At 48.4% G+C, this 143,107-nt stretch overlaps 5 protein-coding genes across 5 annotated transcripts; 2 read left to right on the top strand and 3 right to left on the bottom strand.

The window, feature by feature from the left end:
- Window positions 1-10,099: 10,099 nt before the first annotated feature.
- On the top strand, window positions 10,100-17,019 carry EPHB6 (EPH receptor B6; the record flags this gene model as incomplete). The annotated part of the gene is made up of 16 exons (XM_082846303.1): window positions 10,100-10,256; window positions 10,541-10,605; window positions 10,819-11,572; window positions 12,218-12,373; window positions 12,887-13,225; window positions 13,320-13,444; window positions 13,629-13,791; window positions 14,001-14,115; window positions 14,354-14,406; window positions 14,588-14,707; window positions 14,815-15,062; window positions 15,310-15,483; window positions 15,963-16,112; window positions 16,321-16,526; window positions 16,650-16,805; window positions 16,911-17,019. Exons 1-16 carry the CDS (start codon window positions 10,157-10,159, stop codon window positions 17,017-17,019), a joined length of 3,033 nt encoding a protein of 1,010 aa, XP_082702429.1. The 5' UTR covers window positions 10,100-10,156.
- Window positions 17,020-17,665: 646 nt separating this feature from the next.
- TRPV6 (transient receptor potential cation channel subfamily V member 6) lies at window positions 17,666-31,806 on the bottom strand (the record flags this gene model as incomplete). The annotated part of the gene is made up of 15 exons (XM_082846320.1): window positions 31,579-31,806; window positions 23,855-23,952; window positions 23,572-23,694; window positions 23,079-23,216; window positions 22,693-22,791; window positions 22,367-22,542; window positions 21,731-21,877; window positions 21,407-21,619; window positions 21,017-21,103; window positions 20,839-20,915; window positions 20,433-20,598; window positions 20,003-20,069; window positions 19,382-19,650; window positions 18,234-18,340; window positions 17,666-17,927 (listed from the first exon to the last, which is right to left on the bottom strand). Exons 1-15 carry the CDS (start codon window positions 31,704-31,706, stop codon window positions 17,666-17,668), a joined length of 2,157 nt encoding a protein of 718 aa, XP_082702446.1. The 5' UTR covers window positions 31,707-31,806.
- A 14,225-nt stretch (window positions 31,807-46,031) lies between these two features.
- On the bottom strand, window positions 46,032-72,501 carry TRPV5 (transient receptor potential cation channel subfamily V member 5; the record flags this gene model as incomplete). The annotated part of the gene is made up of 15 exons (XM_082846049.1): window positions 46,032-46,332; window positions 47,106-47,212; window positions 51,650-51,918; window positions 53,637-53,703; window positions 53,907-54,072; window positions 54,321-54,397; window positions 54,509-54,595; window positions 66,078-66,290; window positions 68,179-68,325; window positions 68,709-68,884; window positions 69,032-69,130; window positions 69,419-69,556; window positions 70,027-70,149; window positions 70,290-70,387; window positions 72,374-72,501. The coding sequence occupies 15 exons, from the start codon at window positions 72,499-72,501 to the stop codon at window positions 46,032-46,034; spliced, it is 2,196 nt and encodes a 731-aa protein (XP_082702175.1).
- Window positions 72,502-76,654: 4,153 nt separating this feature from the next.
- Window positions 76,655-77,514, top strand: LLCFC1 (LLLL and CFNLAS motif containing 1; the record flags this gene model as incomplete). The annotated part of the gene is made up of 2 exons (XM_082846863.1): window positions 76,655-76,796; window positions 77,342-77,514. The coding sequence occupies 2 exons, from the start codon at window positions 76,655-76,657 to the stop codon at window positions 77,512-77,514; spliced, it is 315 nt and encodes a 104-aa protein (XP_082702989.1).
- Window positions 77,515-78,188: 674 nt separating this feature from the next.
- KEL (Kell metallo-endopeptidase (Kell blood group)) lies at window positions 78,189-98,310 on the bottom strand (the record flags this gene model as incomplete). The annotated part of the gene is made up of 18 exons (XM_082846148.1): window positions 78,189-78,350; window positions 79,010-79,105; window positions 79,459-79,628; window positions 79,854-79,921; window positions 80,055-80,165; window positions 80,327-80,427; window positions 80,868-80,945; window positions 81,189-81,287; window positions 82,402-82,512; window positions 89,685-89,814; window positions 91,437-91,585; window positions 91,818-92,006; window positions 92,100-92,159; window positions 95,036-95,182; window positions 95,481-95,605; window positions 97,429-97,605; window positions 97,899-98,043; window positions 98,263-98,310. The coding sequence occupies 18 exons, from the start codon at window positions 98,308-98,310 to the stop codon at window positions 78,189-78,191; spliced, it is 2,166 nt and encodes a 721-aa protein (XP_082702274.1).
- Between the last annotated feature and the right edge of the window lie 44,797 nt (window positions 98,311-143,107).

Raw genomic sequence — 143,107 nt, forward strand, 5'->3', positions numbered from 1 at the left:
AAAACCCAAGAAGGAGGCAAAAACAGAAAAACAAAACAAAAGAAAACCAGAACCAGTTAAAAAGCCATCTCAAATCACCTGGAGTTTTCTACTCAGGATCTTTTTTTTTTACATCTTTATTGGAGTATCATTGCTTTACAATGGTGTGTTAGTTTCTGCTTTATAACAAAGTGAATCAGTTATACATATACATATGTTCCCATATCTCTTCCCTCTTGCATCTCCCTCCCTCCCACCCTCCCTATCCCACCCCTCTAGGTGGTCACAAAGCACCGAGCTGATCTCCCTGTGCTATGCGGCTGCTTCCCACTAGCTCTCTATTTTACGTTTGGTAGTGTATATATGTCCATGCCACTCTCTTTGGCTCCAAATTTACATTGTAGATGGTTGTGTCCCAACATAATGACTTCTGTGAGCTACAGACTTTGTTAGGTCCTGCCCTTCAGCACAGAGCAAATTTAAATACTATGATTTTTTATTCACTTATTCTAAAACACTTCTAAGCACCTAATGTGTGCCAGGCACTGAACAAATTTTAGAAAGGATTTATGTCCAACTTTAAGAAGGATCTTATTACTTTGTTTTCTAATAGCTGCAGATGGCAGCATCACTTAACAATGCATTCTGTGCTATCCACCTGCTGTTAAAATTTAGTTTGATAACACATAGGAGATTATGATACAGGGCAAATTGTCATCACAAATTTAAACCTCTTTGCCTCCAGGGTACAAGGGAGCTTTCTTTGAAGACCAGATCCCTCTCAAATATTAACAAAAGAAGGAAAACTAATTACATAAGCCTCAGACAACAAAAACTTAATTTCATATTATAGGCACCTAATGGGTGGTATGAAAAATGAGCTATGTCAGACAATAGAAAGGAATAGAGATATTTTTTGCTATAATGTCAATATATGATGAATTGCAAATTTCTATTAGAACTTCTGGGTTTTATAAAGTTACTTCTATGTTTTGGTTTGATTGATACTTTTATTTTTAACATAATTTAATCATACGCTTTTTTAAAAAGTTTCCAATATACCCATAGCTTTCTGACAATCAAATTATTACTATATCTAGGATCATGAGTTATATAATATTGCATATAAAGCCAGGTTTCTCCACAAAAGTCTTTCAAGGTCTTGGGGAGAACTGATTTGGAAATGAAGGCAATTCTCTACCACTGAGTTTCAGAGCAAAGAGAAGAAACAGATAAACTCACCAATGTGAGTGGACTTATTATTTGGATGTCCAAACGCAGAATCCCTCAACAGCATTAGGCTTATTAATTGACAGATATTGAGAGTAAACAAGCCCCTTGCCCAGTGGGGACTAGTTCAGTCGCCTTTGTCTTTCTTTGTATCACTCATTCAGCCAATTCATTAAAGCCTGTTTCTCCTAATGAGTTTCATTGTTCTGTTTATTGTGCTTGTTGGCTCATAGACCTCTTTCACAATTTTCCAGGATTTCTGAATGCTCCTTAAGTACCAGTTTTGACCAGCCCATTTGCAGCTAGTACTTTAATAAAGGTGTCGTGAATAAATGAAGAACGTAGAAGGATGTGGGACAGGGTAATATGGGGAGCTGGGGGTCGGGTAATAAGCCAGACTCCCCCGATACTTGTGTTCTTTGAAAGAGCCAGCAGGTGGTAGCAACACTTCGCAGCAAGGCCTCAGCTCAGTGCTGTTAGGACCGGAACAATAGAACCCCAATCCTGTCCCGGGTTTGAGAGGAGGCTACGGGTGGGCAGAAACCTTTTTTCCTCGCGGCGCCCCCTCCGTTCCTCAACCCTTCCAGGCACCCGCTGCGAGTACCTTCCACCGCCTCTCATCCGTGTGGGTAATTTCTCTCTGGGGAGCGGGCGAGGCAAGAGGCTCCCAGAGGTCCAGCGACTTGCCCGGCAGTGTAAGTTCCTGGTACCGACCTCGGGGCTTCCCCTTTGAGACCCAGGCTTCCCTGCCCTTCGGAGAGGATGGAGGGAGGGCGGGTGGAGTCAGAAGCCCCAGCTGAGCGAGATCCGGCGTCTCCAACGCGGAGCACAGCTGAAGGCTAGATCCGAGCCCCTTTCGTACCCTGACTGCCTATCCACCCCCAGCCCACCTCCGCACCCTCTAAATTCTCAGTTTGTCTTTCCCTCCACCCCCTTCTCCTTCTTTTCTCTTTTTCTCAGCTCACGCCCACCTTAGTTCAAATCTGAGTGGGAACTAAAACAGCGGGTTTAGTTCCTGGAGTTGAAGCAGAAAAGCAGGGGAGGCGAGGGGGCGCGGGTGCCCCTGCCCTGCCCTGGGTACCAGTGGCGCAGCTCTCCAAGCGCCGGAGCCCGCACCCGCCCCGGGGGCTTTAAACGGAGCTCCCGGCCGCCCGGCGGCCCGCACGCCATCCTCTGCGCCCACGTCCCCTGGCCCGGCGGACGGGCAGGCCCCGGGCGAGCCCCGCGCGCCGGGGCCGCGAAGCGAGCGCCGCGTACTCGCCGCCGAGGCCGAGAGGGCGGGCTGGGTTCCCCGGAAGAGGGGAGAGGGAGGGCGGCCGAAGGGGCCGGAGAGGGGGCGGGCCGGGCGGGGAGGGACGCGGAGGGGGCGGGCCGGGCTGCGCTCGCTTCAGCCGCCGCTCGGGAGCAGAGCAGCGGGCGGCGGGACCCGCGACCCAGCGCGACGCGGGCCCCTCACGGTCCCCGGCGCCCCGCCTCCGGAGCAGCCCCTGCCGCCGCGCGGACCCGCGCCGCGGAGAAGATTGGTCCCTGCACCCGCGCGGAGAGGCGGGCGGCCCCGGTGAGGGCCCGGAGCCCCGGCTCCAGCGCGGGGCCTCGAGGGGCGCAGACCTGCTGAGCCTGCGGCCGGCGCGAAGGTGAGCCCGGGGGTCGCAGGCGGCGTGGGGGGCCGGGGGCCTGCGTGCCTGGGGACAGGAATTCGGGTTTGCAGAAGTAAAGGGGCCCTCCAGACAGGGCCTCTGCAGAGCCGGGGGTCCTCGTGAGGGAGTGCTGAGTCTCCGTCCCCAAAGCGAGAGCGGGCTTCGGGAGGGGTGCGGACCCGGCCAGCCTGGCTCCCACCCCACCCCCGCCTGTAACGAGCCGTCAGTGACACCCCGATAAGCCTGCTGCTGCGATCCCCCACGGTGTTTCCAGAGACACTCGGTTGGCTCGGATATAGGGGTTCCTGATCTAGGGGTCCTGGAAGAGGCCGGGCTCCCAGCCTCATGAAGGGGATTGCCCACCCCTCCGACTCCAGGGGCATGTCTGCAATCCCGGCGGAGCTGGGAGGGGCAAGGAGGTGGACCGCACACCTGCCCTCAGCTCCCCACAGCCTATCCTGCTCCCGCGGCCCCATCACCACCCAGAAGCCCTGGAGTGGAGGGAAGGCTTGGTTCCATGGTCCGCAGCCCTGACGCCCAAATTACAGCCAAAGTCTACTGCTTGCTGCTGCCCCAGCTCCACCCGCTCGCTTTACATGTGGGTGCGTGGCCCTGCCTGCCCGACACCCCGACCCACCAGTCTTGGCTGTCTGGCACCCTCTCTCCTCCCATCCCTGGGGGAGCTGGCAGGGGCCCAGCATAGCCGATGTTGTAATGTCCCTGGCAGTGCCCAGGGAGAGAAGTGGCTGGGCCTGTTCCCAGTCAGTTAACCCCGAGCCCTGTGCCCGCCCAGGGAACTTGACTCAGGCTCTAGAAGGAGAGATGCCCGTTTAGTGGGAAAGGAGCTGTGGGAAGCTGGCAGTCCAGGGAAACTGCCCAAGTGATGGGCAGTGGGGCTCTGAGACTTGCCAGGTGCTGTTCAGAGGGGCCGCTTGGCTCTTTCAGGGCAATGCACATTTTTTATTGCAGGAAGATTAGGGTGCGGGCTCCTGTGTACATACCTGCCTAGTGACCTGGGGAAGAGGACTCCTTTAGAGTCTGTTGGTTCCTTCAGGGCACGAGAAGATGGCAGGCAAGGGCCTCTCTGTCATCAGAATGCCAGGGAGCAACAGGCAGTGATGGGCTGAGCAGAGGAACGGCAGGACCATCCCTCCTCCGGGCAGGGCCAGATGCTCTCCCAGCGGATCACCATCTCCAGAGCTGGGCCCTTGGCCTTGTGTCCCCACCAGGTGGAATGGAGATGCTTGGGTTTGGAGGGCTTTGGGCCTGAGGTTTCCCTTTCTCTACTTCCCTGCGTACCTTCCTCTCCCAGCCCAGGTGTTTCCACAGGAACAACTCCGGGGCAGAGAGAGGTTGACAACTAGGGGTGGAGTAGGGACAGACCCAGGGTGAGGGGGAAGGGCTCATGGGCATATGCCAGCAGCGTGAGGACCACTGGGGATGTGCAGGGATGTGCCTGCTGCCACACACACACACACCCCCCCAGCGCATGCTCTCCTGCTCCCCTCCCATGTCACCTTATATACACTCTCCCTTACACACTCTCACACTTGCTCTCACGGGCACCGGTCCTGGCACTCATGGGCTTTCTTCCACAATCTTCCACTTACTCATCTCTCCTGTATATGCAGCAACTGCTCCAACACCCTCCCTGAGGCCCTTTACCAGGACCACGCATGTCCCCCCATCATGCACAGCCAGAGTGGCTCGTTCTAAGTGGCTGTCTGGCTAGACCCAGACACCGCCTGCATCTTAAAAGCCTCCCCCAGCTCCACAGCCAGCCGGGGAGTGGGAGGCACATTTGTCTGCCTCTGCGTGCTCTGGGGGACATTCTCCGGGGCTGGAGGCCTCCAGGGACATAGCACTGTCCTCTGCTGGGACAGTGTGCTAGCCAGTGTGTCCTAGCCAATCCGCACGTTGGCTTCTCCAGCCAGGGCAGCAGGGGCTAGAAGCGCCGGGGGAAAGCTACCTCTCACTGTCTGCTCTGGATGCCTCCTTAAAGGCCTCTGGGATCCTTTTCAGGGCGGGTGGCCAGATCTCAAAGAGACCTGCTGAGACCAAGGTAGAGATTAAGGGGTAGAGGCAGCAGCATTAAGCTGGGCAAGGATTATACTGGAATTTCCTGGGCGTTGAACAGCTGCAGAACAGGACAGACGACAGGGCCTGTGGTGCTGACCCCTCCCACGCTGACCCTGCAGCTAACAGGTGTGAGACACACCAGCCACTTAAAACCATTGGCCTCTTTGCCCTTGGGACCTTCCCTCGCCCTGCTGGCCCTTGCAGGCTGCTCTGCTTCCCTGTCGGGGCTCACGTTGCGGTGATGCCCCATGTGCGTTCCGAGTGTACAGACCTCTAGGTCCCCCTCTTTCTCTTTGAAGTTGCAGGCCTTTGCTTACAGGATGCGTGACATCCTATAAGAAAAGCATGGCATAATCAGTGGGACAGTTTGAACTTCTTGGGAGATAAGCTTAAAGGCTATCCAGGGATAGAAGTTATTTTGCTTTTATTGTTGACATTATTTCACTCATTCATTGCCAGGTCCTACTGCCCCTCCCTCTCTGCTTTCTTCTTACAGATGAAAATTTCTACATGTTTTGAAACTTAGAGGGCACAGGGCAGGGAGGATAAATTGTAAACATGCTATACTAGTTTAAGTTTTATAAATATTTTCCTTTTTTGTCTAGATTCTAATTATGAGATTTTAATTCTAAAAATAAGATATGCTCATTGTAACAAGAAAAACAATTCAAGTATGTATAAGAGACAGTTAATAACTGCTCTCCCATGCTCCTACAGTAACCAATTTTACTGGCCCAATATATCTTTTGCCATACCTTCCTCCAAGCTCACTGGGCTTAGATTATTTAATTTTTAAAAATTCGCTTTATGGATCGAGGTGCATAAATTATATTTAAGTCAGCTTGGTTTGTTCATAAATTATCATATTTAGCATTTTAATTTGAGCGCAGTAAACTTCTCAAATTCTTACAGATTTACTCATTTATTTTTAAATCTTTCACTTTTGTAGACAACAGAACTCATAAGCTATGATTTAGAAGCTAAAATTCTACACATCTTTAATCTTTGCCATTTTGTGAAAACAAAATATAATCCTGATGCCTATGAAACTGTCATGTTTTTGTAAACTAAAGAAATGTAGCAGGCTTGTGGCTCTCGTGTCCCTACTGTATCAAAAAGATATAAAATGGTATAACCAGAAGAGGAACTGAGAACAAAAACAATCTGGTCATAGAATGCAATTTTTATCACAAGAAACTTTGTCTCATCAGTCTCATTTTCTGAGCTATCATTTTACATCCACATTTCTGCTGCTCCTGGTGTTTCATATTTTTAAAACCAATACACATCTGAAATGTGAATGTTTTCCTGATGGAGATCAGTTTTCTGCTTTTTCAAGGGTTAGAGGATTTCTAAACCGTGACCGATTCCTTTCATGAGCTGGAGGAGATAGAGGAATCTCAAGCAGGCCACAGGGAAGAGGGTGAGGGGCCTGGCCTTACGGAGGCCTGTCTCCGTCTGTGTGGCAGCAGGGATGTGATTGGCTGCTCCCAGGGCGCACTCCTGGACCAAACGCGGAAAGATCTCCTCGTCCTCAGCCTCAGTTGAAGGCACTTTTGAAAATCAAGTTCTGAATCCTGCTTGTTTCGTATTCTAGGCATGGGATGGAGCTGCGTGTTCTTGCCACTTATATTTCCGCCTTTGAATCTTGTTTCAAAAGAATCTGCAGTGGCAGGAATTAGTTGACAAAAATTTCTTCCGTGTCTTAATAAAGTTCCCTCTATCCTTATTTTTATCCTTACCATAGAGGTACACTCAGTTTCTTTTTATACATTAAAAAATAAAAGACTTGGATTTATCTACTTTGTTTGATACGTAAGAACTGACCTAACTTCCTAGTCTCACTCAGCAAGTTTTTTTCTGAGGAAACTTATTTTTAACCTTCAGTCTTCTGGATCTGGATCTAAAAGCGGTCCTCATCAAACAGCAAAAGTACACTTCTGGGTACTTGAAGGTCCTCAACCATTTCTTTTTAATGAATGTCTTTGTTCTTTGTAAAATTTCAAAAAATGACTTGTGGCAATCTACATGTGATGTCTCCACTTTATTCTTTTCTTCCTGATTCCTTTTGACAACAGAAACTGAATGGATTTAGCGTGTTTTATCATTGCTTCTGCTCTTCTCTGGATCTTCTGGAGAGAGGCTAGCTTCATGTTGTCATCAAGATGCATACTAAGGCTATGCGCACACGCCCTATTGTAGCCACAAGCCACCGTGTTACTTGTGTTGTGGGTCCTCAAAGCAAATGCTTGGCCATTCATCTTCTAGACTGTTCCATACTGCACAGCTGATATGATCTGCAGGGCATCCTTTTCTCTCGTGTTTTGCTGTCTCTCAAAAACAGTTCACTGGGATATTCCAAAGTGTTCATTGTTCCTTCTCCATGATGATTTGTCTAGTTATAAGTTTAAGAAGACATGATACTTATAGTTTCTTCTTTGTACAGATTCCAGAATCCATCCATGTTCTAACTGAAAGAGGCTATTTTAAAGACTGTCTGCTGGGCAAATGGTGTCATAGCCTTCATTGTTTAAAGATGTTCTGCTGGCATTTTCAGTTCTTGATAACAGCCTTCCTAAAGACTCTGTGACCATTTCTCAGAGAAATGGTTGAGGACCTTCAAGTACCCAGAAGTGTACTTCTGCTGTTTGATGAGGACCTCTTTTCGGTTCGGATCCAGAAGACCGAAGGTTATAAATAAGTTTCTTCAGACAGAATCTGGTCTGCTCTGGTGTGCCAAGCATGCGTCCAAATTAAGTCACTGAGAGTTGGGGCGGGGTGTATGTCTACAACATGAATTACTTTAGGGTAGTCTTTAAACAGCCGTTGATCATGGGACAGTGCTTTTTACTTTACCATCTCCCGGTTCTTCTTGAAACATTTATTTTATATGTGAATGATTCTAGTAGCATTTGGGACAGTATTTGCAAAGAACCTCTGTTTCTTAGGAATAATTTGCCCTATGAAAATGCTTCTTTTTCCCCCCAGCTTTACTGAGATACAGTTGACATATAATATTGTGTAAGTTTACAACTTACAATTGTGTAAGATATACAACGTGAAGACTTGGCAAATGCTCCTTCCTTGCCTCCGTAGGCTATAAATTGAACTCTCTGTTTCTCATATAGGGCTCGAGAGGCACGAAAGGTAAATTTCAGTGGCTGCTTGGCAGACATCCATGTCTGCCCTTGCAGATGCAGAAATGGTGTCTTTTCATGAAAACCACCTGGAGATAACACTGATGGCTTCAGCTTACAGCACAGCCAGCATACACTGAAAAAATTAGATGAACAGAAATCAAATCATGATTCTCATATTTATCAAAATTAAATATAGTTTAATTGCTTAGTTTCAGCTTCAATGTGAAATGTGTAATTTTTAGGTTCCAACTTCCGATTGACTTTTTTTTTTTTACTCTCAAACTCGTGTCTTTTGAGAAACATGCCTCTTGTTTTCTTCTCAACAGAAGTAAATGACCTCTACTGTCCATGCAACTCACAGACTTTTGAGACTCAGTCACAAGGAGAGACGTAGCTCACCACTAACCTTAGACCAACCAGCAAAGAAAGGTCTGAGCCTGCTCTCTTCACCGTGACCCTGGAGGCAGCCAGGGCTCCTGGGCATGTGCTTGTGAGCCGCGGCGCTGCGCTTCTTAAGGCTCGGGAATGTTTTACATAAAAGCGTGAAATCATTTGGAGAGCATGAACACTATTTTGATTCATTTTATTAAACAGTTATTATTTATGGATTTGAATGAAATTTTAATGATTTCATTGAAAAATAATATGTATGCAAGATTTTTAATATATAAAAATTTAAGGGGATATGTAAGTGTCTCTTGCACTAGCCCCCATCCTCTCCCTCTCCCCTTCTTCCCAGGTTTTGTCTACCTTTCTTAAAGATCCTTACATACATATGTACATGTAGGTCCTTCTTAAGTTACCCATCAGTCGGGAGCATACTGTATATGGCTCTGCAACGGACTATGTACTTTCACTTGGAAATTATTTTCATATCAGTGTATAAACACTAGCCCTTATTCCTCTGAAGCTTATGCCATAATTTTTTAACCATCTTCCTATTGCTGAACAGTTACTTTACAGTCTTTTCCCTTACAAGCAATGCTGCAATAAATATTCTTGTTCGAACATCTGTGCAAAAGGATCCAAGTAGACGATACCTGAGGACAGATTCTTAGAAGTGAAGCTGCTAGATAGACATCACCAACTGTCCTTCTAAGAGGATACACCAACTTGAGCCTGTACGCGCAATGAATGCAAGAGAGCCTATTTCTCATACCTTCCCCACCCAGGCATTGTTAATCTCATAGAACAAAATGGCATTGCACTGTTGTTTCAACATGCCTCCCTTTCACTGTGAGCAAACTAGGGAGCGTCTTTTCATATACATGAGGCATACATTTAGTTTTCCGAAAACCAGAGGAAAAATGTGCCCCTTGTGGAGAGAGGACCTTGGTTCATAAAATGTAGGTATGCCAGACCTACATAGCTCTATCCCTTCTCTGTCCTGGCTCCTTTATCAGATGGAATCTTTCCGCCTATGTTCTTTTCTGCATCTGCTCTCACACCCTCCCTCCCATCATAGCCCTCAGCTCTCCTTCTTCAGTCCCTCTCGCTTCACTGCCTCTCTGAAATGTCTAGAGTATCCGAGTCTGATGGGGGTTGGGAGGTGTTGGGCAGGGGGAACCGTGTGTCCCCAGGGAAGGAGTAGCTTCTAACTCGCCTGCTTTTAATGAGAAGAATCTTCTGATTTTCTATGCAGGGTGGCCGTAGGAGGAAGGGAGGAGAGTACATGAAGAGAAAGAACTTGAAGAGCTCCTTCCAGAAGCAAAGGGGTAAGACTGGCCCAGAACTACCCCGTGCTCTAAAGGGGAGGGCCACGAGAAACAGATGCTCAGAGGTGGGTCACCTGTGGAGCGGAGTGGGTGACCGGGCACATGGTCCTCTAAGATGGTGGACTTGACACAGGTCAGGAGAGAGTCAGCCTCCTGCCGGCCCTCACCCATGCTTGGTGCCGGGGCACTTTGCGGGCTACAGGGGGAGACCCAGGGCCAGCTCTGAAGCGATGCGATTCCCTCCCACCGGCCTCCTCTGGTCCTTTGTGTCTCCCTAGGAAGCCAGCTTGGCTGCAGACCCCAGTCTACGAAGCAGCAGCCCCACCTGGGAGCGGGGTGGCGGCCAGAGCAATGGTGGGAGCCCTGAAGATGCCTCATGGCTGCTGAGCGGGCTGCCCCGTCAGGGAGCAGGGCGGCGGGCATGCTGTGTGGCCTGTGGGTCCTGGTGCTGGTATCCTCAGTCCTGGCTCTGGAAGGTAAGGGGGAGGGGAGACGGGAGAACCTCCCCACCCCGACCTGCCAGGGGAGAGCCAGCACTGATGGGAAGTGGGAAAGATTCAGAAGAGGCAGGAAAGGATGAAGACACCTGAAGGGGGAAGGGAAGGGGGCGGGTTTCAGAGAAAGGCTCCCGACAGACAGCTGTGCTCCTTAGTGAATTCAAGGAGCCGGGCAGTTCTCTTTTTCCTAATGGGAATGGGGTGGGGTGAGACCTGCTGGCTGAAGGCCTGCTAACCGCGTGCCCCTTCTTATCACTGGGCAGAGGTATTGCTGGACACCACTGGAGAGACATCTGAGATTGGCTGGCTCACCTACCCACCAGGTGGGGTGAGTGTCACACTTTCATTGTGAACCCAACGCCCCCCCCCCCCCACACATCGTGTTGACAAGATGCCTGCCCGCCAGAGGAGCAGGACTTCCGGGTATCCTCAGCTGCTTTGCATGTCATTAATGCTAAGTTTCACCTGGAGGGATATGCCCCCGCCTCCCTGCGCCTTTCCAGCCTGGAGCAGCTAATGCCCTTTGTGGTCCTCCCTGCAGTGGGACGAAGTGAGTGTTCTGGATGACCAGCAACGCCTGACTCGGACCTTCGAGGCATGCCACGTGGCCGGGGCCCCTCCCGGCCCCGGGCAGGACAACTGGCTGCAGACACACTTTGTGGAGCGGCGAGGGGCCCAGAGAGCGCACATCCGGCTGCACTTCTCCGTGCGGGCCTGCTCCAGCCTGGGCGTGGCGGGGGGCACCTGCCGGGAGACCTTCACGCTTTACTACCGCCAGGCCGAGGAGCCCGACAGCTCCGACAGCATCTCGTCCTGGCACCTCAAACGCTGGACCAAGGTGGACACGATCGCGGCGGATGAGAGTTTCCCCGCCTCCTCAGCGTGGGCGGTCGGCCCGCGCGGGGCGGGGCAGCGGGCGGGGCTCCAGCTGAACGTTAAGGAGCGGAGCTTCGGGCCCTTGACCCAGCGCGGCTTCTACGTGGCCTTCCAGGACACCGGGGCCTGCCTGGCCCTCGTGGCGGTCAGGCTCTTCTCCTACGCCTGCCCCTCCATGGTCCGCGCCTTCGCCACCTTTCCTGAGACGCAGGCCAGTGGGGCCGGGGGGGCCTCCCTGGTGGCGGCCGTGGGCACCTGTGTGGCGCACGCAGAGCCCGAGGAGGATGGAGGAGGGGCCCAGGCAGGAGGCAGCCCTCCCAGGCTGCACTGTAACGGGGAGGGCAAGTGGATGGTAGCCGTCGGGGGCTGCCGCTGCCAGCCTGGGCACGAGCCTGCTCGCGGAGACAAGGCCTGCCAAGGTGAGACCCCCGCGCCCTTGCACTCGCCCCTCACCTTTGGGATCCTCTCCTGAACGAGCCCACACTTCATTTTGTCCCCAGGAGGTCAGGAATAAGTTATCTTAGGAAAGGACGCCTGTTTTCTCCAGATTTATTTCCTAAAGCGCACAGCCTTGCTCTCAGCAACCCATCTGAACCTTCCACAGCGATTGCTGGGGGTCCTAGGGCTGCAGGCCTAAGAAGGGATGGAGATGAAAGGACTTAAGCTCCTAGGCTGTCTTGGAATGGGGTCCTTTGTCCGCATTTGCCAGCTAGCTGGGGGTGGTTCACCCCAGGGCCAGGTGACCAGGAGGCAGGTAGAAGGCCGCGGATGCAGCTGTAAAGGAAGATGCTGCGGCGGAGGGAGGATCTGCGGTCGAGCCAGGCGGCTGCATCTGGCGCTTGCTCTGCTGTAGCCCCGACCACACCTCACTTTTTCCGTCAATGGAAACGTAATTCCGTGCCAGCAAAAAGGCAGACGTCTGGCTGAGGGAGGGAGAGAGGGGAGAGAGGGTGACGAGGAGATAGATCTCGGAAGGCTGGGAGGATGGCTGTGTGCGGGTGTGGGGGGCTCAGGAGGGGATGGACAGGGGGGGCCTGAGGCCTCTACCCTCCTCTGCCCCTCAGCCTGCCCCAGGGGGTCCTACAAGGCCTCAGCTGGGAATGCCCCCTGCTCACCGTGCCCTGCCCGCAGCCTCGCCCCTGACCCTGCGGCCCCTGCGTGCCCCTGCCTGGAGGGCTTCTACCGGGCCAGCTCCGACCCCCCAGAGGCCCCCTGCACTGGTGAGTTCCCCCACTCCTCCCCCGACCCCGGCCCCAGGGATGGGCGTGGGATGGGAGTGGGACCAGGAGAGGGAGAGCCTGGAGGGCAACACGGGGCAGCTGGGGTTGAGCCTGGAGGGCAACGAGGGGCAGCTGGGGTTGAGCCTGGAGGGCAACACGGGGCAGCTGGGGTTGAGCCTGGAGGGCAACGAGGGGCAGCTGGGGTAGAGCCTGGAGGGCAACGAGGGGCAGCTGGGGTTGAGCCTGGAGGGCAACGAGGGGCAGCTGGTTTGCATTTGCAGTGACTTCTTTCTCCTGTGTCCTTGCTTTTCTTCCCCGCCTCCTTCCCCCACCTCGCCCACCTCCTTCCTCTCTCGCCCCATCTGCCTTCTCTGCTTTCCTCTGCTTTCCCCTGCTTTCTGTTTCCTCCCTCCGGGCCGTCCTCCCTCCCCTGCCTCCTTCCTTCCCCAATCACCCCCGCCCCACGACTCCCGTCTTCCGGGCCCTTCCCTGCCCTGCACATGCCCTCCCCAGCGCCCCCGTCGGCCCCTCAGGAGCTGTGGTTTGAGGTGCAGGGCCCTGTGCTCATGCTGCACTGGCGCCTGCCTCAGGAGCTGGGGGGACGCGGGGACCTGCTCTTCAACGTCGTGTGCAAGGAGTGTGGAGCGGGCGGCAAGGGCGCTTGTCGCCGCTGCAGGGATGAGGTGCATTTCGACCCCCGCCAGAGGGGCCTGACTGAGAGCCGCGTGCTCGTTGGGGGGCTCCGGGCACACGTGCCCTACATCTTGGAGGTGCAGGCCGTCAACGGGGTGTCGGAGCTCAGCCCCGACCCTCCCCAGGCTGCAGCCATCAATGTCAGCACCAGCTACGCAGGTGAGCCTCGCCCTCCCCTGAGCTGCCAGTCACCTCCCTAGAACCCTCTCCCGCTCTCCCGACCCTGGAGGCCGCCGCTAACCCCCCACTCCAGTTCCCTCCGCAGTCCCTGCTGTGCACCAGGTGAGCCGGGCCTCCAGCAGCATCACCGTGTCCTGGCCACAGCCCGACCAGACCAACGGGAACATCCTGGACTATCAGCTCCGCTACTATGACCAGGTGGGGAGCAGAGGGGCGCCCGGCGGGGATGGTGGGAGCCGGAAGTGCTCCGCAGCGGGGCTGGAGGTGGGGAGACAGGGGAGGCGCCTCGGAGCCCTGCCGCAGGGGCTGCGAGGGGCGTGGGTAGGAGCAGGGGGCGAGGGGCCCCCACAGCTGGCAGGGAGTGAGCGGCTGTCACCCCCAGGCAGAAGATGAATCCCACTCCTTCATCCTGACCAGCGAGACCAACACGGCCACCGTGACCCAGCTGAGCCCTGGCCACATCTATGGCTTCCAGGTGCGGGCACGGACGGCCGCAGGCCACGGCCCGTACGGGGGCAAGGTCTACTTCCAGACGCTGCCTCAAGGTGAGAGGAGGTCTGGACGGGGCGGGGGCGGCCCAAGGCATAGTGAGGAGGGGTCCAGGAACCATCCAGGCCTTGAACCTTCACCCCAAACCCTCCAGGCCGGGAGAGTGGCTGCCCACCGACCTTCGGGGCTGTGTGGGGAAGTGGGTGCTCGCGGGGCGGTGTGTGAGATCTCTCACACCTGTGACTCTGGGTGGCTGGTTCTCCAGGTGAGCTGTCCGCCCAGCTTCCTGAGAGACTATCCTTGGTGGTTGGGTCCATCCTGGGGGCGCTGGTCTTCCTCCTGCTGGCGGCCATCACCGTGCTGGCTCTCGTCTTCCAGAGGTGAGTCTCTCCCCGCCATGGCCCAGCACTGTACTCTCCAAAGCTCGGTCCCAAGCCCTGATGGCCCCGAGGTTCCCTGCAGAAGCGCCCACGAGTGTCCTCCGCCACCACCCAGCCCCCGCCCTGGGGCCCAGCTCCTTTGAGCCACTGATCCCTGGCAGGACCTTGGCCTTCGTGGGCAGACTGGGGAGGAAACGGGAGAGGGAGTGTGATTGCAGGACTCTGGTTTGTCCCCCAGGAAGCGGCGTGGAACTGGCTACACGGAGCAGCTGCAGCAGTACAGCAGCCCAGGTGTGGGTGTGGCTGGGATGGGATGGGATGGGATGGGGGCCGGGAGGGCACCAGGCAAGGCTGGGCCCCCCAGGGTTGAGGGCAGCTCCTGGGCACCGTCTTCGGCAGTGAGAGAGCGTGCCTGGGGTGCGTGGGCCGCCCGCCTGCACACCTCCTCGTAATGGACCCCGTGTGCCTGCAGGGCTCGGGGTGAAGTACTACGTCGACCCCTCCACCTACGAGGACCCCTGCCAGGCCATCCGAGAATTCGCACGGGAGGTCGATCCCACGTACATGAAGATCGAGGAGGTCATTGGAGCAGGTATGGCAGAGGGAGGGCACGGAAGGGGTCCCAGCAGGGTCCCTCCTAAACAGGGCAGGACACTGAGTCCTGCCTGGAGACCCCCCAGCCTACACCTGCTCTCCCAGGCTCCTTCGGGGAGGTGCGCCGGGGCCGCCTGCAGCCCCGGGGACGGCGGGAGCAGGCCGTGGCCATCCAGGCCCTGTGGAGCGGAGGCGCCGAGAGCCTGCAGATGGCCTTCCTAGGCCAGGCCGCAGTGCTGGGCCAGTTTCAGCACCCCAACATCCTGCGGCTGGAGGGCGTGGTCACCAAGAGCCGGCCCCTCATGGTGGTGACGGAGCTCATGGAGCTGGGCCCCCTGGACAGCTTCCTGAGGGTCAGTCAGGCTGGTGGCAAGGTGTGGGGGGCGGCTCGGGCCGGGAAGGTGGGCAGTTCTCAACTGTCCGGGAGGCAGAGCCCTGTCTATGCGTTCACTCCCTGCTGCCCCACCTCCAGGGTCTCCGTCCTTCATTCCCAGACCGTTCGCTGATCCCCAGGTCCCTTTGCCTTTTGGTGCCAGTGTCTCTGCGTGATGTGCCGAGGTCCCCCACCCCTTGGCTGACCTCTGCCCCCCCATCCTACAGCAGCGGGAGGGCCAGTTCAGCAGCCTGCAGCTGGTGGCCATGCAGCGGGGCGTGGCCGCCGCCATGCACTACCTGTCCAGCTTCGCCTTCGTCCACCGTGCACTCTCTGCCCACAGTGTGCTGGTGAACAGCCACCTAGTGTGCAAAGTGGCTCGTCTTGGCCACAGTCCTCAGGTGAGAGCACAGCCTCGGGGCCCCGCATCCCTCGGGGGGCGCCGGAGGCTGAGCTGGAACTGGGGCGGTGGATGCCTCAGGTGGTGTATCTTAGTGTCTGAAGGGGCAGAGCTCACCTGTGGGATGGAGGGATTTCAGGGACTGAGGACACTGGGGAAGAAAGGGGACTGGGAGGGTGGGAGTCCTAGAACCACCTCCTGCCCTTCCCTAATGCTGACTCGTGTCAGAGCCGCTGGGTACAAGTCGTGAACACGCCACCCTCGAGCTCTGTGACTTTGCGCAAGTTTGTGCTTCTCGATGCTGCAGCCTTTGCGTCTGCAAAATGAAGATAACGGCGTCTCTGCTCCAGGGTTGTTACGGGATTAAACGAGAGGCTTGATGTGAAACCCTTGACGCATATCTGAGCCCGTAGTAGCTGATCAATAGCTAGGACCACGGCTCTGATTATTGCTCTTGTTACTTTCAACCCCACCCCTCAGGGCCCAAGCTGTATGCTTCGCTGGGCAGCCCCAGAGGTCATTGCACACGGGAAACATACAACATCCAGCGACGTCTGGAGCTTTGGGATAGTGATGTGGGAAGTGATGAGTTACGGGGAACGGCCCTACTGGGACATGCGTGACCAGGAGGTGAGCTCTTGACCTAGACACTGCCGATTCCCCACCGCTATCCCTCCAGCCCACCAGCCTTCACAGACTCACACATTCCAAGCCCTCCATTCGTGGCTCTCATTTTCCGTATCTTTTAAGTTCCTTTCCAACCTCATGGTTACCTGACAATACACTCCTTTCCACTAGCAATAGCCTCCGAGCACCATGTGCGTCCTCTAACCCCCAGGTACTAAATGCAATAGAGCAGGAGTTCCGGCTGCCCCCGCCTCCAGGCTGTCCACCTGGACTACACCTGCTTATGCTGGACACTTGGCAGAAGGATCGTACCCAGCGACCTCACTTTGACCAGCTGGTGGCTGCGTTTGACAAGATGATCCGCAAGCCAGACACTCTGCAGGGAGCAGAGCACTCCGGCGGGAGCCCCAGGGACAGGTCTGGAGCTTGGGACTAAAGCGTGGGAAAGCCAGGGAGGGATGAGGCAAACCCAAAAGAAAACTGAGGCGAAGGGGCCTAGGATGAAGAGGGGACATTGACCTGCCTGCCCCTCCCCCTCAGACCTTCCCAGGCCCTTCTGAACCCCGTGGCCCTGGACTTTCCCTCTCTGGACTCCCCCCAGGCCTGGCTCTCGGCCATCGGCCTGGAGTGCTACCAGGACAGCTTCTCCCAGTCTGGCCTCCACACCTTCAGTGACGTGGCTCAGCTCAGCCTGGAGTAAGCAGGGAGAGGTGGGGGAGGGGAGCCCAGGCCCCAGGGCAGGGGTGGCGCCTGGGATCTTGGAGACACTGGCCCCGATTTAATCCACTCCTTCCCCACCAGAGACCTGCCAACCCTGGGCATCACCCTGGCCGGCCACCAGAAGAAGCTGCTACACCACATCCAGCTCCTGCAGCAGCACCTGAGGCCGCCGGGCTCTGTGGAGGTCTGAGCCCCGGGCAGAGAGCGGTGAACTGAGAATGCCCGTGACCCAGTCCTGGACGCAGGTCCAAGGAGGACATGGGAGATGTGGCCACCGTGAGAAGCGCCCGCCTGCCACGCTAAACCCGCGCCTGGGGACGCCTCACTCCCTGGTCCTCTGCCCCTCCACCGCCCTCCCCCACATTAAAGGGAAAGAAGGGATTTTTGCAAGTTGGAGGTGTGGTGAGGCCTCGGTCTGCAGGGAAGGGGTGGGAAGGCCTTGGAGCAGAGAGGCAGGGCCAGGAAGACCACACCGCAGAGGAGGGTACACAAGGACAGCAGGAAGGACTTTACTGGAAGGTAGGAGGTGGCTTCCCCACCAGGCGGTACCCATCCCCTCATCACACCTTTCCCCAGCCTCCTCCACTGTCTGCAGCTGTGACACCGGGGTGGAGATCAGTGCCCGAGGCAGCAAGCCTTAAAGTGCTTGGCTCAGACAGTTCAGCCGCCAGGGTGGGTGAAGCTGGGTCCTTATTCGCGCTGGGCCCTGTGCTTCCCATGAGGCGTGGGCCTGTTCCTTGGTTTCCCTTTATTGTGTTCTACCCTCTGGACCTGGCAGATGAGAGGTCTAGGCTTTGCTTCTTGATGCTGCTGGGCACCAGTGTGGGCGGAGACACTCAGATCTGGTACTCCCAGCACTGCCCGTCCTCCAGAGCCATGGTCATCGTCCCCCTCCCCTCTCTCCGGGTCGCTTCCCGCAGTCTCTCCCAGTTCATGCTGCTGCTGCGGGAAGTACTTCGAGACACCGAGGGGGCAGGAAGGGACAGGTGGGGGCCGCCCAGCCCCCGTCCTTCCATGTCATCTTCGGAGCCTGGGTTGCAGAAGGCCTGCGCATAGCGCCGGACGCGCTGCCGGTTGAGATCCTGTCTGTCTTCCACCCTGGCGGCGGGGAAGGAAGAGTTGGAGAGGCTGACCTTGGACCAGCCCTTGTCTCCTGGCCCCGCCCAACCCTACTGCTGGTGCCCTTTTCCCTTGTCTGCAGCCGGAGTGGGCACAGGGGGTGCCAGGCCTCGGGAAGCAGCACAGAGTTGAGTCCAGCAGCTCTGGGGATGCTTTCAGGGCCCAGGGGCCTAGCAGGCCCCTTTCTCCCAGCGAGGCCTGAAGCCTAGGGAGCACACAGGCCTGCACAGGGTCCCTGGGGGCAGGAGGTTGAGCAGCGGGACGCCAGCCCCCGCTGTCACTCACCGCAGGAACCAACGGTCCCCCAGCCCGAACTTGCGCCCGCAGATCCCGGAGCGAGGCCACAGGCAGCGCGGCAGCTTCTTTTCCAGCATCACTGTGGTGGCCACGACCTGCGTGTGGGGACAGAAGAGGACGAAATCAGAGGCTGGGTGCAGACCAGGAGAGGAGAGGACGCCAGGCAGAGGGAAAACAGTTGAGCAACATCTGGGAAACTCATGGTTTCCCAGAGGTGACAACCCGCCTGAGGTGGGGACGGCAGCGGCAGCTTTGTCAGCTCTCTTCCGCGGGAGAGAGTGGATGGGCCTTGAGCCCTACAGCACTTCACCCGTGACCTGACATCCGGGCCAGGCTGGTCCTGCAGCAGGTGGGGAGCCCTTGCTCCAAGGAGACAGGGAGGAGGGCAGAGCAAAGAGAAAGGGTCTGCAGGGCTGCAGAATATTTTGACCCTACAGGTGTAAAGGCCACTTAGAAACACAAACATCTTGCAGAGAAATCTCATATCAATACGTTCGCATGGAAAAAAATATTTTCATCAGCAAACCCTGTTTAGCCAGCTTACGGGTTTTTTTTTAACTCCGTTTTCTACACAACACAGTTAGATGCCATCCAATTTGAGGGATTTCCATTTATTTTGCTGAAATTATTTTTGTTGAGATAAATTATTTTGTATTTTTAAATGATGATTTGATCCAATTCGTTCTTTTGTCCCCATCACAATTACCTGACTGAAGATACTTTCTGCTATATAGGGAGTTTGTGTGGCATTACTTTTAACAGGTCCAATTTTTCTGGGTCAGATTTTGAAGACTTAACTATTGCCAGAAAGATGTGATACTCCAGCTTTTTTATTCAATAACAAAATTTACTGAATGCTGTAGTAGCCACTACTGAGCGTCATTTCTTGATGATTCTAGAAAAGACAGATTTGACTTTTTGAGAAAACTGAGGAATTCTTTTCAGCGATTCCAGTATTGCTCAGTCGCATTGCTAATCCAGTTCTGTGCACGTTGCATAATCTGTACTGTGCGCTAACCGTCCAAACCTATGTTGGGGGTCAAAATATCCGGCCTCTGAGTTTGGCCCCCCCACCCCGTCCTTGGCAGGAAGGGAATGGCTTGCACTACCCCTCCCAGCCACCAGGGGGCGCTCACCTGGGCCCTCCAGAGCTCGTCCCGCTCGTGGGCCACGCGCCAGTGAGTGTCACCCATCATAGCGATGAGGAGGTTGAGCATGAGAAGAGCGGCAATGATGGCGAAGGCAGCGTAGGTGACGCTGTACATGAAGGGCAGATCTACGGTGTAGTTGGCAGGGCCATCAATGATGGTGAGGAACAGCTCGAAGGTGCTGAACAGCGCCATGGGGTAACTGTAGAAATGGCCCAGCTCGTTAGGGTCCTCTGTCTGGAAGATGATAAAGAAGGCTGCTCCACCGCAGGGGGTGAGAGTTACATGTGAATAAACCGTAGCCAGCTCTTTGCTGCCCATTTCAGTGCTGTTTTCCCTTCCTCTCCACCACCACCATCCCAGCCCTGCCTCACTCCGCACTTTGGGTTCTTTCATTCCCTTAGTTTCCATATGGCTCACCCTCCTGATCCCGAGAGCCACCGCCCCCTAACACTCCTGAGGGACAGCCCATCCTTAGATCCTACAGCCTCCTCTTACCTCTGCCTGCCTTCCCACCTCCCCCTCCCCCGCCCCCCACCAAGTCTATCCAGAGGTATTCTGTGCTATCTAGTTTCCTCCAGCCCAGGGCTCCCATCGGAGACGACGTACCTGAGGCAAAGCCCAGGATGACCACAGCCATCAGCCAGCAGAACCTCATCAGGTCGCCAAAAATCATCTAGACGGAGGGGAGGGAAGGGAGGACAGCTGCGCATCAATCCCTTGAGCAAATGCCCCTCCCAGCCTCTAAGAGGTCTAACCCTGAGACGTCTAACAGCTCCACCCCTCTCCCATAGGGTTGGCAAACTGGCCTGCTGGCCACATCTACTTGGTCAGTTGCGGTTGGCCCTTGAACAAGAATTTTACATGTTTGAAGGATTGAAAAACATTTTAAAGGAGGAAGAGAAAAAACGAGAAGAAAATCAAACAGATTATATGTGGCTCTCCGAGCCTGAGACCTCTGTTATCTGACCCTTTACAGAAATGTTTGCAGCCCCTGCTCTAGGACCTTTCTCTAGAAAGCTCAGGGGGCAGCACAGACCTTCTGGATCATGACGGTGAAGGGGCCCAGCATCTGGAATCCTCGGGCAAAGTACATGACGTTGCACCAGCCCAGCACCAGGGCGAAGGACATGGGTACCACCTCCCCGTTGGTGTTGGTGAGCCTCATCACCATGGTTACCAGCACCATGCAGGCATAGGTGATGCTGGGGGGAGAGCAGAGAGGGGGTGATGAGAGCGAGACTGGGATGACCCTGGGGGTCCAAGAGCAAGGGGGTGATGGAAATGGTGCCCACACACTCAGGTTCAACCTCTGTAAGCTCGATACACAGGGTCACACACACATCAGAGAGGGGCCTCTGGCGTTCTCCAGAGGTTAGGGATCCGGGGAGTAAAACTACAGCCTTGGTGAGGAAAGGGACGGGGGTGAGAGGAAGGAGGCTCACAAGAGCACGTGGAATGGTCCTCCAAGGATGGTCTGTCCAAAGAAGCGAGTGACCCCCACGCGGAAGATGTCTGGAATCTGGAGAGAGACCAGGAAGACACGAAGGCCCTTGGAGACTGAGGCTCGGGCTGGATCCCCACGGCAGACAGCCTCACCCCCGGATCCCGACCACAACACACCTCTATGAGCAGAATGATCACAGCTCCGAAGACGGACACCAGCTCCCCCACCAGTCGGAGGTGATCCTCGGGGGTCACATAGGCCTCCTGAGGGGAGAGACGTGGTCAGAGGACTCGGGGCTTCCCAGCCTGCCCCTGGGTACAAGTCAGCGTCCTCGTCTAGGGTCACAAACCAGTCAGATTCTTTTTAACCTGTTAAGGTTGGCGCTCTCAAACTCTGCTCTGAGAGCATCGGTATGTTTCTGTGTGCATGTATTTTGAATTTGTGCCTGTGTATTTGAGACTTAAGCGAGGGAGAAACATGGGTGGTAAGACGGGAACGTGATTCACGTGGAAGAAAGGGCACAGAGCTGGATCCCGCCTGAAGCTCTGCTGCTCCTAGGGCGTCACCTGAAGTAGCTTCTGCTGTAGGACGGTATTGTCCCGGGGGTCAGTTTGGTTGTGGGTCCTGGGATTGAGGGGGCGGTAGACACAGCACGTGGTAAAGCAGACCAGGTACAGCAGGTATATGGCAGCCAGCACGCAGAAGTATGGCCACCCATATCTCTTCCACTTGAGGTTCACCAGCTCCTTCACTGGCGTCTGGTCCAGGATCTGGCGAGCCTGCAGCAGAACAAGAGGAGAGCGAGCAGCTCGGAGACCCTGACTCCCCTCCCCCGCTGCTCCCTACCCTGAAGACCACACCCCCTCCTCCCCCCTCCCGGTACCCCGCACCTCCCGCTTCTTGGAGGTGACGATCAGCTCCAGCAGGGACTGCTCCTCCCCTGAGGAGTCGATCTCTGTGAGGTCGTAGAGAGTGGAGGTCAGCGGCCCGCACGTCCACTGGATGTGCTTCCGCTTCTGCATCAGGTGCTGGAACATCTAAGGTTGGGGGTGCAGGAGCAAGCAAAGGGGACGGTCACAGGGTGTGGCTGGGAAGCTTGCCCAGAGCACAGCACCCTGAAAGGGTGCGCGCTGTTTACTCAAAGACCACAGCCTTGCGGGCAAAAGAACCCATCTTCCTGCCAGCCTCCAAGTTCATCCTCTTCCCCCCTAACTCCCTCTAGAGCTTGGAAACAAGAGGTGAGAGGATGCAGGGCTGCTGCTTGTGGGCTGGAAGGACAAGAGGACGTGGGCATTTCAGACCACTCCAGGGTGGGATCTAGACCCTGTAAGTCCCCAACAACTCAGGGGAGAGAAAGTGGGCAAGAAAGAGAGACAGGGGCTGCGGAAGAAATTCCAACTGAAGCTGAAAACGGGACCTCAGCATCGGGGATAACTGGTGACAGATCTACTTCCTCAAAGGGCCAGAAACGTAAGATGAAGGTCAGGAGAAGGACACGGGGGGGGGGCTGGGGGCGGGTCCCTCACCGTGGTGTTGCCCTCCACTCCAGCCAGCTTGAAGGGGGTGAGGCCCTGGTGATTGGGCACGAGGTCCAGGGACTGCAGGTGGTCCCGGTGCCCGTCGTAGGACAGCAGCAGGTTGTACATCTGGCAGGCAAAGGTTTTGCTGGGCTGGAGGACGAGGATGTGCAACACTGTGTTTCCTGGGGGAGGACACGGGCTGTCACGTGGCCACCGGGACTGGAGTCCCTGATGCTCCCCATGACCCCCCCCACCCCCCGCGCCCGGGTGGACCTGAGGGCTGTCCCGGCCCCTCCTCTGCAACCCAGCTCCCCCTCCAGCCCGGCTCTCACCCAGGGAGTCCTGGGCCCGGATGTCAGCGCCGTGCTCAATGAGCAGCCTCACGGTCTCCTCGCTGCCCATGCAGGCCGCAAAGGACAAAGGGTGCTCCCCTGGGGGTGCAGAGGGCCCCGTGGCTTGAGGGTGCAGGCTGGGATGGGCAGTCTCTCCAGGGGACTGCCTCTCCCTCCCCACATCTCAGCTCTGGGCCTGGGGACGCTTGTCAGCAGAACCAGAGGCGGGGACGGTGCAGGGGGCCCTGCGTCGGGGGCTGGCTCTGACCTTCAGCCTGAGGAGGGCGGACCCCTCCCAGCTTCCCCCGGCATGGAGCCCCCGCAGCCTGCCCTCCCTTTGCTCTTGGCCCCCTCCCCACCCTCCCAGCCCTGGCCCTGGCTCTCACCAAAGTAGAGGAGGTTGTGGGGACTGAGGCAGAACGCTGAGCCTACCGCCCTTGCAGAGACGCTGGCCCCGTGGGCGAGCAGGGCTTTCACCAAGTTCACGTTCTGGTTCATGATGGCCATGTGCAGTGCCGTCTGACCTGGACAAGAGAGCTCTTGTCATGGGGTGTGTCTCCAGGATCCTGCAGGGGGTCCCTCCCGTAACTCCACAGGGTCCTCTTCACTAGGGCAGCCTTCAGCGGGGAGGATGGGGTGGGGGTTCCCAGGGGATCCAGCTGCCGCCTGCCTCTTCCCACTCTAGGCCTTTCCATCTCAGGGGTGGTGCTCGAATGAGCTACACTGAGGATGCTGAGAAAGAAGGGACATGAAGAGGGGGGTAAAGAGGAGGGGGGCTCACGTTCCCTCTTGGTTTCCCCAAATTATCCACCACCAGGACTGCCCTGAAACAGTGAGCTGGTCGCTCCTCCCTCCGTTCTGAGCCCCTTGGCCTCTCACCTTCATACAGCTCAGAGGTAATGGGCTCGTCGACCAGCTCCGGGGCGGCCTCCATCAGCACGATGGCGGCCTCCAGGTGGTCATAGAGGGCCGCCACGTGCAGCGCCGTCTCCCCCAGGGCTCCTGACGTTGACAGAAAGAGTCACATGGCTTTGCTGGAGCAGGGGAATGGGGACTGGAGAGACTTGGGGCCCACGGCAGAAGGTCCCGGGGCTGTACTGGCAGGAGGCTGGTGGAGGGCGAGCGCGTGCACAGGGCTGACCCGGGGGGAGAGGCGCCGTACCTTTCTGGTGGACATCGCAGGCTTCATATTTGAGCAGCTTGACGAGAGCCTGGATATCGTTCTCTTTGGCAGCTGTGAGGAGAGGAGACTCCCAGATCCTACAAGGGAGGGGAGCAGGTCCGCTTGTGGAGCCAGGTCTGTCATACCCCTCGGTGGCAACGAATTCCAAGGGTCCTCATCCAGAGAGGTGGGGCCGTCGGGGGAGGGGGGGAAGCGCCGCCTGATCTCTCTTTCTCTGACCCGTTAGTTAACCCAAAGCAACTTCTTCCCCCTTTAGCTTGAGTGGGAGAATGTCAGGAACTGCCTTCCTTTCCCCTGGGCGCTGTGACCGTGTGAGTGAGTGAGTGAGTGAGTGAGTGAGTGAGTGAGTGAGTGAGTGTGTGTGTGTGTGTGTGTGTGTGTGTGTGTGTGTGTGATCTGTGCACCTGGCTTATAGAGGGAGGAGTTTCAGTTAAAATGCTCATTCACCTCCTGACCTATTGACCTCTGGAGGACCCCTGTTTGAGCTTCACTCAAAGCCTTGAGATTACTCTCCAAGATAAGCTTTGTTTTCATGGACTAAGGGTACAAGGAATTCCTTCCTCACATTTGCGGAGGAGGCTGACACGTAGAAGCTGGCAGATTTTCCTCCTGTTGTGTGATGCTCGTTTTTTTTTTGCGGTACGCGGGCCTCTCACTGTTGTGGCCCCTCCCGTTGCGGAGCACAGGCTCCGGACGCGCAGGCTCAGCGGCCACGGCTCACGGGCCCAGCCGCTCCGCGGCACGTGGGATCCTCCCGGACCGGGGCACGAACCCGCGTCCCCCGCGTCGGCAGGCGGACTCTCAGCCCTGGATGCTCGCCTCTTTAGACCTCGGCAAAACCCTTTGATTCTGGCACTTTCCTTCCTACAACAGCATATCTGGGGGTCAATCGAGAAGCAACCGTGGGTCCTTTTTTTCCTTTTGGCCCCTACATCACATTACAGTCTCTCCCTACTTTCTGCTTCTCACTTGTTTTAGGCAAAGGATCATCTTCTTTGACTTTCCAGTCTTACACCTACAACGAACTAAAAAACCTTTTGTAATATCAAAACTTAGCCCAACTAAGACACACGGGGTCCCTTTTATTTAATTTTCTCTCCTGGCCCAGAACGACTTGGTCTTTCTACGGGAGTGAATGAAATAACGTTATTTACCCACAGATGGCCAGTTATGTGAACAGGAGTTCATACACCGAAGAACCCATAGTAGCAGGAAATCGACTCCACGAGCTGGGGGTGAGTGGGTGCTCAGGAGAGGAGGAAAGAGCACGACACGTCCACCTCCCTGAATGCTGGCCCCAGCTCCCCGCGTCAGGCCACGCAGGCAGCCACCTGCCAATTCAACATCCCTCTCCGTTCAGTCCCTGCCCTCTCATTCCTGCTGATGCACGTCCTCATTCTCTAGGCCAGGATTAGCAAAATATCCTCTTTCCTTGCACCCCTGTTTTCCCCAATCCATTCTTCGGGATGCCACCAAGATACTCTCTCTAAACGGCAGGTGCAACCACAGTTCACAAAAGTCTGATGGCTCCTTAAACACCCAGGAGAAGAAACTCAGAAATCCTCTAGAGCCTTTGTGCAACTCCTTTTCCATGCTCTCTTCCTCTCATTGGCCCTCCACCCGGCATTTCAGCCTCACCACCCCAGGGCACACCATCCTCCCCATTCCTGTGCTATAACTCAACTCTCCTTCCACCTGGACTCTAATCCCCCACCCCGCCCTAATCACTCTGTTCTGTGCTCGCCGTGCCTGGGAATATGCCCAGCGTACGGCAGACACTCATTGCCACTATCTGTAGAAGGAGTGAATTGTAGCAATGCCAGAAAGTGGTTTGGCTTTACTGCCCTTCCTTATTATCTCCATCAGGCCGCCCCCTAAGCCAACCTTAGGCAAATGTATAATCTAAGTAAAAAATAGTATGCTTGGTATGCGCACACAGCTGCAAAACAAGTTTGTTACACCTTCCACCCCCCCACCCCCATCAGCCCTACTATCACCACTACCTTTCCCAACAATTTGCCCAAAGCCCCCCTTTATGTATGTTGTAAAGCAAGCAGTATTCCCCAACACACACACACACACACCCCCCCCCCACACACACAGCAGGAAGTTTTCCACCCTCTCCTCTGGCCTTACTTTCATTTTAGCATTTTCACTGTGTTCTGTGATTAGCATCTGTCTCTTCCTCTACACTAGGGGCCCTTGAGGTCAGAGATCAGCCACTTTCTCATCTTTGTAAACTTTCTCTGCCCCCCTCCAGTTAGCTTCTAGTTTTTGCCCCATTTTGACTGAAGGTTAATGGCAAAGCTAGGAATAAGTCCAAGGGGGCTTCTGACCCAAGCGCAGAGTCTCCTCCCTGCTTCCTAAGACGTGAGGGAGGAGGCTAGTCAGTGGCAGCCCCAAAGATGTCCCCCTTGGTCCTGACACACCTCTGATGCCCATAAATGTCTCTCCCAAACCTCCAGACCATACGTGTTCTGTTTCTGGCCTCTGCTGACTGCCCTACTGGCCTGGGAAGGGCAGGGAGATATTGTTCGAATGGGGCTTGCCAGATTTACCAAGTAAAAACACGAGGCTGCTCGGTTAGAGCTGAATTTTAGATACACAGAAAATAAGTTTTTAATATAAGTATCTCTCATGCAATATGTGGGCCACACATATACTAACAACTTATTTGTTGTTTATCTGAAATTCAAATTCAACTCTGTCTTGTATTTTATCTGGGAACCCCAACCAGGTTTATGGAGACCCGGCCTCCTTTGGGTGGCAAACTCCAGAATCCAGCAAAAACGGAGGGCAGTGTCTGAATGGTTCCCAGGGAAGCAGGCAGAGGCATGATTTGCAATAGCATCACAGGGCCACAAGGGGGCAGCCGAGAAAGCCCTTGCTCGCATTCTTGGCAATAAGGCAGATCCCGCCCCACTCCAACCACCTGCCTACCCTTGTGCCCCATAAGAAAGGCACAAGAGCGGACGCATCCAAAGATTCTTGTGCCTGGGAAATTAGCTTCTTCCAAAGCAACCCAGCACAGACGTTTAGATCTGGAGCAAAATCTACACATCTTCACCAGACACCTCCCTACGGCAGGAAGGAGAGACGATATTGCCAAAATGTCTTCTGATTTTAACGGTTAAATTATACTCCCTCCCTCCCAGGGGAGAGTTTCACTTTATTTAGTAGAATGCTTAACATTACTACCAGAATCTCTTACTTACAAACAGTGATTTAGAGCAGTGGTCCTTAACCAGCGGTGATCCCCTGCCGCCTCCCAAGGAACTGGTCAACGTCTGGAGACATTTTTGGTTGTCATGACTGCAGGGAGGGGTGCTACTGGCATCTAGCGGGCAGAGGGCGGGGATGCTGCTAAGATTCTTACACAAGGCAGCCTCCCGTAACAGAAAATCATCTGCCCAACACGTCAAAAGTGCCAAGGTAGCGAAACCCTGACCTTGAGGTATAATTATTCATAACCTTTTTAGGAAAGTATTTTTCACGTTAAATAGAGTAAGAAATTCCCTCTGTGTGTTTTCTTATAAATCATTAAATACTCAACTAAGAAACAAAAGGTGAAGCCTTTCAAGCACCCACTGATTAAGTATTTAATAAAAGACTTAATAAAAGAAATTAGGGAGCAGATCTGAAATTATAACGATATGAAAAGTGTTTCTGGAATTTAGAATGTCTTATTTTGCTTGACAGTTATAAAATTGAACGGTATGGTTCAGTAATGGACTGGTAGAAATGCTACTATAGGATTTCTGGCATAAAACCTAGCACACTTTCTATAGAGTAAATAAATCATTGATCTTCCCTCAGGGCTCCCTCTGGGCTCCAAGGATCTGCCACTCGCCTTTTCTCTCCGTCCCCTCAGCCCGTCCTCTCTGCCTCCATTCTTGTGGATACGTACATGTCTGTGTGCGCACTCACACGTGGACCTGCACACGTGGGTGCCGTAGGCACGAATGAAGTTTTGTATTTGGTTGCTGGGAAACAAGGCAGGATTAAGAGTGTCTAGAGAAGAATTCAAATCTGCATTTTCGAGCTAGAAAGTCCTTAGAAACCTAGTCTAATCTGTTCATGTAATCGATGGAGAAAGAAGCCTGAAGTCCCGAGGTGATTTGTCCAAACAAGTCAGAGGCAGCGCTGGGACTCCCGATGGCCATTTCTCTGTCCCTATTCTCTGTGTTAATCAGGATCCGAAGAGGGGTCAGAGCAGGTACGGGGGTCACAGGAGCCACATGTGTGGGTCCCACTGGTTTCTCCACCAGCCCCTCCTGGAGAAGCGTGCCAGCTGGGCAGGGGCGGGCCACACCATATAGAAGCCCTGACTCTGGTTCCCTGGGTGGATCCAGCTCTGATAGGCGGAAGCTCGCAACCCCTCTAACTCCTGCCGTCACTGGGACTTGCCTTTTGACTTTCCTTATGTCTTTTTTTTTTTTTTTTTTTTTTTTTTTGCGCGGTACGCGGGCCTCTCACTGTCGTGGCCTCTCCCGCTGCGGAGCACAGGCTCTGGACGCGCAGGCTCGGCGGCCATGGCTCACGGGCCCAGACGCTCCGCGGCACGTGGGATCTTCCCGGACCGGGGCACGAACCCGCGTCCCCTGCATCGGCAGGTGGACTCTCACCCACTGCGCCACCAGGGAAGCCCCCTTATGTCCTTTTTAATCACAACAGTGCCATGGGTTAAATGTGCTTTTTAGCTTCCAAAGCAGCATCTCACTTACTATCACGTTTGCTCTTTACAGCCCCGTGACACAGGCTGAATCATTCTCTCATTTTTCCGCAAAGGAAACCGAGGCAGCCATGCCAAATCCTTGCCAGAAGATCAAACAGAGTTTAAGGCAGAACGCTTGGCCGGGAACCTAGCCTCAGGCTCTCACCACTCAATTATGTGGTTCTTCTAGTTTTATGGCTCTTCCCAATTCTGCTGGCGGTGCGCGGGTGAGTTGGGGGAGCAGCTGGTGCAGTGACCACAGGTGAAGCAAAGAGCAGCCCTGAGTGGGGAGGAGGCGTGCCCTGGCCACTTGGGGCGACCTCCCTCCAGCTCAGGTTCTGGGCGACGGGATGAAGAAGCCAAAGCTCGGGAAAGTGGCTAATTCCAGACTTGGCCGCCTTTCTAGTTGCCAAAACTGCGTCCTGCATGTGGTAGATGCATGCTCCCTGCTGAGGCAGAGAGTCCTAATGTGCTGCAGCGTCCCAGCCCTTACTTTTGACAGACACGCCAGTTCACAGATATTAATACAGGGATCTATCTAAACAGAAAAGAACCCCCAGCGTTCCCTGCCTTTTGCCAACTAGTGGGAGGGGGACCATGCCAGCGAGGGGGTCGGGGGAGGGTCAGGTTAGGTAGACAGACCCTGGAAGCTGCTCAGCACACCCAACACCAACCAAAATCAGAGCCTGCACTGTCCTCCTCAAGGGTCCCATGACGCTTGTTCACAGCCTTCTTAGAACACTCGCTGAGCTCAATTTTAACCCAAGTCGATACCTACTGGTGCGTTTTGCCCATGAGAACGTGAGCTTCTTGAGGGCAGAGAATGTGTCATGTTCATTTCTGCAAACCTAGCTGAGAGTTTTACACTCCGTGTCTAGTACATTGCGTCACAGGAAATACGACGATGCAAAGCTGAGAGAGATGGTGCAGAGGAAATGAGAAAGTGACGGTTCAACCTGGATCCCAACGATATCCATTTAAGCAGAGGGAGCGGCGACGAAGACCCAAGAAGAGTCCACCAGAGAAAGAGGGATGCTGGGTTCCCCATATTCCTGGAGAGACCTGAATGGCTCCCTTCTCGCTGGACCATGCTCCACCCCCAACCCCACCCAGAGCCCCCCTCTGCTCACTCTGGGTCTGCCTCGTTCCCAGGGGGTGGGGGGATGGTAACAGGCCCCTCTCACCTGGCCACGCTGTCCTCACTCACATGGGCAGCTCACGTGTGTCTAGCTGCCCACAAATCTTCCCTTACGCTGGCTGATGGTACAGCCTTCGACACTCCCCTTCCCGGCACTTTCAGGTCCTTCTGGGCAGTATCCACCCAGAGGGGAATCAATATCCCAGGATCCTGGTGTCCGGGAAGGGGGTGGGGGGCGTCAAAAAACTGTGGAATCAGACGGGAGATCAGGAAAGGGGGAGAATCCCTCCCAGTGGTGACATCAGGCCTTCCTAGCCCAGGCCTGCCAGAGGAAAGCCCACTAGAAGTCCCTAAGGAACAGGGGCAGAAAAGACAAGGAAAGCAGCCGCGGGCTCCAGCCCGGGTCCTTCACTCTGTCTTTGCCACACATAGGCACACAGGGAGCCTCTGCCACCACTTCCAAGCCCCCAGGCCTTTCTGGGCTCCCGCCGGGCTCCCCCAGGCCCCGAGGTCCCGAGAGTGGGAAAGGGATGAATGGAACCGGTGACGGCCCGGTCTCCGACAACAATACCATTCTGTTGCCTCAAGATGTCATCCGCCAAACATGTGCTCAGCCCCCACTCTCCCAGGCCTGGGGGGAGAGAGGTGGGCAGCTGGTGTGAGAGCTGGGAAGCCAAAACTCAAAAAAGGGGCACATCTCCAACCTTGAATCCTTGAGCAAAAGAAAGAAAACCGCAGGGCCTCCAGATAGCCCCCAGCCTCCCCGGCAGGCTCAGGCAGACCCCTGCACTTGGAGGTGGAGAAGGACTCCCAGACACAAACACTTTGGACCTTCCCCTTTAAATAGACATAATATCTGTCTTCTCAGGAGCCCAGGGAAGTCCCCAGAGGAGGACTTCCTTCTAGCCTGCCAGCCCCCGGGTGGGGAGAGCACAGAGACTCCGCAGAAGAAACCACACACTGGCACGGCCTCCAGCTTTCTCGCTGCCCCTCCTCTCCAGTTCCCAACTCTAAGCTGCCATGGAGTGGGGAGGACCATCAGATGAGTTTAGGGCGGTTTCCAGGGGCTGGAAGCGACCAGTGAGATTTGCTTCGGGCTCCAACTCTAGAGCCTCTCCAATTCCTCAACCTGCATTTGACAGTGAGCTCTGAGCACATCTGGAATTTGGCCCGTTACCCATGCCCCTCTCCCCCAGCAGAGGGTAATAAATTTCAGGGCTGGGTCCCAGCTTTGCTGTCTCCATACCAACCCCCCTCTACCTGCCCCAAGAGTCTGACCCAGAGAAGGGCCTGGGTCAACGGCTGACGCAGTAAACGCAGAGGAATGAAGATTAGCAAATTCTGTCTTCTTTTGTGGTTACTAGTGCCTGCAGTTCCCTCTCTGCTCCATTCATTCATTCATTCCCACATGTGTACATATACGTACTCTGTGTTTCTGCCCGAGAGACTGTTCTAGGGGCAGGGGGTAGAGAGATAAAGCACCTCCAGGCTGCAGGTCTCTGATGCCATAATCCTTCCCAGGCCCAGCAAGGTGCCTGGCCTTCCGGGAAGTACTCACGAGAGGCTTCCCTAATTGATTGGGTCGTAAACACCTGTGTCAACACCTAGCAAACACCTGTGTCACCCCTGCCAGCCCCCTCCCCTTCCACCTGGCGTCCTGGGGAGCTAGCCCCACAGGCCAAGACCCCTGAGACCAAATGCTCCCAAGGAGTCAGGCCTGGAGGAAGTCTGCCCAGACAGAGGTGCCAAAATGGGCTTGGGGCCGGGGCGGGGGGGGGGGGGGCACACAGGAGAAGAGGGATGGGGGGAGGGGCAAGCCTGGAGGTGTAGGAGGATCCCTTTGAGGCTTACCTCTTCTGCTGGAGCAGGTTCTGCTCATCTCGCCTCTGAGCCCATGACTCCTGTCTCTGGAACCACCTACGGAACTTTCTCCACAGGCAGAGAATGTGCCCCTTCTCCCTGGGCAGCGGCAACCCCATGGAGTGTAGGGCCGGCTCCTTCGGGGGCCTGGGGCCAAGGCCAGAGCCCGCCTGGACTCAGCCCTGGGGCCACATCGGCAGCCCCTAGGGCCGGCCCGCCTTCTCCCCTAGAGGTCCCGTCTAGGGCCTCCCAGGTGCACCAGCCGGACACAGAGGCCTCCGAGTTACAGAGCTGGGTCTCCCGCCACTGGGGCTTCTCCGGCAGGAGCTCCTCCTGGGAGTAGCAGAAGCCCTGCAGACACTCCCTCACTCCTCCCAAATTACCTGAGATTTAAAGAGACAGGCCACCAGGTCTGCCTGCTGTGAGGGGCCTGGCTAAACTCCCTCTCCACCTGGGTCACTCCCACTGCCCCCAGCCAGTGCAGGGAGGGGAGGCCTGCTGAGAGAACGGAGGGGCCTCCTTGGACTTTGGGACACCCGGTGACCTTTTATAGATAGGCCTGGACAGGTCAGTCTAGCCTGAGAGACTCGAGTCAGTGAGGGAGGATGAGGGAATCAGGCAGGGCACTGGGTTTGAGGGGCCCGCGGTCCCCAGTGAACACACCTTCCTCACAGGGTCTTTGGGCCTCCCGTCCTGGAGACGCAGCTTTGCTTAATCTCTCGCCTGGCCCAGCACAGGGACATAAATACTGAAAACTCTCACTCCCCTCACCAACTTGTCCTGTAAAGGGCCAGACAGTAAGTATTCTAGGTCTTGCAAGCTGCATGCAGGCATACGGAATCTGACACACATTCCTCTTTGTTTTTATAGCCCTTAAGAGACGTAAAATCCATTCTGAGCTCACGAATTAGGGCAAAAAAATGACGCTGTGGGCAGGATGTGGCCTCCTGGACAGAGTTCGCGGACCCCTACTCCGGAATTCTAGAGACTGTCCCCAACACAACATATAAGGAGTGGGCTGCCAACTAACATACAGGACGCTCGATTCAATTTGAATTTCAGATAAACAACAAAGAACTTTTTAGTATAAATATGCCCCAAATATTGCAAATGTTTTCTCTGGCAACCTGCAGTGGAGACAGCGTTTATTCACCCAGCACTGCCTGCCGGACCCTTAACTCAGTCTTCCCACGTCAACTCACATCGAACCTGTGAGGCAGGTATTATTATCAGCATTTTTCCAATGGAAGAAAAACAATGAAGCTCGCGGTGGTAAAGGTCATAGAACCGTCACCCAACGTCATAGAGCCAATTGGAGCAAAGGCCAGATTCAGCCCCTCCCCTGATGCCTAAACCCCCATCTTTCTGCCCTACCGCATTCCCTCATTCCAACTGGCAAAGAGCGTTCCGGAAGGAAGGGACCTGCACAGTCATACTGAAGAGTGATGACAGGATGCACAGCCCATCCTGGTCCCACAGCACAGGACTCTGATGAGAGCAAGCTGGGAGGCCTAAGAAGATCCCTCTTCCCCCTGGAAAGGAACGGAGGCCCTGGCTTCTGCCCAGCCCACGCGCGAGCCAGGGACCCGATGGCCTGGGCCTGGAGAGTGACAGGTATGTGTGGGTCACTCGCAGGCTTCAGAGCGTGTTTCTTCCTACCCGTCTCTGATTCAGAGAGCTGGAGGGTACAGCAAGGAGTGTGCGCGCGCGTGTGTGTGGTCTGTGCCTGTGTGCGCGCCCGTGCACTGTGTGGACGGGGGAAGGGAAGCTTAGGTGCAGGGGTGGGGTGTCTCTGTGGGCGGGGGGAGGAGGGCCACCCTCAAATCTGAAGAGACAGCAGCACTTCCGTTCCTGCTGTTGGGCCCAAGCCCAGGCCACGGAGCCTGAGCAAACAGTGCCATAGATTAGCTGCTTTCCGCACCCACCCAGGGGTCAGTGGGTTCAGGCTGGGTGGGGGGAAGACGCTGGAACCCAAACCTTGAACCCAGGACCTTTGTGCCCATTAAGCCGGCGTGTGTCTGCCTGCCGACCCACCCACCTTCTCTGTCCTGCTGGGCTCCAGGCAAAGACCCCCATTCAGGATAAGGCAATGAGGTATTCCTCATGGCGGGGAGGGGACCTCCGGGAGGACCCGGCGGCCACTGCCAACTTTCCTTTCCTCTCTCACCTCTCTCCACCTTTGCAGGGTCACCAGGGCAGATGGGAAATCGAAAACAGACTCAAAATGGGTGTGGAGGGCTGCAGCCCAGCCCCGACTGGGAGCATCGGAGCTGCCAGATGCTGAGTTCTCTCTTGGGGGCATGGTTCCTCCACCTGGGCACAGCTGATCTAGCTTGTTTGTTTTTAATATCTATTTATTCGTTCGCTTGTTTATTTGGCTGTGCCAGGTCTTACTTGCGGCACGCGGGATCTAGTTCCCCGACCAGGGATCGAACCCGGGCCCCCTGCATTGGGAGCGTGGAGTCTTACCCACTGGACCGCCGGGGAAGTCTCCAGACTGATATTTTGGAACAAGTAATTCTGTAGCGTGGGGCGGTCCTGCACATCGCAGGATGTTTAGCCGCCACTCACCAGGTGACAGCAGCACCCCTGCCCCTCCGCTCAGCTGTGACCATCAAAAGTGGCTTTAGGCATTGCCTGAGGTCCCCCAGGGAGCAAAGTACTCTCCCTTGAGAACAACGGATTTAGGGCCCCAAAGTGTTTACGTATAATTTTTTTCTGGTTTTGTCCCTCTGGCTTTGTTCCATATCTTTCTGTGTTTCCCTCTGGTTTTCCTCTCACTGCTTCTGTCTCTCTGCAATTGTATCTGTTCCCTTGGTGTCTGCGATGGGGAGTGTGGGGTGTGTGTGCATGTGTGTGTGCTATGGGGTGTGTGTGTCTGTGGCCATGACTCTGAGTGCTCTCTGTGGAACCCTGGGTTTCTTTCTCTTGACCTCCGCCCCTGTGTTTGTTTCCCTGTCCGGCTTACTGTGTCCCCCCATCCCTGCTCCCTGCGTCCTCTTGCGGGGTCTCTCCTTAGCTGGGTTGTCAAGTGCAGTGCTGGCTGGGCAGGCCAGGAGGCTGCAAGGATGGAGCCAGGCTGGGGCAATGAGGTTAAAGCCGTCTCTCACTCAGCCTGGAGTTTGGTCCAGTCACTGGGTTCACAAGCCCTTGTGTGCCAGCTCAGAAAGCCTGCACGGCAGCAGATGACAGGTCGGCGGGTGAACACACACACACACCCACGCACGTCACAAGCTCCGCCCAGGGGCTCAGCCAGGACGGTGTTCTGCTTCGGTGTCTCAATTCCCGGGAGCCAGGTAAGCCGGGCTCTAGAGCTGGATTTCTGGCTGCCTGGATGGTAGTTTGTGCTAAAAACCCTCCAAGGTCCTTTTCAACTCAAACATCCTGTGATTCTGAAGAAACATGAGTCACGTGGGGTTGCACGTGTACACACAGTCACCTTGGCCTGCACAGGTTCGGAGGTCTGAATTGTGGCAGAGGCCTCGTGCACTTTTCCCCGCTACGTGACCTTCGTCCCCGATCCCCTCTTTTCATTCCAATTGCTAACTGTAGCTCCATCCCTTTGCCCCCCTTTCTTACAACCTCTCCATCCTCATCCTTGAGCCGCTCGCACCATGGGGGACGTTGCGTAGCAGCTGCTGACTCTCCGCTTTCTTGAAGAGAGCTGGGGAAGGCCTTGCAGCTACTCCTGCCTCCCCAGATACGTACGTGCACGTTATCTGACACATGTTTCCGCGGGGCATGTTTTATGTCAACTGAATCAATATGTCACAGCAATGTTTTAGAAGGGTTGTTTGTGTTTGCATATGTGTCTGTTTCCTAGCATCCTCCTAATTGTCTGTAGATTTTAAAATTCACAGGCATTGGCCCTCCTAGACCTCTACCCCGTTGCACAGGTGCCAAAAGGGCACAGATGGCCATATCGATGTGAGCATCCCCCGCTCCCCCCGGTCTATTTCTCTCCACCGCCGGTCAGTTCTCCCCCTCCCTCCCCACCTCTGCAGAAAGACTGATCAGCCTTGAGAGCTCTCACTTGGTTTCCAACCTCCTCCCACCCCTCAATGACTTTGAACATCTTGTTTCCTAAATCAGCCATCCAGGAGGTGACAGGGAAGGGGGTGGGTGCTGGTTTGGGGAGAAGCAGGTACCGGCTCCCCTGGTTTGTGAGAGGCTGGATGTTTTAGAGGGAGCCCCGCAGAGCTCTGACCTGACCCTAACTCTCTCTCCAGGTCTCTGCAGGCTGGGGTCAGGACTCGTAGTCCCAGCATAGCCCCTCTGGAGACACGGCAGGGCGCAGAAGGGTGTCCAGAGCCTTCCCAGGGCAGCCTCTGGTCCTGCTGGCCAGGCTTCCTAGAGCCTTTTTCCTCCCTCTCTTGCTGGTCAGACCCCAAGGCCTCTCCCTTCCACAGCCAGACCCCTCTGCTCTGCCGTCTCCCTCGATGGGCTTCTACCCACCTTACCTGATCAGAGGCGCTCTGCTTGCAGACCCGGAAGTCAACCAGGAATGCAGTTGCTGAAGCGTGCACAGCTCCCAAAGGAATTTCCAAATGTGCCCAAGGGAGCCTGGCTTCTGGAAGAGGCATAGAGGGAGCAACTGATGCGTAATCAGAACAGCTGCGTTCCAGCTCCATTCTCGCCAGATATCACGGTGGGACCTCGGCCCCATCACCTTTTAGTGTCCTGATCTGCAAAAATAAGGACTCTTAAGTTTTAAGATTTCCTGTTCCTTTCAACACTCTCTGCTCCCCCAGGCGGCCCCCCTCGGCTTCCACATGCAGAGAGGATGGAGGTCCGAAGGGACCCCTTATCAGAAAGGGCTCTTATCCCTCAGGTGAGATCTGTCTGACTCTGAATCACAGGGGCAGATGCTCCACCCAGCAGAGAGGAGAGAGGGGAGGGAGGGAGAACACGGGCACACATGGCTTCTAGTCATCCTCTAGCCTTAGACGTGGCAGGTCCTGAGCGGGGAGAGGGTGAAGCTCCCCCGCCATGGGGACCCTCAGGGCTCCGGACAGCCAGCCAGAGCTGGGGACCAGGTGTGCGGTCCTCCTGACCAGGCAAGTGTGGCTGGCTCGCCCCTCGACTCCACTCCGCTCTGGGCAATGTCCCTGGACGCTGGGCTCGGGGCGTGTGGGGAGGGAGTCTCGAGGCCACTAAGCCTCAGGGAAACACCAACGGTTTGGTGTTCAAGAGACAGGATCTAGCCATTATCTCGAATCGGATCACTGCTATTAAAAATCCAAGCCCATGGGAGATTGGCACTGACATATACACAGTACTATACATGAAATAGATAACTAATAAGGACCTACTGTGTAGCACAGGGAAGTCCACTCAACACTCTGTAATGACCTATATGGGAAAAGAATCTAAACAAGAGTGGATATGTGTATAACTGACTCACTTTGCTGTACAGCAGAAACTAACACAACAGGGTAAATCAGCTCTACTCCAACAAAAATTCAAAAACAAGACAAAACAACGACAGCTAAAAACCCCAAGCCCAAAGGAAAACCCCTTTCCAAAAGCAGGTGTGCAAACCGCAGACTTTCTAGCAGCGCTGCAGTGGCAGGTTTTATTGGCAATCTCCCCCCAGTCTGTCCCCACCTGTACTTTTTAGTCTCTTTCTCTCCCCCCGCAAACAATCTCAGTGAAACAGCAAACGGGGTGATGATAAGAATACTCAGATTCTATTTATTTAGCCCAGGCGCTCACCCAAACACTCCACCACGTCTGTCATAAAAACCAAGTGAAATGCCAGATCTGTTATACAAGCAGCGGCAGTAGCTGAAGGTGGGGAGGGACAGTGGGAGCAGGTAGGCGCGCTGGGTCTGAGAGTCGGGGAGCGGGGTCAGAGCGGCCCAGGGGTGGGGGGTGCGCTGGGGGCCACCGCCTAAAGACCCCACCCAAGAGGCAGACCTGACCTGAGGGGAGCTCTCTGCCTTCTCCTCAGCCCTCGATGGGGAGGCAGCCGGCAGAGGGGGTGGGTCTCCCCTTGGACTGCGGGGCAGTGCCAGGCTGGGGCTCGAGGGGCTGGGCAGATTCTAAGGCAGATACCTGAGGGGGACGGCGTTGGTGGGAGGCTGAGACGAGGGGCGAGAGGCCAGACCAGGGGGCCGTGAGGTGGCGTCCGGGCTGGGAACAACGGAGGGACAGAAGCCAAACGCTACGTTCTCCAGATAGCTGGCTCCTGATCAGTCCCGGCCCCACGTAGGCAGGTCCCTGGTCAGCCACGGCAACGGCAAGCACAAGGAAACAGAGAAAGCGACCTTAGCCATTCTGCACCTTCTCTCACTCCCCTGCCCCACTGCCTAGGCTTCCGGGACCCAGTGCCCTCCCGGGTGTAAGACCCCCGTGCACCTGGGGTGTGGCCGCGGGCTCTGCTTCTGCACAGGTGCGCTGGGACCTGCATGGGGGCCCTGGCGGGGTATGCAGTGAGCTCCTGATAAGATTGGCTCACAGGCCAGGAGGGATCAGTCCAGCATCCACAGGCTCTGCCCTAGGGGCAGTTCTCAGGCCACTGGCTCCCTTCCCTGACCCCTCCCCCTTCTCCAGGACATGCTGACTCCCAACTCCAAGAGCTGACTTTGACGTGTCCCCAAGCTACAGGGAAGTCCAGAAACCGGTATGCAGTTGGGGCTAGGCCTAAAATCTTTGTGCACGGACCAGAGTGCAGGAAACCCCAGAACCCTCGGCTGTCCACTGGAGTGTACGTTGGAGGTGCCGGTGTGTGATTCTGCGGCCAAGGTTGTGCCCATCATCGAAGGTGGCAGATGGATGGACTAAAATGTTTACTGTCAGAGGTACATGAGTGCCTATAATATCGAGCTAAGATGTCCCTGCAGTTCTTCTTGCTGCAGACTTGGTGCAGAGGGTAGCCCTCTACCCACCAGGTCTAGATTTGTCCATCTGTCCATACAGATGGGCAAGGGAACCATCATGGGGCTAGGTCTCTCCAGGAGCCCAGAAGCCATGGGTTGGTGTCCTGCTCTGCCGTGGTGAGCTCTGCGACCTCAATCACAGAACCTCTCTGAGAATCAGCCTGCTTGCCTGTAACATGCAGATAATAATCCTGCTGCAGGATTTATTCTGTAGGGTTCTTGGTAGGATTAAAGAAGATAAAGAACATTAAACATTCTATACACCGAACAGTGTCTTAGGAACGACTGAAAGTCATTTGCTTTGTCATCTTTGCTTGGGCGGGAGTGTTTGAAATGGAACACATCCAGGAAGTAACTTTCAGATGTCAGAGCCGTCTTGTCTCTGGGCCCTGAATCTCGTGGTACCTGATACCTCTGGATTCAAACTCTGCTAATTACTAGCTGAGCGATCTTGTACAGTTAAGGTCCCCCGCTCTGAGCCTCAGTTTCCCATCTACGAAATGCACAGTCATACACACCTGACCTTCGGCAAGGAACTCACCCTCTCTGGTCTTTAGTAACTGACTGTAGCTAACGTGCAGGCCTGTTACGGGACTCAGATGAGGCAGGTGTGGCAGGCGCCTGGCCCGTGGCAAACGCACAGTAATAGCCTCTATGCTGCACCAAATTAACGCTGTCCCTGGACCTGGCTGTCTTCCGCCTCTTCCTTGCAGAGCCTCAGAGGAAGAGGCTAAATCACACCGTGTTCTTCTCTCCCCGTCTGAGAACCTGGCACAGAGCATACGGTGAACCGTGTTTTATAGAGAGTGATCTGTACCGAGGAAATTGCAAGCTATTGATCTGGCCAAAAAGTTCGTTCGGGTTCTTCCATAACACCTTACAGGACACCCAAACGAACTCTTTGGCCAACCCAATATTTGGTGGGTGCCTGTCCTTTCCTAGGCCCCAAAGGCTAAGGGAGGGGCCCAGAGGTGACAGAGGAACAAGGGAAGGTGGCAGGGGATCACGTGTGCGGGGGTGGTGTACGTCAATCCCCAGCCACACACAGAGAGAATGGCTTCTGCCCCTGAAAGGGGAATGGGCCTGCGGAAGGGGGGCAGGGACCAGCAGTTGGGATGGAGGGAGGGTGCGGCCTGCGTGCAGCAGAGGCCCCGTGCCTGCAGTCACTCTCTCCATCCCAGCTGCTGGTCCTGAGCCCCCACTCCTGGCTCGCCTGGGACTCCGGGGTGGGGTGGGGCGTGATCACTGACGGAAGCCCGAAGCCATGGGGCCTGAGAGCCGTCCCCTTCTTGCCTACCAGGTTACTCGCAGAGGGAGAGAGGAGATGAGAAGTGGAGGCTTCCGGTAAAAGGAGGAAGAATTGGCAGATGTTTCCTCTAGACCTGTGAGGCTGGGGCAGGCTGGGGCCTGAGGACCCCTGGGAGGAGAGACTAGCCAGCCATGTGGGGTAACATGCTCTGACCCAGGGGCAGGAGACAGTCTCCAAGGCCTGGGTCAGAGGTCAGTGACCTTCATGGAGCCAGAGTCTGATATATCTGTCTGTCTCCCTTACCTTCTTATCTCTGAATCTGAAGGCCTGGCCCGGAGAGAGATGAGTGGCGAAGGCCTGAAAGAGGAAAAGTAGGAGAAGGCAAAGGTATTGCAGTGACACGTCTTTCCATCACTGAAATGCTGGCAGCTCGCATGCTTTCCTGTGTGTGCTGCTGTTTCATGATCACAGTCACAGCAGGTAGACAAGTCAGAAGTCATCAGCTAATCCCGTCGCAGAGCAGGAACCGGACGCTGGGTTTTGACCTGTACCCATCACCCCCGAAGGGCCCTGGCTGTCCAGTGGGTCTGCTCCTGGGGATGAAGAAGTGGGCAGAGGGCAGCAGAGTGGCCCTCACGCTAGCCCAGCACCCAAGGCAGCCCCTGGCCAACGAATTCGGAGGTGGTGGCAGCGGGGAGGGTGGCAGCGATGGTGTCTGCGGGAGACTCGTGCCAGCCCCCCTCAGTCGACCCCACAGCTTTATCGGGAAGGAGTCCGGCAAGCAACCCGCCAGAGGAAGCAAAGCAAACCACTGGCGCCTGTGCTCCCACGGCGGACCCCTCCCACAGACGCCTGCTACCGCACAGGTGAGTGGGGACCCCCTGGTCGCAGCCTGGCCTGGCACAGTCCCCGCTCCGGCCCCGTGGCCATAACTGCCACCTCCTCAATGCCACGAACGACAAAGAAGCAATGCAGGCGACGGGAAACAGGTGTGTCCAGTCCCACCCAGGTGGCTCCCGCCTGGCTGCCCTCCCAGGGCGGAGAGAGGGGCCCTTTGATCCAACCTCCCTGTCGGTGTGACACCACTCTGTGTGTCAGAGTAGTTTCTCTCCTGGCATATTTCTCATTTTTTTCTCATTAGCCTTAAGAAACAGGTGGGCCCAACCCAGAGAAGTCAGTGATCCTGGCTCCTATGTCAAAGTCAGGGCACTTTCTCTGTTTTCATCGAGTGATCTCGGCTGCTGGAGGGGCCTTGCCAGCCCCCATGTGCCGCCCCGTCTGTGCTCTCGGGGCCCACAGAGGCTCCCGGCCTCCACTTAGCCTCTCTCCCTCCCTCAGCTGCAGCGCCCCAGACCTCAGCTGGCCTTTCTCCAGCCAGCACCGGCGGGGGGACACTGGCCCTGCCCTTCCTTCCCTTGGCCGCTGGCAGAGCTTTTCTCCAGAGGCTGTACCACCACTGTCACCAGAACTCAGAACCTTGTCCGTCAAACACTTTGCAAGTAGCTGGGAGGCGACCCATTTTTAAAGTCCAGAGATACCTGTAAGAACACAACCTCTCATCAGCTCCTTGCCTCTGGCTGGTGAGGTGCATGGGAACCAGAATGTTCTGCTTCTCTATTCTGAAGAAACCAGGGAAGGGGGAGACAGGGGAGAATGGTAAGCGTTGGGGGTACCTGAAGACTTCCAGGCGCAGGAACCGCAGTATTTCTGTTACTCTGTTTGCGTGTCCCAGTCTCTGCAGCCCCATCCAATGAGCGTGGCAGCCACCCTGTAGTCACTGGGACAAAAACATCTATCAGCTTAACACTTCAGCGCCCAGTTCACTTACCGCATCTGTTGTGCCGCACAGCGATGCCTGGGTGTCTTTCTTTCATTTCTCACTTGGGCTCCTGTGGGCAGATGTAGAATCTTGTAGGTTGCCTTGACTGCATCTTTCAGCGGGTACCACGTGCCGGCCGGTTTCGTGAGCTCTGCGGCTGGGATCCTTCCCTCTTCTTTTCCTTCTTCATAATATTCCACAAGCTCTCCTTTCCCCCTACTCGCTTTCTCTTCTTCTCTGTCTCTCGCACACACAGAAGTATATATAAGCTGAGAAAATTTCCCAACGATTACTGATGTTTGCATTGTTTTCTATCCTTTGCAATGTGTTTCCACCCCTATTATGTCTGTAATTATTACAACCCTACACAAAGGCTGGTAATTTTTTCTAACCACCTTTGACAAATGGAAAACAATCTGAACTATGTCCAGTAGGAGAATTAGAATAAAAACAGGTCAATCATTCATAGATTCGGTTAATGAACATTTATTACCCACTGCATTGTACCAGGAATCACGCCAAGCACTGGGAACACAAAGATGAATAAGATGGGCATCACATTCTCCTTTGTGGAGCTTACAGTCTGTTAAGGAAAACAGACATTTAAACAAGTAAGTACAATAAAGTGCAGGGTGTATAAGAAGAAGAAATTACGGGTGGCCTGGAAACAGAAGAGGCAGACTCCAACCTAGCCTATGGGTCAGGGCCCCCCACCCCCCAAAACACACACAAACACGATATATGATTGTTAAGCTGAGACTAATAGGATGAATAGAAGTTACAAAGATGGAAGGGAGGATGGTGCAGAGAGGTAGAAAGGTCCAGAAACTGTGAAGGCCAAAAGGAAGGACAATAGAGGAGGAATGAAAAATTCATCTTGGTGAAACAGAAGGCCAGGAGAGGTTGCCAGAGGTCAGCTCATGGAAGGGCTTCCAGTCGATCACAGGTTGAGGCAGGAGTTGCATCTTACAAAGATCAATGTGGCTCTAGTGTGACTGATAGATTGGAGAAAACCAAGACTGCACGCAGACAGCACAGAGAGGAACCCACTCCTGGACTTAAGGTGGGACATGATGGGTGCTCGTTCTGGAAGAACAGCGATAGGGTCTGGAGAGGCAGAGACAAATGAAACAGTCTTCAAAGCATATTAAATGAAAAAAGCAAGAAGTGTTTTTCTAATACATTGTACTATATTATATGTGTTTTTAGAGGAATATATACATAGGTATGCTCAGATATGCATAGAGTATTTTTAGAAGAATAGATAACAAACTTTTGTTTGTGAGAGTCCCTGGCGAGAGTACATGAGGGGCTGGAACAGAGGTAGGAATGCTTTTTTCTCTGTATATCTTGTGTGCTCTTTGAATTTTGTACCATGTGGTGTATCATCCACTCAAAAGTTATTCTTTTTCAAGGGAGATGTTTTATAGAATCTATGAGACTTGAGATTAACTGCATATGAAAGTTGAGACAGGTGTGTTGAGGATGACAGCTAAGATTTGAGCTCAGGCAATCTTGCCTACTTATTTGGTTGGAAACACTGGTGGAGGAGTGGGTTTGGTGAGGAAGAAAAGCTGCTCAGTTTGGGACATGCTGAGTTCCAGGTGTCTGTAAACTGTCCAGGTAGAGCTGTCTAATAGATCGGCATCCAAGCTGTTCATGCCTGGAGCTCAGGAGACAGATCTAAAGTGAAGGTATGAAGTCAGGAATCATGAATGTGTGTGTGTCAATACCATCTACGGAGGCAGCTGGAACTTCCCAGGTGGTGAGGAAAACAGAGAGCCTTGTGGACCAAAATATTTAAGGGATGGATAGGAGAGAAGCAGGCAAAGTAGGAGGCGTACGTGGCACTAGGCATGTGCTGGGAAGGGGTGAGGGGTCCACTAGCATCTGAACGCTACAGAGTTTGCGCAAGGCTCGGATTGCTCAGTGGGGTTAGCTACAGGTAGATTACCTTGACGAGATCGCTAGCCGGAGAGGCAAGGTCAGATCACAATGCGGTGAGGACTCAGTGTGAGGTCAGCAGACAACAGACTCTTCTCTTAAGAAGTCTGGCCCCGAAGAGGGAGTAAAAAGATAGGGCAGGACCTGAAACGAGAAACGGGAGTTGAGGGAGGGCGATTACAATGTCTTTGCAGGTGGGAAAGAGCAGAGCATGGTTATTTGCTGACTAGCAGCGCTAGGGGAGCGAGAGAGAGGCTGAAGACACGAGAATGAGAGGAGTTACAGGACACAGTGACAGACAGAGCTGCCTGAAGAGCAGAAAGAAAACTGCGTCTGGAGCACAGATGGGAGTTTAGCTTTATACAGGAGAAGGAGAATTTCCACTGTGAAAGAAGATCAGAGGAGTCATGCTGAGCACGCTTAGAAACCATACAACCTGTGTGTGTGCATATGTGTGTGTGTGTATGTGTGTGCGCGTATGTGTGTGCATGCGTGTGTGCACATGTATGTGTGCGTCTGTGTGTGCGTGTGTATGTGTGCGCGTGTGAGTGTGTGCGTGTGCGCGCGTGTGTGTGCGTGTTGAGTGTGTGCGTGCGTGTGTGTGCCTGTGTGTGTGTGATCCCTCACCGTTCTGCACTCATTTGTGCCTTGCATGAGTGTCTGGACGAACCTGTCTGTGGTGTTGCAAATCCCACTTACCTTTTTGCTGTTCCAGACCGCAGTCCTCTTAAGAGTTGTCATGGCATTGTGGTCAGGGTGATGACAGGGCTGGGACAAGAAGGGCTGGAGGCCAAAGCGAGGCTGTAATGGATACCCTGGACACCTAGTTTCCAATTTCCTTCCTGGAATGCGTTGGCCCGGGCTCTATTATTGCTGTCTACCCCACAGGTCGGCACAGGGACAAACGAGATGGGGGTGGAGGATGGCTGTTGCAGGAAACATGGTTGGGAGCCTGTTACCTCCAGAGGCAAGGATGAACAGCTGCTGACAGACAACCAGAGGCACAGGCCAGGGATGGTCTCGTAAAACAAATGATGGGGCCATCCAAGCATGGAAAGGAATCATTTACCTCACATATTTAAAAACATACCAGGATGCAAATGAGATACAAACACTTCAGACTCCAAGTCTCAAAAAACAAGGATAAGACAACCCAAAAATAACAACCAAAAAACCCCCAAAACAATTCAAAAATGGGCCAAGGACAATAGACATTTCTCCAAGAAAGAAGATACGCAAATGGCCAATAGGCACATGAAGAGATGTTCAATGTGGTTAGTCGCCAGGGAAATGCAAATTAAAACCACAATGAGATACCACTTCCTAACCAAAAGGATGGTTATTATCAAAGAAACAGAAAGTAACGTGTTGGTGAAGATGTGGAGAAACCGGAACCCTGTGCCTTGCCTGAGGAAACATACAACAGTACAACTGCTGTGGGAAACAGTATGGCAGTTCCTCAAAAAAATTCAACGTAGACATGCCATAAGATCTAGCCATCTGCTTCTAGTCATATACCCAAAGAAACTGAAAGCAGGAGCTTGAACAGATAATTGTATACCAATGTTCATAGCAGCATTACAATAGCCAAAGGTGGAAGCAACCCAATCGTCCATCAGTGGATGAATGGACAAACACAACGTGGAATATACATACAATGAAATGTTATTTGACCTTTAAAAGGAATGAAATTCTGACTCACGCTACAGCATGGAAGAATCTTGAAAACATTATGCTACATCAAATAAGCCAGGTACAGTAGGACGAATATTGGAGGATTCCACTTATATAAGGTAACTAGAGTAGTTAACTTCATAGACAGAAAGTAGAATATTGGTTATCAGGCACCATGGGGAGGGGATAATGGGGTGTTAATGTTTAATGGGTACAAGGGTTTCAGTTTAAAAAATTCCCTGGATGAACAGTGGTGATGGTTGCCCAACAATGTGAATGTACTTAATGCCACTGAATGGTACACCTAAAAATAGTTAAAATAGTAAATTTTATGTTATGTATATCACAGTGCATTTTTTTAAAATAAAGGAAGGATAAAGAGCCTTTTTTCTTGCAGTTTTCTCGTTGGGGTTTGGTTGGCAGGTGGGCAGAGAGTCCTACGGGGTACAAGAAGAGGCGAGAGGCTACAACCTCAATGCCACGCCTGGCTCTTCCCACATGAAGCCCTGTGGAACCAGGGAGGATTCACAGTTTACAATCTAGGGCCTCACGGGTTGGAAAGGAAGATGACCCAGTCATTGGCCTAGCACCCCTACCTCATGTCTTCAGTTGCCAAGTCTAACTCTGCTTGAAAAGATACCCCCTTTTCCCAAGATGTGGGACTTCCAAGAAGACAGAAGATATGTGGGGCCCTTTGCTCATCCCTAGATGCTGATGTGAAGGGCAAGGCATGGATGGCCTTTAAGAATTATTCTGTCCACCCTCCCAGGATTAATGGGCATGAAGGTCAGATGCTTGCACAGGCAGTGTCTCTCTCTCGGCCTGCCCCCCACCCCAGGCCTACCTGGAGTCGGGAGGAGAGTAACAGGGGTCCTAATCATATGTGATAGACACTTTCCTCTCCATCCCCCTCCCCAAGGTCCAGTCCCAGATTCAAGTGTCCCAGGGTGTTGCGACGAATGATCTCCCAGCCTCGGTGACTGCTGCTGCTTCGAGATGTGGTCCGGGACAGGGAGGGAGTCGGGAGGGCCAGGGAGGCCCTGGCTAGAATCCCACTTTCAACCACAGAGGGCTGTTTCTCAGAAAGATGCTCATGTTCTTCCTCCTTGTCTGAGCCCTTGAAGGCTTCCACATAGCGACGTACTCGCAAAGCATTCTGGTCTTGGTTGGTCTCCACTCTGAGGAGGGGAAAGGGGAGAGGACTCAGCTGAGCTGGGGAGAGATGGGCCATGGGGAGAAGCAGAAGTGAGCGGGGCACAGCCGGGAAACAGGAGTGAGAGGGAAGGGGGAGGAAGTTAGCAGCGCCGAAGCCAGAAGACCCTCTAGGATCAAATGAAGGGAAGTAGAGGGAGATGGAGGATAACTAGGAGAGAGACCCGAAAGGCTGTGCATTCAGGATTTGGAGGGTAGTAGGGCTTGTGCGGGTGTGTGATGGTGGGGGGAATGTGGGTGAGTATGAAAGAGAAAGAGCCAATTAAAAGATAAGCGTGTCGTCAGGATGAGAAGATGCCATTCAGGAAATAAATGAGAGAGGAGAGCCAGGTCAGGAGATGAAGGTAGAGTACGAAGGAGCAGGTTAGTTTCAAGGCTAGACTAGAAGCTTCAAGAATGTACTAGAAGTGGGCATCAGGTGGAAGCAAGACTAGACCAAGTTGGGTAACCCATGCCCACATTCGAGCACAGACTCATATTCTTAGCCATTCACATTACTGCCCTTATGTACTCATAGCCTGGCATCAGCTCCCAGGATTCTTTGCACTCCTCCACTTCAGCTCCACCCGCCTCCCCCAAACAGGCTAACGCAGTCTCGCTTTACGGAGTGATGACACCTCCTTTGGGTCCAATCTGGGATCTCAAGAATGGAGAGGAGGGTCATAAATGTGGAACCGGTCACCCTTGTTCCCACGGCCTCACACTGGTTGACAGTTCACACGTCTACATTGTCACTCACCGCAGGAACCAGCGGTCCCCCAGCCCGTACTTGTACCCACAGATGCCAGAGCGAGGCCACAGGGTGCGAGGCATCTTCCTCTCCAGCATCACCGTGGTGGCCACGACCTAGGAGGAACCAAGAGATAGAGGAAGAACTCAGAAAGAGCCATGAGGTTCAGAGAACCCTGAGGCTACTGACAGAGGGAACCAAAAGGAACCTGTGGGATGAGGACACCAGAGATCAGTGGAGGTGACAGCCACCTACCCACCCCCTAGCCTGTGGGAGGTACCACGCTACCTGCCTTATTCATCACCCGCTATAAAAGCAGAGGATATTTTATGAGTGCTTTGAATAAAACAGTGACCCCTGCTTTACTCTTCAGATTCTTGGAAAATCAGTCACTCCAAACTAATCTCATTTCCTTTTTCATATGAAAGCCATAAACCAATTATCTTGATTTAAATAATATGATTAAACAGAATCTCTATGACCTTGGGGATGAAATGATGCTGCTGATGTTCAGGGAATTTGCAGCAAATTCAATAAATACCCACATGCTAAGAAGGAAAAGGGTGCGTGAATGACTCCAAACTGGGCAGGGAAAATTCTAGTGGCATGTCACATGTTCTGTCCTTTGCCCAGCCCTCATTAATTACCTAGGTGAAACATAGAAGACAAGCTTATCAAATATGTCTGAGACACAAAACTGGGAGGGATACGTAATATACAAGATGACAAAGCAATATAAAAATGATCTCACCAGGCTGGAATGCTGGTCAAAGACCATTAACATGAAATTTAAGTAAATCAAATGTAAGGTCCTACATTTATGTATAAGACTAAAGTATCATTCGAAAAGACACATGCACCCCGATGTTCATTGCAGCACTATTTACAAAAGCCAGGACATGGAAGCAACCTAAATGCCCGTCAACAGAGGAATGGATAAAGAAGATGTGGTACATATATACAATGGAATATTACTCAGGCATAAAAAAGTACAAAACAATGCCATTTGCAGCAACATGGATGGACCAAGAGACTGTCATACTGAGTGAAGTAAGTCAGACAGAGAAAGACAAATGTCACATATTGCTCATATGTGGAATCTAAAAAACGGGGTACAAATGAACTTATTTCCATAACAGAAGTAGAGTCATGGATGCAGAAAACAAACTTGTGGGGATAAGCGGATAAGGCAGGGAGGGAGATTGGGATTGACATATACACACTACTGTGTATAAAAATAGATAACTAATAAGAACCTGCCGTATAGCACAGGGAACTCTACTCAGTGCTCTGTAATGGCCTATATGGGAAAAGAATCTAAAAAGAAAAAGGACGGATATATGTATATGTATAGCTGATTCACTCTGCTGTACATCTGAAGCTGACAACATTGTAAATCAACTATACTCCAATAAAAATTTTTAAAGAAAGACTTAAATGTCTGTGTTAAGTACAGGAAAAACGATAAAGGAGCTTAGCTAAGTCAGTCATGTAACAAAGATGCGGGGGTTCTAGTTGACCATAAGCCTAGTAAGAACCCATTGCATGTTTTCTAAAAGACCTGCCGCCGTTTTAGGTGCTATTTATAGTATAGTGTCCAAAGCAAGGACAGGCATGACCCCTCTTCATGCTGCATTCCTCCAATCATATCAGGACCATTCTAGCTTTGAAAGGCCCAGGATATAGGAGGTCTGAACAGAGGGTCAGTCAGGATGGACTGGGCTCAGGAAACTTGATTAATTGAAAGAACTAGGAATCCTTAAAGCAGCTCAATTCTCCACTTTGTCTTCTTCCGCCCCGTCTTTCTCGGTACTCCACACTTCTCTTGGCCTTCTCTCTGTTTCTTAGCTGCGCTGAGTTCCCTCCAACCTCAGGATTTTCTCTTTTCTTTTCTTTTTTAAAGATATGACTTCTTTATTTTTAATATAGGAACGTATTTAATTAATTTATTTATTTTTGGCTGCATTGGGTCTTCGTTGCTGCGCGCGGGCTCTCTCTAGTTGCGGCGAGCGGGGGCTACTCTTTGTTGCGGTGCGTGGGCTTCTCATTGCGGTGGCTTCTCTTGTTGCGGAGCACGGGCTCTGGGCACGCGGGCTCAGTAGTTGTGGCTCGCGGGCTCTAAAGCACAGGCTCAGTAGTTGTGGCGCACGGGCTTAGTTGCTCCGCGGCATGTGGGATCTTCCCGGACCAGGGCTCGAACCCGCGTCCCCTGCATTGGCAGGACGATTCCTAACCACTGTGCCACCAGGCAAGTCCCCAACCTCAGGATTTTCGATCATTCTATTCCCTTTCCCTGCACAGCGCTTTTTCTTTATCTTGAAAAGGACATTTATTGTTCTTCTTGTGCCATCATTCAGCACCCCCCGCCACCTTCTGGTAAGAGAACCCAGTTTTCATTTAGAGAATCACTCCTTCTCTACTCTGAGTCCATCAGTTAGAGTAGACTGGACTTCACACAGCCCTGGTTAATTAGTCTATTCTCCCCCAAACTCCACCACCACCACCACCACCACCTGCGCCTATGATCAAACTTGTTGCAATGAGATGGGTTCGGGCGGCAGGGGGAGATGCTCTTTTAAAAGCTACAGATCCACAGCATTGGGAGGCACACAGAATACAGTAAGAATGGGTCCTTGGAATTTGGAACACAGTGCACCTGCTCATTCCTTTGTAAGTTTGGAGCTTCTCTAAGCTATCTCACCAACATGATGCAAGAGACTGACTTAAAAGAGGACAAAAGAGAGAACAGAAACTGAAGTATAAAATGGAGATCCAGACTCTGGCCAGCCATGTCTAAAGCTGATTTAATTCCTTAAACTTTCCAGTTATGAGGCTCAACACACCCTCTTCCCACTGCCCAATTTTTTTTAAGTCTATTTGAGTTTGGTTTTCTGTCCCCGTAGCCAAGAGTCCCAATGGATGCAAATCCTAACCTCCATCCCTTCCCCTCATTCTTCTTAATTGACTAATTATTACCCATGTTTAGGGGCTCATCTTAAATGTCACTCCATCAGGAAAGCATTTCCTAACTTTCCAGTCAAACTCCTCTGTTGTCTCCTGTTTTTAGCATCTTCACGTCTCTATGACACGTTTGCTATTCTAATTGTACAGTTTTCTGTGAAGTCATTCATTTAATGTTTGTCTGCCCAGCCAGATGGTAAGCTCCATGAGGGCACAGACTACATCATCGTGCCTGTGTCCCCAGATCCTAGACATTTTCCAACACAAAACAGGCCCTAAATAATTACTGCTAATGAATGGAAAGTCTGAGGGCATACATGATGACTGTCTTCAAATATCTGAATGGTGCTCCTATGGGAGAGTGTATTCTGCATTATACAAGAAGAAAAAACTTGGGCCAAAGAGTGGAATTACAGAAAGATAGGTTTCAGCTCAATGCAATATGGAATTTTCTAATAACAAAAACTTTTGAAATATAAAAAAGCTCTCTCCTTCCAACCTCTACCCAAATCCACATGATAATAAGATCCTCATCATCATTAAAGAAGATACTGAATGATCCTCTGACCAATAAATGAGTATATGTTGGGTAGGAGCTCAACTAGGGGACCACTAAAGGCACTTCCAACTCTAAGATTTTATTAGCCTATGATGATATAAGGAAAAGATTATGGAGAAACAGTTGCAGAAGCAAATAGAAGATAAGGTCCAAGTTAAAAACTAGAACATATAAGAACAAAACAGTTTCTAGTTCCCACTGGATTCAAGGTTGGCTCCGGCATCTACCCTTCCTCTGTGCTCTTGGGTGTTGATCCTGACCCTATCCTACCATCCTACACTCTTTTAGATAGAAAAAGACTTTTGGCTAAAAGTCCCCTCCATCTATCCAAAAGTACCTCTGTTGAGGTGACAGCCCCACGGGGTTGTTCCGTGACTCTCCTAAGAGTCATCTACCGTGGCATATTCCACTTTGATTTTTCTCTCCATCCCCGGCCCCTTAGAAAGACTAACACTAATAACAATAGCCAGGACATGGAAGCAACCTCAATGTCCATCAACAGAGGAATGGATAAAGAAGATGTGGTACATATATACAATGGAATATTACTCAGGCATAAAAAGAACAAAATAATGGCATTTGCAGCAACATGGATGGACCTAGAGATTGTCATACTGAGTGAAGTAAGTCAGACACAGAAAGACAAATATCATATGATATCACTTATGTGCGGAATCTAAAAAAAGGGTACAAACGAACTTATCTACAAAACAGAAATAGAGTTACAGATGTAGAAAACAAACTTATGGTTACCAGGGGACAAGGGGGGGGAGGGATAAGTTGTAAGTATGGGATTGACATAAATACACTACTATATATAAAATAGATAACTAATAAGGACCTACTGTATAGCACAGGGAACTCTACTCGATACTCTGTAATGGCCTATATGGGAAAAGAATCTAAAAAAGAGTGGATATACAAGTATAACTGATTCGATATGCTATACACCTGAAGCTGATACAACATTGTAAATCAACTATACTCCAATAAAATTAAAAAAAAAAAAAAAGACTAACCCTAATGAACTCACCTGGGCCCTCCAGAGCTCGTCCTGTTCATGGGCCACCCGCCAGTGTGTGTCGCCCATCATGGCAATGAACAGGTTGAGCATGAGCAGTGTGGCGATGATGGCAAAGGCAAAGTAGACGATGCTGAACATGTAGGGCAAGTTCACGTCGTAGTTGGCAGGCCCGTCGATGATGGTGAGGAAAAGCTCGAAGGTGCTGAACAGCGCCATGGGATAGTCATAGAATTGCCCCAGGTTGGATGGGTCCTCTGTCTGGAAAATGATAAAGAACGCTGCTCCGCCCACGAAGAGGGCATGGAGATCAGGAAATGGGGAGTTATCACAATAAGCACAGGCCTGGTCAGCATTCATTCTACCTCCAGTATATATCTCCATACATTTACACACAAGCACATATATGCACACAGGCACATAAATGTAGAATTACACATATAAGTCCCATTTTCCCTGTGGACCTGGCTAACCCTCAGATGTCCTATGACCAAGTTTATCATACCAGTAATACTCAGAATTTAGCAAATATCTATCGATCGATCGATCTATCAGTATAGTATATGTCACCTAACTGGGTTTTACATTTTAGAACCAAATATTTAGAAGGCAAGTTGTTACAAGAATGCATGGAATCGCCAACAATTTTAAAGAACTGAGCACATGAAAGGGCTAAAAGAAAAGCACCTTTAAAAACAATCTCAGTATCCTCTAGATAACCACCCATTACTCTGAGATTCCCTGGGTGAGCTTGGACCATCATAAAAAAGTTTTCCCTGCTCAGCGTGTAGCCTACTGGATGGCACTGGGCATCCTGGAAACTCACTACAGCGTCAGAACCTCTAAAAGACCCATCTCTGTGTGGGGAATGGAACTATAAATAAGGTGACCCCAAGAGCAGAACTAGGGTCTATGACAAAGCATGGCTTTGCAACAACGAAGAAGAGATGGTTTAGGAGATCTACAGAAAACGACTCTGTTATAGTTGCTCATTGTGCATAAGTGTAGCTGCAGGTGGAGTAGAGGGTGGGGAGGAAGGGTGCATGAGGAACCCTCCAAACAGGGAGCCTATCAAAGTTTGACCCTCTCAGAGTTCAGATCTTGGTGTAGTTTTTCAGTGTACTGTTTCGTGGGAACCCCCATGAAGCAGGGGAATGCCTAGGACAGGCATGGCGTCCTCTGTACTGAAAGTCATTGTCCTTAGGGTTGTAGGTCTTCACGTGTCCTCAGGTGCATCCACCTGCCTTCTGGAGGTTCAGCTGCAGACATGGAGGACTGGGTGAGCCTTGCTGCCTTTTGTTCTTCCTTCCTCTTCCTTCCTTTCCCTAAGAACTGTCTTCCACTCATTCGTTTGTGCTCTCCCTCCCTCTGCTCCGTCTGCTCTGTTCCGGATGTTTCCTCTCCTCCTCTCTCTGGCACCCTCCCCCTGTGTCTTGGTCCGTGACTGGGTCCCCACTGGGCATTCTTCTCCCAGCCTCTCTTCACAGCTCTTCTGCTTTCCTTTCTCATTCTTCACAATCTCCAAACCCTTTTTCTGTACCTCCTTTTTCAAATTCCTTTCTTTTCTTTCAACTCTGACCACACATAGGGGAAAAAAGGGCACCGTACGTGTTAGTGAATGCTTTTCGTTTCTTCTTCTGAAGTGTAAACATAGTAGAGTTAAATACCAGACTTCTTGCCTACGGCACCTTTCACGACTGGCCAGTCTTTCTTGTTTAATATTCTTCTCTCTCCAAAGCCCTTTTTCTATCTCTCCTTTAAAGATCTTGCAGGGCAGTTAGTCAACATGAATGCTACTGGCCCAGAAATTCAGAGCCCATGAGTCTGCTCTCTAGGCCAACCTGAGTGACCCAGATCCAAAGAGTGCAAGTGTGTTTTTTGATTCACCTTCCACCAGGGGGAAAAAAGAAAAAGGGATTGCAAAGGAGAAATAACTGAGAGAGAACTTTCTGGAGAACTGAATCCGATGATCCGATGGAGGAGAGAGTGATACTCTTACCTGAGGCAAATCCCACAATAACCACAGCCATCAGCCAGCAGAAACGCAACAGGTCTCCGAAAATCATCTACAGAAAACAGAGAGGGGAGGGAGGGTGGAGGGATCCTTTCTCCACCTGCCTCTCTGCAGCTACTGCTGATAGACTGGAAGTCACCGGAGTTCCACCACGTCCACTCCGAGCAGCATTTTCCTTTTTGCTCCCACTCCCTCCCTCTGTCTGGGAAACGTCCAATGTCTGAAGCCAGAGGAAACTCTGGGGAAAGCACTGACCTTCTGGATCATGATGGTGAAGGGACCCAGCATCTGGAATCCTCGAGCAAAGTACATAACGCTGCACCAGCCCAGCACCAGGGCGAACGACATAGGCACCACCTCCCCGTTGGTGTTGGAAAGCCGCATCACCATGGTCACCAGCACCAGCGAGGCATAGGTGATGCTGGGGGGAGAGCAGAGAGGGGGGAAGTGAGAGGAGGGCTGGAAATACGCTAGGTCCCCTTCAGCATGGCACTGACTTACATGGGACCCAAACACTCAGGCTCAGTCTTCATACCTAAACACATACACCATCACACACACAAGCCCGCTAGAGAAAAATCCCTGCAAGTGAGGGTCCCAGAGAGGGACTGGGAGACCTGGGACATTTCTGGCAAGGGAAGGCAGGGGGCTGGAAGGAAGGACACTCACGTGATGACATGGAACGGCCCCCCGAGGACAGTCTGTCCAAAATAGCGAGAGAAACCAACCCTGAAGATATCCGGGATCTGGGAAAAGGCCAGGAAAACAAAACAAAACAAAACGATGATCGATATAGACTTCAGTTCAGTCTGAGGCCTCAGGTGGGTGGCCTCCGCCTGAGCACAGCTGCACCTCACCTCTAGGAACAGGATGATCACAGCCCCGAAGACCGTCATCAGCTCCCCCACCAGCCGGATTTTATCCTGCTGAGTCACATAGGCCTCCTGTGGTGAGAAATTCAGGATAAGAAGTGCTTTCTGGGGCTGCCCTGGCGGCGCAGTGGTTGAGGGTCCGTCTGCCGATTCAGGGGACACGGGTTCGTGCCACGGTCCAGGAAGCTCCCACATGCCGCGGAGCGGCTGGGCCCGTGAGCCGTGGCCGCTGAGCCTGCGCGTCCCTCTGCAACGGGAGAGGCCACAAAGTGAGAGGCCCGCGTACCGCAAAAAAAAAAAAAAAAAAAGAAGTGCTTTCTGATGGTCTGAGAGTCAAGTCCTTTTGAGTAAGTGGTCTAACGCAGCTCAACTCTACCCAAGGTGAAGAAAAGCTCCCCTTACCAACACCATCAACACCCGCCCTGCCATTGCGGCTCAGTCTGTGACCAGGGCATCAAGTAACCAAGGCTTCATATGCATATGTTCCATATGCTAACAACTTGAGGAACCGCCTAGGAAGTCACCTCTTATATGTATGTTGTGAGCAGTTATTTATGATGATGTGTGTACTGAGGGGCTGAGGTCACATTTCACAGCATCAAGTTAAGAAGGCTAAACCAACAGGAAGAGGTGTTAGTGGTCTGGGCTGATTTCAGCTATGCTGAAAGGCCAGCTTTTCCAATCTCGTTGCGGTTGCCAGCAAGTAGAATATAAACACATCACAGAATTCAGGTTCCCGTATGGACCCAGCACCTGTTAGCTCCAGTGAAACCTTGAATCAGTCACTAAACTCCCTGAGCTTGGGGTTTCTCATCTGTAAAAGGGAAACTATAATGCTTACCTCCCGGGGTTATCGTGAAGACCAAATGAGATGTATTTGGATGTATTTTATAAACCACAGAGCGCCATAGATATATTCATTGTGGTCTTATTATGATTGGGCAATATAGCAAAGGGCTAAAGACAATATATGGATTTCAGTTCTGAGGAAGGGCCCTGCCTTATCCGGGACAGTAGGAGTAGAAGGTACAGTCCTAAGGTCAAGATGGAATAAAAACCACCCTCCTCTGCACATGTTACTTCACAGGAAAAGGCTTGCAATATTACCCAGAAACAGCAATAGAATTCTACAATAATGCTCCTTAACTTTTTTGAAGTTATGAGCCCATCTGAGAATATCATAAAGACCACAGATCCTCTTTCCAGAAAACTGTGCTCATATATACGTAATTCTCACGTGAAACTATACAAACAATTTCAACCCATTCGAGTACCCCTTAGACTTTTGGGAACTCTATTCTCCACGGTCACATCTCTGAATTGTGCACCGAAGACAGGAGTTGAGAGTCCCTGAGGATGATCTAAGCTGGGAAGGACGTGACCCCTCATTAAGCATGAGAAATGCTAATCATCTCTGTCCTGCCGATAAACTGGAACCTCTCGGCATCCTTCTGCAGGCTACTTCAGCAGTGTACACCCTGGTCCAGTGAGAGGCATAGCTTTTGAAACAGGAAGAGATGCTATGTAGTGGGAGGTGATCTATGGTATAAAGAAGGCACCCACGAAGCATCCTGTGGCCTCTCAGAGGGTGTGTGTCAGCTCAGAAGAAGCCAAGGATATAGTCTTTAGGGAAGAACAGGACCAGACTTACCAACGGGTGGTGGAAATGTTTCAGGTAGATCATATGGGACCAGGGAAGACCAGAAAAGGAGTGGGTGACTACGTATCTAGTAAACAATATGATCTAACAACCTGTGACTAGATATCAATTCCTTTGTTGTTGTTGTTTAAAGAACTGATGTTCTGTAAACTTCTCTGACGTTTATCTCTCTTGAGAAAGTGGCACATTTTATTTTATCATATAGTGGGACGTCTCCCTTTTGCCTTGCTTCCAAGGAAGCTCAGTGTTCTCTCTCTCTCTCTCTTTTTTTTTTTTTATCCCCAGCTCAAACAACTATCTTTGCATCCCCTCTCCTCCATCCTAAAATTCAGATCATGGGTCTGGTGATCTTAATGTTCCTAGAGCATCGTCTTTCATTGTAAAACAGGCCAACTCCTTTTGAGAATCAGGTAGTAGTATAAATAATAAGTTCATTAACTATAGGAACAAAATAACATTAAATATAGAAATAAAATAACGGCATCTGTGCCATATATGTGTCTGTACAAAATTTTTAAACTTTAAAAAAGCTTTGGACCTTGGTTGCATACGTCTGGAAAACTGCTACCAACCTTTTTCCTTGTTTCAACTAAGAAGAAAAGGACTGCACTAGTTGGCCAGGAGAGTTGTGGGAACCACAGTGCCCCCTAGAGGAAAGCGAGAGAGTGGCATCAGCTTTCTCCCTCGAGACGAAAAGGCAAAATGCTAATGGAGAATATTGGGGACAGTTTTGGTTACCGTAATCTCCTTCTGGGGCTGCCCCTCACCAGCACCCCTTTGTTTGTTCAACGTGTTCCTTTGCGAGTAGGAGTTGCCCTGCTCAAGTTCACCAGTGAGTAACAGAGGTGTCCAGAGACCCCAGGCTTTTGCCTCTGCTCCACCTGGGATCTGACTGCCCTAGAGTAGCTAGCTGCCTCTGCCACTCTGTCCCCAAAGGTCCTCTATTTCAAAGCAGAATGCCGAGCGCCACAGTCTCTTGCGAGCCCCCTTCCTTGCTGCTCTCCAAGACACAGACCCTTTAGTAGGGTTTTATTTTTTTTTTAATTGCTCTCTGGAAAACAAAAGGTAATATACATGTGCAAAAGTTGCAATGAAATAATGGTAGTTCATACAATTCAGCAGCAAAAACCCCCAAACAATCCGATTCAAAAATGGGCAGAGGACCTGAATATAGACATTTTTCCAAAGAAGACATACAAATGGCTGACAGGTACGGAAAAGGTACTTAATGTCACTAATCATCAGGGAAACGCAAATCAAAACCACAGTGAGATATCATCTCAGACCTATTAGGATGGCTATAATCAAAAAGACAAGAAATAACAAGTGTTGGCAAGGATGTACAGAAAAAGGAATCACTGTACACTACTGGTGGGAATGTAAATTGGTGCACCCACTACAGAAAAGAGAATAGAGGTTCCGCAAAAAATTAAAAATGGGACTACCACATGATCCAGCAATTCCACTTCTGGATATACAGCCAAAGGAAATGAAAACAGAATCTGGAAGAGACACCTGCATTCCCATGTAAATTGTAACATTAGTCACAGTAGCAAAGATATGGGAACAACCTAAGTGTTCATCAATGGATAACGGATAAAGAAGATGTGATATACATATATATACACACACATATATATAAAACGGAATATTATTCAGCCATGAGAAAAGAGGAAATCCTGTCATTTGTAACAATACGGATGGAGCTTGAGGGCATTATGCTAAGTGAAATAAGCCCATCAGATTAAGACAAATACCTCATGGTATCGCTTACATGTCGAATCAAAAAAAAAAAAAAAAAGGCAAACTCTAGAAAAAGAGGGTAGAAAAGTGGTTGCTAGGGCATGGGGGTATGGACAAAATAAGGAGAGATTGGTAAAAGGGTACAAAATTTCACCAAAAGACGACTAAGGTCTGAGGAGCTAATGGTAAAACAAGGTGACTATAGTAAATTACACGGTATTATACAATTGAAATTTGCTAAGAGAGCAGAACATATTCTCACCAAAAACAAAAAAGGTATATATGTGAGGTGATGGATGTGTTAATTAACTAGATAGGAATCCCTCCACAATTTACACGTGTATCAAATCACTGCGATGAACGCTTTAAACATCTTACAATTTCTTTTGTCAATTACACCTCATTAAAGCTGAAAAAATAATGACAGTAGTGGGCTTTTAAAACATTTTTCTTTTCTTTGATTTCAAGGGGAATTCTAGCGGTTCACACTCATATGTAATGTTAGCTCTCATTTGGAATAGATACTCTTTTCAAAGTTGAGAAAGAGTTTAGTGTTTTAAAAATGGACAGGGGCAGGCTTCCCTGGTGGTGCAGTGGTTAAGAATCCGCCTGCCAATGCAGGGGACATGGGTTCGAGCCCTGGTCCGGGAAGATCCCACATGCCGCAGAGCAACTAAGCCCGTGCGCCACAACTACTGAGCCTGCACTCTAAAGCCTGCGAGCCACAACTACTGAACCAGAGTGCTACAACTACGGAAGCCCGCACACCTAGAGCCCGTGCTCTGCAACGAGAAGCCATGGCGATGAGAAGCCCATGCACCGCAACAAAGAGTAGCCCCCGCTCGCCGCAACTAGAGAAATCCCGTGCACAGAAACAAAGACCCAGTGCAGCCAAATAAATAAATAAAATAATAAAAAAATAAAATTAATAAAATTAAAATGGACAGGGGTATTGAATTTTAACAAATGGCTTTCTAATGTCTGTTGAACTGATAATAAGAATGCCCTCTTCATCAACCACCCTTGCCCCTCTAGAATTAAACCCTAAACTCAAAGCGGTAATGAGTTTTTCTTTGAATTTTTTAGAAGTTTATTCTTTGGGGATTGTATTCAAGATTTCCCGTCTACAGGGAGAGACTGATTTGCAGCTTTCTAGATTTGTGGTTCTTATGAAAAGGTTTCGTGATCAAGGGTATATTTAACAAAGTGAATGAACAGAGACACTCATTTTCAAGGTCCCGTTCATTTAGCCTCCCAGTTCTTTCAAATGCTGCCCTGGCCCTCCATCCATCGCACCACTGCCTTAATGCAAACTCATAGCACCCTGCATCCGATCCCCCCCTCACCTCGCTTTTGGACTAACCTTTCCCAAATGCAAACATCACCCCATGGCTTCTCTGTTTAATGCCTTTCCTAGTTCCACCATGTCTTTGGAATAAACACGAGGGGGAGATGGGAGTGATGGGTATTCTCTAAATCCTTATCAGAGTAGAAATTCGATAGCTGATGTCTAAATGTAATTAATGAATAGAGATAGAAGTGCATTATTCAGCAGTGCAGAGGTGACAACAGGGGTGGAGAACTTAAAAGATGTAAACACTGGTTGCCTTGAGGAAGCAAGGCACGGGTGAGGCCGGCGAGCCAGCGCACTCTTGATCCTCAATATACCTGCCCTGCCGTTTGATTTTTAAATCAGGGGCGTGTATTCTTTTACTCCGAAGTGCTCATAGTGAGATAGGAATAAAAGATAAGACTCAGACTACCAAGCGTGATGTACAGAACCCTTGCTGGTTGCACATGTGTTCTTTTACTTAGAAGTGTGCATTGTGAGATAAGAATAAAAAATAAGACTCAGACTACTGAGCATGACGTACAGAACCCTTGCTGGTCTGGCTCCTGCCCTAGGTCCCCGTGCTCTGTGTGAGCTCTGGTCACGTTGAATTATTGTTGTTAAGTCAGGTCTTCGCGTGGACTGTGACCTTTTCTTAGAATGCCTGCCTCCACCACATTTTTCTGGTTCACCCTCAACCTCAAGACCCAGGTCACAGCATTCCTCCTGGGTCTCCTTTCCTGCCCCTCCAAGGCCAGGTCAGGTGTCTCCCCTGCAGGATCACGGTGCCGGTCTCTGGTTACAGCCCTTCCCCAACACACTGCAGTCGTCTGGACATTCCATGTCTCACCAGGAATCTTAGAGCTTCCTGAGAGCAGGGACCTCTAACTTCTTTTTTTGTCCACAATGCACACACAGCAGATGCTGCATTCATAAGGAAGGAAAGAAGGAAGGAGACGAGGGAGCAGGTGAAGAGACAGGTGCACGCTGAGCATGATCTAAGAGTTGCAGAAGGGAGGTAAAGGGGAATCAGGAGGTGGGAGCCAGGAGGCAAATGGCGGAAAGGATGACAATGAAGTGGGCTTGTCTGGAATTTCCAGATTCCTAGCTCAAGGTTGCCTAAGCAGGCTCAGCTAATAATGCATTGAGAAAATACTCCCCTCAGCCCCTTTAAAAAATAAATGTCAGGGCTTCCCGGGTGGCGCAGTGGTTGAGAGTCTGCCTTCCGATGCAGGGGATGCCGGTTCGTGCCGCGGTCTGGGAGGATCCCACGTGCCGCGGAGCGGCTGGGCCCGTGAGCCATGGCCGCTGAGCCTGCGCGTCCGGAGCCTGTGCTCCGCAACGGGAGAGGCCACAACAGTGAGAGGCCCGCGTACCGCAAAAATAAATCAATAAATGTCATTCAACAATGACTGGAATCCTTTACCTCTTTACATGGCTCAGGATTTTAAGAGTTGTCCACAGCCAGATCCCCTGCGGAGGAGGACAGGTCCTACTTTGCTGAGAATTGGCCAACAGAGTGTTTTCACTTACCAGCTGACTCAGCTCACTGTCTTGAAGGAAATGTCCAGAGAGGGGTGGGCCTAGCTGAGCCTGGGTACCACTGTGGGGAAGGGTGGGAAGCAAGTGTAACCACGAGGAAGGGGGAACGCACCGGAAACAATTGTCAAACCCCATCCTGGACCCTCTTTTTTCCCCAAGATTCTTACAGAGGAATTAAGCTCCCAGAAAGAGACCTGCTGGTTCCTCATGAAGAGTTACTCTCATCCTCTAAACTGCGCAGGGGCTCCTAACCAGGCCACCCATCAGAATCAGCTGGGAAGCTTTGGTACAACACACGTGTCCATGCCAACCCTGAGGACTCTAATTCAATTCGTTTGGAGCAGGGACCCAGCATCTCCTTTTTTAGATGTAAATGCTTCTGGCTACATAGCCCCACTTGAGAACCACTGGGCCAAAAAGAGAGCAAGATCTCCTGGTTTCCATCTAAGTCTACTTCCCAAGGGCTTATTCCATGTCCTAGCCCTTGTGTTGTCTGAGGAAGATGAACTTGGGAAAGGTCTGCTCGTTCCTGAGGAGTCTTTACCCATTCCCACAGAAGCAGGACGCACCCTAACCACCAAAAAGTTAATCACATCAAAACCGTGGCCTAGTGTCAGAACTAGAGCCCAGGCAGTAGCTCAGGAGCTAGAGGTTAGAGACAATCCCAGATCCAGATCCCCACCCCTGCTCGTCAGCATTCCTTATCTTGGCAGGGAACTATCAGGTGTGCCCAGGTACAGGTGAGTGTGCCAGGCCCTGGCTAGCTCTCAAAGCCTGGAGACATGCGTTCCTCACGCAGTGAATCCTCCAAAGAAGAAGCCTGGAACTGAGCACATCACTCTGGAGGGAGAAATGCCTGGCTTCGTATTAAAGGTTCTGAGGGGACGCAGACCAGAACCCCTACCTCAGCGCTGCCCTTACTAGCTGAGTGTCTTTACCGAAGTACTAAACCTCTCTTGACCTCAGAGTCCCCATCTTTAAAATGGTAATAATAATTGTATTTACTTACTAAGGTATCTATGAGGATCAAATGGTGTAATGCTTTGTCCTCTGAAATGTGGTCCACAGAATCACAATGTCAGCATCACCCAGCCGTGAGTCAGAAATGCAGAATCTCAGGGCCCACGCCAGCCTTATTCTTAGAATCTGCATTTTAATAAGATCTCAGAGGCACTGGTAAATGCACATCAAGTGTGCAAAACGAACACCCAGTAGATGTTGTTTTTATCTACCAGGCTCCCTGCTTCTCCTCACCTCTGTCTTGTCTTTAATTTGCCGTGCTTGTTCCAAAGTGAGTTGGTTAGGACCCCTGAGTAAAGCAGTATAGAGTTGGAGATCAACTGGGTTTTCTAATAGCTGTAGTGCCTTGGACTGTCGAGAGCGTATGAGGAATTGTGATGTGTAGAAAAAGCAAACCCACTGACCGTGACAGGTAGAGGAGGATTTAAAATAAACGGAACCCATGAGTCACTCCTGCCGCGTCCTCTCCCTACCTACATCCCATCCACTGTGCAGTAGTGATGATCTTACCTTTGTTAAGTCCCCTGATGCCAACCCCTTCTCTCCGTCCCCCCATCACATCCTGAGGCCAATCTACCATTATCTTTGCTTGCTGAACTGTAATAGTCTCTTAACTGGTCTCCCCACATCTTCCCTGGCCCCCTCAAACCTGTCTTCCACCCTACAGAGACATTCTTCTGAAACAAAAGTGTTATCGAGCATCTCCCCTGTTTAAAATCTTTCTGAGCCTTTCACTACCTTTAGGGTAAAGAGTAAAATCCTCAGTAGGGCCGGCAAGGTCCTGTATGATTTGGGAAAGTTTGGGGAAAGATCTGCCAGGACCGTCTCATCTGGAGGCCCCTGCCCCAGCTCCCTCTACCCTAGCCAATCTTCCGTCAGTTCCTAGACACTGGCAAGGGTCTTCCTGCCTCAGGGCCTTTGTATATGCATCCTCTCTGCCTAGAACTCACTTTCCACCTTTAATTCATACCCACATCTCAGCTCAGTTACCTTCCTCAGGGGAGCCTTCTCTGACCTCTCAGAGTGCCCAGGCCCCTGTTATAAGCTCTCTCAGCACCCTGTCTGTTTTCTCATCATAGGAAAAAAGCATGTGCATTGTAACCATCACAGGTTGCAATTATCTATTCATTTAATTAATGTCAACCAGTCTGTAAGCTCCAAAAGGGCAGAGGTTACTTGCGTTTTGCTCAGACCAGGTTGAATTTCCAACACCTACAGCATGTTCAGGCCCCACTAGGCTCTTGGTGATTACTTGTGTAGTGAATGAATTAGCAAAGCGATTTTGGGAAAAGGGCAGCGGAGAGATAAAGGAAATCTTCAAGACACAAAAGGAAATCTGATGATGGGACATCAACGCCCTCTTGCTGAACAGCAAATCAGGGCTCTAAATGCTCAGAGGGATCGACTTCACACTGGAAAGCTGAGTAGAAGCTCTCAGTCCGAGCTAAGAATGAGAATCACTCAAAGAATTTCTTCAAAGTACCATTGCCTGGACCTCAGCTTCAGTCTTTCTAATCTGTCAGGTGTGGGGCAGCTTAGCAACCCGTACTTTTACCAGCCTCCCATGTTTCTAATGTGTAGCCTTGGTTAAAAACTACTGATCTAGCAAGAGATAGGATCTGCCCAAGGTCACACAGCCATTTGGTTTCAGTTAGGACTCAAACCTACGCTGCTTAATCCCAGACTTTGAACTTTCTGCTCACCTGGAAACCTAAGAGAGCCAGGACCACAGTGCACGGTGTCCTGCCTAAACCGAGTAGACACTGAATGGAGACAGAAAGTGAACTCTAAGTAATTATACAGTTCTTGGGAAACCCTGAAAAGCATAACTCTTATGGCTGAACAATGAGGCATCTTAGAATGAAGACGCTGAGATTATCTCCAAAACTGCACAGAGATAAACTGACTTTACCCTCATATATGTCTGCTTTCGTGTACCTCGTGCCACCTCATATAAATAAAGGAGTATTTTCTTTCATTTCAACTGTCTTGAGATGGTGTTCTGGGCTACTCTCATGGAGCCTGGCGACTTTTCTAGATCTCACGAGACCCAAAGAGGAAATCCTACAGTGACCGAGAGTTCCATATGTCCAGATTTATTAATATAATGGGATATAAAAGTATTCATTTAACTAAGAAAAAGCTTCATGGGCTAATTAATGTGGCGACAATTGCATTCATCAAGCCAAGACCCTGGATTGGTACATATTCATTTTTCTAAGACTTTCAAGTAATAAAAATGTAGAAAAAAAGAATTTCCCATTATTTAACAAACGTGGTACATCACGAAAGCAGAATCTTTCAAGTCGCGGTGATGTGTCTGGGAGCCCCCGATCTCATCCCGACTGACTTCCGACTGAATAAGAGAAGCTCAGGGGTTCCATCAACTCAGGACCAAGGCTCAAGGGGTAACGTCAAAAGACACAGACCTTCACTGATGTTCCTTGCTATTCAAACCTCTTAGGGCAGCATTCTTAAGTCCACTCCCCCAGCAAGAAAAGAATATTTGAAAGTCAGGAGTCTTCTCTTTGGGCCAAAGTGGCTTTAATCGAAGTGGAAGGCAAGAGGGTAAAAATGCCAAAGGGGACAAGGAAGGAACAGGAGAGCAAACAGAAGGAAAGTTCGTGCACTTAGCTGTAATTATGCTTCACCTAGTCCTGAGGCAAGGGGAGGGATGTCCTAATAATAATTTAGACTATCTGGGTCAAAGGAACAGGTCTGTACATAATTAGTCCTGCCCCAAAGAGAAAGAGACACACAGGAAGAAGACTCAGTGGTAATCAGTTGCTCAGCGTCACCCAGCTCTTAGGCTAGAAGGCTATCTACATTCTAGATCCAGAAAATCCCCCAAGTAAGTTTGAAACAAAGGAAGGGTGGAAAAGAATACATCTGAGGAAATAGAACCAAGAAGGCTGGAAAAGTCCAGCCACCCCCATGTTTACCCATCCCCTCCGTTGCTAGTCACTCGCCTGTCTCAGCTGGCCACCTCCTAAACGTCCTTATTTCCTGTCGTGTGGTCTCCACACCAGGGACAACCTTCATGTCTAGTTTGAGATGCATGGAACACAACCTCCCCTGAGCACGACTCTGCCCGCCTCTAACAAGGCAGCCCCACCCGACTCGGGCCTGTCTTCTCCAGGCAGCGAACCCTGCTTTGTGAGAGACAGAGGCTCTGGATACGACAGCACACTGTATACCTACCGAGAGGAGATTGCAGAAGCATGGAGTGTCTCGACCTACTGGAGGATTCAGTGAGGCTCTTCGCCCTGTTCTCTCTCTGTGCATCCACTCTCTTTGGTCTAACTTGACTCAGGTTCTTTGCTCCTTAACTATCCCAAACTACCCCTCTTCCAAGTCCAGGTTGAGCTATACCGGTGGCTGGCCCATCCTGCATTGGGCATAAGTCTCCACTCATCAAGCTCTTACTCGCCTGGCAAAATTCTTCCTCCTCTGTCTTTTGCTTTCTGCCCACATGCCTTCACTCCCTTTCAGCTATTTTCAGTCGCTAGGACAAGAATTTCGGTTACCTGTTAAACGAACCCAGTGCTGAATGTATATGCCCAGAAGTATGCACAAGAGCCTGCTCTTTCTATCATGCCAAGGGGTTTGCTCTCCAACAGCAGAGCCTGACATCTACTCCAAACCTCTACTCAGTCATCCTCATCCCAGGTCTCTGAGGGTGACCCACAGAATGGCAAGCCCACAAGAGCAGAGGGGACCTTAGAGACTATGTACTTCCACCTGCTACCCAGTCCAGGCATCCTTCTGCAGCACACCTGACAGGTGGCCAGACAGCTGATAACATCGTTGCCAGTGTGCTCCTACTGACGGTGGTCAGAAGAGAATGCAGGCCAGAAAGATGCCTGTGTTGCCCTAACAGACCAGAAACAGACTCAGACATGGACCTGGAGCACAGTTTTCTTCCCTTTACAACAGCACGGTTTCTGCTGAAGGTCACATTTACAAACGTCTGGTCCTCTTTGTAAAGGACAAGGCATTTTACAGAAGTATGACGCTTTTAGTCCCAAGCATTCTTTCAAAGTTCACAAGAAAGCCATCGCCTCCTGGACAAGCCCACTCTGACTCATCGAGCCCCCACTCTGGTCCCCTTCTCTCCCTCCTCATTTCTGCCTGGGTGATCAGGAACCTGCCCCCGTCACAGCCAGGTGAGTGGTATCTTTCCCAGGTAGCTGCTCCTGGTTTCCAGCGCCATCACCCCACGCTACCAGCTCCCTTCATCCCCTCTTGAGAAGAGTCACCTGGAGCAGCTTCTGCTGGAGGATGGTGATGTCTCGGGAGTTTGTGCGGTTGCCACTACGGGGCTTGAGAGGGCGATGGATGCAGCACATGGTGAAACAGATCATATAGAGCACGTACAGGGCCCCCACGATGCAGAAGTATGGCCGCCCATACTTCCTCCACTTGAAGCTCACCAGCTGTTTCACTGGGGTCTGTTCCAGGATCTGGCGAGCCTGCCATGGAAGAAGAGTGCAGCTGGGGGTGACCACCGTAGCGAGAAGCAGCGCTGGGTTTCCCACTGGGTCCCAGATGGGCAGGGTCATGACCACGCATTCAGTTCGTCTGTCATTTCTTTTACGGACAACCAGTCAGCTTCTACTGTATGCTAGGCCTCATGGTAGTGCTGGAGATAAACCATGACAGAAGTAAACACCAGGACCTAGAGCACCACAGAGGCTCTGAAGGATGAGCCGTAAATGGTTGAGTGAAGGGACAGTCAGGCAAGGTCATTCCATAAAGTAGCGGCAGGTGCCAAGGCAGGAAGGTGCGAGAAGACATTGACAGATGAGGTGTGGCTGGGGATATGGCAGAACCTGTTGGAGGGGTGGGCAGGGGTTATCACGGGTGAAGCAGCTAAGGGCCAGATCACGGTACCTCGTGAATGCCAAAGTAAGGAGCTGGACTTCGTTTTCTGAATGCAACGGAAAGCAATTGCAAGGTTCAAGCAAGGAGGCGGTCAGATTTGCTCTACAAGTATTGTGGACCCGAGAGGAGCAAGGGAGGACACAGAGTGGGGAGTGGCCATAATCTCAGCCAGGTGGGCTAGTGCTCGGACGTAAGTAGGCAGTGAGATGTTACAGATGCTCTGAGAGAGGATGATGGACAGCGCGACACACCTGAGAAAGTAGGAGAAGGCAAAGTCAGAGCGCAGCTGGCGGGAGTATTCACTAGCAGGAAGAATACCTTTTCCATGGAGCCTAGAGGGAAGGAGAGAGACAGTGGGCCGTTTCCAGATCTGTTGGGCAGGACAAGGCAGGAAGCTGAAGAAGCTCCAGCCAGAGAGCCTCTATTTGCATCATAATGAACGAATCTGGGTCTCCTCATAGAATTGAAGGTGAAGGCAGTGAGGGATACAGAAGGGGCTAGAAAGGAATTTTGAGGGAATAGAATAGCTGACCAAGACAAGAATAAAACCTGTAGCAGAACATTGAGAACCAGCTGGAATCAGAGACCGAGGATTTGTGGTGACACAACCCACCAGACGGACTGGGGTTCCAATTCCTAAGAAATCCTGCCCTGAGGAAGTTCATACCAACCAGCCACTCACCTTTTCCTCTGCTCAGTAGTACCAGTGATCCCCTGAGTTGGGCTCTAGAAGGGTTCCTAGGAAGCTGTCAGGCGGCAGATACACAAGGGGAACTACCTTTTGCCACCATCGTGGAGGTTCCAGAAAACACAAACGATTTTCTCCCCCACATGAGTCCTCAACAGACTTTCCTTTCCCTCCTGTCACTCAATCCAGTACTGTCTGCATGACCCATTTTCCCTCTCTGGAAAGCTCTCTTTTTCTTCATCTTCCTGGTGATTCCCAACTCCTCCATGAAGCCCCAGCTCAAGCACATCCTCTGTGACATCTTCTCTGGTCTGTCCAAGCCAAGATAAACCAACCTCCGTTCTGCTGCCACTGTGCATAGTACAGACCCTTATGATGCTCTATGTGGTACCCTATTACAATGACTGAGGACGGGGATGGGCAACTGACAAAGGTGATTGAAAGGAACTGTGTTTCATTTATTTCTGTATTCTTAACTCCTGGTACAGTGGCTGGGACACAGCAAGAAGCTCAATATGCCGAAAGGATGAATGAATGAATGAATGATAGGAAGCAATTTCCATTTGGAGAGTTCCTCATATGCGACGTTAGTATGAGAAAGGTAAGTGGAAGGAACCAGAGCTAAGCAGAGGGAGAGTGGAGTTAGGAAAGGGGTGTCGATTGGCATTTCCCCCCAAAGGTCCCAGGAGTCCGTCCTCATCTCCATCTATTACAGGGCAGGGAAGTGTCTGGAGCCCAGGATCTCAGCAAACGGACAGGCTCTGCACCGACACCCGACAGCTCCATACCTCTCGCTTCTTGGAGGAGACCACAAGCTCTAGAAATGACACGTCCTCTCCCCAGGAGTCGATCTCCGTGAGGTCGTAGAGGGTGGAGGTCAGCGGCCCGCACATCCACTGGATGTGCTTCCGCTTCTGCATCAGGTGCTGGAACATCTGTGTGGACAGAGGGGTGAGGTGGGCGGGTCAGCGTATAAGGAGCACGTCGAGGGCAACAGCATGGTCGCTTACTCCGTGGGACTGATGGACAGGTGAGAACTGACAAGGCTCTGTTGACATGAACCTTTTAACTTTTTGGCTCCCTTTCCTTCCCACAAACCCTAGGAAGATCTGAAAGAAGAGAACAGGCGAGGGGAGGAGAACTCTGGGTTCCCGCAGCAGATCCTCTCAAGTAAGATTCTCGAATCCTCCTGAGTCAGGAACTTCTGAGGCCGAGGATTTTATGACGGTGTTGGGAGGTGAGGGACCACCACCCTCTGGAGAGTTTTGGAAAACGGGTCATGAGAAGGACACAGGGGGACTGGGGGCGGGTCCCTCACCGTGGTGTTGCCCTCCACTCCAGCCAGCTTGAAGGGGGTGAGGCCCTGGTGATTGGGCACGAGGTCCAGGGACTGCAGGTGGTCCCCGCGCCCGTCGTAGGACAGCAGCAGGCTGTACATCTGGCAGGCAAAGGTTTTGCTGGGCTGCAGGACGAGGATGTGCAACACTGTGTTTCCTGGGGGAGGACACGGGCTGTCACGTGGCCACCGGGACTGGAGTCCCTGATGCTCCCCATGACCGCCCCCACTCCCGCCCGGGTGGACCTGAGGGCTGTCCCGGCCCCTCCTCTGCAACCCAGCTCCCCCTCCAGCCCGGCTCTCACCCAGGGAGTCCTGGGCCCGGATGTCAGCGCCGTGCTCAATGAGCAGCCTCACGGTCTCCTCGCTGCCCATGCAGGCCGCAAAGGACAAAGGGTGCTCCCCTGGGGGTGCAGAGGGCCCCGTGGCTTGAGGGTGCAGGCTGGGATGGGCAGTCTCTCCAGGGGACTGCCTCTCCCTCCCCACGTCTCAGCTCTGGGCCTGGGGACGCTTGTCAGCAGAACCAGAGGCGGGGACGGTGCAGGGGGCCCTGCGTCGGGGGGCTGGCTCTGGCCTTCAGCCTGAGGAGGGCGGACCCCTCCCAGCTTCCCCCGGCATGGAGCCCCCGCAGCCTGCCCTCCCTTTGCTCTTGGTCCCCTCCCCACCCTCCCAGCCCTGGCCCTGGCTCTCACCAAAGTAGAGGAGGTTGTGGGGACTGAGGCAGAAGGCTGAGCCTACCGCCCTTGCAGAGACGCTGGCCCCGTGGGCGAGCAGGGCTTTCACCAAGTTCACGTTCTGGTTCATGACGGCTATGTGCAGTGCCGTCTGACCTGGACAAGAGAGCCCTCAGTCACGGGGTCTGTTCCCGGTTCTCTCAGAGACACAGCATCCACCTGGCTTACAGGAGATCCCTGACAGATCCTTGCATGGATTTCTGCCCTCAACTCAGCAGAGTGGTGTGAGACTGAGGACAAGTCATCCCTCCAGCAGTTCACTTAGCTGTCCGCACCTCGACTACTGGGGGTGGCATATAAAGGTAATCACTGTGCTGCTATGAAAGAAAGAGAGTTCTGTCCTTCAGGGAACATGAAAGGAGAGGAAGGGAAATAATAAATGGCTCAAGAAGGTCACGGATACCCAAAGCCAAGACCAGGACCTTTGCCTTCCTTCCAACTCAAGGGAGACCTTCCTGAACCTCCATCACTCCTTCCCCGACGTAACCTCTGCGGCTCATTTTAAGAGATGACTTCAGACCTTCTCCTACCTGTGTCCACCTTGAAAACCCATTCAGGCTCCTCACCTACAAACGGCTCACAGATGGTGGGCTCCTTGACCAGCTCCGGGGCGGCCTCCATCAGCACCATGGCGGCCTCTAGGTTGTCATAGAGGGCCGCCACGTGCAGCGCCGTCTCCCCCAGGGCTCCTAGAGTGGAGGGAAACACGAGCATCAAACACTTCCCAAAGACACGCTCCAAGGCCCCTTTGCAGGAACCCTCAGAGCCCTGGGTAGGGGAGGGGCAGGGGCTTCTGCCCCATCGCCATCACATCAAACTCTCATCCCACCTCGTTGCCGAAAGTCACAGGTTCGGTCCAGCAGAAGTTCCTTCAGGACACACAGGTCGTTGTCCTTGGCTGCCCGAAGCAGAGGAGACTCTCGAATCCTGGGAGAGGAAGAACAAGAGTCAGGAAGAGACAGAATGGCAGAGAGGTCAAGGGCAGAGAGGAACAGAGACAGTGTGTGCCTAGGACAGACACGGGTCCCACAACATGTGCAGTGACCCATTGCAGCGTTGCTTCCTGGACTCTAGCTGAGGGTCAGCCTGGGGCAAGAGCCTGTCTCAGGGTCCCCGTGTGGTCACATCGTGCCACTTCTTCCCACGTGGGGGGCCTCGTGGCTCAGCTGAAAGAGGGGTGGCATGCCTGAGGGAGGAGGGCTCGGGCCACGGAAGGAGTGGTCCTGGTGGGCCTGGCCAATCCGTCTAAGCTGAGTAAACGTTTTGGGAACTTGGGGATCTAGAGCAGGTGGGGGAAAGGGAATTTCTGCCCGATTTCATCCCTGCTCCCAGGCCTGCTGGAGCAGCTCTCTTTAGCCAAGGGGAGTTTGAGAGACCAGAAGGGGGCTGAGAGACAGGCCAGCTCTTAGAGCTAGGAGGCTTGGGAGCTGCCGAAGCTCTGACTCTCCTGGGGGCTGTTTGGATGCACTCTCCTGCTGCGGGGAGGGAGAGTTTTGAGGTGGGCTCTGAAGGATCTATCCCTCCTATGGTTACCCTTAGACTCAAGCATCTAAACACGCTGCTTGTAACCGAGGAAGGGCGCAGCTGTGAGCTTCTCTGAGCATGTGCATCTCGGGGTGGGTGGGAGGAGCCTGTGGAGATATCCATCCTGCGGTACCTCTGTCGGTTAATCTCTGTTTCTCCCCCACCTGGGTGAGCCAAACAAGAGATAAAGCTGAAGGTGATTCCTGCTGGGCCAGTACGTGTTGGCTCTGAAGGTGAACACAGGATGGTAGGTAGAGGGTCGGGCGGGGAGAGGTGAAGGGCAGGAAAATAGACTGACCGGTGGTTCCTGTGATGTCCCCCAGCCCCCAGTTCCTCTCTTCCAATGGTCCCAGGAGCCAGGGGAAAGAAGGTTTTTATTGGAAGGAGAAGTTTTGATTTCAAGGTAGAGCTCAGCTCTGCCCCTCGGGGAAGCGCTCTCCAGGGGGATCCGGCAGAGTGAGGGCCAGCTCCCTCCACCATCTCACCTAGACCCTCTGTGTGAGCGCGTCCAGCTCAGAGCGACCAGGGCCAGGACTGCAGAGTCCACCCCTGTGCTGAGAGCTCTGCTCACAGCCTTGGTGCTCAGGCCTCTGGCCTGGAGAAGCCACTGCCCGTGAGTCCAGCCCTGGCTGCCCCCAGATCTGCTAACAGTGACTCTCCGACGAGAGACGAGTCCCCCGAACACCCCGTGGCAGAGGCCTGCCTTCAAGATGGGTCCCTGCCCCGGCCGGTCGTCCAGAATCTGGACCTCAGGGCTGGCCATGAAATGCTCTGGCCCTCGGGGCACCAGTCCTGCCTGAACTGCTCTAGGAACAGGCCCAGGCCTTATTCGATCTGTCTCCACGGGACCTAGCACAGCCCTGCACCCAGGAGACTCAGTAAAAGATGGATGGACTCTATGAGTCCCCTCTGGGCCTCCCCAGTGTCACCTGGGTTTCCCCGGTAGCTGGCCAGCTCCAGGTGTTACGCAGACCAGAGCTCTCCTCCCCTGTTCGCATGTCATCACCTCTCCTTCCCGTTAGCAGTAATTCCGCACTCTCTCTTCAACCAACAAGTGTCCTAAAACCCACAGGATCTCGGCGCTTCCCCAGCAGCCTGCTCCCCACCAGTCCGCACCCACCTGCCTACCTCCTGGTTTCTCCTGCCTGGTCCCTCTAGGTCCCCCGCTCCCCTTCTCCACCAGGCGAGAGCCCTGGCATCATTCCGCCCCCTCTTGCCTGTGGCCCAGTGCCACACACCCCGCTGGCACTGACAGAGGAGCCGGGCTTTGGTGACAGGTGCGCTGGGCCCATCCCGGTGCCTGGCACTGAACTCTGGAGTGCCCTGGCGGGGAGACAGACCCAAGTGGGCAGAGGGTTTGAGGCTCAGGGAGAGGAGGGGGCAGCCTACCTCTTCTGTTGCAGCATGTAGGCCTCGTCCAGATACTGGTCCCAGTCTTGCTGTCCCGCCAGCCAGGAGGTCAGAAGTTTCTGGAGTTGGATCCAGAGTCCCCTGGCCTTGGGTGGAGGGGGCCCCATGTTTTCTCCTTTCGGGCACCGGCAAGTTACGGGGATGTGGTTCAAGGGAGCGGGTCTAGGACTCAGCAGCAGCTGGAGTGGGGGCGAGCAGGCAGGGGCTGGGATGGAGAGTGGGGGTATCTCCAGGGTGCCCTGTGTGCGCTGTGGGCTGTGGGGACGTGTGCGCGTGCACTGAGGGGACTGGGGGCCCTGCCGGGAGAGAGAGAGGCTTTACCTGGAGGGGAGGAGCTCTTTCTAGAGAGAGCCCTGGGGCACAGAGCCTGCCCCGGAGCTGGGAGGGGAGGGGGAAGGACTTTGTTCCTATCAGTGGGCTAGGGCGGCTGAGACCGGGGCAGGAGAGGGGTGTGGCCCAGGAATCTGGACTGGGAGCCTAAAGGTGGGTCCCACGAGCCAGGTGGGCAATTACCTTGGGTGTGCGAGGGCACAGCAAAGCCCCCCAGCCCCACATCAGGCAGGTCCAGGTTTGGGTGCTGGCTCTGAGTCCTTGCAAAGCAGTTAGGTGAGCCAGTCTTCTAACCTTCTAATCTGGAAAATCGGGTAACACTTACGTGCTCTCATGGAAGTGTCTGTAAAGCACAATCATAACAGCTCAAGGACAGTTGATTCTTCTTCCATAGATGAGCTCAAAAGCCCCCAGACCTGCTTGTCTGAGCTGTGGTCACCTCTGCCCTCTACCCTGCAGCCCTGCAGCCCTGCCTCAAAGGAGGTTTCCTGGCTCAGCCCAGTGACCCCTCTTCCCTCCCAGCTCCTCCCTTCCAGTCAGAGGAGACCCCAGAGAGCCCTGCATCCCCGCAGAGGCGGAACAGCAGGAACTTGGAGGAAATCTTGGGACTCTCTCCGGGAGTAAGTCAACAGGAGGAGTATGCGTATAAAGACAAGACAGTGTTCAATTATTTTATGGCACGACAGTTTCCACTTTTCTTCCTGTTGTTTCCCAAGAGGTATATCCACGTTATTGAATTGCAGTCATTCAGTAGATCTGCGAGGTACCTGGGAACAGGCTGAAGGTTCTCTGTTTCCTAAGTGAGAAGACAGAGCAGGGAGATGTGCGTGTGATACCCACGGCTGGTGGCAAAGCTGGAGCTGGCGTGCAAGGTGGAACCTTAGGTCCAAATCACCCGTCAGACCTCGTGGCCTCTTGGGAGCCTTCTGCCTGTCAAGATGAGAGGCTTGGGTGGAGACAGGCTGGGGACCCTCCACCTCGGAGGTCTTCAGGAACAGGGACCTCTCCTTTCTTTTGCTGTAAGAAAGAGAGCACGTCTCTAGAGACTGAAGGATGGACAAAATTACCTTTGGAGAGGGATGAAAATTGAAAGGAAAATAAGAAATGAGGTGCCCGAGACGAGGAAGCACGCTCTCCCTCAGGAAGGGGGGAGATGCCGGCTGGGAAGGGGGAGGGGTCACCTTGTGGGACATTTTCTGCTTTGCTGGGGGTTGGAGTAGTGTGGGATTGCAATGACCTCTGAAGCCTTGGGACTTGCAGTCTAAGGAGATGGAGGGAGCGATAAGGGTGAGCTGGGGGTGTAGATGTGCTGATAAGAGGCCGGCAGAGGAAAGGAACACCTGCCCGGGAAACACTCAAGCCCTAATGCTAGTCCTGGAGGGAGTGGAGGCGGGAGGGCCTGGTCAGAGCCGCACAGAGCAGGTGTGCAGGGCTGGCCACCAAGGGCATGGTCCTCGGGTCCCGGAGGAGGAAAGGGGGGCCCCCTCCATGCGTGGGCCTCCACCTCTGGGTCTCCCCCTCCCACTTGCGCTCCTTTGCCTGCACTGTCCTCTCCAACGAGAGGGGCAGGAACAAGCTGCCTGAAGGGGACCAAGCCGTTCCTCCTGTCCTACCTGGTAGGATTGAGATTCAGAAATGGCCTTCCTCATCCTTAAGGAGTTCTCTCCTCTTCTGTCCTCTGGCTTCCCTCCCCGTCCCCCCATACCCTTTGTCACGTCCTGCATCGCCACCCTCTTCTCCCTTCTCTCCTCTCAACCGTCCTCATTCTCCGGCAGCTTTCTGCAGGCAAGGAGTCCTACAAGCTCTCTCCCTCAGGTAGAGATGATGCCTCGGGGTCTAGCACGAGTGTGTAAGAGCTGGTCCAGGGCCCCGACTTCCCTGTCTTATCCCAGAGACCCTTCGTGCCAAGGGAGCCAGATCTCTTTTTCTGATGGGATGAGAAGGAGGAAAACATATAAACCCAGAATTCAATGTTTAGGTCATACCCTCCCACCCCACCTGCCCACAGCCACGTAGGGGAAGAATTTGAATACCATCCTTTAAAACATGAAGAGGAATTGTCATTGGATGGTGGAATTATTTGCCTTTTTTCGTTTTTCAGAATTTTTTAACATACTTTTGTAATAAGAAAAAAATGGGAAGGGGGTCCCTGGTTTCCTACAAGGATTTATCTCCTCAGCACAGGGCATCAGGCAGGCGGGTGGTGAGGGAATGGGGGCAGTGGTAGTGGTGCCACCCGGTTCTTTCCTCTCCAGCCGCCCTCGTAAGACACCCCGACGCCCAACTACCCTCCCCAGGCAAACTCACAGAGCCGGAGATGGCTTCTCATTTAGCCTTGAACCAAGAGGCTCCTCCCCCAAATAGCCAGGAGGTTGTTAGTGATTTTTTTCCATTCAAGCATCATTTCCTGAACCTGCAGGTCAATGAGTGCAAGGGACAGGTGAACAGGGTCACCTGCTTACTTGAATCCTGCCTCTCCCATCATCAAGTGACCTCCTGTACCGCTCCCCAATCACCCTGTCACCTGGCTTGGATCACCAGGAAGTAAACAGCAGGCCGTGTCGGCTGTCTGGGACAGTCTCCCGATAAGCCCGTCTGACGGTGTGGCCAGCATCCGTGGGAGGGAAGCTCCACGGGCCCTTCCATTTCTGCGATCCCCTCTTTCAGGAAGGGTACGTGTTTCTGCGCACATGCTCACCCCTGCACGTGGCGGTTCCTTCAGGTGCAGGGTACGTGGACGCCAGGAGCGGTGTGAGCTGGTGGTGATAGTTCCAGCGTGTCTAAGACCCCCCTCCCACCTGTCCTGGCACCCCCTCCTGTCGCTCATGGCCAGTATCTGTCTCTGGTTTTTCAGGGTGGGGCTTCATCCTGCCTCCCCATCTCTCTGCTCCAGGAAGCAGATGTAAGCCACAGTCCATTACCAACAGGTCTGTGCTCACCAGGGTCATGGGCAGGGGCAGGCACTGGGACGTGAAAGCAGGTCTCTTGAGATCCGTTACTTGGGATCCTTGCCTCTGTCTGCCACACTGATTTTTCTCTGAAGACTGTAACTCCTCCCACCCTTTAGAGATGGAGTTTAGACACTGGGTCTCTAACAACTTTTCCTCTGTGTCTGAGTACAGGAGGATGTGGAATGAGGGAAGACGGTGTTCAGTCTACCAGTACAAGAGGGCAATGGCTAGGATAGAGGGAAGTCCGGGAGAGGACGATGAGTGAGAGAAAGGTTTCCACTTGGGTCCAAGGCACTCTGCTCTCTGTCTCTCTCACACCCAGAGCAGGTACCCATCCCCTCCTCCACCCACGCCCTCCCCCTCCTTCATTTCTGACGGAGCTGAGTTTCATGCACAGCCCAGGACTTGAAGATCCCCATTTCAACATCCGGTCTGGGTCTCAGTTTATGCAAGTCGCTTTCCTTTGAGAAAGGCTGTACAGAGGAGTGGGAAGGTGTGATATTTAGAATCTAAAGAATCGGCCAAGAGCCCTGCTCTGCACCTTATTATCTGTGTGATCTTCAGTGGGCGAATCATTTCTTTTGTGAACCTCAGTTTCCTCATCTATATAATGGGTATGGCAATACCGTGACTTTGAGTCCTGGTTACTATGTGGATCTAATGATATAATGGACATGAAAGGACTTCACAAACTCTTAGGTCATTGCTGTGGCTCTGCACAGAATGGCCCACCGTGGTCATCCTGGAAGCCTCAGTTGCCCCCTGCTAGCCACTCTCCACGCTCTTGCCTGTCAACGGAACTCTCCAAGAGGACGGGATGAGGGTCAGGCCCACGACTGTGATGTCACAGAGCTCATGACATCAGAGGTCCTATGGAAGGGAAGGGGAGAAAACGGTGCTGGGAAGGGGTAAGCGCCGGGACAACGGACAGGGGAGGGAGGAGAGGGTCCTGCCGGGCACTGGGGACTAGGGAAGGCCCATGACTTCCCTGGGCTCCCAGCTCTGCAGGGCAGCATTCCTGGCATCCATCCTGCTGCTGCTGTGGGTCAAGGGGGTGACGCCTCAGAAAGGGAGCCCAGGCCTGGACGAGAGGAGTCAGAAAGAGAAAACACCCTCTACAGGTAGGTGAAGTAGGGGGACGATGCCTGAAGCCGGGGACCAGATCTCTTTGGAGTCAGATCACTGGTCAGGCCAGAGGGAAAGCTGAGATAGGTTTGGGTTACGGGCGGTCACCCCAGGCCCTACTACTGCAGTGTAAGTGTCCTGTAAAGGGCCTAGAGCCGCAGTTCCTCACCAGGGCCGTACTCAGGGTGTGCCGGGGCCAGCGGATGTGCGTGGGACCCTGTGAATACGGGAAGAGGCTCTTGGAAGTTCACCCTCCTCCACGTTGGTCCCTCACTCCCCAGACGAGGTAACACCTTGGAGGAGGCAGTGTGAACTGGCAGAGGGGAGTGTGTGCCCTTGAGCTGGGGCTATGGCCGCACACAGACCAGAAGAGACCCCCCAGATGGAGCAACGCCTCTGTGGTCAAGAACAAGGGTGTGGGCGGTTGGGCTCCCAGGTTCCCCAATGCCTTCCTCTTTCCAAGGCGGGCCAGGGGCGGGGGGCAGGGGGGCATCAGAAACAATCCTTTCACGCTGTCCCCCGTCCCCTGTTTCGGACCAAGATGGAGAACAGTTTGCAGAGCACTTTGTGGCCTCCTCGGTGGGCGAGCTGTGGCAGGCAGTCGACATGACCCAGCAAGAGGACGAGCAGATGTCAGAGGCGGTGGCAAGCCGTGGCCACCTGTTCCACCTCGCCTTCTGCTTGAACCTGGCCGGCACCGTGGTTTTCCTATGAGGGACCTGGAGGCGGAGGCGGTGGCCTGATTCCTGGATGAGGACCTGGACATCCGCCTCCGCTTCACGGTAGCTTACTGACCGCCTCCCCGTGGGGGTCCGGAGCGCTCCTCCCGAGGGTGACGTACATGCGGCTTCCTGGCTCTTGCCCATGACCCTCCCCCTCGGGACGCAGCATCAGAGAGACCCCGTGCTGGCCTCTCAGCGGCCCATGGCCCCTGCCCACCTTCCTCCCCACCCTCTGAGGGCCATCTCCAAGAGCGGAGACACCGGACCCCTGCCCTTCTCTCTCCCCCAGCCTCTCCTGGCTTTGCTCAGGACAACAGATTAGGGGTAGGGAGGCAGCAACAATGAGAGTAATAACAATCAAATCCTGGAAACAAGTGGGGGCAGCTTAATCTTGTCTCTAACCGGTTTCCACCGACCTTTAGCTCATTCACTGGTTCTTTCCTTGTCTCACGTCCTTGGAACTCTGCTTGGCGGTTTCTCCTCTGATTTTTTCTGACTTCTAGGCATCGGACATAGCAGGAAAGTGTTCTTAAGAGACAGGCAGAAGCCAAGGGCCGGCTTTTATTTTTGGAACAGAAGGGGAGAGGAGGTATTGTCCTGATTCCAGGGATGGGGCAGGGAGATGCTGATACACCTGTACTGAGGTCTCTTTGGGAGCCAGCTGGGTTACCAGAGCTGGCAGCGGCTGGAGGGGTGCATGAGGGTGCCGTGGGGACAGTGGAAGTGTCTGGCGAAGGCTGGGCTGTTGCTTAGGGGCCCGTGGATTCGAAGGGTAGGAGGGCTGTGAGTGTCCTGAGGATCCTGGGTGCTGGCGTCCCTACACATCACCTGGAGAGAAAGAGAGGTCCATACAGGGTAAGGAGAAAAGCAGGGTATCAGGGTCAGCAGGACACGGCAGACCTGGTGACCAGGTGGTAACTAGGGACAGCAAAGATAAAAGCAGGGATAGCAATGCTCTGAGGGCCACATGGAGGAAGGAAGGTATTTGCCATTTGTGGGTCATTTAATCGGGCAGTGGGTATCTGGGGAGGGCTGGTCTGTGCAATCATACCATTTGCAAGTGCCCTAGAGGTGGGTCTGCTGTAAGAACACTGTGCGGGGGTTATGTCACGGGGGGACCCCACTGCGTGGCGAGGTCTCCGAGGAGGAATGTGGTCTATAGGTAGTCTGTTAGGGCTCTTTTTGAAGGGATCTGTGTTTCCAGAAGAAATGAGAGAAGATAAAAGTTGGGCTCATCTCAAGGAGGGATTTGGGAATACAGTCGTTTTCCGTTTTCTGAAGGCACTGCTGAATTTGGTAGAAGAATTTATAGCAGGATGAAGGGATGGTCCCAAGGGGACACGTGTGAAAGGATGACATTGGGGATTTGTGCAGCAGAGGCTTGGTGGCATTGGGGGGAAGATGCTTAATAATATCTGAGTGTTAACGATAGGGCATTTAGTCCATAACGATGGACTAAGCCCTGGTGGGAGGTGTCGGCTGCCTACCTGGGCATAGCTTCGGAAGAAGAGTTGCCAGGGGCTGAGGTTCAGGTTGGGCAGGGTGGTCTCCCCACGGTACCATAATAGCCTCTTGTTGTATGCCTGGATATGGGAGTGGGATGGAGAGTCGCCCTTAGGCTCTAGACCCGTGGCCATCTGGAAATCTGATGCCCTACACGCAATATCCAAAACCAGTTCACGGTCCTTCTTTCCAAGTTCTGCACTGACACACTGCTCTGAGCCAGGAGAAAAGGTACTTGCCGTGAGATCTATGGATCTAGAAAAGAGGGCTCTATGGAGTCGGAGGGGGTCCTCAAGTTGCCACCTGTTCAGTGGGGATGTGAAGGGCAGAACGTTTTGCTATGTTTGCCTGAGGGATGGTGGAAGGAAAAACTGGGGACAGGCTCTCTATTCTGCTGGTAAAAATAGATCGCAGCCCTTGGGATGTGAGTTACCTGCAGTGCAATGGCCAGTCCCCCCGTGTCTGCAGCATCCTCCAGGAATGTGCGGGAGCCATTGAAGAAGGTCCCGTTGGGTAATGGAAAGGCAGCATAGTGGCGCTCCAGGCACACTAGCGCCCCCTGTAGGGCATGGGTGTCACAGGCTGGGCAGCCCCCAGGGAATACTGTTGAAAATGGGGCAAGGGAATGAAACGGTGAGGCATGATGCAGGGGTGAAGACACGGGGGTACCACAAACTGGGCTGGCTCCCAGGAGCACTGCAAAGGCTTCAGAACTGACCCCACCCCGGAGCCCTCGCACAGCTTCCCTTCTCCCCCTCTAGGATGCCTTTGGGGCCTTCAACCTGGGTTCCCGATGGCCCCATCTCCCAATGGCCCGCTGTTACTCACGGAGCTGGTAGAAGATGTGCAGCAGCTCATGGGCCATAACGCTGCCGGCGGCGCCAAAGTTCACAGCTCTAGGGGGCAAGGGCTTGTCTTACCCTCAGAATCCTTCCAAGTTTTTGGCCCCAATTCTCCAACCATAAGTCGCATCCATCATTCATCATAACATGGGTCCATTGCTCTTGGGAAACTTAGAATGGCCCATACCTGGGGTAGCCAGGGTGGAAAAACGGGGGTTGGAGGAGTCCAGCTGGGAAGACCACCACATGGTCAGGTATTGAATAGTAGGCATTTACGCCCCAGGGGAGCACCTGCCACCTGTGGAAAGAGTACATATGAATACCAGCTCTATCATTTACGTGCCGTCGTTCCCGCATACTGTCACTATTCCTGTTCCCCTGAGCCTCTGGCTTTCTTTCCTGCTCATTTTGGACGGCTATCTTTGGGATGCGGTGTCTGTGTCTCCCTCGCCCTCGTACCTGTGGTTGGGGAAAGGCTGCAGGAAACTCCGGATGATTCTAGCTCGGCGGGATCGGACACAGCTCAGGAAGGACTGCAGGAAGCTGGGTCCAAGTCGTATCTGGGAGGAGGCAGGAGGCAACTCGAATACACGGAGACAAATGTAGATGTACACTGACATACCCTGACGCGGACATCTGAACCCAGACAGATAAGCCCCGATGCGCGGACCTCCCCGGAATCGTGGAAAACCAGCGCCATGACACCAGTGCCTGCGTGGTACAAACGGGCTTCACACGTACCAGCACACAAATACTCAGGCAAGTCACACGAATGCATGGGTGCGAGTGTGCACACACGCTCAACGTGACCTGCAAAGGTTCTACTCTTCTGTTGGCAAGATCCAGAGTGTGGCTATCCGCCCATCAGGCCCCAGCAGCACCAGGGCAGGGAAGGGTTTCTCAGGATCAACTAGGGGAAATGACTGTCTGCCACTCTGGTGGATCGGGGTGGGTGAAGAAGTTGAGGGTTAAAGAGTAAATGGCGAGGGCAGGAACCCACATCGTTGTATTCTTGTCTGGCTGGGTCTGGCTTCAAGGCCCATTCCGGGGCCCCCATCTTCACCTGCAGCTGGGTGACCTGGGAAGAGACACAAAGGTGGAAGGAACCTAGCTGTCCCAAGTCTTATCAGAAGGAATCTCTCCTGCTCACTGCCCTGTCCCTTCCTCTGGTACTGCCCCCAGGATGTGTGTGCGGCATATTGGTGTTTATACTTGTGCCCTTGGCCTTGAGCACGCTCCTCCAGGCCCTGTGATCTCTTGATCCAACACTCAGTGCACACCTACTACACGTTCCCACACTGTCTCCTTCTCCTGGCCTTACCTTGTCCTGGACCTTTGCCCGGGTCTCTTCATCCATCCAAGGAAGCATCTGGAAGCGAGCGATGAGGGCATCCTTGATCGCAGTGAATAATTCCATGGCCTGTGGGCAGGACGGGGCAGGGAGAAAGAAACAGGATCAAACTCAGCCTCAGTGCTGGGCCCTGCCCACTGGGCCTCTAGGAAGGGGCCTCGACCCTGAGGGGCTGCCAGAAGGAGGACGGTCTCAGACAGAGAAAGTGCAAAGTGCTACCCACTAGGTGACCAAAAACTCAGGGTACGGAGAGCTGTGGGGATGTGGAGGAGGTGCCAAGCACAGAAGGGGAAGGTGGGAACTGGTCACTCCTGACCCTTGACGGGGTAGACAGCTCCTTTCCGTGACACTGTCCTTTCTCTCGGCCGGGCAATCCTCTCAGAAAGTGGCGGGAGGAGGTGGACCACCATCCCCTTCTCTGCTCTCGAGGGCCCTCGTCCTCACACCCTGTTTCTTACAGCCTGCATTTCCTCTCTCCAACTTCCAGGGCTCCTCAGCTTCGCAACGAGCTGAAGCCTGCCCAGCTTCACACCCCGACTGTGTACTGACTGCCTTCTCGGCCATCTACCACCGTGTGCATTTCCTTTCTTGATGGAGGAAAATGGATGACGACACTGGGAGCCTGAGTTCAAATCCTAACTCTGCTATTTGGTAGCTGTGTGATCTTGGGCAAGTTTCTTAACCCCTCTGTGCTTCAGTTCTCTCTGCTTTAAAATTATAATAATAGTAGGAATTAAAGTAGTTGGTGCAAAGTGCTTATAAGAGTATCAGGCACATGGTAGGCACTGAAAAGTGTTCAGTAGTTATTTATTAGCGCTTCTGAAGATGATAGCATTCCATTCTGATGTCATTTCACGTGTTGTTAAAAAAAAATCACAGGTAAACAAGGGGTAGGCTTAGAGGTCATGCAGTTCAATTTTCTCATTTTATGGTTGAAGAAACACATGAGCAGGAAAGCTGGGTGACCTGTCCAGGTCAGTGTGTGTTGTGCGGACTTTGTGTCTCAGAGCTAAACTGTGCAGACCCTAGGGATGCAGCGTGTCCCTCTCTGGGTTCTCTCTCTAACTGGCTGGTTCTCTGACCACAGAGACCATCGAGAAGAGCAAAGTCGCTAGAACTAGGAGAGGATGGGTTGGCGGGGAAGGGGCGGAAGGACGTGGGCTGGGGAAGGGCCCTCACGTACAGCACTTCGGGTGCTGGGGCCGAAGGCCTCACGGACAAACAAGGCTGCCAGCGTAGGCTTGAAGAAGGCTGCCGTCTTCTCCACACACGTCATCCAGCGAGGGTGGGCGGGCTACAGAGACAAAGCTGGAATGAATGGCTCCCGCCAAGGCGTCTTCCTCATCCACTTTCCCAGGCCAGTCTCACCTAGACCTTCACCCCCAGAGCATGCTCTCTTTGCTGGACTTTCTGGGTTTGTCTCCCTTTACTCTATAACCCCTTTTGGTGACACACACGGGGTCATGCTGCTTAGCAAAGAGGGGCTCACATCTCCTCCAGGATTAGTCTCATGAGCCTGGGTTGGGCAAACTATCCTTGTTTATTGCCTATTGAATTTGAAAGCCAGGCCACTGGGAGGCATCCTTCTGGATGATTGAAAGGCTCCTGGGAAGGACAGGACTAGAGCCAACCCTCTCACTTTAGCAGGTCTGCCTGCCACCCTGTCCCCGCCCACCACGCCTGCCACCCTGTCCCCACCCACCACGCACAGAGCCCGGCGGAGACTCCCATCCTCCCAAGCTTCTTTACTTAAAAGAGAAATTGAAGAAGGAAGAGTCTCCCTGCCTCCTGCCTTCCTACCCCACTCTCCAAATGGTTATTGAGGATCATACGGTAAGACCTTGTCTTATAAAGAAGGAAGTTATCAGAGTAAAATTGGGTCTTAGATACCATATTGTTTGGTGGGAGAAGAGGAAAAAAGAAAAGACTAAATATACGAATTCAGAGCACTAAGACACTTTCTGCCAAATCAGGGAAAAGGATATAGGATGAGAGGATGGACGTCTTCAACTTCAAAGGCAGAGAAACGGTTAGACAAAAAATCAAAAGAGGGGACTTCCCTGGTGGCGCAGTGGTTAAGAATCCGCCTGCCAATGCAGGGGACACAGGTTCGAGCCCTGGTCCGGGAAGATCCCACATGCCACGGAGCAACTAAGCCTGTGCACCACAACTACTGAGCCTGTGCTCTAGAGCCCGCGAGCCACAACTACCGAGTCCACGTGCCGCAACTACTGAAGCCCGCGCACCTAGAGCCCGTGCTCCGCAACAAGAGAAGCCCCAGCGACGAGAAGCCCGCACACCACAACGAAGAGTAGCCCCCGCTCACCGCAACTAGAGAAAGCCCGCGTGCAGCAACGAAGACCCCACGTGGCCAAAAATAAATAAATAAATTTATTAAAAAATAAAAAAATAAAAACTCAAAGAGGGCCTTGGCAACTGGGGTGTTTTTTAACACGTTTGACCAGAGACATATGACTGCCACAAGTGTTAGTTTCTGCAAAAATCCCCTGGTCAAATAATGTGTTAACAGCAGGATGGGAAGACTAAGAAACATAAAAGAGAGATGTTGGGGTGGATGGCTTTGAAGAGACGACCAAGCGTAGGCCCAGAGATGACGCAGGGCAGGCGAGAAACAAATTCAGGAAGCTGGCCTAAGGGAAGGCTGAGCTGCGACTTAGGAAAACCGGCTAACATGCTAATTTGGGCTGAGTGGGCTGAAGTCATAAGACTTCATTCCTGTAACTTATTTATTCCCCCAGACGTCCTGGCAGGTCAGGCAGTTAGGCTGCCACCACGCACTCCGGTCCTAAGGCTGGAGAGAGTTTATGGGGCTTCCGACAAATGAGGAAAGAGAAAGGAAGGCCAGCACTTCTGTCATCGAAGACACTCCTGGGCCTATTAGAATGTTCATCATTTTGGAGGATGCTCCAGACCCGGTTGCCCACATCTGTGCGTTCTTGTCTGTCCCCTCACCATGAGACCTTTTAAGAACCTTCTCCTGTTGAGGAGAAGGGACTCAGACACTTTCCAGAGTGTATTACTTGGAGCTCTGAAGCTCACAAATGTGAAATACAAATAGAAAGGCAACCTCGGTCTGATAGCAATGCCTGGGTCCAGTGCAGGTGCTGCAGGCCCCCGATGACAAGCTCGGCTCTGAGGCTGCCTTTCATCAGACTGCTGCCGGGGGCGGAGGGCTGCACCCAGGACAGGAGCAAACACATCAGCCTTGAGCTTGGTAGTGTGGACCTGCCTGCCCTTTCTGTACCTCCTGGTTCTTGAGTTGTTTCCTGATCCCTTTGGCTGGTGCCTGCCCTTCTCTCCAAATCCTTTGTCTGTTCCATGCTGTTGCCCATAGCCCAGGCCACGGCAGGCCCTGACCTGGTTCCTGGAGAGTGTGGACACCACCTCGGACCACCCACTGCTCACCCTATGCCACTCTGGGATCCTTTTGGTCACACTTGTGCTGAGTCATATGTTCTATGTGCGGGAAAACAACTTCCAGAATCTATAAATGAACGTAAGTCTCGGGGGTGGAGGTTGGCAGGTTGTATATTCATCTGCTGGGGGTTATGAGTATCTGAGCTGTCTCTCAAGACGTGGAGTGATGGAGTATACCACATTGATTGAAAACAGAGAAAAAGAAAAAAAAATCATTGCTAAAATATAAAGGATAGAGGAGATACTTCAAACCCAGGATAATGAGGCTCAAAAGATTAATTTTAAGGAACAGAAAAATGTTGCGGGAGTGGGAATGTGGGAGGGATGGAGTGGGAGTGTGGGATTAGCAGATGCAAACTATTATATACAGGATGGATAAACAACAAGGTCCTACTGTAGAGCGCAGGGAACTATATTCAAAACCCTGTGATAGGGGCTTCCCTGGTGGCGCAGTGGTTGAGAATCTGCCTGCCAATGCAGGGGACACGGGTTCGAGCCCTGGTCTGGGAAGATCCCACATGCCGCGGAGCAACTGGGCCCGTGCGCCACAACTACTGAGCCTGCGCTTCTGGAGGCTGTGCTCCGCAACGGGAGAGGCCGCGATAGTGAGAGGCCCGCACACCGCGATGAAGAGTGGTCCCCGCTCGCCGCAACTAGAGAAAGCCCTCGCACAGAAACGAAGACCCAACACAGCCAAAAATAAATAAATTAATTAATTAATTAAAAAAACCCCAACAAACCCTGTGATAAACCATAATGGAAAAGGATATGAAAAAGAATGGATATATATGTATAACTGAATCGCTTTGCTGCACAGCAGAAGTTAACACAACACTCTAAATCAACTATACTTGAAGAAAAAAATCTTTTAAAAAAGAAAGAAAAAAAGTTGCAGATACAAGCTTAGAACCATGAGTAATGATAGACTTGATAAAAATCAGGAAAAATTCCAAGAGTCTGGAGAGAAGCAAATTTTTGCACAATTTTCAGTAAGGGGAAGGTAGATTTTAGAGATTACAGGTGAGTCAGGAATCCTTAATGTTAATTTCTAAACAAAATTCTAGAATGAATCATTAAACCGACTATTTTTGGACACTTGGAAAATAATGTGTAACTCCTGAGGGCCAGCATAGCACCACTGAGGACGAATCATATCAAAATCCTTTTGAAATGTCATCACTTTTAAAGGATCATTAAATTAGGATAAACAGCAGATCTGGAGTCACAAACTCAAACAGGGGCCATGAGGTAACCTAAGTGAGAGCAGCAGTCCAACGTCAGAACCCCGGGACAAGAAGGGGTACGGCAAACCGGAGAGAGGGACGCAGCCCTGCTGGCTGCATCACTCAGTCCCAGTCATTTGTCGCCCCTGGAGACGGCTAGCTCCGTGTTGCCAGAGCTTCACACTGACAACAACAAAAAAGGCCGGAACTCTGAGTCTTGCTGTGCCATCACCTAACAGTTTATAAAAAGCTTCAAAGGCCAACAACACACACCTATGGGCCAGATTCAGCCTCAAGGACCACCGCAGTGCTCCCTCTGTACAGAGAATTCAGTATTTACTAACTGTGGATTATTAACTTAAACCCTCATACTTCAGTTACGCCAGCTATAAAAATGAGCCTAATGCCTGTTCTGCCTTCCTGTTCCGCTTTCCTCACAAAGCTACTTGGGAGAGCAGGGGAAACACTACGTGGAACGTGCTCTGTAAATTCTAAAGTTCTACCCCACTCTGTTGGCATGATTTTGATTTCAAGATAGCAGTTGGTAAAACCAAAACTTACATCTTTGTGAAATCGATGGAGAAATCCACGTTAAATGACAGTGTGACTTGAGTGGATTCTGACTGACTGGTCCACAAGGGAACATCAGTGATTACTGACTCCAAGTTAGTACGAGCTTCCCCGACCACCCCACTGGACATCGTAGCACGTCCTCACCTAGTATGCCTCTCTCCCTTTCCTGTTTTATTTTTTCATGACACTTAATACCATCCAATATGTTTTATTCAGCTTACTGTCATTCTGCCTCCATTAGAATATAAGTGTTTGAGGGATTTTTGTCTATTTTGGTCATGAAGATTCCCAAGGGCCTAGAGAAGTGTCTGGCATATAATAGGGGCTCAATTAACATTTGGTGCATAAATGAACTGACGACTCTACGCTAGGTCTTCAATAACCTGACCCAATACTCTTCCCTCTGCAGAATTTTACCAGTAATCTAGATGAAGATGCAATAAATAAAACCATGAATGACCTAAGGCAGAAATAACAGATCATTGAAACAAAGGCTAAAATTACCTGAATAAATTGGGATGTTGGGCTGAGTGTAAACAGTTCACATTTAATGGGCAACAATGTGAGGTTCTGCTTTTAATTCCCCAAACTCAGCTTCTCGTTTAATAAGAGGAAGACCTGGCTTAACAGCCAGGTTCATTGACGATATATTCAAAAGTCACAAACAAAATATGGTCAGATAATGAGACCTAACAGTCCTTCTGAATAAGGGCATTAGAATTCGTTCAGAAGAATATGGTTAGACATCTGTAATTAACAACCATCGGATAGAAATACAAATTTTGATCAAATCAAGGCCAAAACCTTGGTGGTATCTTTGACTCCACTTTCACTCTCACACCACACATCCGTCAGGAAACACTGCTGCTTACCTTCAGAATATGATCTTTTAAAACATAAAACAGATAAATCCCTCTATAGGCCCCTGTTACATGCAGAGAGAAACCCAGGTCCTTACGGTGACCTACCAGGTCCCGGATAATCCCCTCCTCCCCTCTCTGATTTCCTCCCTACTCTTATCCTATTTGCTTTCTCTGTTCCAGGTGTGCTGGCTCCCAGGCTGATTCTCAAACCCCCCAGGCCAGGCTCCAGCAGCAGCAGGACAGCCTTGCCTGCAAGTCCCATCACGTTTGCTCAGCCAAAGCCACCAGGAGGATCCGTCACACTGTACCAAGCCTTAGCCAGCCTGCCCCGTGCCTTGTTGCAATGAAACGATATCCCTGTCTCCGCCGGAAAACCCGTTCTTCTCCCTAGACACTGCTTCCGTCCTACCTCCCGTTCAGATATCCCACTGATCATTTAAACCCACCCTCATCTCTCCCTCTTAGGAATTCCAAGAGTATCTAAACCAGAGTTTTCTCAGAACCCAGTGACGCCCATTCATTTACTTAGCGTATGACTGCTTTTGTGTTACAAGGACAGAGTTGAGTGGTTGCAACACAGATCACATAGACCACAAAGCCAAAAATATTTACTATCTTGACCTTTATAGAAAGAATTTGCCAAGGCATTTTTTGTTACCACCCACTATTTCTCAATCCTGCACAGTTTGTGGTTAAAAATATGGCCTCCCGGGTCAGACAGACCTGTTTTGGAGTGTGTTCCTCCACTTAGGAGCTGTGTGGTCTTGGGAACCTTACATGTCCTTTCTGAGGACCTCAGAGTGGTTCCGGGAATAGTAAATAAAATAAGCAATGCCTGACACAGAGTAAGTACTCCATGTATGTCAGCTTTTATTATTAATATGTGTCATACCTGGTACTGTTCCAGACAGGTGAAAGGGCTTCACCAAGTCACAGAACTATTTGTTGGTAGGGTTTGATTCAGCTTTTAAGCCCAAGGACAATTATATATCCTATTAGATATATAAGGCTGTTTATAATATGTATATAAAGGATATATATGTGTATAAAGGGTGGCGACTTTAGCAATTCATAAGCCTTCTAAGTTTTTTAAGTGTGAATTTCAACGTTGGCATCCCTACACCTTTCAAAAAGCACCACCAGGCCATGGTTCTGGGATTTCCAGGAGGCTGTCTGGTGCCAGGGATTTTGTAGCAACCCTAACTAAGAGGGGTTGGGGCTCTGTCTCATCTGAGTCAAGGGAAAGGCTGAGCCACAGGTTCTTGGGGACTAGCCTACCTGAGTGAAAATTCTAGAAAGTTTCTTGGGTTTTCTTTCTTTCTTTTTTTTTTAACAATGATTAAGCACACAGACTCTGGAGCCAGACTTCCAGAGTTCGAATCCCAGCTCTCACAACTTACTAGGTATATTACCCCAAGCAAGCCCCTTAACCTTTGGGTCTCAATTTACCCATCAATAAAACAGGGACAGGACGGTCTGCCCATCTCATGGAATTGTCGTGAGGATCAAATCAGCTCATGTATCTAAAGGGCTTAGAAAACTATCCAGCACGTTTGAAAGTCTCAATAGGCAATAACTACATTCCAGTCCCTGCATTTACAGTTCCCTTCTCTGAATTCCACAGATATTTCAGGTTGCCAAAGCCATGAGTTTCTCCAAGGCAGAGAAATGGTCCACAAATTACTAAGAAAAGAAACCCAGTGATTTTCAAGACTACCCTGAGGCCTTGCCTGAGGATGGAGGACATCTTATGTTCTAGATGCCTCCTCTTGGGATTGGATGTGTCGACCTAGGATTTCAAAGTTCTCAGTAACTGAGTATGGACAGAGTAGACTTTGGTTAGTAGAGCACGTTTGGTACAGCTCCCTCCTCTGATATGTTGGGATCTGCACCACGAAGCCCACGGTGTGGCCGACAGAACCCTCGGGATGTCAGAGATGAGCTCCTCGTGAAGCACCTTTGGACATGGAACGCTGGAGTCACCGAGACAAAGGGAAGGTCCCTGCCTCTTACTCCAGTGAACCCTAGGCTGTATGTCCGGCCCCTCAAATCACAGCGCTCAGGATAACCAGGCAAATAGTCTAGGGGTCATGACAAAAGAAAAGCAGGCCTTGATCACTTTAGAGCTTTATATCTAGACTTTAACAATCAGCAAAAGGCCCTCGAGGTAGCCAGACGTGTGCCTAAGGGTCTGGTCCCTGGTGCCTCAGCTCTCAGTGTCAGCCTTGAGTGCCTCCACGAGAGCCCAGACCCTGGGGCATCTATCTTCATGCCCCTCCCTGAGGGGGCTATGCCCACGTTCATCCCCCCAAAGGACAGATGCTCCTTTAGCCCCCCATCCGGGAGGATTCCTCCCTGCCCCTCCTCACCGTGGGTGGTCGCCCTGTCAGCTCCCCCAGTTTCTGGCTCAGCAATCTACGTGCCTCTTGGAATTTACTGTCCAGGGCTGGAGAAAGGGTCCCCACCAGACCCAAGATCATGTGGCTCTGCAGAAAGTCCCTGTGGAGAGAAAAGAGACCCACAGTATACCCCCGGGCTCTGGGGAAAACACCAGAAAAGCTTCCCCTTGGATAGGTCACCTTGATACTCTCGGGGAAGCCCTTCTCTGTATTAATAGAGAATAACTGCTTCACATGTGAACACGTCAAGAAGGGCTTTTCAAAAAATAAAAAAAAGAAGGGCTTTTCTTTCTATCTTTTTTTTTTAACCCTAGTTTAAAAATATTTTATTGCTAAAAAATTCCAAAACCATTAAAGTATCATCAAAGTTCACTGATCACAGATCACTTTAACAATTAAAATAATACTGAAAAAGGGTGAAATGTTGCGAGAATCACCCAGATATGACCCAGAGACATGAAGTGAGCAAATGCTATTGGAAAAATGGTGCCCACAGACTTGCTTGACACGGGGTTGCCCCAAACCTTTCACTTGTAAAAAACCACAATCTCTACAAAGTAGAATACAGCGACGCAAAATTAAATGTTATCAACTATAGTCACCATGTTGTACATTAGATCCTGAGACTTTCTTCACCTTACAACTGAAGGTTGGTACCCTTTCACCAACCTCTCCCTATTTCCCCACCCTTCAGCCCCTGGCAACCACTGTTCAAAACTTTTGTCTGTTTTAAGAAGAGCTTTTCTTGATGTGGGTTGGGCTGGGGTGGAGAATGATAGAAGAAAGAACCAGATGAAGAGGAGGACCTCTCAAGTCACAGCGGCGGGGGCGAGGGTGGGGGAGGATCTGGGCTAGATGAAGGCTGGACTTAGATTCAACCAAACAGATTCAGCTACTTCCACAACCAAGAAACCTCAGCTCATCTTAAGATGCATCTTCTAAGAGCAACAAAGCTGGGATGCAGGACCTTTCTCTGCCCGGCTGGCAACTCTCTCACCGGGTTTGATTTGTATCCTTACATAGGATACAAATCGCACCTGCGTGAACGGCTGTTTGCTTCTCCCTGAAAGAATTTCTAGTCGTTGCTGCCACTGAGTTACTATGAAGATGGGCTTTGAGCCCAAGGCCCTGGAAGGAAGCCACTGCCTCCAAGTGGTGGCCACACAGTATCAGGGACAGCAGTGAGCCCAACGCAGAGCCTCATCCTCCCTCCTCCCACCTTCCTCGACGCCCTGATCGTTCCCACAAGGGCCCCAGAATCCTCTCACTACAGATGAGAAACAGCCTCTCCCCCAGGTTCTTCCCAGCCTTCACCTCCTCCATCTACTCATCCCACGTACCTTCTCCTCCCACCCACACCCCTCAGCTGCTGACAAGACATAAATGCCCAGCTGTCCCCAGCAACTGGCCTTCGAGCATCTCCCACAGCTCAGAGTTACTTCACAGGCTGGGTGCTACTCCCAGCAAACCCCATGTCTTGTCAGATACCTGGATCCCTCATTTCGTGTGTGTTTCCCTACCCCATGCCCCCCGAGCCCCTCTTCCTGTTTCCACCATGTCCTCCTGGGCCGTCCATCCCACCCCCTCTCTGCCCCCATATGGCCCCAGATCCCTCCCATCTTTCTGCGAGGCCCTTACTAGCCTGCATTCTCCAGTCTTCTTTGTCCCTGAGACCTCCGGTCCTCGGACCCTCTTTCCATCACCCTCCCACGTGGGGCAAACCTGTGCTTCGACAGCTGCTTTTCAACCAGTTGCGACATGTTTTTCAAATACTCCAGGTCATGGACTGCGACGGGATGAGAGGGGCTCAGGGACATTGGTGCGAATGTCGCTTGCAAGCAGGACAACCAATCGATGGCAGGGGCCATTTCCTTAAAGGAGGGATACGGAGGCTTGGGGGGACAGGAAAGGAGGAGAGGGGGCATCCCCTCCCTCAGGTAGGAAAGGGAGTGGGGAGGCGGGGGGTTGAGGGAAAGGATGGAGCCAGGAAAGTTAGGGATGGAATGGAATTAAGGAAATAAGGAGAAAGAAGACAAGAAGGTCAAGAAAGTTTGGGAGCGAGACCCTCAGGCCCATCTTCATCCAGTCCCTGGTTCAAGGTACCTGCAGCTGGTCAATCGTGACCATCTGGAAGAGCTTTCCCTGTGCTTGCTGCTGCTCCGGGGGCCTCAGAAACTGGTACAGCTGTGAGTTAATGGAGATGGAAAAGGAGGCGTGTTCTCCCACCTTGTTTGGGTCTCCTCCCAGCAAGGTTCCCAGGCGATTCAGGTAAGTCAGGTATTCCCGCAGGATCTGGGGGAGAGGCAACCTCAGTCACAGCCACCGTCGGCCCCTGCCTTTCTCTAGCACAAGAGGTCAGGACCTTGGTCCCCAGTGCCATCTTACCTGGGCATAGTTCATCTCCTGCTTTTGCTTGAGGGGAACATCAAACTCTGGCTGGTCTATCTGGACACAAGAGAGACTGAGAGAAGTGGGGAATGTGGAGGAAGGAGAGGACAGGTGTGGGGAGATGGGCATTTACCAGGAAGATGGCCCCAGGAGATGGACTAAAGGGGGCACAGAGGAGGAGCCAGAGAGCAAAGAAAGCCAGGGACTGGGGGGCGAGGGACATGGGGGAAGAGTACAGACGTGCAAATGTGCAAAGAAGGTACTTCAACCAGTTTGGGGGAGCTCAGCAAGAGAGAAGCATAATAACCCATGTCCTGTAGGGAATCACTGTCTGTGCCAGGGCCAGGTCTAGGGTAAAGGGAGTGAGATACCCGTCTCAAGTGCAAAATTTGAGAGGTACTGAAAACTCAGTAATCAAGATCGATAATATCTTAATTGAAATTTTAAAAATCTAAATGAAAGCTAAAAATCCCCACAGAATAAAATAGCAAAACTTTGCTCATCATGTATTTTTCCCAAAAATCCACAATGTATTTTTGATCATTTTTTTTGAATTGTAGATGTTTCCCCAAAAGTCCGCAATAGTTTTGATCCACCGTTTTTTCAAAAAAGAAAATCCACGATGAACAAAGATTTGATATTTTGTTCATCATGGATTTTTGCATTGATTTTGACATTTTAAAAAATATTTATTGAAATACTATTTATCTTGATTAGTGAGTTTGGGTACCCTCTTAAATTCTGCACCCCAGGCAAGTAGCCCACTACCCTCACGTACTTCACCCTACTTCTGACATCGGTGTGTCTGTTGTTTCTATCCCGAAGATCTTTGCTCCCACGTTTTTTGTTTTACTTCTCCGACTTCAATATCCTACTCCCACCTGGAGCTATATACTTTTCTGCTCTCTTGAATAAAGCTTTCACTTGACTCCTTTGTCACATTTTCTGTCCAAACTTTAAAGAACTAAAAGTCATCTATGCCTTTGCTTCAACCTCCTTACCTTCCTCCTAACTCCATAAAATCGGAGTCCATCTCCATGACCATTTTGATGCTATGTCTAGAAGGTTCCAATGGTGTCTTTTCATTCCTTATTTTCTAAGCTCAGAAGTCTCTGGAATCAAAGATAACCCCTCCCTCCTGAACTGGTCTCTCCCCTGTCCTTTGCGGCTCAGCTGAGCTGGTGTGACCCCCACCTCCTGACCGTTCTTACTCTTCTCCAGCACCACCTCATCGGGGCGCTCCCTCTGTAGTTCACTCTCTCTACCTGTATTTCCCCTCAGAGACCATTCAGTCTCAAGGTGATGGGAACCACCCTCCTCCCATCCACACCAAACCAACACTGTGGGGTCATTGTCTAGTTTCTCCATTTCTCTTATTGATATTCAGTCAGTCACCAGTCGAATCACCATGGACCATCCATCACCACTAGGATGACGATGTAGGTAGCTGCCTACATCCTCATGCCTGGCCTCACTTTCCATTTCTGCCACAATCATCTTAGTTCAGAATCAACGTGGCTCATCTAGCTGCCTAGCACCGCTAGGTTGACCTTGAAAACCGCTGACTGTACTTGGGCTCTGTGTACAACCATCATATTTGAAAGGCCTCTGTAGCTCATTTTTTTCTATTACGTCAAAAGTTATCACCTCAGTCCAGTGTCGTAGGCCAGGAATAATCAGTCTCAACTTCATGTCTTCAGCATTACTTTTACCTCCCACTGCACCCCACCCCTACCCGCAAACCCTCTGTTCAACAGACCAGCCTCCTTGCTGACCCCGCAGAGGTGTCACACCATTCCAGGCTCCTCCCTTAGCTCAGGACTTCCCCGCAGCCCTTATAAGGCCCTTTAGCTTCACCGTCAGCTGTACGAATCAACCAGGCTTCAGGACTCAGCCCACACTCCCCCTCCTTTGAGCTTCTCCTTAACCATTTCAGGTCTTAACCAATTTCCAAAGGCCACACCAGTTAAACCCCTCAGCACACCCTTTAGAACTGAACTTGAGAATGCCTCATGTGCACTGTCAGTTCTTGTATATTCATCCTCATATAATTTCGTGGCATTTTTCAGAGTGGGGGCCAATTTATAGGGTCACGTGGCCTACCACAATACCGATGCGTTCAAGGCTTTAATTTTTTTTACCCGCTCAGCAAACACCTGGTGTGGGCCTCTAGATGCCTGGCCCTGTGCTAGGTCCCAAAGACCTGAGCTGAATAAACCGTGGGCCTGTTCTCGAGAGGCTCAGTCTTCAACACAGCGCTAAATGCTGAGATGACAGGAAATGGGAGAACAGAGGGGTTCACCTACATCTCAGCCAGGGTTTCAGTGAAGATTTCCCGGAAGGGATAGTAATCAAGACCAAAAGTTGAAAGATATGTATGAGTTTTCCAGGCTGAGTGTGCGAACTGAGGCGTAGCGTTGCAGGCAAAGGAAGCCATGTATGCAAGGAACCGAAGAATGTCCTTGGAGCTGTAAGCGAGGGAGCATGGCTTGGGGTATAAGGAGGAGATAAGGCTGCAGGAGTTTGTAAGGGTCACACTTGCAAGGCTTGGCTAAGGATTAAGAACCAGATCCTGCTGACCTAGTGAGCCATTTAAGGCATTTAAACAGAGACAACAGCATAATTAGCTCTTGGTTTAGAAAGGTCCCTCCGGGGAAAATGAAAGCTAAATCGTAGGAGGGCAATACGAGAGACAGGGGAACTAGTTGAGAGACCCTGGGGGTGATTCCGAGACTCTACAAGGAAGACCAAGACTACTGTCTTCCCAGAACTGCCCTGCTGCTCCTTTCCCTAATCTCACCTGAAGTCCCTGGTTCTCACATCAATAATTTCCCTAAAGATAAGTCTCTTCCCTGGATCGCACATCTTTCCTCTCCGAGGAAACGTGAGTCAGGCCCAGGTTTTACTACATTTTTTGCCAGTGCCTCCCTCACCTGGATGACCGGCGTGTACGGAGGGGTGGGAAGAGGTCGCAAATAGGCTCTGAAGAATGGGAAGTGACCATACTGACTCATCAGAAGGCTCAGAGTTCGGTTAAAGTCTAAGGGAGTCCAATCACCGGAGATTGGCCAGCCTCCAAGCTGGGAAGGAGAGAGAGAGGGCTCAGCACAGGGACAGTCTCCGAGACCAACCCCACCACCACCATTGCTACTTCCTGACCTCTACTCTGAGTCCCTTAACCCCTTTAGGGCTCCACCTCTCCCTCTTTCCCTACCCTCACCCAAGGTCCTAATACATCCACAGGCCATTGCCATTTCCATCTCCCTCCCAAATCCCTAGGAAAGAGACCCATCCTCTAGGGGGGAAAAAACGGCAGCCTTGAGCATATGTTGGTCTTGCGTGTTATGCATCCAGAAACGTTGATGCCCCGGGTCTCACCTCCTCAATAACTTGTCTGAGGGGACCAGCCCCTGCACCCTCAATGGCACCTGTGTCCATGCAGGAGCTGTAGAACTGGAAGGCTTTCTCCTCCCCAGAGTCCAGGCGCCAGGAACCTGGGGCTTCTAGAAAGGAAGTGTGGGAGAATTAAAGGAGTGGGGCACCAGCCAGGAAGGTGGGAGACAGAAAGGTTATAGGAAAGGGAAGACTTCCAGGGATAAGGAGGGAAGGGGAGAAAGAGAGGGATGAGGAAAACTGGGAAGATGGGAAGAGCTGGATCAACTTGATGGAAGAAAAAGAGCTGGGAACGGGAGCACGGACAAGACAACGAGGAGGATAAAGGAGAGGTGAGGGAATTCCCTGGCGGGCCAGTGGTTAGGATTCCACACTCTCACCGCCGAGGGCCCGGGTTCCATCCCTGGTTGGGGAACTAAGATCCCACCTCCCACAAGCTGAGCAGCGCGGCCAAAAAAAAAAAAAAAAAGGAAGAAAGGTGAGAAAGGAAATAAAGACGAAGAGACGGGAGGAAAAAAAGAAATGGAATAAGCAGAGTATGGAAAAAGGAGAAAGTAGAAATGAGAGGCAGGAGGGAGATGAATGAACGAATTAGAAATATTGGGGAAATCAGAGGACTTCTAAGGGATCGGAGAGAGGAAAGTGCATGAGGAAATGTTTAGCAAAGAGAAAAAATAGGGGCAGGCTCCCCTAGTCTGGACTCTCCCCTCTCTTTGATCCCAGGAAACAAACAAACACACACAGGACAATAACCCAAACACAAACCCATTTGAATCCTCCACCTTCTAACATCTAACACCTCTCCCTCAGTCCCCCTGGCATCCTTTCATTCTATTATGGGCAGCAGAATTTGTCCGAAGTGTATTTTTTCTTTTCATCTCCATACCGTAAGTGAAAGCGTGCCCCTCTACCATGCAGGGAATACCCACCTCCACTTTTTTTCCCATCAAAAGAAGGAGGGCAAAGGGATACATTTATTTCTTCCAGATTCCAATTGATACCGTCAACAGGTTCTCTGGGTTCCCATATGCAGGAAATGCATTCCTTTTGTTACATGCTTACTCCCAAATCCTCGCCACCATCCACCAACTTCCTGGGACCAACTTCCTACTTCCTATGTGGCCTTGGTTCCTCCCTCACAGTTTTCCTCTCAGTTCTTTTCAACACAGCCACCATCTACAGGAATCTTCTTACCTCCAGCCTTTTTAACTTGGTCCTTCTCTCCCTCCAGCATCTCTTTTGTGCCCATCTATATTCATTCCCTTACACACAACCCAATAAGGACCCCTCCATCACTTCTCACCCACTACGCCACTTCTTTCCTCCCACCATCATCTCCAATCAGTCATCTCCATCATCCCAGTTCAGCTTCTTCCAGTTCAACTTGCACACCATGGTCCAAGGTTTCAGGGAGAACAGGAGATAATGGTGAAAAGAGGGGGGTCTGGGAAGCGATGGGAGGGAGAGGATAACACTGACAAGGGCGCGTTAGGAGACAAGAAGGGTCTGAGGGCCGGACAATGAGAGTGATGGAGAGAAAGATTAAAGTGCAACAGGCGTTGAGGAGATGCCAGTGCGGGAAGACACCTAGCATCGGGTAGAAATTGAAAATTTAAGGGAGGTAACACAGAAGATGGAACTTGGTGAAAGGGAGAACTTGGAGAAAATGGAGCAATCGTGGATAAATGGGAAAGGAGAGAGGATAGGGATTAGGTAAAGAAAAGATGAAAGGAGGGACAAGAAGAGATGGAAGAGAGGTGGTACCTGCGGTGAAATGTACGGTGATGGAGAAGCAAACCTAGCAGTTCCCTGAGAGCCAATGGAGGATGGTGCAAGCCAGGTGTTCCACAGGCACACAGGCTTGGAACAGTTGTGATCATTCTAGGCTCAGTGGCACCCATGGCAAGAGAATCTTCCACCCTGATTTCCTTACCCAGTATTCTCTGAAGTCGGCGCTTGTTCTCCTTTGCAAGAGCCTGAAAAGAACTAGTGGTCCTGTTGGTGTTTCCACAGGCAAAGCTAAAGAAATCAGTGCAGGGGGCCACACTGGTGTTTCCAGAGGCCAGGTAAAGACTCAGGAGGTCCCGACACACAGGCGTCTCACAGTGGGCTGTGGGGAAAAGCTCAGAGCTGGGAAAGAGAAAGCGATGAGGGCTCCCCCAAGGGGCTAAGCAAAGGAATGTCTGGTGAGGGAAAGGGACAGAGGCCCTGGTGAGGAGGAAATGGTCTGACTGGCGGCCAGGAGCCTGATTCAAGGGGGAAGAGGTGGGGAACCCGGGGCCCCAGAGGGTCGGGATGAGTGTCAGTTAATGGACACAGAGCCTCAGGATGATGGATGGATGGATGGGGTCCAAGAATGAGGGAGGGCTGAGTGGGTCGTGGGAGACCTAGGATCTCGCTTACCAGGACCGCAGCCCTGGAAAATGTAGCCCCAAAGCAGCAGAGAACCAGCGAGGATTAGACTGAAAAGGAGGACTGTCATTAGCGCTCGCCTGGCCATCGCCCACTGTCTGCCGTGTACAGCGGGCAGCCCCTCTTCTGGAGATCTCTGCGCAGAAAGCCAGGAGGTGAAAACCACAAGATGGAGAGAGGATATTGGGAGGGGTGGGGAAAGGGAGGGGAGAGGAGAAAGAAGGGACAGTTAGTGCTAGGGCCCCTTTGTATGGAGATAACACCCCTCATTATCCCAAACCCAGCCCTCTTTGGACCCCTGGGAGCCAGCAGGTTGTCATAAATCTGCCCCGCACAGGTCACAGAGGTCACTTACCTCCCGTCTCCTGCGGGTCCCCGCTCCGCCCGCTGGCTCAGACCCCATGGCTCTCCCCCACTCGTCTCCACCCTCCTGAACTGAATGAGGAGGAGGGAGGACAGAGAAGCTGGTTCAGGAAGGGGGGACATTAAAGAGAGTTATATCAGGCCATTTTGACACCTCCCCCTGCCCACCTACTCCCCCATACACGCACGCGCGCACACACACACACACACACACACACACACACACACACACACACACACACACACACTTGTGTATCTGCATGCCAGGGCAGTGCTCCCAGAAGTGCTTCAGAAGGAACCTCTCCCCTAAAGGTATCCCTAACCTCCCTCCCTCCCTTGCCCATCACCTCCCTCTCCTTCACCGGTCCTGTCCTCCAAGCCTCACATCCCTCCTCTCCAGGGGCAGGCCGGGCACTCACACACCATCCAGCCGCACCTCCCACCCGAGGCATCTGACTGCAAAAGGGAATGGCTTTCTCCAGGGGACTTGCCGTCTGTCTGGCCTTTTCTCTGGCTCCCAGAATCCTTCCTGGTCCTGCTCTAGGTGCTGAGTCTGAGGACGGGGATTCAGGAAACGGCCTCCCTCCTACCCCACCCCAGTTCCTTTTTCCTGGTTTGAAAGGGCGCTTCTGCCACCTGGCGCCCCTGTGCCCACTCACAAGCTATTGGCCTCTGGGTGGAGCCTGTTTATCAGTCAGGAGACACCTCAGCCTCTCCTCCTCCTTTATCTCAGCCTCTCAGAGGAGACGGAGGGAGGGAGACTTCACTCCCCAGGCAGTCTTCTGGCCCTGCTCTGTGCCTCTGCTCACAGAGCTGCTTTATTTCTGAAATATTCTTTCTTCTCTCCTTTCTTCTATGATTGAACCCTCTTGAGTCCTTCAATTCTCAGGTCAAATGCCACCTTCCCTGGGAGGTCTCCCTGCTCCACGCCCATTCCCCCTGCTCCCAGGCATGCCTGATGTCTTCCCTGGTGTGTCAGAGCCCTGCTGGTTGCAGGCAGAGCAGTCCATGAAAAGGCCCAACAAACCAGGAGATCTGCTAATGACCAGCCCTGTGACAATGAACAAGCCACTTAAACTCTCAGGCAGGTACGTTTTGTCCTTTGGAAAATGAGGATGGAATTTGCCTTTGAATATCTCACACGGTCTCATACCTTCTACAAAGAATAAAGTGTGGACAAAGAATGTTGCCTGTCATCTTAGTAAACAAAGGATGTTACAGCCATAAAGCCATTAGCTACTGTAGCCGCCCCAATGGTGCACGCTGAGAGGACTCAGGATGGGGAAAACCAGGATCCTGGCCCTAGATAGTAAAGTGCATATGAAAGGAATAATTTCTATAAGTCCAGACTCTTGCATCTTCCGTACATAGAAAGGCACTAAACTCATTAACTTGAGATGTCTGGGTTTTCTTTAATTAGCAGTAAAACTCCTATATATCCTGGCTCCTCCCTTAGCTCTTTGGAACAGTCCCTGAGAGCTGAGAGGCTGTAACCCGGGCTTAAATCCTCACTAAGTCCATTAAATAAAACATAATTCTCAACTTGTAGGTTATGCATTTTTTTTCAGTCGACAGAGGCATGACTGATCCTCTAGTTCTATTACTCAGATGGCTTGTATCTTCATCTCCCTGTTGACTGCAAACTCTCTGGTAGCAGGGACAATGTCCCTTTTTCCTTCACACCTACCTAAGATGTTTCATAAACACTTGTAGGAATGAATTGCATTCTAAGCCAGAAATTCTCTTTCCCACATCATACTGAGTCCTCACCTGGGGTCTTAGCACATTTCTGAAAGAAAGTATTTCACCTCTGTCCCTTGTTTCCCCATCTCAGGCAAAATGGAGCTTACTAGGATAGTCACACTAATGATACGTTGACAGTATTTCCCCATCAGCACTGTGCTATGGTGCACTTGCCAGGATGGGGTAAGGACGGCTCTGCGGCTGGAGAAGAGGAATAAAGTTCCTATGCTGACGGGCGGCATATAGTAAAGCATCATGACAGTCGGTGAAGAAACGGCGCAACTTCACACGTTAGAATAAAAAGGGACTGAAGGATGTGAGGAAGAGTGTGACATAATGAAAATAATATCTGCAAAAGGCTGGTGTGGTCCTGGGGTTCTGGATTGATTAGATAAAAGACAAGAGAAACGGTGCTGGTTCGGTGGTACAGGAGTGGTGAAGTGCTGCCTGGCCCAGGGTGAGGGCAGAGGGAGGGGAATATATGGAAAGAAAACACTTACAGAGGAAAATAAAATCATGGAAACCGACTGAAGGGGGGTGGTGTATAACAGTGTATATCCGCCACAAATGAGCTTCCGAGTTTATTTCTGGATGTCCAGGAGAAGAGTGATGCCAGTTGGTTAAGGGCTGAGAGCAAAATGATGATTCAGGATTTTAGAGGTTTCCGGTCTGTTTGGATACAAATCCATCGTACCTTCTCTATTCCCTTCTCCAAAAGTCCAGCCCTCTCCCCATGGACTTCTAGCTTCCTTCACACCCACTCCCCTTCCCCACTCCTTTTCCACCAACTAAGTCCTCTGGGCTGAAGTTTCTCTAGGAAAATGATAACAGGGCCAATTCAGATTGGATACGGGCAGGTTGAGGCACAAGTGCACTGTGGGACATTAGCTGTAAACAGCCCCCCGGCCTGGGCTTAGGCTCTGAGCCAACCGTGGAGGTACAGCCGCCAGGCCACGCCTCCCTACCCTGCTGCCACCTAAAGGCAGAGTAACCTCTGTTCCGGCTGCTGCCTCTGGAGTAGGAGGCCCCTTATCTCCCCCGTCCTGGTCTGCAGCGTCATCTCCACCACCGCAGCCATTCCCAGTCCCACCAAGCACCTCCACGCAGCCCCGAGGCAGCCTCAGCTCACAATCAACCCCAGGCTCAGGGAGCAGACACACACTTATCTTCGCAGACACTGCCTCCTGGTTGCTCTCACTGTTCTGTCCAGTCCATTCTAATCCCAGGACCTTCTGTCTGATACCATAATGATGTCCAAATAATAAGAGCAATATTTACAACAACATGTTTACTGACTACTTCCTGTGGTGCAGGGACTACAATAAACGCTTCGTTTACCTATATTTTTCCATTCAGTCTTCACGGTAATTCTATGAAGGAGATAAGATCTATTTTCCCCAGTTTACAGAGGAGAAAACTGAGCTACATGGAAGTGCAGTAAACCTACCCAAAGTTATAAAGTCAGTATCGATCAGAGCTGGAATGGAACCGCAGCCTTACCGATTGGACCTCTTGGTCATTAAGATTCAGTTTCTGGAAGTCTCTTCCTAGTTAGTCTTCCTTTGTCTAAACTCTTTAAACTATCTTTCATGGCTTGACCTTGTTCTGTGACTGCCTTGGGGGCTGTTATTCTCCAAACACTCAAACATCTAATTTCCCCTTTTGAAGATGTGGCCTTTGTTGTCTGTCCACAATCAGCTACCATCTACAGCTGGTTAAGGTATCAAACTCAAGAACGGGCCATTTATCTACATATGGTGGTACTCTCAGGTGTATACATCTAAGATCACTTGATTTTGGTGGGAACAACTAAGAAGCTACCTCCTAAGGGCAATAAACCTGGTTCGGAATGAGCCAGAGGAGGCCTTGGTGTCACAGGCAATGCTGGGGATTGACAAGATGAGGAAGAAAGAGATTCCTGGGTCAGTCTGGGGGCATTCTAACTGCTCTTTCAAAAGAAGCCCTATTGACAGGTGGGGATCACGCTTGAGAAAGAATAATTTATGACTTTGGAAACAGTTTCAGCTGCAAGTGATGGAATGCTCTTAATATTTTAATTTGCATATATACTTTTTCTTTTATAGATATAAGACTAAAATACACAATCCCTGTTCAAATAAATTAGTAAATCAACCAAAAATATATTTAACAGCAATAGTTCGGTTGGTATTGAATACGGCAAAAACTTGAAAGTAATGCCCCAAAGACTGAAGTTTCAAATGTGTACATCAACACGTCTCCAAAGGAGGATACTTGTCCTTTACTTTTCTTAGTATTTTTTTTCAAGCCACCACTCTTTTCTTCCCAATCCAACAGGTGTCCAGGGCAATACTCTGGAAGCAAGAGACTCTAATGGACACAGGTATCAATTCAATGTATGTGTCCTCAAAAAGAATTTGCATAAACTCTTGCCAAGTCTACTGTCTTCGTCAAATAATGCCATAATAACGCCTCGTAACGTATCACTCAAAACTCAGTGGTTGCAAAAACAAGCATTTATTCTCACGATCAAAGATCTGTGTGTCGCCAGCTGTTCCACTGATGTAAGCTGTGTTCGTTTGTGCTTTGGGCTGCATCTGGGTGGGCCTGGATCTAGGCATTAGGTTCCTGCAGGTCTGTCGCATGTGTGTTTCTTCCAGGGCCCAGGCTGAAGGGGCAGAAGCTAAGCAAGTCATGTTTTCCCATAAAGAATCACCAGAGCGCAAGACTGAAGCCAAACCATGCAAGTAATTAAGACTCAGTTTTTAACCATGTTTACCAGTGTTCCATCGGTCAAAGTTAATCACATGGCCGAAGCCAACATCAATGGACCAGGAGAAGAATACTTTCCTCATAGGAGGGGAAGAGTAGTGATTATTTGCTAAATAATGAATCCAAACCATCGCACCTACGTCACTGAAAACCTTACATACTCTCCAGCTAGTGTGAGGGGTTTGGTTCACCTGTGTGGTAGCAGAAATATTAGCACCCTAGGTGAGATCAGCAAAAATCTATACAGAAAAGAAATGGCAGGAACCCCAATGGTTCAGCCTTCTATGTGAGGAAATCCCACAGATCTTTACGTCACACAAATGGTGGCCTTTGTTTCATCTGCCCTCAGGCGCCGCAGGGCATCTCAGGACATGTGGCAATGTGGCATCCCCTCATCTATGAACCTTTACACCAGCCTGTCCACTCATGCAAATGTCATAACACCACCCTAGTTTTGCAGAAAAAAGTTTTTCCAAAACTCTTATCAATTTAATATTGAACTTGACCACTTAATTTCTTCCTGGTTCTCCTGCTGATTCTCGGCTCTGTCCCCTCTTTTAGGCCTAGCACACATCCTTCACAGCTGACGCCTGAGCTACTTTACGCAGATTTAAGTTTGTACACACTGTGAGGATTCTGGCTTACACTCATGCCTTGGAACTTCAATTCCCTGCAGAATCAGGAAAGGTCCTATAATCCAGCTCCACCCCACAGAGTTTATTCTCAATCTCCAACACTGGCTGGATAATACCCCAGGTGGACCATACATGGGGATTACAGGTGGTGGAAGTCTTTTGGAAACCATGAATAGAAAAACTCCAAAATCAAGGCTAAGTCATTGGTAAGATGTGTTGAGTTCAAGAACCAGAGATAGAATGAAGCCGCCAGGGGTTGGCAAGGAAACTAGGCTCCAGAAAAGAGTATCCGTAGGTAAGCCCTGACAGGTGGTTTTTCGTTTTTTTTTCTTTTTTTGTAATGCAGGTGCCTGACTTAAGCTTAGATTGCCTAGGTGTCCATTTCAAAGAGGCGTCCACTTCAAAGCCAAATATCGCCAGCCATAGATAAAGGGCCAGGCTGCCTCCCCCACTGAGGCTGCTTTGTATTAGAGATCCTGGTTGATTTCAGTAACCCACCATTTGGGCTACTTGTTTTTTTCCTCTTCCCGTGCTTTAAATTCCTGCTCTTATGTTTTAAATTCACCAACAAAGAGCGAGCCACAAAACCCTAGGTCCTCACCCTCAACCCCAATAAAAGCAGAACCCCAGGGCCTTGCGTTCTCTCTCTCTAGCCTCGACCTTGCTGTGTGGCCCTGGGTGTGCGTGCAATTTCCAGGTCTTGTAAGTAATAAAACGTTATGTTTTTCAGAGCTTCCTGATGGCTATTGCTAAAGGCCATCTTTAGCAATAAAGATGCTAAACATTATTACATCATAATAAGAACCACAAGAGCTGGTCCAACCACAACATTACTTATTGATAGGCTGGGACAACACAAAAGAATATCTAACTTCAGAGCCTGGGGAAATCTGCATAGATAGCGATCAGCTAGCTGTGTGTGTTCTCTTTGATGTCCAAAGAATCACCTTTGCCTGGCCTGATGCCCGGATTCAGTTTTGTTTTCGTTTTTCTTCCAGTTTTATTGAGATATAACTGACATACAACACTATACAAGTTTAGGGTGTACGGCGTAATGATTTGACTGAAATACATCATGAAACGATTATCACAGTAAGTTCAGTATCTTATTTCTTTAATTTTGTATCTCATATAGATACAAAATTAAAGAAATAAGGAAACAAAATTTTTCCTCGTGATGAGAACTGTTAGGATTGATTCTCCCAACAACTTTCAAATACTGCATTTTATGTAATATACAACCGTGTTAATCATATTTATCGTGTTGTACATCACATCCCTAGTTATCTTATAACTGGAAGTTTGCACCTTTTGACTGCCTTCCTCCAATTTTCCCTCCCCCACGCCCCCACCCCCGCCTCCGGTAACCACAAACCCAATCTCTTTTTTTTTTCTTAACATCTTTATTGGAGTATAATTGCTTTACAATGGTGTGTTAGTTTCTGCTTTATAACAAAGTGAATTAGCTATACATATACATATATTCTCATATCTCTTCCCTCTTGCGTCTCCCTCCCACCCTCCCTATCCCACCCCTCTAGGTGGTCACAAAGCACAAAGCTCATCTCCCTGTGCTAAGCGACTGCCTCCTACTAGCTATCTATTTTACATTTGGTAGTGAATATATGTCTATGCCACTCTCTCACTTTGTCCCAGCTTACCCTTCCCCCTCCCCATGTCCTCAAGTCCATTGTCTAGTAGGTCTGCGTCTTTATTCCCGTCTTGCCCATAGGTTCTTCATGACCTTTTATTTTTTAGATTCCATATATATGTGTTAGCATACGGTATTTGTTTTCCTCTGACTTACTTCACACTGTATGACAGACTCTAGGTCTATCCACCTCACTGCAAACAACTCAATTTCGTTTCTTTTTATGGCTGAGTAATATTCCATTGTACATATGTGCCACATCTTCCTTATCCATTCATCTGTCGATAGACAATTAGCTTGCTTCCATATCCTGGCTATTGTAAGTAGAGCTGCAATGAACATTGTGGTACATGACTTTTTTCAATTATGGTTTTCTCAGGGTATATGCCCAGTAGTGGGATTGCTGGGTCGTATGGTAGTTCTATTTTTAGTTTTTTAAGGAACCTCCATACTGTTCTCCATAGTGGCTGTATCAATTTACATTCCCACCAACAGTGTACGAGGGTTCCCTTTTCTCCACACCCTCTCCAGCATTTACTGTTTGTAGATTTTGATGATGATGGCCATTCTGACCGCTGTGAGATGATATCGTGTAGTTTTCATTTGCATTTCTCTAATGATTAGTGATGTTGAGCATTCTTTCATGTGCTTGTTGGCAATCTGTATCTCTCCTTTGGAGAAGTGTCTATTTAGGTCTTCTGCCCATTTTTGGATTGGGTTGTTTGTTTTTTTGATATTGAGCTGCCTGAGCTGCTTGTACATTTTGAAGATTAATCCCTTGTCAGTTGCTTTATTTGCAAATATTTTCTCCCATTCTGAGGGTTGTCTTTTGGTCTTGTTTATGGTTTCCTTTGCTGTGCAAAAGCTTTTAAGTTTCATTAGGTCCCATTTGTTTTTTTTTTTTTTTTCCATTTCTCTAGGAAGTGGGTCAAAAAGGATCTTGCTGTGATTTATGTCATACAGTATTTTGCCTATGTCTTTCTCTAAGAGTTTGATAGTGTCTGGCCTTACATTTAGGTCTTTAATCCATTTTGAGTTTATTTTTGTGTATGGTGTTAGGGAGTGTTCTAATTTCTTTCTTTTACATGTAGCTGTCCAGTATTCCCAGCACCACTTATTGAAGAGGCTGTGTTTTCTCCACTGTATATTCTTGCCTCCTTTATCAAAGATAAGGTGACCATATGTGCGTGGGTTTATCTCTGGGCTTTCTATCCTGTTCCATTGATTTATATTTCTGGTTTCGTGCCAGTACCATACTGTCTTCATTACTGTAGCTTTGTAGTATAGTCTGAAGTACAGGAGCCTGATTCCTCCAGCTCTGTTTTTCTTTCTCAAGATTGCTTTGGCTATTAGGGGTCTTTTGTGTTTTCATACAAATTGTGAAATTTTTTGTTCTAGTTCTGTGAAAAATGCCATTGGTAGTTTGATAGGGATTGCATTGAATCTGTAGATTGCTTTGGGTAGTAGAGTCATTTTCACAATGTTGATTCTTCCAATCCAAGAACATGGTATATCTCTCCATCTATTTGTATCATCTTTGATTTCTTTCATCAGTGTCTTATAATTTTCTGCATACAGGTCTTTTGTCTCCTTAGGTAGGTTTATTCCTAGGTATTTTATTCTTTTTGCTGCAATGGTAAATGGGAGTGTTTTCTTAATTTCACTTCCAGATTTTTCATTATTTGTGTATAGGAATGCAAGAGATTTCTGTGCATTAATTTTGTATCCTGCTACTTTACCAAATTCATTGATTAGCTCTAGTAGTTTTCTGGTAGCATCTTTAGGATTCTCTATGTATAGTATCATGTCATCTGCAAACAGTGACAGCTTTACTTCTGCTTTTCCGATTTGGATTCCTTTTATTTCTTTTTCTTCTCTGATTGCTGTGGCTAAAACTTCCAAAACTATGTTGAATAAGAGTGGTGAGAGTGGGCAACCTTGTCTTCTTCCTGATCTTAGTGGAAATGGTTTCAGTTTTTCACCATTGAGGATGATGTTGGCTGTGGGTTTGTCATATATGGCCTTTATTATGTTGAGGTAAGTTCCCTCTATGCCTACTTTCTGGAGGGTTTTTTATCATAAATTGGTGCTGAATTTTGTCAAAAGCTTTCTCTGCATCTATTGAGATGATCATATGGTTTTTCTCCTTCAATTTGTTAATATGGTGCATCACATTGATTGATTTGCATATACTGAAGAAACCTTGCATTCCTGGGATAAACCCCACTTGATCATGGTGTATGATTCTTTTAATTTGCTGTTGGATTTTGTTTGCTAGTATTATGTTGAGGATTTTTGCATCTAAATTCATCACAGATATTGGTCTGTAGTTTTGTTTTTTTGTGACATCTTTGTCTGGTTTTGGTATGAGGGAGATGGTGGCCTTGTAGAATGAGTTTGGGAGTGTTCCTCCCTCTGCTATATTCTGGAAGAGTTTGAGAAGGATAGGTGTTATCTCTTCTCTAAATGTTTGGTAGAATTCACCTGTGAAGCCAGCTGGTCCTGGGATTTTGTTTGTTGGAAGATTTTTAATCACAGTTTTAAGTTCAGTGCTTGTGATTGGTCTGTTCCTATTTTCTATTTCTTCCTGGTTTAGTCTTGGAAGGTTGTGCTTTCCTAAGAATTTGTCCATTTCTTCCAGGTTGTCCATTTTATTGGCACAGAGTTGCTTGTAGTAATCTCTCATGATTCTCTGTATTTCTGCAGTGCCAGTTGTTACTTCTCCTTTTTTCATTTCTAATTCTATTGATTTGAGTTTTCTCCCTTTTTTTCTTGATGAGTCTGGCTAATGGTTTATCAATTTTGTTTATCATCTCAAAGAACAAGATTTTAGTTTTATTGATCTTTGCTATCGTTTCCTTCATTTCATTTTCATTTACTTCTGATCTGATCTTTATGATTTCTTTCCTTCTGCTAACTTTGGGGGTTTTTTGTTCTTCCTTCTCTAATTGTTTTAGCTGTAAGGTTAGCTTGTTTATTTGAGATGTTTCTTGCTTCTTAAGGTAGGATTGTATTGCTTTAAACTTCCTGCTTAGAACTGCTTTTGCCACATCCCATAGGTTTTCGGTTGTCGTGTTTTCACTGTCATTTGTTTCTATGTATTTTTTAATTCCTTCTTGGATTTCTTCAGTGATCTCGTGGTTATTAAGTAATGTATTGTTTAGCTTCCATGTGTTTGTATTTTTTACAGATATTTTCCTGTAATTGATATCTAGTGTCATAGCGTTGTGGTCAGAAAAGATACTTGATATGATTTCAATTTTCTCAAATTTACCAAGGCTTGATTTGTTACCCAAGATATGTTCCATGAGCACTTGAGAAGAAAGTGTATTCTGTTGTTTGTGGATGGAATGTCCTATAAATATCAATTAAGTCCATCTTGTTTAATGTATCATTTAAAGCTTGTGTTTCCTTATTTATTTTCATTTTGGATAATCTATCCATTTGTGAAAGTGGGGTGTTAAAGTCCCCCACTGTTATCATGTTCCTGTTAATCTCCCGTTTTATGGTTGTTAGCATTTGCCTTTTATACTGAGGTGCTCCTATGTTGGGTGCATAATTATCTAAATTGTTATACATTCTTCTTGTATTGATCCCTTGATCATTATGTAGTGTCCTTCTTTGTCTCTTGTAATAGTTTTTATTTTGAAGTCTTTTTTGTCTGATGAGAATTGCTACTCCAGCTTTCTTCTGGTTTCCATTTGCATGCAATTTCTTTTTCCTTCCCCTCACTTTCAGTCTGTATGTGTCCCTAGGTCTGAAGTAGATCTCTTGTAGATAGCATATATATGGGTCTTGTTTTTGTATCTATTCAGCCAGTCTATGTCTTTTGGTTGGAGCATTTAATCCATTTACATTTAAGATTAAGACCGAAGCCCGAGTCTCAGCTCCCAGCAACTGCCTGCCCCGGCGGGTGAGCAGACAAGCCTCTCAGGCTGGTGAGTGCTGGTCAGCACCGATCCTCTGTGCGGGAATGTCTCCACTTTGCCCTCCACACCCCTGTGGCTGTGCTCTCCTCCGTGGCTCCAAAGCTTCCCCCTCCGCCACCCCCCATCTCTGCCCGCGAAGGGGCTTCTAGTGTGTGGAAACCTTTCCTCCTTCACAGCTCCCTCCCACTGGTGCAGGTCCCGTCTCTATTCTTTTGTCTCTGTTTATTCTTTTTTCTTTTGCCCTACCCAGGTATGTGGGGAGTTTCTTGCCCTTTGGGAGGTCTGAGGTCTTCTGCCAGCGTTCAGTAAGTGTTCTGTAGGAGCTGTTCCACATGTAGATGTATTTCTGATGTATCTGTGGGGAGGAAGGTGATCTCCGTGTCTTACTCTTCTGCCATCTTGAAGCTCCTCCTGCAATCTCTTTTTAAATGACTTTGTTTTTGAAGCATAATTGACCTACAACACTATGTTAGTTCCTGTTCTACAACATAGTGATTCAATATTTCTATACATTTCAAAATGATCACCACGATAAGTGTAGTTCCCATCTGTCACTGTGCAAAGACATTACATAGTTATTGACTATATCCCCACACTGTACATTTCATATGCATGACTCATTTATTTTGCAACTGGAAGTTTGTACGTTTTAATCTCCCTCACCTATCTTTTTCCTCCTCCCATCCCCCTCCCCTCAGGCAACCACCTGTTTATTCTCTGTATCTATAACTCTGTTTCAGTTTCATAATGTTTGTTCATTTGTGTTTTTTTTAGATCCCACATATAGGTGACATCATACAGTGTTTGTCTTTCTCTATCGAATTTATTTCACTCAGCATAATACGCCGTAGGTCCATCCATATTGTCACAAATGGCAAGATTTCATTCTTTTTTTATGGCTGAGCAATACCCAATTGTGTACATATATACCACACCTTTTTTCCTGATGCCCTGATTCTTAAGTTAGAGCATCTGCTACCCATATCATTCATTAGCTGTTGATTAACTGTATTGTTACCCAACAGGGGAAGTTTACTCTGCATTGGAATTGAGAATCACAGTCATATCTCCACCTGGGATGCTATTCCATTTACTCTTTCTTTTCCTTTTTTCCCCCTAAAATTCAATTCATCCGCTTACTTCTATTTAAACACATGCACATACACACACATAGAGCATCATCTCAGAAATATCGTTTCCTGGATTGTAATTTTCTGTATCCTTTATTTTCAAAGGTCTACCTTTTCCTGGAACTATTAAGACAGAGTGTTTTGGTCTTCTCTCCCTTTTTCCTTCCCAGCAGCAGGGCAATCAGTGGGGTTGACATCTCAATGGGCCACATCTTTCCTGTGGTCCAACCTCCTCCACCCACCTTTTTCAGTCTTGGTTCTACCATTCTTCATCTGATAGCCTCAGTAAATATATTCAGTATATTTTCCAATAGAAATGATGTGATCTAGCATAAAGCAGACATTTTAGCTCTAGACAGGCTGGAGTTAATTTGAATCTGGGTTCTACCAAATACAGTCATGTGATGTTGGGGAAAATCTCTTAATGAACCCGTACCGCTAATTTCTATAAAACAAAATCATTATACCTTCTATGACAGACTAGCATAAGGACTTAGTAAAGGAAGCCGTGTTTTGTACACTGCCTTGCAAATTGTAGGCCAAGAACAAATGATAGCTATCATCACTTGCATGTGTTTGTTTATATCGTTTCAGAGTTTCCAAAAGCAATACAATAGTATCAGTTCATCTGTGCAGTAAAGAATAAATGATTCTGAACCTGGTTTTTCTACTTTTAGTTTGTCTCAGATCTCGATGGAATATCAGACAAGGCTAAGAATTTGCTGAGAGGTTGAGGACACTGGAGAATGTCTTCTTTAAAAAGAGTTTGGGGAGAGTGTGGGTTTTCCTTTCCCTCACCTAACCATGAATCGTGTTTACCACTCACTTTGAGCCTAATAAGGAGGTTCAAGAGAATGATTTGGCGAACCTGAGATACCAGGAAGTAGCAAATGACTTATGCCTGAAAATTATAAAGATAAGAGAGTGTGGCTGGGTACCTGCACAGCAAAGCACGCTGCCGTAGACACAAGATGCACCGCTACAGATGCGCGCGTTCAGTACACCATCTGTGCTCTGTGGATCCCATGGAAAGGAGCTGGCCAGGAGCTGACGTGAAATGTTCATGCTGCAGGGCTTCCTACCGGAAGAGAGGCCACCCAGAAGGAAGGGGCTGGACACATGCCTATGGAAGAAAAAACGAAGGCAAATTTATGAAGGGCAAGCCAGGAGAAGCGTAATTCCATTTGGAGGTCCTGAGGCAGATGTTTCTAGTGAGAATAACTCTGAAGAGCCCATAACAGAATCCATAAGACAGACAACTTTGGATATCAGCCTCATCTAGAGGGCTCCGAATCAGATTAAAAGTGAATCCTTTTCCATCTCTTACTTCTCCTCCGTTCCCAAGCATCAACCTGGAAGGAACCAAAACTGCAGTTGCAAGTTAGAAAGGAGATCGGTGGAGAAGGAGAGATGCTGACCATGACCTGCATTTCCTATTGCAGCCGTCAAGCCTGAGACAAGTGCAAACTGGGGAAGGGAAAAAATTTTGAAAGCAACAAAAATTCAGAGTTTTGGTGGTAGATCAGACCGCCCTCGTTATTACCTAGAAATGATTGGAGATTCTGTTATTACCTAAAGTAACTGGAAAGCTACTGGACTTCCCCAAGATTTCACCCAGTGGTGATGAATAAGCTGCTGGAGCAGGTTTTGTGGGAATAGTTGTAAGAAAGAATAAAGACAATTTTGCTCGTGCCTTGCTGAGTCTAGTTCCGTTATTAAACCAACTGCATTAACTGCATGACCAAGGATAAGGAACTTGACTTTTCTCATCATGTGAAAATTGAGAGAATTATACTTTGCATTATTTCAAGTAAGTCTATCTTAAAAATACTAATGTTATAAAACATTTAGCATGGATTGGTCCTGTTTAACGTTCAGTAAGTATTCTGTTTTGCATAAAGGATTGGTGAACAGTAATTTCCCCATTTGGAAGAACAGAAAAAAAGAGAATGGAACACATTGTGTGGTCTCCCTTTGTGAAACCCTTAAAAAACACAAAAAATATGACTGACCTGTTAGGAAGTATACCAGTATTGCTCTATAATAAACCACCCCCAAATCTGGTGCCTTAAAAAAAAAACGGATTGGCTCTCCATTCTATGGCTTGGCAAATTAGGTAGTTGGAGAGTCAGCTGCACTCGTTTATATATGTTTGGTTTCAAATGGCAGCTCAGGGCTGCCTAGTCCAGGATGGCCTCCCTCCCTGTTTGGTGGTTGGCTGGGATTGTTAGCCAGGGCATCTCATTCATGGGGCCCCTCCAGAGGCTAGCTCAGGCTCATTCCAATGGCAACTGGATTCCAAGAAAGCAAGAGTGGAAGCTGAAAATCTCTGGAGGCCTAGGCTTGAAATTCATACAACATCACTTCTGCCATATTCTCTTGATCAATGCAAGTCTCAAAGCCAGACCAGACTCAAGGAATAGAAAAATAAACTCCACCACCTGAGGAGAGGAACTGCCAAGAATTTGCAGCTATGTAATATGCCACAGGGAAAAGAAAGAACAGTCTTCCCCAAGAGATGACATATCATGAAAAGATCACTGAACTAGGAATCAGAAGACCCAGCTTTCAGTCCAACATTTCTCATTAACTAGTTATGTGATTTTTACCTAATGTCCCATATCTGTAAAATCTAGTACTCAAAGCCTGTGAGTCTAGGTTTCTGATTTAGTCTCTATTTCTTCCTTCTCTGGGGGCCTTAGAAGTCGCTCTAGACTTAAGGCCAGAGCATCAGCATCAACTTATGGGAACTGTTTCTCTGTTTCCCCCATAAAGATAAGCAGAGACCAGAGAAGGAAAAACCTAGGTCCACCCAACCCTCACTTCTGAAAGTTCTGGCCAAAGGTATCTAAGTGGGAGTGCCATGTGGTACCTATTTGAAATCTCCCTTAGGGGATATCTGGCATTTTCCCATTGCCTACCTGTGCCCCCTCCCCCTACTTTTTTTGGCCCTTTCTTCCATTCTGCTGTCTGGAAGGCATATGTCTCACGGATAATAAGAATGAGGTTCACACTTGAGAGATGGCAGATTGGTGAGCTAGAAGGAATCCAGTGTCTAGGTGGCTAGGGACTTTGTGGAGATGAGCATCTATACCAGCCCTGAACTACATCCCTACAGACTTTTATATGTGAGAAAATTACTGTTTTATTTAGGCTACTGTGGGTTGTTGTTTTTCTTTCTTTCTATGTCTTAGAGTTGACTCCAGTCCTACAAATAACTAGATGTCACTAACCAATAAAAATGAGCTTTGGGCAATATCTACCCACCGAAGTTTGTTAGGTACAGATGACCATGTTGTGAACTGCACAACTCTAAGGACTGCCAATTACATGGACTAGAATGTGAATGGTTTTCCATATGGTTGTGTCACAGGGCAACCCTATACTTAACAACTAACATAATGTGAAAAGAGGAAGTAGATTTTATATCTCTTATGTTATTTCTATACTGCTTTCTGTTTCACCCAGAGACCTAGGTGTCCTTGTTCAAACTGTTCAACGTGGCATTATTTTTATGAGAGCCTTTAAGAGTTGGAGTCCTCCCAGGAAAACAGAAACCACTGTAGATATTTCAGACAGAGGAAATATGATACATGTAATTGGATACACAGATGATGGAAGAACGGGTGGGGGGACAATGAGACCACCCCAAAATTACCATCAAGAAGCTACTACAATCCTTAAGGCTGGGGGAACAAAGGATAGAATGTTACCAGAGACCTGGAGTTGGGGCCACCCAGCAAAGCTGGAGCCATATTGGATCTGCTCAGCAAGCTTGGACCATAGGAGACAGAGCTGTCCAGGGGGAGCTGTAGCCACAGAGGAGATACAGGTGGCACTGAAGGGCCAGCTGAAGCAGACAGAGAAGGATAAATACCCTGGCTTTATCTCCACTTCCACCCTCTTCCTCTTGGCTGAATTTTCCTAGAATTCACAGAGGAGGGGGCCTTGGGAAACTTAGATTCTTATGATACAGAGCATGGCAGAAGAGGTCAGGTAACTGATCTGCAAACAAACAAGTGATTTTAAGAGTATTTGTCTTTGTAAGACTCTGGGCACATGCACTGCTGCTTCAAGGTCCAGATAATCAATGGTGACTCAAAGCTGGGAAGAAAACTCTATCTTCTCTTATACAAATCTCAAGAGCACCTTGAGAATTAGATGTTTTTCTTCATCTAGAAACAGCATCCCTGGAATGAACATGGCTATTCTCATGATAGTCTGCAATCTACAGATTAGATACAATCTCTATCAAAATTCCAATGACATTTTTTACAGAAATAGAACAAACAATCCTAAATTTCATATGGAACTACAAAAGACCCAGAATACCATAGTAATCTTGAGAAAGAACAACTAAGCTAGAGGCATCATACTTCCTGATTTCAAAATATATTACAAAGCTACAGTAATCAAACCAGCATCGAACTCTATCAATGGACAAGTGGAATTTGGAATTAAAAACACAATAACACTTACATCAGTACCCCCCCAATAAATACCTAGGTATAAATAGAACAAAATATGTATAAGATCTATATGAGGGAAACTACAAAAATTTGTGAACAAAATCAAACTAAATAAATGGAAAAATATTTATTGTTCATGGATAGGAAATCTCAATATTGTCAAGATGTCATTTCTTTCCAACTGATCCATAGATTCAGTGCAATTTCAATTGAAATTCCAGCAAGTTATTTTGTGGATTGACAAACTGATTTGAAATTTATATGGAGAAGCAAAAGACTCACCAACACGATATTGAAGGAAAAGAACAAAGTTAGAGGACTGACACAATTCAATTTCAAGATTTACTATACTGATACAATAATTAAGACTATGTGATATTGGGGAAAGAATAGACAAATCAATGGAATAGAAAACAGCCCAGAAACAGACTCACATAAATATAGTCAATTGATGTTTGACAAAGGAGCAAAGGCAACAGAATGTAGCAAGAGACTCTTTTCTTTTTTTTAATTTTTATTTTATATTGGAATATAGTTGATTAACAGTGTTGTGTTGGTTTCAGGTGTACAGCAAAGTGATTCAGTTATACGTATACAAGTATCTGTTCTTTTTCAAATTCTTTTCCCATTTAGGTTATTATAGAATATTAAGCAGAGTTCCCTGTGCTGTATAGTAGAGAGTCTTTTCAACAAATCGTGTTGGAACTAGTGTATATCCAGAGGCAAAAAAGAAAAAATCTAGATGTAGACCTTATACTCTTCACAAAAGCTAACCCCAAATTGATCACAGACCCAAATATAGAACTTAAAACTAAGATGGCAGTGTGGGAAGATGTGGAGTTAGTATCTCCCCACAACTAGGGCACCTGCCGGCCGCTGGTGGGAGACTCTGACCCCCAAGGAAATGGGAGGAACCCCAGAGTGAACCAGTAGGATGCAGGGGGACCGAGGGGGGAGGAGAAGTGGAGGCCAGACAAGATCGGGGCCCCTGAGGCCGGGGAGATCAGGAGAGGCAGGCGGGAGGGGCCCTCTGGGAGGAGTGGGAGAGGAACAGAGAGGGTGATTGCCCCTCCCGCTCGGGCACGGGAGCCTGCTGAACTCCCACGCCAGTTCCCTGCCCTCCAATGCCTCCCCTTCCCCACCCGGCTCTGGCTGCACTGGTCTTGGAGGCATAGTAGGGAGGCCGGGGAGATCAGGAGAGGCAGAGAGGGGGCCTCCCAGACCCAAGACTGGAGGAGCAGGAGAGGAGGAGAGGGCTTTGCCCCACCCCTTTGAGCCCAGGAAGCCTGCTAGGCTCCGAGGTGAGGGCCCCTGCCCTCTGAGACCCGGGGTGGGGGGCATGCCTGGGCCCCTTCTGTTCCTTGAGCCTAAGCCCCACCCTCCACAGCCCCCAGGGCCTTTTCCATCCTACTGGGTCCTGAGCATTGGCCCCGCCCACCACCCAAACCTCGCCCTTGCTTAGGCCCAACTCTCCACAGCCAAGGCCTTCCCCCTGCCACCATTTTTATTTTTTTTCCTTTTCCCTCCTCTTTTTTACTACTGTGGTACTGATGTACCTTCCAGTTGTTGATTCATCTATATTTTTATTTTTACATTCTTTCTAACATATCTGTTAGTTTCGTAGTCTAATTTTATTTTTTACCTTTTTCTTTTTCTGCCACCCCACGCGGCTTGCGGGATCTTGAGTTGTGAGGCTAGGGTTCATTCCTGAGGTGGGAGCTCCAAATCTGAACTACTGGACTAACAGAGAACCTCAGACCCCAGGGAATATTCATCGGAGTGAGGTCTCACAGAATTCCTCATCTCAGCACCAAGACCCAGCTCTACCCAATAGCCTATAAACTCCAGCGTTGGAAGCGTCATGCCAAACAACCAGTAAAACAGGAAAACAATACCACTCGTAAAAAAAAAAAAAAAAAAAAAATGAGACTGCAAAAAAATATGTTACAGATGAAGGAGCAAGGTAAAAACCTACAAGACTAAATAAATGAAGAGGAAATAGGCAATCTACCTGAAAAAAAATTCAGAGTAATGATAGTAAAGATGATCCAGAATCTCAGAAACAGAATGGAAAAACATGGACTGAGAAAATACAAGAAATGTTTAACAAAGATCTAGAAGAACTAAAGAACAAACAAACAGAGATGAACAACACAATAACTGAAACGAAAAATACACTAGAAGGAATCAGTAACAGAATAACTGAGGCAGAAGAACGAATAAGTGAGCTGGAAGACAAAATGGTGGAAATAACTGCCGAGAAACAGAATAAAGAAAAAAGAATGAAAAGAATTGAAGACAATCTCAGAGACCTCTGGGGCAACAGTATACACGCCAATATTTGAATTATAGGGGTCCCAGAAGAAGAAGAGAAAAAGAAAGGGTCTGAGAAAATATCTGAAGAGATTATAGTGGAAAACTTCCCTAATGTGGGAAAGCAAATAGTCACTCAAGTCCAGGAAGCACAGAGAGTCCCATACAGGATAAACCCTAGGAAAAACACACCAAGACACATATTAATCAAACTAACAAAAATTAAATTCAAAGAAAAAATATTAAGAGCAGCAAGGGAAAAACAAAAAATAACATACAAAGGAATCCCCATAAGGTTATCAGCTGATTTTTCAGCAGGAACTCTTCAGGCCAGAAGGGAGTGTCAGGATATGCTTAAAGTGATGAAAGAGAAAAACCTACAACCAAGATTACTCTACCCAGCAAGGATCTCATTCAGATTTGATGGAGAAGTCAAAAGCTTTTCAGACAAACAAAAGGTAAGAGAATTCAGCAGCACCAAACCAGCTTTACAACAAAGGCTAAAGAAACTTCTCTTAGGGGGAAACACAAGAGAAGAAAAAGATACACAAACACAAAACAATTAAGAAAATGGTAACAGGAACATACATATCGATAATAACCTTGAATGTAAATGGATTAAATGCCCCAAACAAAAGACATAGACTGGCTGAATGGATACAAAAACAAGACCCATATATATGCTGTCAAGAGACCAACTTCAGACCTAGGGACACATACAGACTGAAAGTGAGGAGATGGAAAAAGATATTCCATGCCAGTGGAAGCCAAAAGAAAGCTGGAGTAGCATTCTATTACCAGACAAAATAGACTTTAAAATAAAGACAATTACAAGAGACAAAGAAGGACACTACATAATTATCAAGGGATCGATCCAAGAAGAAGATATAACAATTATAAATGTTCACGCACCCAACATAGGAATACCTCAATACATAAGGCAAACGCTAACAACCATGAAAGGAGAAATCAACAGTAACACAATAATAGTAGGGGACTTTAGCACCCCACTTACACCAATGGACAGATCATCCAAACAGAAAATAAATAAGGAAACACAAGCTTTAAATGACACAATAGATCAGATAGATCTAATTGATATTTATAGAACATTCCACCCAAAAGTGGCAGAATACACTTTCTTCTCAAGTGCACATGGAACATTCTCCTGGATAGATCACATCTTGGGTGACAAATCAAGCCTCAGAAAATTTAAGAAAATTGAAATCGTATCAAGCATCTTTTCTGACCACAATGCTATGAGACTGGAAATCAATTACAGGAAAAAAACTGTAAAAAACACAAATACATGGAGGCTAAACATTGTGCTACTAAATAACCAAGAGATCACTGAAGAAATCAAAGAAGAAATTAAAAAATACATAGAAACAAATGACAACAAAAACACAATGACCCAAAACCTATGGGATGCAGCAAAATCAGTTCTAAGAGGGAAGTTTATAGCAATTCAATCTCACCTCAAGAAACAAGAACAATTTCAAATAAACAATCTAACCCTACACTTAAAACAACTGGAGAAAAAAGAACAAAGAAAACCTCAAGTCAGTAGAAAGAAAGAAATCATAAAGATCAGAGCAGAAATAAATGAAATAGAAACAAAGAAAACAATAGCAAAGATCAATAAAACTAAAAGCTGGTTCTTTGAGAAGATAAACAAAATTGACAAACCCATAGCCAGACTCATCAAGAAAAAAGGGAGAGGAGGCAAATCAATAAAATTAGAAATGAAAGAGGAGAAATCACAACTGACACTGCAGAATTACAAAGGATTATAAGAGACTACTACAAACAACTATATGCCAATAAAATTAACAACCACAAAGAAATTGACAAATTCTTGGAAAGGTACAATTTTCCAAGACTGAACCAGGAAGAATTAGAAAAGATAAACAGATCTATCACAAGTAATGAAATTGAAACCGTAATGAAAAATCTTCCAACAAACAAAAGTCCAGGACCAGATGGCTTCACAGGTGAATTCTACCAAACATTTAGAGAAGAGCTAACACCGATACTTCTCAAACTCTTCCAAAAAATTGCAGAGGGAGAAAAACTCCCAAATTCATTCTACAAAGCCACCATGACCCTGATATCAAAACCAGAAAAAGATATCGCAAAAAAAGAAAATTATAGACCAATATCACTGATGAACATAGATGCAAAAATCCTCAACAAAATACTAGCAAACAGAATCCAACAGCACATTAAAAGGATCATACACCATGATCAAGTGGGATTTATCCCAGAGATGCAAGAATTCTTCAATATATGCAAATCAATCAATGTGATATACCACATTAATAAATTAGGGAATAAAAACCATTTGATCATCTCAATAGATGCAGAAAAAGTTTTTGACAAAATTCAACACCGATTTATGATAAAAACTCTCCAGAAAATAGGAATACAGGGAACCTACCTGAACATAATAAAGGCCACATATGACAAACACACAGCAAGCATCATACTCAGTGGTGAAAAACTGAAAGCATTTCCACTAGAATCAGGAACAAGACAAGGATGTCCACTCTCGCCACTCTTATTCAACATAGTTTTGGAAGTCCTAGCCACAGCAATCAGAGAAGAAAAAGAAATAAAAAGGAATACAAATTGGAAAAGAAGAAGTAAAACTGTCACTATTTTCCAATAACATGATACTATACATAGAAAATCCTAAAGATGCCACCAGTAAACTACTAGAACTAATCAATGAATTTGGTAAGGCTGCAGGATACAACATTAATGCACAGAAATCTCTGGCATTCCTAAACACCAACAATGAAAAATCAGAAAGAGAAATTAAGGAAACACTCCCATTTACCATTGCAACAAAAAGAATAAAATACCTAGGAATAAACCTGCCTAAGGAGGTGAAAGACCTGTACTCAGAAAACTATAAAACACTGATGAAAGAAATCAAAGATGATATAAAAAGGAGAAATATACCATGTTCTTGGATTGGAAGAATCAATATTGTGAAAATGACTATACTACCCAAAGCAATCTGCAAATTCAATGCAATCCCTATCAAACTACCAATGGCATTCTTCACAGAACTAGAACAAAAAATCTTACAATTCGTATGAAAACACAAACGACCCCAAATAGCCAAAGCAATCTTGAGAAAGAAAAATGGAGTTGGAGGAATCAGGCTCCCTGACTTCAAACTATACCACAAAGCTACAGTAATCAAGACAGTATAGTACTGGCACAAAACAAGAAATATAGATCAGTGGTACAGGATAGAATGCCCAGAGATAAACCCACATACATATGGGCACCTAATTTACAACAAAGGAGGCAAGTACATACAATAGAGAAAAGACAGCCTCTTCAATAAGTGATGCTGGAAAAACTGGACAGCTACATGTAAAAGAATGAAATTAGAACACTCCCTAACACCATACACAAAAATAAACTCAAAATGGATTAGAGACCTAAATGTAAGGCCAGACACTATCAAACTCTTAGAGGAAAACATAGGAAGAACATTCTTCGACATAAATCACAGCAAGATCCTTTCTGACCCAGCTCCCAGAGAAATGGAAATAAAAACAAAAATAAACAAATGGGACCTAATGAAACTTAAAAGCTCTTGCACAGCAAAGGAAACCATAAACAAGATGAAAAGACAACCCTCAGAATGGGAGAAAATATTTGCAAATGAAGCAACTGACAAAGGATTAATCTCCAAAATTTACAAACAGCTCATGGAGCTCAATATCAAAAAAACAAACAATCCAGGTAAAACATGGGTGGAAGACCTAAATAGACATTTCACCAAGGAAGACATACAGATGGCCCAGAGGCACATGAAAAGATGCTCAACATCACTAATTATTAGAGAAATGCAAATCAAAACTGCAATGAGGTATCACCTCACACCAGTCAGAATGGCCATTATCAAAAAAGCTAGAAACAATAATTTCTGGAAAGGGTGTGGTGAAAAGGGAACCCTCCTACACTGTTGGTGGGAATGTAAATTGATACAACCACTATGGAAAACAGTATGGAGGTTCCTTAAAAAACTAAAAATAGAACTACCTTATGACCCAGCAATCTCACTACTGGGCACATACCCTGAGTAAACCATAATTCAAAAGGAGGCATGTACCACAATGTTCATTGCAGCTCTATTTACAATAGCCAGGACATGGAAGCAACCTAAATGTCCATCAACAGATGAATGAATAAAGATGTGGCACATATATACAATGGAATATTACTCAGCCATAAAAAGAAATGAAATTGAATTATTTGTAGTGAGGTGGATGGACCTAGAGACTGTCATACAGAGTGAAGTAAGTCAGAAAGAGAAAAACAAATACCGTATGCTAATGCATATATATGGAATCTAAAAGAAAAAAAATGGTACTGATGAACCTAGTTGCTGGGCAGGAATAAAGAAGTAGGCATAGAGAATGGACTTGACGATATGGGGTGGGAGGGCAAAGCTAGGGCGAAGTGAGAGTAGCATCAACATATGTACACCACCGAATGTAAAATAGTTGGCTGGTGGGAAGCAGCAGCATAGCACAGGGAGATCGGTTTGGTGCTTTGCGATAACCTAGAGGGGTGCGATGGGGAGGGTGGGAGGGAGACACAAGAGGGAGGAGATATGGGGACATATGTATGCATATGGCTGCTTCATTCTGTTGTACAACAGAACCTAACACAGTATTGTGAAGCAATTACACTCCAATAAAGTTCTATTAAAAAAATAATAATATAAAATAAAATAAATTAAAATGAAATAAAATAAAATAAAAACTAGAAAACTCCTAGAAGATAACATAGGAGAAAACCTAGATGACCTAGGCTATGACTTTACAATGACTTTTTAGGTAAAACATCAAAGGCATGATCCATGAGAGAAACAATTGATAAACTTGACTTCATTAAAATTTAAAACTTTTCTGTACAAGACAATGTCAATGGGATGAAAAGACAGGCTAAACACTGGAAGCAAATATTTGCAAAAGACACATCCAACAAGAACCGTTATCCAAAATACACAAAGAACTCTTACAACTCAACAGTAAGAAAACAAACAACCTGATTAAAATACGGTTCAAAGATCTTAAAAGATACTTCCCCATAGAAGATAGACAAATGGGAAAGAAGCATTTGAAAAGATAGTTCACATCATATGTCATTAGGGAAATGCAAATTAAAACAACACTGAGATACCAATACACGCCTATTAGAATTGCCAAAACCCAGAACACTGACCACACCAAATGCTCGTGAGGATGTGAAGCAGCAGGAACTCTCGCTCATTGCTGGTGGGAATGCAAAATGGCGCAGCCCCTCTGGGAGACAGTTTGTCAGTTTCTTATAAAACTAAACTGTACTCTTACTACATGATCCAGCAATTGTGCTCTTTGGTATTTACTCAAAGGAGTTGAAAATTTATGTCCACACAAAAACCTGCACACATATATTTATAACAGCTTTATTCATAATTGCCAAAGCATGGAAGCAACCAAGATGTTCTTCAGCAGGAGAACAGATAAACTGTGGCACATCCAATCAATGGACTATTATTCACTGCTGCAAAGAAATGAGCTATCAAGTCACAAAAAGACATAGAGAAACCTTAAATGCATACTAGTAAGTGAAAGAAGTCTATCTGAAAAGGCTACATTCTGTATGATTCCAGGTATATGACATTCTGGAAAAGGCAAAACTATGGAGATGGTAAAAAGATCAGTGGTCGCCAGGGATTTCAGGAGAGGAGGGTGGGATTAAGAGGTGGAGCAAAGAGGAATTTGGGGACAGGGAAACTACCCTGGCGAATATATGTCATTATACATTTGTCCAAACACATATAATGTACAACGAGTGAACCCTTGGAAACTACAGACTTTGGGTGATTATGTGTCCATGTAGACTCATCAGTGGTAACATATCCCTCTGCTGGGGGATGCTGAGGATGGAGGAGGCTATGCTAGTGGTGGGCAGGGAACATATGGGAAACCTCTGTACTTTCCTTTCCATTTTGCTGTGAACCTAAACCTAAAACTGCTCTCACAAAACAAAATCTTAAAAAAAAAACAAACAAAAAAAACCAGTATGATACTGGCATAGAGACAGACATAAAGACCAATGGGCCAGAACAGAAAACACAGAAATAAACCCACACATATATAGTCAACCGGTCGTTGACAACGGAGCCTAGAATTCATAATGGGGAAAGGACAGTCTCTTCGACAAATGGGATATCCACATGCAAAAGAATGAACTTAGACCCTTATCTCACACCACACACAAAAATCAACTCAAAATGGATTAAAAATTTAAATGTATGACTTGAAACAGTGAAACTCCCAGAAGAAAATATAGGTTAGAAGCTTCTTAACATTGGTCTTGGCAATGATTTTGTGGGTATTTCACCAAAAACACAGGCAACAAAATAAAAAATAAACAAGTGGGACTATATCAACTAAAAATGCTTCTGCACAGCAACAGAAACAATAAAATGGAAAGACAGGGACTTCCCTGGTGGTGCAGTGGTTAAGAATCCACCTGCCAATGAGGGGACACAGGTTCGAGCCCTGGTCCGGGAAGATCCCACATGCCCCGGAGCAACTAAGCCCATGCGCCACAGCTACTGAGCCTGCGCTCTAGAGCCCACGAGCCACAACTACTGAGCCTGCGTGCTACAGCTACTGAAGCCCAGGCGCCTAGAGCCCGTGCTCTGCAACAAAAGAAGCCACTGCAATGAGAAGCCCGTGCACCACAAGGAAGAGTAGTCCCCACTCGTCGCAACTAGAGAAAGCCCACGCACAGTAATGAAAACCCAACGCAGCCAAAAACAAATTAATTAATTAATTAATTATTTTTAAAAAGGGAAAGACAACCTACAGAATGGGTGAAATGTTTTCAAGCCGTATATCAGATAGGGGTTAATATGCCAAATATATAAGGAACGCATATGGCTTAATACCAAGGAAATATATAATTTGATTAAAAAATGGGCAGAGGAATGGAATAGACATTTTCCCAAAGAATTCATACAAAAGGACAACAGGTACATGAGAAGATGCTCTACACCAGTAAGCATCGGGGAAATGAAAGTGAAAACCACAGTGAGATATCACCTCACACCCATTAGAATGGCTGTTACCAAAAGGACAAGAGGCAAGGATGTAAAGAAAAGGGACCCCTTGTACACTGTTAGTGGGAATGCAAATTGGTACAGCCACTATGGAAAACAGTATGGAGGTTCCTCAAAAAATTAAAAATAGAACTATCAATCCCATTTCTGGGTGTATACCCAAAGGAAATGTTAATCAGGATCTCAAAGAGATACCTGCACCCCAATGTCCTTTTGCAGTATTATTCCCAATAGCCGAGATATGGAAACAACATAAATGTCCATCAATGGATGAATGGATAAAGAAACTGTGATTGATATATATATATATATATATATATATACACACACACACACACACACACACGTATATGTATATACACACATATATAATTATATATGTTATATATATAATATATATTAATGTGGTATAAAGTATATGGAATACTATACTGCTATGAAAAATAGGGAAATCCTGCCATTTGTGAGAATATGGACAGACCTTGATGGTATTATGCTAAGTGCCGTAAGTCAAAGAAATACAAATACTGTATGATTTCACTTATATGTGGATTCTAAACAAAAAGCTGAACTAATAGAAACAGAGATCAGAATGGTGGTTGCCAGTGATGAGGGGTGGGAGAAATGGGGAGATGTTGGTCAAAGGGTAAAAATTTCCAGTTATAATAGGAATAAATGTGGGGCATCTAATATACAGCACGGTGACTATAGCTAACAATGCGATATTACATACTTGAAAGTTGTTGAGAGTAGATTTAAACATTCTTACTACAAAACAAAATAGTTATATGAGGTGAGGGTTGTGTTAATTAACCTTATGTGGTACTCATTTCACTTTTATGTATGTATATCAAATCATCACATTGTACACCTTAAACTTACACAATGTTATATGTTAATTATATTTTAATGAAGCTGGAGGGAAATAAAGATTACCCTCACCAAAGTGTGCGGGTATCATCTAATCTGCTGTATGCCCACATAGAACACAAAGGTGGAGGAAGGGCAAATTTGCTGTCTTTGCTCGAGCTGGGACATTGATCTTCTCCTGCCCTTAGACACTGGCACTCCTGGTTCTCAGCCCTTCAGATCAAAAGCACAGTCCATAAAAGGAAGAATTAATGAATTTGACTTCATCAAAATTTAAAATTTTTGCTGTTCAACAAACCTTGTTAAGACGATGGAAAGACAGCTTACAGGGACTTCCCTGGTGGTGCAGTGGTTAAGAATCCGCCTGCCAATTCAGAGGACATGGGTTCGAGCCCTGGCCCAGGAAGATCCCACATGCCGCGGAGCAACTAAGCCCGTGCGCCACAACTACTGAGCCTGCGCTCTAGAGCCCACGAGCCACAACTACTGAGCCCACGCGCTGCAACTACTGAAGCCCGCACGCCTAGAGCCCGTGCTCCAAAACAAGAGAAGCCATTGCAGTGAGAAGCCCAGGCACCACAACGAAGAGTAGCTCCCGCTCGCCACAACTAGAGAAAGCCCACGCAAAGCAACGAAGACCCAATGCAGCCATAAATAAATAAATTTATATTAAAAAAACATTAAAAAAAAGACAGCCTACAGACTGGGAAAAAATATTTGCAAACCACATATCTAGCAAAAGACTAGCATCTAAAAAAATACATATGTGTGTGTGTATATATATACACATACGTATTTAAAAACCTCTCAAAACTCAACATTATAAAAATAAACAAGCCAATTAGAAAATGGGCAGTAGACATGGAGGGGTATTTCTCCAAAGAGGATACAAAGATGACAAATAAACACACTGAAAAATGTTCAACATCATCAGTCATTTGAGAAATGCAAATTAAAACTTAAATGAGCTATCACTACTACATATCAGAATGGCTAAAACATATAGTGACAACCTAAATCTAGCGAGTATGCAAAGAAACTGAATCATTCATACATTGCTCGTGGGAATGTAAAATAGTATAGCTATTCTAGATAACAATTGGCAATTTCTTAAAAAACTAAATATGCAACTACTATATGACACACCACTTGCACTCCTGGGCATGTATCCCAAAGAAATAAAAGCTTACGCTCACACAAAACCTGTACACAAATATTTGTAGCTGCTTTATTCATAACAGACAAACTGGAAACAACTCCGATGTCCTTCAATTGGTGGATAACGAAACAAACTGTAGTAACCTATACCATGGAATGCTACTCAGCAATAAAAAGTAACAAACTATCGATACATACAGCATTCTGGATAAATCTCCAAAGGATTACGCTGAGTGAAAAAAAGTCAATCCCAAAAGATTATATACTATATTATTCCATTTATGTAACATACTTTACATGCCAAAATTATAGAAAAGAAAAAATTAGTGGTTGCCAGGGGTTAAGGAGGGTAGGGGTAGAATGGAAGTGGGCATAGCTATAAAAGGGGAACATGAAGGATGCTTGTGGTGATGGATGTGTTCTGTATGTTGACTGTATCAATGTCATACCAATGTCAATATCTTGACTGTGAAATTGTACTATAGTTTTGCAAGACATTACCACTGGGGGAAACTGAGTAAAGGGTACATGGATTTCTCAACATTATTTCATACAACTGATTGTGAATCTTCGGGTATCTTAAAATATAAAATTTAACATTAAAATGATTGTCAGGTTGTAAGATAGGTCCAAAATTGTCCCACAGAATAAACAGTTTGCTTCTTTATTACAAGCAACAGAATCTGTTTTAGACAGTGTAGTCAGAAAGGGAATCGATTCAAAGATATTTGGATATCTGAGATAGGCAGAGAGATAGAATCAGAGTCTATGCAGCAAAAACACTAGAATTGCATCATGCTCTGGCCAAAGTACCCCTCCTGCTGCCCAGACCCTGTGGCCCCCATGAGTGATTCTGGGGAACAGACAGCAGAAGCTCTGACACTACATTTGCCCAAAGTTGATCCACACTCCGTACTTTCTCCTATTATTCACTTTACAACCGATATCTGGTGCAGGTGTCTCTGACTGGCAAAGTCAAGATCATAGCCTGTGCCTGACTGCAGGAGAGTCTGAGAGAGCATGGTCCAAGTTCTACCCTGGAAAAGAGGGATTTATACTATGGGAAACTCCCCCAAGATAGGAAGGTGTTCAAAACATACTTGTCAGGCACAAACATGGCAAATGTCCACCACAGTTATAATACCATGTTCTGCCAAAAGGGATTATTTACTTTTTGAAAATTTTCAAATTCTGGTGAACAGGGGAGGTGAAGGAAGGAAGGGTGCCTCTTTGATAACTTTCTCATTGTCCCCTTCAGTTCTTCTTATTCCTTATTTCTTGATTCAATATTGATATATTGTATTTTTATTAACAAGTCATTCATTTCACTGACCTTTTCAATTGTATTCAGTGTGACTAAACTTTCAACACTTTCTCCATTGCTATAGATTCTCTTTATTTCTAATTTTATTTATTTCTTTTTTATTACAAAATACATGTTCATTACAGCCAATTTGAAAACCAAAAAAGCACAAAAAAGACAAAACTCTTTTGAAATCTAGGATCCAGTAATAACCCCAATGAATTCCCCAATACCTATTCTACTCGTATCCCAGGGTAAATGCAGTTTAGGTGAAATTGACTCCACCACCATACTGTTTGACCTAAGGCAATCAGAATGATTTCTCACACACACACACACACACACACACACACACACACACACTCTCTCTCTCTCTCTCTCTCTCTCTCTCTCTCTCCCCCCCCCCCTCTCTCTCCAATGCCCCATCAAGGTAATTAGTTCAGTCATAATCAAACAGTGCCAGGCATCCTTCTGGCCACAGATTGGTCCAAGAGTGGGCATAGGACCTATTTTGGTCCAGTTTTAAGAAACCCAAGACTCATGTTTGTTAGAAGTTCTCTTCCTTCTACTACCATCCAGGTCCGCCTAGTGTAAAGGAGAAGGTATTTAGCTGTAGAGCTGCAGGAAGCCTATGTGGAAATAGAGCTTATATTCAGGAGATGGAGTTAAAAGTGGAGAGAGAAAAATATCTTCATCCCATCATTTGCATTCCTAACACCAGATTCTTGTAAGTCTAGTCCCAGGTGGTTTTTCCTTCTTCACTGAACAGAAAAGGTTTTCAGATTTATCATATGACAATAATAAAATGTGTATTTTGCCTCCAACCATGCTCTAGATCTACTCGCGTGACTATCTTGGTAAGGGGTCTCCAGGACAATTCTTTCTTGGGGACCGGAGTCTCCCAACCAAATGCTATTCTGAAATGAAATTTTCTTACTTTGCTTTCCAGATTGTCCTCTACATTTTCTAAAGCCTGTGGTCCATAAATATAGAACTGGCGGATGTAACTTGATTTTAGTACAGCAGTTTAGCTTTTGGTGCCAATGCTATGTTTGAAATGTAAGAGTGTTACTGGATTTTTACAATCTATATTTAAAAGACTAGTGAGTTAACTGAGCCTGGAGTGGCCAACCATTCTTGATAAGGTCAGAACCACACTTTGTGGTTCTCCTGAAAAGAGATGATCCAGAGCCTACTTGACTGTGGATGTCTGTGGGTGACCTCTGTCCAGGCTACTGCTCCCGTGCTTCCTGACATCCACTTAAAAGTGCAGCCAATCTCCTTGAGGGCTCACAGACTGTCAAGATGATCCCCGAACTTCTCTCCCAGCACTTCCATACACTGTCCCTGGAGTAGTTTGATGTCATAACTCTTTAATTCTTTCTCTGATATAAGCTTCTTCCCTGAAAGGTGGATTAAAGCTAGCATGCTTTGCTGATACCTTAAGATGCACTTAGAGAAATAAAGTATCCATTCTTAGCACCACCCAGCAACTAGAAAGAAAATCCAAGTCCAGGGACCTTCAACTCCAATTCTCATATTTATGGATAGCATGTAGCACTTCCAGGCCTTGTCTATATTTCTAGCAGGTATTCATTAGGACGCCTGTTTTCAACTGAGGTCATAGCTTCTCAATTTTGCATTAAAACGCTAATCATTAGCGCACGATGAAACTACTGTGCTCATTGCACCTGCCTCTGACCATGACACATGGGCTTCTCACAGCCTCAGAACATGCACTGCCTTCTGGATTTCCACTCCACCTTTCTGCCTGTTTTGGGAAATTGCTGTTTCTAGATTAAAAAAAAAAAAAAGTAATAAAGGTGGGGCAGGGCAAGGGTATGTGCAGTGTTCTGGTACCCAGAGGGAGAGACTGGCAGACCATGAACGATACACAAATAAATGCTGCAGTGTTAGGTAGTTATAACTGCTATAGCTGTTTTAGGTAGCTGTAACTGTGAGGAAAAATATAACAGGAACGGGGGCGGAGAGAGATGGAGGGTGGTGGTGATGAAGTTCCATTTTTGATAATGTGATCTGGCATTCGAGCAGAGGAGTCAAGGAGTCAGCTGTACGACTGGAGGGAAGACTTTGAACTTTCCTTTATGTGTGATGGGAAGACGCTAGAAAGTTTTTAAAGAATCACCCAGTCTCCTGGGGGAGGTGGTGTTGAACAGAAGAAGGAGGAGGCTGTTAGAATCATTGCAAAATCCAGATTAAGAGATGATGAAGATACGGGTTAAAGTGATAGCAATGAAGGTGGTAAGAAGCAGCTGAAATCTAGATGTATTCTAAGATAGTGCCAACAAGACGAGTTGACGGATTCCATGTGTGATGAGATGAGAGAGAGAGACGTATCAAGCATAATGCCTAAGTTTGATACCTGAATAGCTTGATGAATCATGGTGTCATTTCCTAAGGGAAAGAACACTGAGGGAGAAACAAGCTGTGAGTGGGTGCATGTAGAAATCTTATTAGGCATTGAAGTCGAGATGTTGAGTAGGAAACTAAATATAAACATCTAGAGATCAACGGAAAGTTCAAGGATAGAGATAACAAACTGGAAGTTTGAATTTAAAAAGACTATCTTTATAATGATAAGTTTGCTGAAGAATATAGGGGGTAACTATGCAAATGTCTACAATTTGCTCTGAAACGCATCCAAAAAGAAAATGGATTGTTGCATAGGTAGAAGGATGGATAGTTGGATATGTTATAAAACAAGTAAAATGTTCATTGTAGACTCTAAAAAAAAAAAAAAAAGGCTATCTTTAAAGCCAAGAGACCAGAGGACATCACCTAGGCATCAATCTAAGAGGTCAGAGCACGGGCCTCTCTAATATTTGATGGCCAGAAAGAGAAGAAGCCAGCAAAGAAGATCAACTGGGGGAACGTCGGGATTTTGCATCTGTGTGTGCGTGTGTATGTGTGTGTACTTTGATGTTTTTAATTGGCAGATGTTGCGGATAATCCAAGAGATGCAACGGGAGATGTATGGATATCTATCCAGATCCCTTTATGCACCAGAATTATTCTATGTCTTTTTAATTACATTTATCGGAGGTCTATTAATTTTCTTCTCCTCTTCAAACAACCAGCTCTTAATTTTATGAATGATTTATACCAGTTATTTTTCATATTATTCATTTATACTTTTACATTATTTTCCTATTTTGCTTTAAATGAATACTTTGTTCTATTCTAGAATTTTGCAATGTAGCAGTGTTTTCATTAATATCTTTTTTTTAATTTCTTATTAAAGACATTTAAATGAGTACATTTTCTTCTAAACACTGTTCTGGCCACATCCCAAAACATTTTGATATGCAGAACTATGTTTATTATTACTTTAAAATAGTTTTTTATCGCATTCTTAATTTCTTTCCTAAGCCAATTTTTTAAAAAGTATTTTTCATATACCAAGAAATTAAACAACTTGTTAATATTTTTATTATTCATTTCTTCTTCAAATGGGTTATAGTTACAGAATGTGTTAGCAGAATTCCTGCTGTTAGAAGGTTGGTGGCTGGTATTTTAAAAACACCTCTATATAGAGTCTGTCATACAGAGTGAAGTAAGTCAGAAAGAGAAAAACAAATACCGTATGCTAACACATATATATGGAACCTAAAAAAAAAAAGTTCTGAAGAACCTAGGGGCAGGACAGGAATAAAGATGCAGACGTAGAGAATGGACTTGAGGACAGTGGGAAGGGGAGGGGTGGGCTGGGACGAAGTGAGAGAGTGGCATGGACATATATACACTACCAAATGTAAAATAGATAGCTAGTGGGAAGCAGCCGCATAGCACAGGGAGATCAGCTCAGTGCTTTGTGACCACCTAGAGGGGTGGCATCGGGAGGGTGGGAGGGAGACGTAAGAGGGAAGAGATATGGGAACATATATATATGTATAGCTGATTCACTTTGTTATACAGCAGAAACTAACACAACATTGTAAAGCAATTATACTCCGATAAAGATGTTTAAAAATAAATAAATAAATAATAAATAAATAAAAACACCTCTATGACTTGTTTATGATTTTGGGGGGTGACAGTATATACAAGTATAGTTTGCATTTTTCTCACCTAATTTCATAAGCATTTAAGTTGCCTGAATAATTGGATCATCCAAGTCTTCAATATTTTCATTTATTATTTTATCATGTTGGTGTTGTCCATCCCTGCCTTTCCCACCCCTAAGAATCACCACTCTTTGAGGTGATACTAACCAACAAGAACTACATACAGGTCTTTGTACTATGAGTACGAGAGTTTGATGAGTGTGATGAGTGCTCCTTAACAGCTGATCTGTGGTGGCTGGAGGAGCCTCCTGGGTCAACACTTTCCTACTGTGACCTCTACAATGACTGGTGCCAAAGAACTTCTGTATCCACTTCTGGTTGTAATCTCCACTAGGACTGGATCTCAGCTCCACCTCAACCATTGCTGTTCCCTGGGAAGCTTGATTCTGTTCCCTGAACCCTCAGCTCTCCATGAACAGACGAGCCAACCACACTTATGTGTCCCTGGTTACTGCCTGGTGCTGACACGTCCTGCATTTGAGGCCCTATTTGGGACCTTCTCAAAGTACTGAACTCTGCCTCCCCAAAATCCATGTTTGCCCCTGGGATCTACCCACCTTGGAAAGTCACTAGACTGTTAAATCTAATCCTCGCTTCCTTCTCTTGCCACAACTAACATGTGAAGGTTCTAGCATGCCTGCTACCTGAACTTGCTGAGGTCACTCTCGTCCTGATACTGTACACTCTTACCACAAATGCATTATTTTGTCACTCTCTCTGGGTTAGTCTGGGTTAGCAGAGAAGCAGATTAACTAGGCAAATGTTTATTAGGGAAATGCCTGGGAGAGAATATGGGGAGGGAGCCAGAGAAGGCTGGGAGAGTCATCGAGCACAATGCAAGTCTGACCTGGAGTGAAGGGAAGAAGGAGATAGGGTGGGTGCCACAGAGACTAAGGAGGCTTGGGAAATCACTGGGGAGTCCTCAAGCTGAAGTGTCAGTCAGAGAAATCCCTTGTCTCCAGGGATGGGTGTGCCTTAGATCCCATGGGAGCAGCCTGTGGGTGGCATAGCCTCCCACAGGGATGGATTTCACAGCCCAGCAGCTGGAGCTCTCCTCAATTAGTCCATGGACTTGTAGGGCTGCAAGGAGAGTTCTGACAGCTGCCATACTTTCCTCCATTTTAAACAAGTTTTCAGGGACTTTCCTGGTGGCGCAGTGGTTAAGAATCTGCCTGCCAAGGCAGGGGCACAGGTTTGATCCCTGGTCCAGGATCTCCTGGTCCCAGAAGATCCCATATGCCGCGGAGTAACTAAGCCCGTGCGCCACAACTACTGAGCCCACATGCCACAACTACTGAAGCCTGCATGCCTAGAGCCCGTGCTCCGCAACAAGAGAAGCCACCGCAATGAGAAGCCCGCACACCACAACGAACAGTAGACCCCGCTCACCACAACTAGAAGCCCGCGCACCACAACGAACAGTAGACTCCGCTCGCCACAACTAAAGAAAGCCCGTGTGCAGCAATAAAGACCCAATGAAGCCAAAAATTAATCAATTAAATTAAAAAATAAACAAGTTTTCATTCATATGTTTTAATGCTACCTCGACTGAATGTAAAATTAAGTGTTCTTTTTTTATTGTGCATTTTCATTATGTTATACAGTGACTACTATGATTAATAATGTATCCATTGTCTTCTAGTATATCGAAATGCCATTTATACTTTCCCCACAATTTAGTAGTGATGTCTTAGTTCATCTTCTATTTTTAAACTTTATAAGTTGGCTTTGTTTTTAAATATAGAATGAGATTTTTCTTGAGAAGTGAATTTTATCTTTTCGAGAAAAAGTAGTTAAGTTTGAAATCCACTCTACTGAATTCTTCTCCGTTCCCTACTTGTTATTCTGTTTTGCTTTAACAATTATGCCTTTTTATACATAGACAGCATTTATATGTACTATTTTCTAAAATGGGTTGAAGATAGTTTTATTTAACTCAATTCTACAAGGTTAAGTAACAAAAACATTCTTATCTCTATTCATATTAAACACCGGAAACAGGAACTTTGGACTCTGTTCTCTGACATGAAGCTTTGCACTAATTTCGCCGTGTCTAAACGTGTGTTTCGTTCATTCCGTTTTTTGATCTCATATATTCTTTTGAGTCCAGCATTATCCTGATCATAATATTCACCTAGCAGTTGTCAGAGTTTTCAATTAAATCTTTCAACACGGTTTTCTCACACAGTAAGCTGCTGAAAATAACTTCTAAATTTATTTAGAGATGAGACGTGGACAGAAAATCTCTCTCTAGTCTTTGAACCTGTGAATATTCATTCTACCTTTTTTTCCTCAAATGATTGATCACTCAACTAGAAAAATGGCCTTTGGAGGAATAGATATTCTTTAAGAATTTATAAATACTGCCCTATGCCAGGATTTTATGATTTAGATTCTAAAAGTTATACTTATCCTAATCTGTAATCTTTTGAATATTAATCAGCTCCTTTTTATTTATTTTATTTATTTATTTATTTATTTTTTGCTGTACGCGGGCCTCGCACTGTTGTGGCCTCTCCCGTTGCAGAGCACAGGCTCCAGACGCGCAGGCTCAGCGGCCATGGCTCACGGCCCCAGCCGCTCCGCGGCATGTGGGATCTTCCCGGACCGGGGCACGAACCCGTGTCCCCCGCATCGGCAGGCGGACTCTCAACCACTGCGCCACCAGGGAAGCCCAATCAGCTCCTTTTTAGATTCACGTATGTTTACACTGTCATTGAAATGAAGGTGGAAGCAAATAAATGTATTAGTTTGTTCATCTTTTTTTTTTTCTATTAGCCAGTATGTTTTTGGTTGTGAAAGACAGAAACCCAACTTGAACCAACTTAGTCAAAAAGGAGAATTTTTTCCCCACATGACGGCAAGAAGGAATGCAGGGCAGTTGTTATAGCTGGATTACTTTCCTCTCCATCTCTCTTCATAGCTTCTTTCTAATATTGGCTCCATGATCTACTGCAGCCTGGCCTCCTCCACAGGGGTAGTTACTGTTCCAAGGATGCATGTCCCTTAATTCCCACCGTCAAAGCAGGAATGACTCTTCTCCTCCAAGTCCAGTTTGAAAAATGATGAGAAAGAGCTGTGATTGGTTTTCCTGAGTCAGGTAGATACCTGCATGATCAATTATAATTGGGGTGAGGTGGTGGTTATATGATTGGTTCAGTTGGGGTTTGATATCTGCCTTTTGGCCTATATTTTGTGGTGGGGAGCATGGAGTTGGAAAGAAAATTGAATATTCTTTAAGCCAAATGTTTGCAAAGGGGAAAGGAGTATTTCCCACGAGAAAGAGGTGCTGCCTCAGAAAAACGAGGGAGGAGTTGTAGGCAGACAAAACAATCCCTATTCATGATAACAACTTTTACTGATTTAAAACCACCTATTCAGGAATTCCTTTTAAACGCAAGACAAATCATTATATACCATTCTCAAGCTCAGTCACTGTGTGTTACTTCATCTTAATCCAATTACAGTTTGGGTTTAATTTCTTCATCTATGCCATCAGTCGGACTTTTAAGAGTTAACGACATTCTTCTTTCTAAACACTTAAAAAATAATTTAAAAAAATCAAATAAGATTGCCACGTGCAACATAAAATGTAAAAGTTTCTGGCCTGTTCCCATCCCTCCCAAATCTCCAATCAACTGCTATAACAGTGTGGTACGTATCTTTCTAAGCCTTTTTCCCATTCATATCCTAACACACAAGTACAAGGATACACACACACACAGAGAAAATATTTTTAACATAATAATGCTTTACATAATATTCTGCAACTTGCCTTTTCATTTTAAAGTGCTCAATTTTATACATCAGTACATACAGTATTCCCTGTTTAATGACTACGTAGAATTTTATTGTGTAGATAAAACACAATTTATTTAACCTGTCCCTTTTCAGTTAGTGGTTAAGTTCCTTCTAGTTTCATTAGTTCAAAGCAAAGGAAACATATGTTTCCAACAAGGGTACACAAATCCTTGTGTATATATCTCTGCACCCATGTCTAAGTATATCTAGAAGAACAATTCCTAAAAATGGATAGCTGGGTCAAAGTAACATTCTTAATTATCCTATGATAGTTAATCATTATGTTACTGCTTCTTTTATTCTAACCTGCCCTGGTTTCACAACTGCTACAACTCCTCTCATTTCTTTGCTAACAAATTTCCATTCTTTACATTTTGTTCATGATTTTTGAAGTCATTCCATTACAGAGAAGTTAGAATTTCTTCTGGGCTCTCATGCATTATGCAACTGTTTTATTGTGCTGGAATACTGTTCTTGACTCATTTTTGCCTATCCACTGTGAATTTTAGATATCCATGTTTTCATTTGTTGAGACTTTGTGTTGGAATTCTCTTGTGTTCATTAGAAAAAGGAATCTCTGACCGGTTATTCTGCCATTCTGATGACATCTTCAGTTAGGCATTTTAAACAATATACTCCAAAACACCACCGGTCTGAAAATTATCATTTTATTTTCCAGAGAGCCTAAGTTTTAAAGTCTTTATCATTGAAAGCTTTTCTATTTCATTTAAACATCAGGTATGAAAACCAGTCTCAACACATCCTACTGAGCATACCTGAATGTGATTCGGTCCCTCATGACCACCATTAGAAGGTCACAGTCATACAGATAGGATCTCTGAGGTTCGCTCCTGTACAGAATGAACCCATATGTTGCTGTCTTAAATCCTGGGATTGGCTTTGTAGAGTTTTTTCCTCCCAACATGCGTCTCAGAATGTGAGCTGACACACTCTTGGTGCGTTCAGCAGACCCTGCCCCTTCCTATCTACTTTGCATGAGTAAATCATGTGATCAAGCTTGATAGAACTGTCTCCAAGAAATACGTTAAATAAATAGAATGAAGGATCCTAACAGATTTCTGGTGAGGGACGCGCCTAAGCTTTATTTTGTACGTGGACTTGGACAACTATTTTGCCTGCTCCATGGCTTATTTTTGCTATTTCCTGATCGCAGCCAGAATCCAGAAAGGGGAGGTGATGCTACAGTTAAATTTTGGATGCATAAGATCTTACTATACATATAAATTAGCATATAGAGAACTAGGACTCTAGAATATCCCAAACACAGCATTTTTTAAGTGCCAGAATATCAAAGGAAGATATAACCATATTCAAATATTAAAGCATCAAAGTAGAATATATTCACATGGTTCAAAATTCAAAAAATATTTTGAAACATTTTTCTCCCCATCTGTCCCCAACCCCTTGACTCCCTCTCCCTCACAGGCAGCCAATGTTATCAATGTTCTAGTGCACATGTATAGAAGTATTTTAAGCACATATATGCAAATACATACACACACATTTTTCTTTTTTGTGCAAATGGCAGTATATTAAACACATGCCCTGTGCCTGGCTACATATCTTGCAGATTATTACATATCCATACATGAGGAATCCCTCTTTCTCCTTTTCCTTTTTCAGTGGCTCCGGATTATTCCACCATATGGATGTGCCGTTGTTTATTTTACTGTTTCCCTACTGGTCAATATTTGTTTTCAATCATTGCTTTTACAACCAATGATGCATTTAATAATCAAATACAGACGTCACGTCCTCATGCCAGAATATGTGAATGACAATTCCTAGAAGAGGAATTGCTAGGTCAACGGTAGATTTTTAACTTTGACAGATATTACAAAATTGTCCTGTATGCAGGTTATTTCATTTTACATTACCTATATTCCCACAGTGTGTTATAAAACTTTGATATTTGCCCATTTAATAAGTGGAAACGGTATCTCAATGTAGTTTTAATTTGCATTGCACCTTTATGAGTAAAGATGAGGTTTTTCTTGCATGTTCTTATCTTGTGCCTATTTTTTCTACTAGATTACTGTTTTTTTTTCTTATTGATTCGTAGGAGTTCTTTATATATTAGGCAAATTAACCTTCTATGATATGAGTTGCAGATATATTTCTTGGTTTGTCATTGTCTATTTACTTTGTTTTGAGTGGTACTAACCATATTTTTTTAAATTCTTAATAAGTCAGATTTGTCAATCTTTTCTTTTTTTACTTCATTTTATGTCACACTTAGAAAAGTCTTGTCCATTCCTATAAACATTCTTTTATTTCTTATGCTCAGTTTATGGTTTATTTTTTGCATTTAAACCTTTGACCCATTTGAAATTCAACCTGGTGTAACATATGCAGGAATGGATTTCACTAATTTTTTTTTCCTAGATGGCCACCTAGTTGTGTCACCATATATTGAATAATCCACCTTTTTCAAATGATGGTAGTTGAGTGTTTTAATTATAATTACATACTCTGCTTTACAGGTGGAGTTCCTCCTCATTATTCTCCTCTTTCTGAATATTTTTGGCTATTTTTTCCTTGCTTATATAACCGCATAAAAATTTTAATCAGCTGTCCAGCTTAAAAACTGCTGTCATTTTTTAAAAATTTATTTATTTTTGGCTGCGTTGGGTCTTCATTGCTGCATGCAGGCTTTCTCTAGTTACGGCAAGCGGGGGCTACTCTTCATTGCAGTGTGCGGGCTTCTCGTTGCGGTGGCTTCTCTCGTTGCAGAGCATGGGCTCTAGGCGCGCAGACTTCAGCAGTTGCGGCACGCGGGCTCTAGAGCGCAGGCTCAGTAGTTGTGGCGCACAGGCTTAGCTGCTCCATGGCATGTGGGATCTTCCCAGACCAGGGCTCAAACCCGTGTCCCCTGTATTGGCAGGCAGATTCTTAACCACTGTGCCATGAGGGACGCCCTAAAAAACTGCTGTCATTTTTAATTGGAATTTTATAATTCTTACAGATGAACTTAGGGGAGAATTGATATTTTTGCATTGTTAAGTTCACCTTTCCATTTGTTCAAGTCTTCTTATGTCTCTCAGGAGCATTTTGAAGTTTCTTTATGTAGACCTTGAAAAATTATAAAATTTATATAATAGTTATATTTCTTTGTTATTGTTGCTTTTGTAAATGAGTTCCTTTTCCTTTATCTTGTCTTCTAATTGGATTTTTTTTTTTTTTTTTGGTGGATGTGAAGGATTTTGTTTCTGAATATCAATTGTGTACCCAGCCACATCACTGAGTCATCTTACTGTTTTTTAGTTTCTTGAGTTTTCCAGATAGCCAATCAAATTATTTGAAATTAAGGTTAACTCTGTCTTCTCCTTTTTAATATTTTATACCTGCATTTTTTCTCTTGTCTAATTGCATTGGCTAACATGCCAGAAGCTTTAATTAATTTACTCTGACTTACAGGGGAAGTATATACATTTAAATTGAAGGCCTGTCATTTCATGAGACATGTAACCTCTGATCCATCCTTTCACCAGGAGCACAGGCGTCTGTGAAACTCTGGGAAGAGGGCCAGAGAAAGACAGTAGTCTGTTAAATGCAAGACCTGTATAAGCTCTAAGTGAAGAGGCAAACATCCTTTCCTAGCCAACCACTTTGCCTCTAAGGAGGGTGAAGACTGATATTACCGTCTTTGTTGACCTCTTCTGACAAATCTGAAATCAGTCAGAAGATGGCAGATTTGAATGTTTTCCCCAAGAAGTTCCTACATTTTCCTGGGCTGCCTATCTGAAAAGATTTTTCAATATCCTGAAAGTTATTTTAAAATTCCCCCCTTTTCCTTAACTTCTCTGCCTCCTTCTTTTCTTCCCTTGCTTTTGTAAAACTTTCATATTTTTATCTCCTCCTTTCCTCCCTTAGATTTTTGGTTGTTCCCACATTCCTGTATCCACAGCTATCATCCCTGACTGAATTTATTTCTGAGCTCCAAACTCACACAACTCTTGAAATAGGGCAGTTTGGAAGTCAATGACTTCCTTGGCTGGAGCAGTTTCAGTGCAGTGGAGTGCAGGATCCATCTTGCTGTGGGTGAAGAAATGAATGAAAAGTATGAGAGGAATAACAGTGGGTGTGTACTTCTATTTCAGGAAACTTGGCCAAGAAGGAAAGAATAGATTGAATAGTAACTTACTGGTTAAGCCAGAAAAAGGAAAGTATATTCATTTACTCATTCATTCTTTTTTTTTTTTTTTTAACCTTTATTGGAGTATAGTTGCTTTACAATGTTGTATTAGTTTCTACTGTACAGTGAAGTGAATCAGCTATATGTATACATATATCCCCTCTTTTTTGGATTTCCTTCCCATTTAGGTCACCACAGAGCACTGAGTAGAGTTCCCTGTGCTATACAGTAAGTTCTCATTAGTTATCTATTTTATACATAGTATCAATAGTGTATGTATGTCAATCCCAATCTCCCAATTCATCCCACCGTCACCCCCCCTTCCCCCATGGTATCCATACGTTTGTTCTCTACATCTGTGTCTCTATTTCTGCTTTGTAAATAAGGTCGTCTACACCAATTTTTTCAGATTCCACATATACATGTTAATATACGATATTTTTCTCTTTCTGACTTACTTCATTCTGAATGAGTCTCTAGGTCCATCCATGTCTCTACAACTGACCCAATTTCATTCCTTTTTATGGCTGAGTAATATTCCATTGTATATATGCACCACATCTTCTTTATCCATTCCTCCGTTGATGGACATTTAGGTTGTTTTCATGTCCCGGTTATTGTAAATAGTGCTGCAATGAATATTGGGGTGCTCATTCATTCTTTGTTCAGGGTGTGAGGTGACCGTGCAAATGCACCTCTCACGTCTCAAAGTGCGAGAGTGTAACTGATGGGCCACCGTGCTCTGAAACCCTTCCCTTGTCTTCACTGGGGCCACGCTTCCCATGGGCTGCTGCTCCCAGCTGATGACTGTGGATGACAGGGACACCAAGGCAGGTCTGTTCCTGGGATATTGAGGACAGCTCAGATGGCCACTTAGGCTCTAGAACAACTCAAGTCCTTGGTGAACTTTGCTGGGAATGTGCTGCAGTGTTAGACTCTTTCACCCGATCTTCTCACCCGCCCTCTCTCTCCTTTGCTCATACCTGCATGACAATCTCATGGCTCTTCTTGGCTTTCCAATCCCAGGATTCCTCCTCTTTCTCTCCCATAGGCATTTACCCTAAGAGATGTCTTGGACTTCTGATCCTGTGAGGTGTCTACTTCTTGGAGGACCCAGTCTAACACAGAGTGTATAGCCTTGAGCATGTTTGAAGGATAAGAGCAAGGGTAGAAGAATACTTTATTCCCCATCTTCTCTCCTGCATCTGGGGAATACAGGAGATGGGGAATAAAGTATTTCCCAAACTTTGTAGCCTCTGTCTGTCTACCAGCCACACGTCCTGCTGCCTTACCATAGCTTTCCTCTCAATATCTTCATTCTCCTGATCCCAGACCTTGTCCCAACTCTAAACTTCCCATCTGCCTTTCAACCTATGTAAACCAAAGGCATCTGAGCGAAATCAGTGGACTCCAAGGTGGGCAGCTATCATACTGTCCTGCAGTTTTGTTTCTTTTGTGGAAAGGTTGCTCATTTTCTGATCGTCCTCATAATAACATATTGAATGGACATTTCATTATCACAGAGTTTCAAAGGCCAAAGCTCTGGAAATAGATGTTAAGTATCACAAAATCTAAAGGAGAAATGCCAAATATCATTCGGCAAGACTTATTAAAAATGGAATGACCAAAAAGAAAAATGGAATGACAGTCCATTGACTTTCATTTCACCATCCATCCAAGCTATAAAGACAAGACTGAAGTTACTAGAGGGAAGAAATTCATAAGGGTAGAGTTCTATAGTCACCCTGTCCCACATGCCCTAGGCAAGTAAAGGCAGTCTCCAGGACAAAACCCCACAGAGATTAGAGATGCAGGCATGATCTGTTATGTATCCCACTGCCTGGTTGGATGCAAAACCCCATGGGCCCGCCCTGGTGCCACTAAAGAGCAGCATGGTGACAGTTTTTCAAAAGAAATGAACAACTATCCTCAGAGTCTGAGAGATCAGGGAGAACTCTTGCCTCATCAAATATGACAATGATAGCAAGCCTTCACTCCTATCATCGATATGGCAAAAGGGGCCAAGTAGATCCTATGGAAGGTGGGAGATATCTTCAAGGTGCCTGGTCTAAGAGGGCTACCTCCTTGCATGAGGAGACTCTGGCACAGAGAAGCTGTAAGTTGAACAAGCAGTGCAGGAAGCAGAGAGGATCATTAAGTAATGTGAAATGCAGATGTCCTTTCAGGATACCTAAAGAATCCACACACGTGCCCAGTGAGAAAGATACCATTTGGACCCCTGCCCCACAAAGGGCAATAGTAACTCAGCAAAGAATAAACAGCTCCAGACAAGTAAAAAGACTTCAGTTCCTTTCCCCCTAACTTCCTCTTTCCTGTCTCGACACCAGAAGGCTCAGAGCAGAGATGGAGAATTGAAGTAGACCAGCAAGGAGGAGAGAAAGAGCAAACCATTCCTGCTTTCCACCTGCAGGGCTCCAAGGCACAGGTCAGACACAACCAGGGGAGAAGAAACTGTTTACATCAGATGAAACACTGAGGTTCTAACATAGACTGGGATGCACGGTTTAACACTGGATAATGGGTCTTTATGAACAATATGAAGCTCTTTTTAGAACTGAAGTGACTGGAAAATTGCAGGACCTACGCTAAATGTCACACGGAAGAAGGGAGGGGAAATCTGACGGAACTTGCTGGAAGCAAAGGTTGGAAAAAAAGAAAGCCATTCCCTTTTCCTATTCCATTAAATTTAGCTTATTTAATACATCAGCTACACACACTTTGAAACGTCCTTACATTAAAAAGCATGGATTAAAAGACTCAGCCTAAAAAAAAAAAAAAAAAAAAAAAAAGACTCAGCCTAACCAAGTTAGTGGAAGTGCTGGCAGGGCCTTTCCAATCCCAGGATTCCTCCTCTTTCTCTCCCATAGGCATTTACCCTAAGAGATGTCTTGGACTTCTGATCCTGTGAGGTGTTATTTTATTCACCTATATATATGGAGGAGCCCTATATTTTAGTCACAGTTCATGTCATTCCTCTTGAGGGACAAGGGTCTTCCAGTACCAGGGGCTCCTCCAATTTTGTTACATCGGATTGCATAATCCCCACATACGCTGTGTTCTCTAGGACCGCACCTACAGGGCTGAGGCAAGAGACAGGAGGATTACCTTTTAATCTCAAGCAGCATTCCTTATGGTTTGTTTTTGATTCTGCAAGACCAACCATACTCATTCCCATCCGGCCAGTGCTGCCTCCGTTCAGGAATATGAAAAAGCATACTGTTCTATTTAATCATCATGTATCATTTTAAATATTAGCTGGTTACCATAAATTAATGGTTGCTTGGCAACCAAAGAGCTGAGATTTAGAAAGGAAGTATTCCACTCTTGTTCAAATCAGAACAGCAAGATTGGTTGGAACACTGTGAGTTCTGTCAGATTCTTTATGATGGAACCAAACTCTGGTGCAAAGGGAAAAGCAAAGCAATGCTCACATTTAGTTAATTTTAGGAGAGGAGAGGGGAAGTAAATTGCATCTCATCTCCTAGCTTGGGTTAGAACTGCCCAATTTGAGAACAAGTACTAATTAGCTACAAGGGAAGCTCAGCTGTGACTTGGCTAAAAATGGGAGAGCCTGCAAAAATGTACTGTAAAACGGAGTGCAGTTGATCTGATTCACTCTGCATGTGAAAACTGGACCCATCCTGACAAAACAACATGTGGGAAAAGAGTTTTAAAGCATTT

The sequence above is a fragment of the Leucopleurus acutus genome (genome assembly GCF_964270905.1).
Source record: "Leucopleurus acutus genome assembly, chromosome: 9".
In the NCBI taxonomy this organism is placed as follows: domain Eukaryota; kingdom Metazoa; phylum Chordata; class Mammalia; order Artiodactyla; family Delphinidae; genus Leucopleurus; species Leucopleurus acutus.